This window comes from Microcaecilia unicolor, chromosome 2 (assembly GCF_901765095.1).
Source record: "Microcaecilia unicolor chromosome 2, aMicUni1.1, whole genome shotgun sequence".
Lineage (NCBI taxonomy): Eukaryota > Metazoa > Chordata > Amphibia > Gymnophiona > Siphonopidae > Microcaecilia > Microcaecilia unicolor.
In genome coordinates this window covers 151493078-151637256 of record NC_044032.1, presented here as the reverse complement: position 1 = coordinate 151637256, position 144179 = coordinate 151493078, and the positions used below count along the sequence as shown (strand labels likewise).

The 144179-nt window shown below is 43.9% G+C and overlaps 1 protein-coding gene across 1 annotated transcript; it reads left to right on the top strand.

Moving 5' to 3' along the window:
• Positions 1–26605: 26605 nt before the first annotated feature.
• Positions 26606–142564, top strand: PCSK1 (proprotein convertase subtilisin/kexin type 1). The gene is made up of 14 exons (XM_030192321.1): positions 26606–26848; positions 33725–33829; positions 40779–40889; positions 66561–66707; positions 69082–69158; positions 81949–82037; positions 90932–91104; positions 102661–102873; positions 107015–107115; positions 113066–113299; positions 114317–114474; positions 117571–117704; positions 125413–125574; positions 141485–142564. Exons 1-14 carry the CDS (start codon positions 26669–26671, stop codon positions 141839–141841), a joined length of 2241 nt encoding a protein of 746 aa, XP_030048181.1. The 5' UTR covers positions 26606–26668; the 3' UTR covers positions 141842–142564.
• Positions 142565–144179: the final 1615 nt, after the last annotated feature.

Sequence of the window (144179 nt, the reverse complement as noted above, 5' to 3'; positions counted from 1 at the left end):
AAGGGAGCACTTACTGCCACCCATTGAGTTGGCGATAACGGCTCCTGCGCTAACTTGGCGGTAACCGGGCAGCATGTGGCACTGCCCGATTACCGACACTACAAAAATAGAAAATATTTTCTAGTGCTGGAAATGGCACATGCTGGAGGTGGGAACTACTGTTGAGCTCCTGCGGTTGCCCGGAGGTAGTTCCAGATAGGCGCACGCAAGCCTGATGCACCCAATAGCTATATCTGCCTTGTGCACCCAAATATGGGTGCTCAACTTTTGGCAACCTATATAGAATCCAGTGGTCAGTGTTTTAATCACAAAAGGAAAGATTTTAAACTTATACAGTGCCAACTAACGCCCAACCAGTGAATGTCATAAAGGAGAAGAGGATTCCTGTCTCTAGGTGCATAACTGAAAATAACACGAACCAGCTGATTTTGAATCTATGTAGTACGCAGACTAGTAGTTTGGCAAATAGAAAATTACAGTAATTGAGGAAGGACAACACTGCTTTCTGAATTACTATACTTAGATTCTATGTAGATAAATAAGGTTTTAGCAACTTGACAGCATGTAATTTTAGACAAGTGCTTTTCACTGTTGTTACAGCATGGGTTTCCGTTTTAAGTTTAGAATCGAGGATTACCCTCAATCTCTACAACTGCGTTTAACAATCAAGGAAACCTGTATTTACTCCTGTTTGAAGTTGATGGAAGATTAGACTGTAGGGGCCAATGTAATAAGACTGCACTGAGAATCTGTATTACATTAAAAAATATATTGTATTTTCTTTTGTATTACATTTTTAAGACCAGATTTTTTTTTAGCTCTACCTTACATGTTGACTTTACTATGGATGTAGTAAATCAATGAGATACATACTGCATGTAAGCAAAAGATTGAGTGCTAAATCTGAAATGTGCAATAAAACCAAAGTATATTTTAGCACTAAAATGTAAACGAAGTTTATTAAAATTGATGTTTGCTTTATAAAATGCACTAAAACTCAAGAAAATTATGTAAAATATTTCTTTACTTGTTATTGGTTGTGTAAAGACAGGAGATAGTAAAAAGTGCCAAGAGTATCATGTTCCCTTTCCACTGTGCATCTTGGACATGCCATCTCTGAAATGAATTTGTTGCAATTTACCTAAACAGAAAAGTCCAGAAATGTAGATAGCACAAGAGAGGGGCTTAAGTTCATGTATGGTTTTCGAATGGAGCATGGAACAGAGGATGAACATGAGGGGTTGACTAGGAAGGCAGGAAAATGAGTGGGGAGAAAGAGGACAAGAGGAAAATGGTATTTACAAGGGAAGAGAATAAGCAAGAGGAGGAGGTGGTGAGGAAAAAAGGGGGCTTGAGAAAACAGAGGAAGAGGAGAAAGCAGAAGAAGAGGGGTGATGGGAAGAGGGAAGGGTGCGGGCGTGAGGAGAAAAAGGCAGCAGGTGTCCAGCTGCAGGAGCAGCAGGAAGTTGGGGGGGAGGGGAGGAGGGAAGGCAAGTGGAAGCAACAGCATAGAGAGAGGAAGAGTATGTAGGAACTCACTACAGCTAACTCATGGGCCGATGATCAAAACCTGGCGTTATTCAGGATACCGCTCTCAAAATACCACCACTCCACCACCGTAGTAGCACGGAATAGCAGCGCAGTCATGATCAGAGTTAATATATGCAGATATAAGCAGTGCTGTTGTAGTGCTAAACCCCTCTAAACAGCATAGTTTAATTATGCTAAGCAGCTGGGTCGCACACGCACTAACCTGACGCACTAAGGCCACAAACAACGCGAATGTGCATAGGTGGGGTGCGCCATTGTGTGCGTCCTTGCGTAGGATAGCTCATTGGTGTGTCGTAGAGTGCACCCCGTCGTAAAGCGGGTCAAAACATGCTGCTGTAAAAGAAAGCTTGCTGCCCTGTTGTTCTATAGGTGGCCCTTTGCACCTCATTTGACTGCACTTGTAGCGCTTTCCTCCTGGTTTTTTGTCACTTGTTTTCTATTTTTTCAGGTGTCTGTCCTTGCTGTCATTGGCGGTATCCTTTTGGCAGGAGATGGTCTGTTTATGTGAGGCCCATCTTGCAGAAAATTGATCTCAGTGTTGCCTCTGTCAGATCTTGGGTGATGATCCTATTTGAAGTGGCCAGCCCCAGTTGAAGATCCTGTTTGAGAGCACTAACCTCTGCCAATCTTCAGGTGAAAGTCCAGTCTGAAGCTCCCTTTCTTTGGTCACTTCTGTGGGACATGCTGCAAAAACCAGAAAGTGGGACGCTGGAGAAGACAAGGAAACCTGCAATGTTCTCAGTGCTTCGGGGTTACCTATGCCACTAAAGACTTGTAAGCAATGGGTGTACTTCAGCAGCAAACTAGTTTGATGTGCCTTCAATTCGCTGGCATGGGTGAGACTGACTAAGCATAGGCCCATCCAGCAGTGGTGAACCTCTGATGTGGCTGGTGGAGCTCCTTGAGTCCTGCCAGCTGAAGACTCCTGGCATCTCTCCCCTGCACGAGTTCTGGAGTCTCAACTCTATCCTTCCCCCCTCCCCAAGCCTTTAAAATTTATTTGCTGGCAGTGACTCATGCCTGCTGCTCATGGGAACCCCAAGCCTTCCCTTCAATGCAACTTCCTGTTTCTGCATAGGAGAGACCAGGTCAGAGGAAAGGCTTGGGGCCAGGCAAAGAAATGAAAGATTTAAAAGGTATAGGGAGGGGAAGAAGACAGAGTGATGCTAGGTGGGGTTCTCATGCCTACTCACTGCAGCTCAGTTCCACCCAAAATTGGGTGTCTGGTTACGCCCCTTAAGTCTATGGAGGTTAGTGCTGACTGATGATATCTTAAGTGCTATGTGACTTTTAAGCAAATATTTGGTATTTTCTTTTACACTACATCTGAAGCAAGAGGAAAGATGATGCATGATGTTGTTTGGACAGAAACCCTGTGTTATTCCAATAGCTGCAGGACAAGCACTTCTCTATTAATATTTTGCTGTGCTGTGCAGGTGATGCCACACCCCATCCAGGGTTTTCTTCAGACCTTTTTCATTCAATTGACCACTCTCATTATACTATTTCTCTGTGCACTTGCCTTTAGTCACTGGGCTGTTCCTCTCTGTAAAGGCTGCAATAGTCTGAAGAGATGGGACATTCTTTACAGAAATCACTCTTCAGTGCTACATAAGAATATAAGCTTTGCTATACTGGGACAGACCGAAGGTCGATCAAGCCCTGCATCTTGTTTCTAACAGTGGCCAATCAGTTTACAAGTACCTGGCAAGATCCCAAAACAGTGCAATGAATTTTATGCTGCTTATCCTAGCAATAAACAGTGGATTTTCCCCAAGTCCATCTTAATAATGGCTTATGGACTTTTTTCCTCAGGAAGTTATTCAAACCTTTTTAAAACCCCGCTAAGCTAATTGCTTTTAACACATTCTCTGGCAACGAATTCCAGAGTTTAATTACATGTTGAGTGAAGAAATATTTTCTCCAATTTGTTTTAAATGTACTACTTTGTAGCGTCATTGCCGTTGTATGCCAGTGGCTGTAGATTTCATGGAACACTACTTGAACTTAAATCAGGGGCGTAGCCAGACAACAGATTTTGGGTGGGCCTAGGCAAGAAGTGGGTGGGCACCAAGTGTTCTCCACACCACCAAAAAAATATCTAAGCTGGCAGGAAAACGCTTCTTTCCACCTTGGCAGTCTGCTGAAGGCATGCACTGAAAACTGAGCATGCGCAGGTTCCGGTATCATTGAGAGTAGCATTTTTGTTACCATTAGGTGGAAGTCTTCAGCTGACGGAGCTTTGGATCCCCACCAGCTACCGCTAAATGTGTGCTACAGTTGGGTGGGCCTGAGCCCTAAGTGGGCTATGCCACTGACTTAAATTATCTGATTTCTACTGTGAACTTGGGAATGTCAAATGCTTTTCCATTTCAAAATAAATATTGTTTGATATGCTTATTATATCACAATTCATTTTCCACTGAAAATTTAAAAAAACTTTGTTTAATTTGTCCTTTCATCTACTTCTTTTATATTGAGTTGGATTTTATTTATCTTCTGAACTTATGTCTGTCAATCTAATAGGCTGAAGTAGTTAAAAATTAAAAAAGCAATATTATAGACTTACAAAACATATATCTACACGGTGTCTGAAAAAAGTGGGACCCCCAACATTTTTCCAGATAACCCAAAAACGTCCTACTGCAGCAGAAACTTCTGCCTGAAATTCGAGACATTTCTGAGTATTTTATTTTCAACAGGATAGAGCTCCAGCACATCAAGCTTGCAAAACAGTTGAGCTTTTAATTAATTAAACCCCACAATTCATTGAGCCAAAAGCTCAGTGGCGTCAAAGACTTTGTGAATGTGTCAAGGTTGAAGGAGGACACTTTGAACACAAATTCTGAATTAACTAAGAAAAAAATCCATTACACTAATGTATTTTCAAAGGTCATACTAAGGGATTCTTTTATCACCCAGGAGTAGGGCTGGGTTTACACATGGAAAATTGGCCCTATCACTGGGCTTTCCCAGAACCTGGTGCTAGTTCTGGGACTGCTGCATGTGATATTTTCTATTTTCTGATGCTGGTGGGCAAGGAGTGGGCATGACCAGTGGTAATCGGACAGCACCGTACTCCTACAGTAAATGGACATGCAACAGTTGTTTAGTTACTGCATGGTCATTTACTGACCCTTAAAAAACCTCTTTTACCCACGGTGGTAACAGGTGGCCTCAGCGCATGGAAACTCAATGCGCTGATGCCACCTCAGGCCAGCTTTTACTGCTGTTTGGTAAAAGGGCTCCTAAATGTTTAAACAATTGCAAAGTATTTTGAAACTATGTAAAGGGTCCCTTTATTCCAGACTTCATGTGATTTCAACAATACAAAAAGTCTTATTAAACAAAAGCCTTGTTAAGAAGCCATGTCTTGCAGTGTTCCTGGAAAGTTGGGTTGGTGTCCATAATGCACAGATCTCTGGGACTAGAACTCCAGAGATGGGTAGTAAGGTAAAATTATGTATAATCATACCTGATAATTTTCTTTCCATTAATCATAGCTGATCAATCCATAGACTGGTGGGTTGTGTCCATCTACCAGCAGGTGGAGATAGAGAGCAAACTTTTGCCTCCCTATATGTGGTCATGTGCTGCCGGAAACTCCTCAGTATGTCGATATCAAAGCTCCATCCGCAGGACTCAGCACTTAGAGAATTACACCCACGAAGGGACACTCTGCCCAGCTCACCACCGCCGAAACGGGGGAGGGGAATTAACCCAGCTCATCCCCACACAAGTGGGGGAGGGGAATCCGTCCAGCTCATCCCCGCGGAGCGGGGGAGGGACACCACACCCGCCGATGCGGGGGGATCTGGCTTATCCTGCAACCGCAACCGCGGGAGGAGCTGACTGACCCTAACACCTCCGAAGCGGGAGGGGTACAAAGCTGCCCTACAGCCGCACGAAGCGGGAGGGAGTGCCGGCAGAATTTTAAGTCTCAATCCAGCCCCGTAAAACGGAGGGGAGAGGAATGCAGCAGCTCACTGTAACACAAACTCGTCTTAACTCTTGAAGAATCCAAATGAAAAAACTTGAACACGAAGTCTTTCTGAAGTAACTGAAGACTAAACTTGAACCTGAAATGCAACCAGAATAAAAACAGTACAGATATCTGGGAGGGGCTATGGATTGATCAGCTATGATTAATGGAAAGAAAATTATCAGGTATGATTATACATAATTTTACCTTCCATATCATCAAGCTGATCAATCCATAGACTGGTGGGATGTACCGAAGCAGTACTCACCCAGGGCGGGACATTGAAATCCCTGACCTCAACACTGAAGCTCCAAACCGGGCCTCCGCCCGTGCAGCCACAGTCAAACGGTAATGCTTGGAGAATGTATGAGCCGAAGCCCAAGTTGCCGCCTTGCATATCTCTTCCAAGGAGACGGATCCGGCCTCTGCCATCGAGGCCGCTTGAGCTCTCGTGGAGTGAGCCTTCAGCTGGATAGGCGGCACCTTCCCCGCGGCCACATAAGCCGCTGCAATGGCTTCCTTGACCCATCTTGCCACTGTAGGCTTAGCAGCCTGCAGACCCTTACGAGGACCTGCAAACAGGACAAACAGATGATCCGATTTCCGGAAATCATTGGTCACTTCCAAGTATCTGATGATGACTCGTCTCACATCCAGATATTTAAGAGCAGAGTACTCCTCTGGGTAGTCCTCCCTACGAAAGGAAGGGAGACAGAGCTGCTGATTCACATGGAAGCGAGAAACAATCTTGGGCAGGAAGGAAGGCACTGTGCGAATAGTCACTCCTGCCTCAGTGAACTGCAGAAAAGGCTCTCGACATGAGAGCGCCTGGAGCTCGGAAACTCTTCTGGCTGAAGTGATAGCCACCAAAAAGACTGCTTTCAACGTCAGGTCTTTCAGAGATGCCCTCGACAAGGGTTCAAAAGGCGGCTTCTGCAATGCTCTTAGTACCAGGTTGAGATTCCACGCAGGCACCACTGAGTGCAGAGGAGGGCGCAGGTGATTAACTCCCTTGAGAAAGCGCACCACATCTGGCTGCGAAGCCAGGGAAGCACCCTTCAGGCGGCCCCTGAAGCAAGCCAGAGCCGCTACCTGGACTTTAAGGGAACTGAGCGACAGGCCTTTCTCCAGACCTTCTTGCAGGAACGCCAACACTGAAGAAATTGGAGCAGTGAAGGGAGAAAGTGAGCCTGCTTCACACCACGCTGCAAGATACGCCAAACCCTGGCGTAAGCAGTAGAAGTAGAGCGCTTCCTCGCTCTCAGCATAGTGGCGATGACCTTGTCTGAGAAGCCCTTCTTCCTCAGACGCTGCCGCTCAATAGCCAGGCCGTAAGACCAAAGGGGGAGGGATCCTCCATCACCACGGGACCCTGATGGAACAGGCCCTGCTCCACTGGCAGCCGCAGAGGATCGTCGACTGAGAGCCTATCAAGTCCGCATACCAGGGACGCCTGGGCCAATCCGGACCCACCAGGATTACCCTGCCGGGATGCTTTGCCACCCGGTCTAGCACCCTGCCCAACATGGGCCAGGGCGGGAACACATAGAGAAGCTCTTGTGTCGGCCACTGTTGGAGAAGAGCATCTACTCCCAGGGATCGAGGGTCCCGTCCTCTGCTGAAAAAGCGCGGCACTTGGCAATTGGCCGATGACTCCATCAGATCTAGGCTCGGCTGGCCCCAGCGCTTCGTGATGTCCAAGAACGCCTGAGCAGATAGCTGCCACTCTCCGGGCTCCAAGGTATGGCGACTGAGAAAGTCCGCCTTGACATTCATGACTCCGGCAATGTGGGCCGCTGAAAGCTGCTCCAGGTTCGCTTCCGCCCACTGGCAAAGATTCATAGCCTCCTTGGCTAGAGGGGCGCTCTTGGTACCTCCCTGGCGGTTGACATAGGCCACAGCCGTGGCATTGTCCGACAGGACCCGTACAGGCTTCAACACCAGTACCGGGATGAACTCCAAAAGCGCCAACCGAATGGCTCTGAGTTCCAGGAGGTTGATAGACCACTTTGCCTCTGCAGGAGACCAGAGCCCCTGCGCTGTCCTTCCCAAGCAGTGGGCTCCCCAGCCCGACAACGAGGCGTCCGTCGTGACGACAATCCATCTGGGGTCACCAGAGGCATTCCCGCAGACAACTTGTCTGTCTGCATCCACCAGCTCAGCGCCTTGCGCACTGCTGGGTCCAAGGGAAGGCGCACAGCATAATCCTCCGACATCGGAGTCCAGCGCTGCAGCAAAGAGTGTTGAAGTGGTCTCATATGAGCCCTGGCCCAGGGCACAACTTCCATCGTGGCCGTCATAGAGTCCAACAGCTGCACATAGTCCCAAGCCCGAAGGGGAGAGGCTACTAGGAACTGGTCCACCTGAGCCTGAAGTTTGACAATCCGATTGTCTGGCAGGAACACTCTGCCCACTTGGGTGTCGAATCGAACTCCCAGGTACTCCAGGGACTGAGTCGGGCGCAGCTGGCTCTTCTCCCAGTTGATGATCCATCCCAGGGAGCTCAAAAGAGCAACTACCCGGTCCACAGCTTTGCCGCACTCTGCATAAGAGGGGGCTCGGATCAACCAGTCGTCCAGATAAGGATGGACTTGTACCCCTTCCTTTCGTAGGAAGGCCACGATGACCACCCTTACTTTGGAAAAGGTCCGCGGAGCAGTAGCCAACCCGAAAGGGAGGGCTCTGAACTGGAAGTGTCGTCCCAGGACTGCAAAACGCAGAAAGCGTTGATGAGGAGGCCAGATGGGAATATGCAGGTAAGCTTCCTTGATGTCCAAGGATGCCAGGAACTCTCCTGCCTTCACTGCCGCTATAACAGAGCAGAGAGTCTCCATGCGAAAGTGCCGCACTTTCAAGGCCCGATTGACCCCTTTGAGGTCGAGGATAGGCCGGACAGAACCTCCTTTCTTTGGTACCACAAAGTAAATGGAGTAACGTCCCTTGCCAAGCTGACTTTCTGGCACCGGAACGACCGCGCCCAGGCGGATCAGATTGTCCAAGGTCTGCTGCACTGCCACAGCTTTGACCGGAGACTTGCAGGGAGAGAGTACAAACCCGTCTTTTAAGGGTCGGCAGAACTCTAGTTTGTAACCGTCTCTGATGACTTCCAGCACCCACGCGTCTGAAGTTATTGTGGTCCACTCGCCCAGAAACGAGGACAGCCGTCCTCCAATTTGCACTGGGGCGTGGACCAAGACCCCGTCATTGGGTACGAGACCCTGGGGGAGGACCGGAGGGAGCACCTCCGGGACGGCGGTCTCTGCGAAAGGAATGCTGCTTGGGGGAGAAATTCCTCTTGAAGGAAGAGGGGGCAGAGGAACCCGACTTGCCCGGGCGGTACCGACGGGCTTCCTGCAACCATCCTCTGGAGGTACCGGGACGAGTACTAGCCCGAGCCCTGACCTCTGGTAATTTCTTGCCCTTAGACGTGCCGAGATCGGTCACGATTTTGTCCAGCTCGACCCCAAAGAGCAGCTTGCCTTTAAAAGGCAACCTAGCCAGGCGGGATTTAGAGGCGTGGTCAGCAGACCAATGTTTCAGCCAAAGCCACCGCCGCGCAGAGATTGTCTGAGCCATGCCTTTCGCTGAGGCCCTCAAGACATCATACAGCAAGTCTGCCAAATAGGCTAAGCCCGATTCCAGGCCGGCCAATCAGCCCTCAAGGAATGATCCGAGGGGGAAGCCCGCTGCACCATAGTCAGGCACGCCCTGGCCACATAGGAGCCGCAAACTGAGGCCTGCAAACTTAAAGCAGCCGCCTCAAAGGACGACCTTAAGGCCGCCTCCAATCTTCTGTCTTGGGCGTCCTTTAGGGCCGTGCCACCTTCCACCGGCAACGCCGTCTTCTTAGTCACCGCAGTGATTAAAGAATCCACGGTAGGCCACAGATAGGCCTCACGTTCACTCACAGCCAAAGGATAGAGGCGGGACATAGCCCTAGCCACTTTAAGGCTCGCTTCTGGGACATCCCATTGAGCCGAAATTAAGGTGTGCATGGCATCATGCACGTGGAAGGTTCTAGGCGGGCGCTTCGTCCCCAGCATAATGGCAGAGCCAACAGGGGCTGAGGGAGAGACGTCCTCCGGAGAGGAAATCTTCAAAGTGTCCATGGCCTGTAACAACAGGTTGGGCAAATCCTCTGGGCTAAAAGCCGCGCTGCAGAGGGGTCATCCGCTCCATCCGAGCGGGGATCCATCTCCTCCAAGGAATCCGCAAAGGACCGTTGGGAGACCTCAGACACGCTGCCCTCATCTACATCGGAGGAGACAAATTCCTCCAAGGCCTGGGAATCAACCCGAGGGCGTTTACCTCTGGGAACCTCAACCTCTTTACCAGACGAGGGAGCAGGGGCAGCGTTGTGCATGAGGAAGGCCTGATGCAGCAGCAAAACAAACTCGGGGGAGAAACCCCCCAGACTGTGCACTTCCGCAGCCTGGGCAACAGCCCTAGACGCACCCTCAAACCGGCGCTCGCAATAGCGGGGGAGAGACATGCTGCGCATCCAAAATGGCGTCCGGCGCGAAACTCCGCGAAGGAGCCGCGCGGGAAGAACGGCTCTTAACTTAGCCGCTTCTGTGCCGTCGCCCAAATTAAGGGCGTTCATGGCATTAATGTCTCCAACCTCAAGGGCGGCCCAAGAAGAAGCCGTCCGAGCCGCATGGCCGGCCAAGATGGCGGAGGCGAGGAGCGGGGGATGGGCGTTTATGGCGGGAAAAACCGCCACGCCGGAGGAAGGACCGGGACATTCATCGGTCACGAAACTGTCACCCAACAAGGGCGAATCAGGCTTTAAGACCCCCGCATCCCCTCTAGAAGCGCTCAAGCGACCCGGGGAGCGACCCTTTGCGCCCTCGCCCTCCGACGCCATATGCCACGAGGAGAAGAATCGGGGAACCCCCTGCCCGCTATAAAAAGGTAAAAATTACCTGCTGTCCGCTCCGAGTTGTAACGACCTGGTGTCCCAGTGAGTAGCTGCAATAGACGCTTAAATAAACGTCGAAATAAACGCCTTTAAGGACGTTCAAAAATTTTTTTTTTTTTTTTTTTAAACGGAGCCAGCGGGGGGGGGGGGAAAAGGGAGGGACCTGGCACCACCAGGTTTGCACTTGCTCAAAAGAGCCCTCAACCCCAGGCACTCAACAAAACCTAAAAATTAGGCTTGGAGGCCTAGCCAGAGCTGCTGCTGTGTGTGACCACCACCTGCTGAGATAGAGAACATACTGGGGAGTTTCCGGCAGCACATGACCACATATAGGGAGGCAAAAGTTTGCTCTCTATCTCCACCTGCTGGTAGATGGACACAACCCACCAGTCTATGGATTGATCAGCTTGATGATATGGAATGAAGTACTTGTACTTTGTTACAGTGCTTAAGTACAACTGGCAGTACTTTTACTTTTAACAAGTTTCCTTCTTTTTTTTTTCTTTTTTTGCCATAGTTTTTACTTGTAACTTGTTACAACTATGCTGTACTTTTGTACTTAGTAACATAGGCAGGTTGCACTCACTCACACTCCCAACCCTCACAAATAAGGCAAACAGTGACTGGACAGAATGCAAAATTTTTGGGAGTAAATGGTCACAGCTTTATTGAACACATTAAATTGAACACATTAACTTATAACCCTAGAAAGCACCCGAGCCTTGAGTCCAACATATTAGAGACTTCCTCTCCCCGCCCTGCCTCACCGGCTAGGGAGCATGACTCACAGGTCCATGTGGCGGCCAGCCATATTCTCGCCTCCAGCGTGGTCTTTCCGGTTTTACACAGTACCGCAGCCCAGCATTCCACCTGCCGTTTAGAGCCAGCTAGGTGATCAGTCTGCCACCAGTGAGTGTTCTTGTCCTGGCCTCAAGCGGCAAACTCCTTTTGTCCGCTGTTCCAACACCTCCAATAGTCCCCAGGCTCGGGTACATCCACCACAACCTGGGATTACGAAGCATTCCCCGGGTCCCCCCCAGCCTGGCATTTCGAACAATGTGTTTAGAAATGCTGCTCCAGTACCTCCTGGATGTCATTGATGAGCAGGTCTTGCGCAATATCCGAAAGGTGCAGTTCATCCTCACTGAAATGTCCCGGGATTGCTGGGGAAGCCCAATCGTGCCAGATCTGTATTCCACCAAGCTGCTTTGTCCATGAACCGATTTTGCGGTTAACCTTTTTAACACCTCTGGCCCATAATCTGTGTTCAGCCTCGTGCAACCGTGGGATGATGTCAGACCAGAAGAGCAAAGTGTTGAGCAGCTGCACAGACAATGCAAAGAGATCACACTTTGCAATTGCGATGAGTTGCTTGCAGGAGATGCGACCAATGTCGCTGCCCTCTAGATGAATGATTAAAGCATCCAGTGGGGTTGCAGCATACAGCAATGTCTGAACATATGGGAGGAGCTGAGTCCATCGCGTCCCTGGTACTCCAAGCCAGGTGACGTTTGCACCCCTTGAGTCCAGTCTGAGTTGCATACCAGGGGATCGGGATACCAGGCGCCTAGCGGCCCTTTCAATGTAAGAGTGTCCAATGATCCTCACCGCCCATTGTCATGCTCCAGGACCTGCAATATGAAGGGAATAGTTAGTGATGTGCCGTAAGACCCGTAGGACCCAGCAATGGTGGTGGCCTGATATAGTTCTTATATATGCTGCTGACTTCCAGTGGCCCAGCTGTTTGATGAGCTAAGGTTGGAGTCCATGCTGGCAGGCAGTAGTGGCCACTCCTATATGAAAAGAATGGGTCCCAAAGTATTGGAGGCAATGACCAGCCTCTTATAGGGCTTTTCGAAAAACAGCAGCAAACTGGTACCGGGTGAGGGGGCTGGTATCTTGGTGCAGCCAGAGGGACTGGCCAGATGCCGGCCTCACAGCCAGGTAAGCCTGAAGGTTGGCCAGAGGGCAGGTGGGAAGGGCGGGAACCCTACGCAGTGTGATGGAGTGACTTTTTCCGCTCTGATCAGTCTTGGACCTAGCAACACGAATGCACACCTGGTCTTGCATGATAGAGATGTCATTGAGGCACAGACCGCCCCATGCACGCCATTTGGAATGCACAGTCAACTCGCTAATGCGTAGTGCTGCAAAAAAGGCCAATGAGAAAGAAGCCCTAAACAACCGCACCTCATAGACTGTGGAACACACTTTCGGGAGCACCAACCACAGTAGGTGTAGGAGCTCATGTGTAACAGGGCACCTGGAGTCCAGCGGTGCAGGGGTGCGCCTAGCCCATCCTTTCAGCATTGTCCGAATCAGGAAACTGGCTCGTGGGTTGCCCCACCCCCTGAGTTTGGCGAAGAAGGCAAAGCCAGTAATTCGTGAGTTGACTGCTGGTTAAAGGCGCTCCTGTAGACAGACCAGGTAGAATGGGCTAAGGAGCTGGTGATCCGTAGCATTGCAGTGGCGTTCCCAGGTGCCACAGGTGCTCGGGGACAGGGGTGGGATCCTCTTGCACAGATGGAGCAAGTTGTTGAAAGAGCAGAAATTGAAAGCATGAGAGAGCATCGGCAATACAGTTATCAACACCAGGCACATGCTTTGCTTTGGCTGTCAAGTTAATCTGTAGACAACAGAGGACAAAATGCCTGATAAGTTTGGAGGCGTGTGAGCAGTGCGCAGTTTGTTGATGATCTCCTCCACTGCTGCATTATCAGACCATAGAATGACACTTTTGTTGGCCAACGCAGAACCCCAGACATGCACCGCAGCGACAAAGGGGAAGAGCTCATGGAAGGTGATGTTCTTGGTGAGTCCTGAGTGAATCTACTGCTGCGGCCATGGGGCAGTGAACCAATCTTCATTGCAGTAGGCTCCACACCCTGTGGCTCCTTCCGCATCTGTAAAAAAGATTGAGGTCGAAACTAGACGTATCCGCAGATTGGATTGAGGCCTTTCCATTAAAGTCTTGCAAGAAGGTTAGCCAAATGCGCAGATCTTGCTTCATGGGCAAGGAGACACGTATGTGATGATGTTTGCGTGTAATACCTACTGTAGCTCGCGCAAGTCTACGGACAAACACCCTACCCATTGGGATAACCTGGCATGCGAAATTCAGAGAGCCAATGAGAGACTGCATGCGATGCAGTGTGATCTTAGAAGAGGCCACAGCCTGAAGAATTTTTTGCCTGAGGTCATGCAGCTTTTCCTCCGTGAGCTTCGTGGTCAGTGTTAGGGAGTTTATTTCAATTCCCAGGAAAGTGATCATCGGTCTGGGTCCTGTAGTTTTGCTAGTTGCAGTGGGCACTCCGAATTCATTGGCTACCATGTGGAAAGCATCCATTAGTCTTTGCATGTGTTGGATTGTTTGGAACCGACAAAGAAAAAATCATCTAGGTAGTGTACGATTGTATTAGCTGAAGCACGCTTGGACACAACCCAATGCAAAAAGGAGCTGAAGGCCTCAAAAAGGTTGCATGAAACCGCACATCCCATGGGTATGCATTTATCAAAATAAAACCGTTTGGCATAGCAGAAACCCAGTAAGGGGAAGCAGTCCGGGTGTATGGGGAACAGACGGAAAGCGGATTCAATGTCTGCTTTTGCCATGAGTGCCCCGCACCCGGCTACACAGGCCCTGTGTAAGGCAGAGTCAAAGGACATGTACTGAACCGACGTGGCATGGGCCGGGATGGAGTCATTCACTGAGAGACCCGTGGGGTACGAGAGATTGTGTATGAGGCGATACTTTCCATGTTTCTTTTTGGGAACTGCTGTGAGGGGGAAATGAATATCTTGGGAAAGGGAGGATTCAGAAAAGGGCCTGCAATGTGGCCCATTGCAAGTTCCACTGCTAGTTTGTCTGCCACTATTTGTTGAAGGTGAGATCGCGAGTAAGATCTTCTTGGGTAGGCCGTAGGTATGGATCTATGAAAAGATATGAGAAATCAGTCAGTGAAACCACGAAGCAGGAGGTTGGCATCCTTGGTCTTGGGGTACTGCGCTAGCCATGGGGTCATGACATGTATTCGTATAGGAGTGGGCGCTCTTGCAAATGGGTCACGGTTTCTGAGACCCTCTGTGAGTGGATGTGGGGTACCGCAGGTGGCACACAAGTGCTTGAACTTGCAATCTGTAATGTTGCAGGTGCCTCTGTTATACTTCCAGCACACCTCTCTTGACTGTGTGATAGGCCTCCCTTGTCTTTTTCCTGACTGTAGGGTCCTGAGGAAGGAAGAACGTGCAGAGCCCCCGGCAATGAGCGTGAAGACATTCTGAAGCCAGAGTCCGCCATCATCCATGTCCCAGGCTATATTAGGGTTGGATTCCATCTTATCTCTAAAGTGCTCATCATAAGCGAGCCAGGCAGTGCCCTCGTGCTGGCAATAGATACTAATGACAGTTTACAGGTAGCAGAGCATAGGGTCAATCTGTTCATGCTGTTTCCTGCATACAATGCTCATCATGCGTGCATAGGACAACACCCAGCATGCGAGATTGTGAGGCGTCTGCTATGATCTGGAGGTAAGTCACGCTTCTTGGCGCATTTCCTTACATGACGCCTGCGTCTGCCTTCTGTCAGCTATGTCAAAGTATTCACGTTTCATCACCTTTTTGCACAGGGATTTCGGGACCTTTTGCCATAAGCATTCCGGTGGTACACCATAAGAGTATGGCACCGCAGGTGTAGTGGGGTGAGAAGGTGAAGAAGAGGAAGATGAATTGGAAGATGAAGTAGAAGTGGCCTGCCCAGACCGCTTATGTTTCTTATCTTTCCTCTTGTTCCTCTTGGATGAGTGAGTTGCACCTGCATCCTGAGCCGTGGCCGAGGCAGCTGGAGACTCAATGCACTCTCCGGATGCTCCTGCGGGCGTGTTTTGTGTCAATGTCTCAAGTGTCGAGACTGCAGGGAGGTCCTGTTGGTGTGTTGCAGCTTGTGCACCCTGGTGCTCCGATATCCAGGCTCTTGTTGGGGAACTGTGCTGAACTGATGCTCTTGAATCTGCCAGGCTGTTGTGGGATGTTCTTTTGCGGCCAGTAGCCATGGGTTCAGTACTTCAGCGGTGAGAGCGGGATCTCCACCCAGTCCAAGATGTAGACCGATTGTGCCTAGTACTGGACCGAGATCTGCAGCAGTGTTGGGATCAGCAATGTGTGTGATGTCTGCAGCATGACCTGGATCTCCTTCTTGCCTTGCTGACAGTAGATCTATGGTGCTCTGAACTGCTGTCTGATGTGCAGCGCATATATCCGGATCTGTTTCTGCGGTCAGGTCTACCCCTGCGGTACTGTCACGATTGTGACTCTTTCTTGGTTTGTGCTCCTCTCGCCCTCTGGTGGCCAGAACCGGTGGCTGCCATAGACTTTCCAGACTCTCTTTTCAGTCCGGTCCAGATATTTTAGCCCTCCTGTCTTGCTTGGAAGTTTGGCAGCTAGCCTCACCCTTAGCTGCCTTTAGATTGCTGCAGCTGAGCCTCAGCTGCTGATGGGTTTATTAGCCACCTGGAAACTTTCTGCTTTGCCTTTGCAGACGCCAAAGGTCCAGGTTAGTGTTTGGTGCTGATAGGAGCACTTCTGCCTGCTTGTTTAAGCTTCCCTGCTTTACCCTTCTGGTGCTAATAGGAGCACTTCTGTCTTGCTGTGCTGTAGGAGCACTTCTGCCTTGTCTTGTGTCTTACCTGTATGCCATGTTCTTGTCTGGGTGCCTGTGGGCACTCCTGTTTTGAACCCTAACCCTGTTTCTGTCAAGCTTGTTCTGTATCCTATTCCCTATCTGAGAATCCCGTATCCTCAGTAGTCCCGAACCCTGTGTTAGTCAAGCTTGTTTAGTATCCTGTTGGTCTAGTTTGTCTGCAAGCTAGGTCCAGTAAGTCCTGCTGGCCGCCTACACCTGGGGGCGGGTGGTCAAGCGCAGGTGAAGACTGGTTGCTCTGTCCTGCTTTTTCCCTGCCTGCTGCTGTAGTTCCAGTCCTGTGGTTCCAGTTCGGTTGTTCCAGCTTTGCCTGTCTACAGCTTCTCCTGCCTTGCTTGCTTACCCAGTCCTGGTTGAGGGTCTTGCTTACTGCTGCCACTTGTCGGCAGCGGTCCAAGGGCTCATGTGGTGCCAGTGTCCAAGAGCCTGAGACCGTGACAGGTACATGTAAGGGGATGCTGACCGGGATCCGTGCCGCTCCCTGCGGTATTGTAAACGTTGATGCCTCTCCGAAGACCTTGATCCATGGTGTCTAGTGCTGGATGCAGAAGCGGGTGGTATATTGACGGGCCGAGGAAGACGAGTGGGGGAGGCCATGCAGCCTTCTGCATCCTGTATGTTGCCCAAAAGTGTGGACTCATCCCTGAGTCTTGAGTCAGCTGTGCAATGCTGCTCTAGAGGCTGGATGAGTATATCATTCTGTGTTGTGCGGTCATCTCCCGGCTCATTGGGTAAGGAAGCTATGTGTTGGTGACCTGGATTTGCCACAGCAGAGGTCATTAGCGCTCGAGGAAGCTGTATATCTGCTGAGTCGATATAGCGCATGCAAGTGAGGGGACCTTGCTGTTGTTGCGCCTAGGCATGCTGAATATCAAGAATGGTAGAAGATGAGCAGGGAAACAGGCAGATCAGGAATTCAGATTATATAGTTCAGTTGGCAGCCTGCTTATTGCTCTTGTGCTGCTCCTGTAATGCTGAGGTCAGTACCTTCCTCCTTATTGCTGCCGTGCTGTTCAGGTCCCCATGTCATGTGGTAGAGTTTTTTTTTTTTTTGCTGCCTTTGTGTTGCTCAGGTACTGAGCCACATGGGAAAGTTGTAGAAACAAAGCTAGTTGCTTGCAGAGGAAAAGAAACAGCTCCGATCCGTTTGCAGAGATAAAAAAAAACTGTTCCAAGATGGCCAGAGGAAAAAACAACAGCCTCGAACCCAAAGCAGCTCCGACGTGATTAGGGGAAAAAACATCTCTGAGGTCCACCGAGAGAATTAAACCCACCACCTGTTCAAGATGAGGCGCCGCAGAAGCACTTGCTGTCAGCCACAGGTCACCAGTCTTGAAATCAATCTGTTAAATTAAAAGTTAATGGAGAGTCATGAAGCAATCTAAGCAATCCACCACCCCACCAGTCCCTTGCCTCTCAGGCAGATCTTCTTTATTCAAAATTTGCTGCCGTCGGGCTGGCCCCGCCCCTTCCAGCCTTCCCGCCAATCACAGGTGGGATCTCCTCTGATGTCACTTCTCTGGCGATGAAGCCGGAAACTGGAGGACGGCCCGGGCGGGGAGCTACCACGTGATTTCCATACTTCTGTTTCTCCCCCTTTACAGGCGATGTCAGAGCCAGCTTACAGCTGATTGGGCCTGATTTTCTGGTTCCAGAAACAGCTGAGCTGGGACTGGAAGTCTGGATCCAATCAGATGCAAGCCAGTGCCTGACATCACTTGGAAACACTAGTCCCGCCCCCCTTGAGTATGATTGGCCAAGAAAGTATACCGTCAGCCTCTCACCTACCCAGAGTCCTCCAAGTTGGCCCCTGCTCTCACCCCACTCCTCCTCCTCCTAATTTAGCAGCAGATTAGTGTGACTGTGCTGATTGAAGTGAGGAGGACCCAGAGGAGTGCTGAAGTCATCACATGTGCACGTTGTGTTCAGCAAAGTCCTGTCCCTACAGGCTGACCAAATTGCCCATAACCCCAACACTAGTGCTGCTCACTTATCTCCAGGTGCCAGCGACTTCTTCTTCAAGCTTGTATTTTAGTGATTTACATTCATATGTTGTACCTAAATGTAGGTGCCCTGGGCTGGATTTTAAAATAAACCCCTTATGCTTTTGAAAATTAGGCTCATAGCGGTAATTCTCACCTAACGTTAGTGTAAGTCCACAGTTACATGCCTAACTTTAGATGCAACAGTTTTCCTGAATACCAATGGATCCAGCTGTCAACGTAGTATTTATGTGTAAGGCGATAACCTCAGTGATGCTGCTCAGCAACTACGTTTTTGCGCTGAGACCTGCACACCAATCTCGTCATCGGTTGGCTGCCTCCACCCTACTAACTCCTTATTTAATGATTTGTACATTACTTAAGTAATTTTATTTTTTCAAATGCTAAATGCTATTTAACACTCATCTTATATCAGTCGGCCATAGGGGAAACGTGCTCCAACACGGCACGTGTTTCATGTTAGCTTCCTCAAGGAGGTCCCCTATAAATAAGGGGTAAATAAGTTAAACATAATCCCTTTTCTTAACAAATTAAACATCCAAACTACATTCCATGCTACCAATCCCAGGTCAAGCAGTAGCTTCTCCATGTCTGTATCAATAACCAACTGTGGACTTTTCCTCCAGGAACTTGTCCAAACTTTTTTTTAAACCCAGATTTGCTAACCACTGTTACCATATCCTCTGACAGTGAGTTCCAGAGCTTAACTATTCTTTGAGTAAAAAAATATTCCCTCCTATTTGTTTAAAAAGTATTTTCATGTAATTTCATTGAGTGTCCCCTGGTCTTTATACTTTTTGAAAGAGTGAAAAATCATTCACTTCTACTCATTCTACACCACTCAGGATTTTAAAGACCTCAATCATATCATATCATTTCCAAGCTGAAGTGCCCTAACCTCTTTAGCCTTTCCTCTTAAGGGAGCAGTTCCATCCCCTTTATCATTTGGTCGCTCTTCTTTAACCTTTTCTAATTCTGCTATATCTTCTTTGAGATACGCAACCAGAATTGAATGCAATACATTACAGGAGGTGGAGCCAGAAATGAGCCAGGAGTTATGTAGGTGCCAACAATATTCAGGGTAACAAATTCCAACTTTATCCTTTCATGAGAACTTAAAGACTTTTTTTATTTCCAGATGCTACTTTACTATGATTTGAGGTGTTTGTTATCTGTTTGTTGATGTCTTACTTTTTACTGCTGTAATTTGATTTATTGATAGTGTTTCATCTGTTGTTGATGTTTTACTTTAAACACTGTAATTTGATTTATTGACAGTGTTAACCATTTTGAATGATTTAGGTCACTTGAATTGTACAACACTTATAAATAAAAATAAAAAACAAAACCAAGCATGTAGGACCGCATAAACAGCAGTTCTATCTTTGCCCAGTTAGTTATGTGGTGGCTGGCACTGAATATTGGCTGGCACCCACATAACTTCTGGGTATGAACCTGCAGCAATCACTGTCCTGCCCTCCTTCCCTTCTACACTAGTGAGCTCCAATCCTCCTTCCTTTCTCCCCCCAGCACCAGCAGTCATTTCTACTTTGAAGTCGCTAGGGGCAAGAGTGATTGGGGTATGCTCGCTCCTGCCCCATCACCCTGCTGGACCACAAAGGAGGAAGGTAGACCCAGGGGACCTCCTCTAACTTGGGGGATGGGGTTGTCCTTACACTGGGTGGGGGAGGATTAGAGCTGCTGCTGGGTGGGAGAGAGAGAGGGGGCTGGTCCTTGAGCAGGGGGTTGAAGGCAGGGGTGTATCTGGAGTTCAGCGGTAGGGGGCCAGAGCCGAGGTGAGGGGGCACATTTTAGCCCCCCCGGCACCGCCAACCCCCCCCCCGCCACCATCGCTGACACCCCCCCCCGCCACCATCGCCGACACCCCCCTCCTGCCATCGCCGACACCTCCTGCCACCGCCAGCACCACCTCCAACAAGTTTGACCCCCCTCTCGACCCGCCTGCCTGCCATCCATCGCCATCTGTTCCTTTGCTGGCGGGGGACCCAACCCCCCACCAGCCGAAGTCTTCTTCCTGCATTTGGTTTCTTCTGAGTCTGATGTCCTGCTGCATGTACAACATGCAGGACGTCAGACTCACAGAAACAGAACAAAGCCCCTGCAGATCACAAGGCTTCACTCTGTTTCTGTGAGTCTGACGTCCTGCACGTTGTACGTGCAGCAGGACATCAGACTCAGAAGAAACCAAACGCAGGAAGAAGACTTCGGCTGGCGGGGGTTGGGGTCCCCCCCAGCAAAGGTACCGACGGCGACGGCGGGTTGGCAGGGGGGTTGAGAGGGGTGTCGGTAGGGGGGTCCAGGGCCAAATTTACAGGGGCCCAGGCCCCCGTGGCCCCATAGCAGCTACGCCCCTGGTTGAAGGGGCTAGTGCTGGGTGGGAGGGAAGGAGGGGGATCAGAGCTGGTGCTGGGTGAAAGGGAAAGAAGGATTGGAGTTGGTGCCAGGTTGGAAAGAGAGAGGGGGATCAAAGCTGGTGCCAGTGTGTGTGTGTGTGGGTGGGGGGGGGGAGGGGGTTAGGAGGGGGTTCATGCACACTCCATTAACGTGGGTTCCAGCCAATATTCAGCAGGGATCCGCATAAGTGTCTTTATGGGTCCTGACTGAATATTGACTGGCACCTGCATAAGAACCAACTCCCTTACCACATCCAGTGAAATACCAATAGTGTCTGGACATATCCCAAAATTGAATATGAGGGCCTAATTCTGCCTGCAGTGGCCATCATTTTAAAAACTGCTGATCACCTGAGGCTGAATATTGATCAGCATATGTACTTCTCTCCAAGTGCACAGAGTTTCCAGGTGCTTTTTGGCTAGGATCAGGCGACCCTCAGGGGGAGGAATGCTGGCTTCAGCCTAACCCCTGGTAAGCCTTTCCTCAGCTGAGAGGTGCCCACCTCTACCACCGGCTGCCTTTCAGGTGCTGTGGAGGACTTGCAGCTCATCTGCATATCCTTACAGCCTTCTCCGGGTGACACCCAGGTCCACCCCGATCCACTCAGGGCCTCCGCTCTAGGTGCCGCGCGCCATTAGGGCATTTTTCTCTTTGTATCTAATCTTTTTCCAGTTGCTAAAGTACCTTAATCGTTTATGACCCCTATTCACATTCTCTTCCTAGCTCTGTCCCTTCCTAATCTTTTCCCTCATCCCCTACCTCTCTCCGCTACAGGAACTCACTTCCCATCCATTGACTTCATCACCTCACCTTCTCTCCTACCCTCTTCCTCCCTCTTGGCTTTTAATCTCCGTCTCTTTCTTTCCCTCCATTTTGCCTTCCCCATTCCACCTAAATACCTCTCGCCTTCGACGCCTTCGTGGCCACACCTCTCCTACTCTCCTCCGCTCTCTTTTACTCCTTCTCTTACTCTCAGCTGGTGACATCAATCCCAATCCTGGCCCTCCTCACCAACTATTATCCAAACTCTACAGATCTCACCGTGACCTCTCTAACCTCATCTCTATTCCTCTACTCCCCTCCTCTTCTCTGCCCTTCTCTTGCACCCTATGGAATGCCCGCTCTATCTGTAACAAACTCCCCTATATCCAGGACCTCTTTATCTCGCGTCACCTCCATCTGCTCGCCATAACAGAAACCTGGCTCTGCCCTGATGACTCTGCTTCAGTCGCAGCCCTGTGCCATGGCGGTTATCTATTTTCACATACTCCTCACCCTGCTGGCCGTGGGGGCGGTGTTGGACTACTTCTCTCTCCCTCCTCCAGATTTCAACCCCTTCTTCCACCTCAATCTCACTGTTTTTCCTCCTTTGAAGTCCACTCTATCCGCCTTTTCTCTCCTCTGCCTCTTCGAATAGCGTTCATTTATCGTCCCCCTGATAAGTCCCTTTCATCCTTTCTCAGTGACTTTGACGCCTGGCTTGCCTTCTTTCATGATCCTTCCTCCCCCTCTCTCATCCTTGGTGACTTTAATATTCCTGCTAATGATCCTTCCAACTCTTATATTTCCAAGTTACTTGCTTTAACGTCGTCCTTTAATCTCCAACTATGCTCCACCTCCCCCACTCATCAAACTTGGTCACTGTCTTGATCTCATCTTCTCCTCCAACTGTTTCACCTTCTAGTTTCCTTGCCTCTGATCATCCCTCCTCTGATCACCATCTTATAACTTTCACACTTAAATCTCCTCCCTCCCCAGTCCTGTCCTATCCTATCTAATTTATCTAGGAATCTTCACGATATTTACCCTTCATCTCTATCCTCCCATGTTTCAAACCTCCTCTCTACTGTGGCACCATCCACGTCTGTCAACGAGGCTGTTTCTTCCTACAACAATACTATGTCCTCTGCCTTAGACACTCTTGCACCTTTGATGACCCGCCCTGTAAGGCGTACAAAACCCCAACCTTGGCTGACTTCTAATATCCGCTACCTACGTTCATGTACCTGCTCCGCCGAACGCCTCTGGCGGAAATCTCGGGCCCTTGCTGATTTCTTACACTTTAAGTTCATGCTGACCTCCTTCCAATCTGCTCTTTTACGTGCCAAACAGGATTATTATATCCAACTGACCAACTCTCTTGGCTCTAATCCTCGACTTCTCTTCACCACATTGAACTCTCTCCTCAAGGTGCCCCTCCCCCAACTCCCCCCTTCATTATCTCCTCAGACCCTTGCTGAATTCTTTCACAACAAGGTTCAAAAGATAAACCTTGCTTTCTCTACCTCACCAGCTCTCCTCCACTAGTCCGTTCCCCTCTCTCTCCTTCCCCTCATTCCCTTTCCTCCTTCCTGAAGTTACTATTGAGGAAACTACACTTCTCCTTTCTTCCTCAAAATGTACCACCTGTTCCTCTGATCCCATTCCCACCCACCTTCTTAATGCCATCTCTCCTACTCTTATTCCTTTTATCTGTCACATTCTCAACCTCTCACTTTCCACTGCGACTGTCCCTGCTGCCTTTAAACATGCTGTGGTCACACCTCTCCTTAAGAAGCCTTCACTTGACCCTACTTGTCCCTCTAATTACCGACCCATCTCCCTCCTTCCTTTTCTCTCCAAATTACTTGAGCGTGCTGTTCACCGCCGCTACCTTGATTTCTCTCCTCACATGCTATTCTTGACCCATTACAATCTGGTTTTCGCCCTCTCCACTCAACCGAAACTGCACTTACTAAAGTCTCCAATGACCTATTACTGGCTAAATCCAGAGGTCAATATTCCATCCTCATTCTTCTTGATCTTTCCGCTGCTTTTGACACTGTCGATCACAGCATACTTCTCGATACCCTGTCCTCACTTGGATTCCAGGGCTCTGTCCTTTCCTGGTTCTCTTCCTACCTCTCCCTCCGCACCTTTAGTGTTCACTCTGGTGGATCCTCTTCTACTTCTATCCCTCTGCCTGTCGGCATACCTCAGGGTTCTGTTCTTGGTCCCCTCCTCTTTTCTATCTACACTTCTTCCCTTGGTTCATTAATCTCATCCCATGGCTTTTCCTACCATCTCTATGCTGATGACTCCCAAATCTACCTTTCTACCCCTGATATCTCACCTTGCATCCAAACCAAAGTTTAAGCGTGCTTGTCTGACATTGCTGCCTGGATGTCTCAACGCCACCTGAAATTAAATATGACCAAAACCGAGCTTCTCATTTCCCCCCCCCCCCAAACCCACCTCCCCGCTCCCCCCGTTTTCTATTTCTGTTGATGGCTCTCTCATTCTCCATGTCTCCTCAGCTCGAAACCTTGGGGTCATCTTTGACTCTTCTCTACTACTACTACTTAACATTTCTAGAGCGCTACTAGGGTTACGCAGCGCTGTACAATTTAACAAAGAGAGACAGTCCCTGCTCACTCCTTCTCTGCTCATATCCAGCAGACCGCCAAGACCTGTCGTTTCTTTCTTTACAACATCCGTAAAATCCGCCCCTTTCTTTCAGAGCACTCTACCAAAACCCTCGTCCACACCCTTGTCACCTCTCGTTTAGACTACTGCAATCTGCTTCTTGCTGGCCTCCCACTTAGTCACCTCTCCCCGCTCCAGTCGGTTCAAAACTCTGCTGCCCGTCTCATCTTCCGCCAGGGTCGCTTTACTCGTACTACCCCTCTCCTCAAGACCCTTCACTGGCTCCCTATCCGTTTTCGCATCCTGTTCAAACTTCTTCTACTAACCTATAAATGTACTCACTCTGCTGCTCCCCAGTATCTCTCCACACTCGTCCTTCCCTACACCCCTTCCCGTGCACTCCGCTCCATGGATAAATCCTTCTTATCTGTTCCCTTCTCCACTACTGCCAACTCCAGACTTCGCGCCTTCTGTCTCGCTGCACCCTACGCCTGGAATAAACTTCCTGAGCCCCTACGTCTTGCCCCATCCTTGGCACCTTTAAATCTAGACTGAAAGCCCACCTCTTTAACATTGCTTTTGACTCGTAACCACTTGTAACCACTCGCCTCCACCTACCCTCCTCTCTTCCTTCCCGTTCACATTAATGATTTGATTTGCTTACTTTATTTATTTTTTGTCTATTAGATTGTAAGCTCTTTGAGCAGGGACTGTCTTTCTTCTATGTTTGTGCAGCGCTGCGTATGCCTTGTAGCGCTATAGAAATGCTAAATAGTAGTAGTAGTAGTAGTACATTCCCTCTATTTCTTGCTTGACAAAGCTTTAATGGGATTACATCTAATAAATGAATTACTTATGGCACTTGGGCAAAAAAGGTAAACCACTGCCAAAAGATGATATGTTAGGGGATTGTATGGAATTCTCTTTAAAATCTTTCAGGAAACAGAAATATTTAAATAGTTGACATCCTCTGCCAGAGTAGCCTCTAATTCTCTCTGCACCTCCTTCCCCAGCAGTCACTCTCTCCACCACCTGACCTCAACAGTAGTCACTCTCTCCCACCATTTCCTGGACCTAGCACTCCCAAGCCCCCACTCATGTTAAAATGAAAATGTGTTTTGGAAGCCTTAATACTATGGTTTAAAAAAGGCCAAAACAAGTAACTTTTATTTGGAGAACTCTAGCTAACCTCACTGGTGTCTCATATTGCTCATATGATACCGGAAAAGATATTGCTGTGGATCTAGAAATTCTGGCTCATTTGAGGTTTACTATTATGCGTTTTGATAAATCGGGTTTAGACCATTCCCTGTCACCTTTGCAGGATTCGGCCACAGGCCGTCGGACGCTGTCCACCATCGAGGTGCTGAAATAGCAGGTTGCAAAATTTTAAACTCTTTGGACAGGACTGCGTTCAAAGCAGGGTGCCACGTCTTCATGTCTTTTTATATTTTCTGTCTGTTGATTATAATTTTACAGTAATACTTTTTCACTCCTTAAGTGTTACAATTGGTAACCATACAAGTGATAACTATCCAGGTTAATGTGTCATTGAATTCAACGCATTACTTCAAATTTTTAAAGTATTCATCATTATAGAGGTACGGTAATCCTCAATTCAACTTCAAGCCCAGATTTATAATTTGTTTTACTAAATATAGTGTTCAGTCTAGTTGAGTTCTATTATTTTCTTCACCAATCAGATTTCCTGAGAACAATATATTCACCATCTATAAGCAATGCTTCCGTATCTGTTTACCTTCTTGTCTACGGTTATATTAAAAGTGGGAAAGCAGACACAGAAATATAAGAAGAATATAATAATAATAATAATAATAATTGAAAAAAAAGTAGTCTACCAACGATTTGAATCTCTCTCACACATTTTCTCCCCCAACTTTTCTGTTCTTATTGTATTCTTTTCCTTATGTTTATTTTTCCACTTCCAATAGAAACAAATACTAAAACATTGCACAGACTGGAAGCGTTATAGAATATTGATCGTCAGGCTTCCCCGTTTTGATTTCCATTGAATCGACGCCAGTTGTCATTAAGCGCACTTGAGTCGTGCTATAATGATAAATAATTAATTAATAAATATATACGCACCGCACGACTCTTAAGTGTGTGTAATGAAAACATAGATCACACACCCACCCACCCCACCCCCACCCCGATTACTGATCGGCAATCAGGATGATCACCCTATACAAACAAAAAAAGACAGAACTGCAAAACCGGTCTGAGCTCAGCCCTAATACATGTTGCAGCGTTCAAAGTCAATATTTTTCGTTGCCTTCGGGCTGAAAGATTCTGGCTGCAGATCATCGGTTTTGTCGAACGAGCCAGCTCTGTTTTTCCACAGACCTGTTCTTTTCTTATTTTAGCGTCAGCCCACGCCGCCTTGGGAATACCACACAGATCCAAGACAGTTCAAGAGGCTCTGACGTCAGGGCGGCTTTCGTAATTTTGACGTAGAGATTTTCATTTCCACTCAGACTGGGAAGGCTTTTTCTTTTTTTTTTTTTTGGGGGGGGGGGGGGGGTGTTTTACTCAGCCTGGATCTGCGCTGTGTTGACAGGTGGGAAAAGGCTGATCCTGCGCCTCCTTATCCGTTCGCCTAGCAACAAAGAGAAAGAGGCGAGCAGCCCAGCCTGGACCTGAACCCCTTGCTCAGACACAGCCCAAGCACTGCAATGGAAAGGACATGCTGGCCCCTGCACTGTGCAATATGGGCTCTCTTTTCTTCCTGGTGTGTAGTACATCTTACTACTGCGGACAAACAGTATGTCAACGAATGGGCTGCAGAGATTCGCGGGGGTCCAAAAGAAGCACGAGCAATCGCGGAGGAGCTGGAGTACGATCTCTTGGGTCAGGTAAAGCTGCACTTTCCATGAAACTTGCTTATCCTTACTGCTAACTAAGCACTGAAAGGGAGCTTTTATTTCTGCTGGGGATGCTATTTCTCATTTAAACTGACATACTCTACGAGCAACAGAAATACACACCTTGTTTTTCTGTCCATACACGTATAGATCCTTGGTAGCATCCCAGTATGTGGCATTAGCGTTCAGTCTATTGAGGGACCCCCCACTCTGTGTGTTCCTGAACTTGCAGTACTGCCGGAATGATCTTCGCTTTCAGGAGCAGCCAGCCACCCGGCCCTTGAGAGCCAAGAGGTTGTTATGTTATTCACATCAGTCTCTACTGCTTGCGTCAAGAGCTCGGTGTTATTTTCCTACTTTCAAAATGGCAGCACCAGAGAGGCGCTCAATATCTGCGCTGGGCAGCCTCGCGACACCTCAGTGGTCCCTGGGGACACACAGTGACTGCTTTTCAGCATCGGGATAAGCCCTAGGCTACTGACCTAGGTTAGGCGCGTATAGGCTAGTTTACAGCACTAATTAGCAACGTGTGTAATGGGGAAAGTAAAATTAAAAAGAAATAGGACAGCAAGAAACCTTAAAAGTGCATGCTTCTAACTTTTCTATGCATGGGGCTGCCATACAGTGCAATGCTCACTCAAAAGGCTGGATGTTGTAAAACATACATACTCCATTATAAACACTAATATGAGTTGTTTGTAGTGATCTATTTGTCTACCTGTAATTTCTCTTAATATAGCAGGCAATTTTCGTTGTTTCTCATCTAAGAGAGAGTCGCCTGGCGTAAAGTTTTTTCATGTCTTTGTGAGTCATTCATATTTAGAAATCGTGCCACATTTCTACTAAAAGAGATCCGGTGCGCTCCCATTAAGCATCTCGTTTCTCAGAACAACATAACGCCAGTGTAGCCAGGGATGAGTAATTGGTTTTGTGCAAATATACCAGCATTAACGCTCGCCTTGTTTTATAAAAATAGCAGCATGTGCCACTTATTGCCCGGCACTGCTTGGAGACGATGAAATTGCAAGGTAGCTAATCGCATTTTACAACGGAAGAACATACATAATAGATGAACATAACATCTAACCCAACGACCCGATAATCTCAGCCACTTAGAAATCGAAAACTAGACTGTAAATGTAATAGCTAGAGGCAAAAGTAACTTTTGTAATGCAGAAAACAAGATATTTTTCCTTCCTAGTAAAAAAAAAAAAATAATAATTTTATTCCTCCTACGTTCTTTTTGAATTGCAGTTAAGCCTCTATGTATCATGTTAGCTACCCTATGTAATTAGCTTTTACCTCTCTCACTGGAGCTTTTTGTTGGTTTTATTTTTTGTTGTACACAGCGTACTGCAGCAAAAGAACACGTTTTCTCTGAAATCTTCCATGGTAGACTAGTTCACTACTTATTCCGTCTGACTGCAATTTAAAAAGCACAGTATAGACCATGTCTGTTTCTCTGCTCTGTTATCTGGAGCAGTAGAGTAATGGTTACAGCAGTGGGCTGTAAACCAGCCACAGACCAGTTCAAATCCCACTGCAGCCCCTTGCCATCTTGGACAAATCATTTAATCCTCTAAGCCCTCTGGGAACAGTACCTGAATGTAACTTGCTTTGAACTAGAACTGAAGTGCTCCTTCCCTATATAACTTCTGTGTTCTGAAAATGGCAAAAAATAGATCAGAATGGGTAGTACTGTGGATCTTGTTGCTTTTGGATACATCCTTTTGCTGTTCATTCAGTGTGTTGCACCAAGTACTACACATTACAATATTTATAGAGTGTTTGTACATGACCCCTGAAGCAGGCAGTATGCCTGCCGAAACATGGACCCGTGCTGGGTCTTTATTGTTGGTGCTACAGTAAAGGTGTTTGATCCATAGCTCCCTGCCTGAAGGTTGTGTGTCATCCTCTACTCCTTTGGGGGAAGATTCTATATAGGGCGCCTAAAAATTTGATGCTGAAATCAGTGCCAACTAAGCATATTCTATAATTGGTGCCGATTATAAATTATGCCTGGTTGAAAATTTCAACACCTAAATCTACGTGCATCCATTTACAGCAATGAAACTGTGACGTAAACCCCAGTGCGTAGATTTAGGCGCAGTGGGCCATATTCTATAATTAGGCATGTAAATTTTATGACGTGCACAGAGTGCCCATTTCCCCACCTATAACCACACCCCTTTTTGCCTGTGCATGTTAGAAGTTCGGCACACATTGTTATAGACTATGCTTAGAGAGTTGGGCACCTAAATTCTAATCAGTGCCAATTAGTGTTCATTATTACTTGTTAACTGCTGATATCAGCGCTCATTAGCTGATTAAGCTTGTTAAATTACGCACACTGTTGTAGAATCTGTGCTGATTTCTTTTTTTTTTAATCTTTATTTATTAAACTTTTAAACATTATTCCAAAGCGAACTTTGTCAAGAAACAAGCAGAAATTTCAAAAGAAAAAAAAATAATCGGGGAAATTAATTCCCTTAACCACATTAGTATTTATAGGCTGTAGTCCACAAAATAAGGGAGACTGATACACAAATCCTTTAAAGAGGATAAGGATAAATTCTAGGAAAAAAACATATAATGCAACTAAAAGGATAGATAGCCTTTAAGAGACTTCGATTACATCTGCTTATTAAAGTCCAATAAGAGTCACTGTAAGTCATTTAGGTATTCTTGCATCTAAAAATGCTCGAAATTATGATGGTTCAAAGAAATGATATATCGAGTTCTCATTTGAAGAACACATTGCAAGGAAACCTTAATTGAAATTTAGCTCCTAAATTCAGGGTCTCTTGTCTCATAGACAGAAATCTCTTCTCCTTTCTTGTGTCACTCTGGAAACATCTGGAATATTTGTATCTTTTCTCCCATGAATAGGACTGGAACCGTACATCTTAAATACAATTCTCATTAAAGCCTCTTTATCTTGAAGAAAAACAAATGAAACCATAAAGTAGACCTAAAGTCTACTTCTTCTTGTGATTTCTCGAGAAGTTCTGATACATCTAAACTTTCAGAAGAACATTTAAAGGCAATTGTACTTTCGATTTGGCTTCTCGAGCTGGCAGTAATAGAGCTTTTGTAGCGGAGGGATTTCTGGATATTGGAGAACTTCTTTTAAGAATTTTTGAAATAGTTCTCTTGTTGGGGTGTATTTTACAGAGGGAAAATTTAAGAGTCTCAAGTTTAATGATCTAGCCCCATTTTCCAAGTTCTCTAATTTACGATGTACCACATCTGCATTCTGAAGCAATTTACCTTCCAGTTCTTTAACTTGGGATAGCGATGTATCATAATTTTTCAAATTAGATTCCTGAAGAACAATTTGAGATTGAAGAGAGTCTATCTTTGAGGTATTCGACCTTGTATTAGAAACGAAGGTAAGACAAACCTTGTGCAATGTTTCCACTGCTGACCACAGGGAGTCTAATGTTACCTTTGTTGGCTTCTCTAGAGGTAGTAGGGCTGTCTCAGGAATAGGCCTCATTCCCCATTTGGTATCGCAGCAGAACTCGTCTCTGAAACAGTCTCTTTATGCCCCACTTCCTTAGGGGTAAACAGAAGGTTATGATCTTCGGGGAGAATCTCCCTCTTGGGGCGTTACCATGACTTGGGAGGAATTCTCCTTAGCTCGTCTCTCTGTCACGATTTCCGATGGTTCGGCGAGTTCACCTCCCTGCATGCTTTTCGCCTCCTGAGCCTGTTGGATTGGACTACGAGGGCTAAGTGAAACTTCACTTTCCAGACCGGGACTCCTCTCTGAACTGGTCACCGGATTGCCCATTGATGTAATCGGCGTCATGAATGCTGTGATCGGTAACTGTCGATGGATAGGGACAGTAGAGGGTAAGGAGAAACCTCCTCTAACTTTCCCCTTCCTCTTAGGCATAGTTGAGAGGCAATAAAAAGTTATTTAAGAAAAAACTCTCCGGAGCTCAGCAGATCGCATCTAGTCTCGACGCCATCTTAGTCAGTCTCCCATCTGCGCTGATTTCAGCGCCGATCTCTAGGCATGCTATATAGAATCCAGGGGTTGGTGTCTTCCTTAGGTTGTCGTAGAGGAATTTCCTGTTTCTCTTTTTTTAGAGACTGGATGGACCATAGAGGTCTTTACTGGCTATCATTTAGGACTGAATTCTATAACTGGCACCTATAAGATTGGCACTGAAAAAATAACACTAAGTGCTACTCTATAAACTGCGCTTAAATTTAGGTGCCATTTATAGAATAGTTGCTTAGTGCCGGGAACAGCAACTACATTTAGGGTGACCATTTACAACACCAATGAAACCTTGGTGTAAATTCTCCTTATTCTGTAACAATATATGTAAATTAAAGGAATGCTCCTGGCCCACCAATGGCTGTGCCTCCTTTTTGGACCCACGCCTAAATTTACGTTCCCACTTTTTAAATAATTCCTATTAGCACCAATAATTGCTGGTTAAGATCTCAAATATTGGTGCTAATTGGCTCATTATTCAATTAAATTGTGTGGGCAAATTGAGCACATGCCCAAATCTAAACACACAATTATTTTAGCACTTTTTATAGAATTCTGGGGTTACTGTGTTACTGTGTATTTTACAACACATTGCTCTCTGGATTACTTATTTCAACTGCAAACAGCTAGTCATGTGCTAAAACAGTGATCCATTAATATGTAACAGTGTGTTCTCTTTCTCTTAGAAGACTGACATATTAGTGATATTAGTAATGTCCTATTTATTAGAGGTGTGAGCAGTTAGTAATATACTGAGAGAACAGGTGATGCAAGTTTTTCTGTTAGTGAGAGCTACTTTACATTGGGCTTATATGAGCAGAGGTTAATGGTCTGTATCACTAATAGATGTTTGGTTAGATCCTAAGAACATTACACAATTGGCAAAATTATTATCACTTTGAGAAAGGTACAGCACGAGAGGGATAATGCAAGTCAAAAGAACTGAAACGCACCAAATACTGTAAGGGAAAAATGTATACCTATTAAGTTTACATAGAAAATTAGAAAAATGTAGGCAGATAGACCATTTGACTTATCCAGTCTGCCCATCCATGCCATCTACTTTCCCTATCATTCCCTTAGAGATCCTATGTACTTGTCCCAAACTCTCTTGAATTCAGATACTGTTTTTGTCTCCACTACTCCCATTGAGAGGCTGTGCCACAAATTCACCACCCTTTCCATGAAGAAGTATTTCCTCAGGTTACTTCTGAATCTATCCCTTTCACCTTCATCCAAATTCCCCTCGTTCCAGATCTTCCTTTCAATTTAAGGAGACTCGCCTACTGTGCATTTATGATGTGTAGGTATTTAAATGTCTCTCCTGCCTTTCTTCCAAAGTATGCATATTGAGATCTTTCAGTCTGTCCCCATAGATTGTATGACAAATACCACAGACCAATTATAGCAGCTGCTTCTGGCAGACTCCATCCTGTTTATATCTTAAAACATGATTCATGCTTATACACCAATCTGATCCGTGGATCATCGTCGCTTATAATAAAGATCAAACATTTGCTTCATGGATTGAATGCCATAGTTCATTTCAAACTCCAGTGTAGGCCAAGTTTTTGTTTGATAGCCAAAAAAATCAGAGGTTCCCTAACCTATCAGGGGGACCCCAGAGCCAGGTAACTTTTCAGGATGAGTTAAGTTTGCATTGACTGCAGACCCAATGTGGTGGATTCAGTAAATGACACCCAGAAAGCAGGGGCATAGCCAGACTTTGGTGGGAGGGGGCTCCAGAGCCCGAGGTGAGGGGGCACATTTTAGCCCCCCCCCAGTACTGCTGACCCCCCTGCCATCGCCGACCCCCCCTGCCACCACCGCTGCCACCACCACCACCACCAACAACAACAACTTTGCCCCCCCTGCTGACGACCCTCTCGACCCCCTTCCCGCTGCCAACCTCCCCCGCCGCCACCGTCACCTACCTTTGCTGACAGGGAATCCCAACCCCCGCCAGCCGAGGTCCTCTTCTTCCGGTGCAAGGCTTCGTTCTGTTTCTGCGAGTCTGACGTTCTGTACGTGCAGGACGTCAGACTCACAGAAACAGAACAAAGCCTTGTGCTGGAAGAAGAGGACCTCGGCTGGTGGGGGTTGGGGTCCCCTGCCAGCAAAGGTAGGCGATGACTTCGGCGGCAGCGGGGGAGGGTTGGCGGTGGGAGGGGGGTCAGAGGGTCATCTGCAGGGGGGTCCAGGGCCAAATCTATGGGGGGCCCAGGCCCCCATGGCCCCATGTAGCTATGCCACTGCCACAAAGATCTACATACCCTTTGCAGAATACTAGCTTAGCATGGATCTTGCAGCTAACTTTAGGCACTGGATTTAAGCCTGCTGAATCCTTAAAGTCAGTGCCCACCTTAGGCATGGAAATGACATTATTCTATAACATGGCACCTAACTTCTGGGAACTCCCCCTGATCCTCCCATACTCCTCCCATAGCTACGCCCCTTTTGAATTGCACGCTAAGAAATTTAGGCATGGATGTTCTAGACCTCTGTAGAATCCAGGGGGATTTGTTTAGGGGAGGAGTTTACATTCCTTTCAAACTCAAAAGTGAACATAATTTCTGATAGGGGATGCTGCCTACCTCTGAAATGAATACAGTTGTCGTTCCTAAACCTGGTCCTGGAGGCACCCCAGCCAGTCAGGTTTTCAGGATATTTACAATGAATATTCATCAGAGCGATTTGCCTGCAGTGGAGGCAGTGCATGCAGATTTCTCTCATGAATATTCATTGTGAGTATCCTGAAAATCTGATTGGCTGGGGTGCCTCCAAGACCAGGTTTGAGAACCACTGGGATATGGGATGGACCAAGGATCTATTTAACACCATTCCTTTTCCTATAGATTGGATCCCTTGAAAACCACTTCTTATTCAGATATAAAGATCATCCCAGAAGATCTCGAAGAAGTGCTGGTCATATCACTAAGCGACTTTCTGATGATGACCGTGTAAGTATGGTACATTCTCTTCCCTATTACTCTACGCATAGGGTTTCCCATTCATTTGTATATTTTTAATTGCTTGCTTTTTGATATACTTGATTTTAAATGAGGACATATGTTTTATTTCTTTGGAATTTATACCCTGCTAAGCAAGAACATTGTATCTGCAGTAAATCACATATTCTGTTTTTCCTTAGCATAGCACAGCTTTGTACAGATATGGTGAATTGTTTTCATCTAATATATTCACATCTACAGCAGATATAATGTTTTAACTACAAACTAGGTGAGGCTTGGTGTAAAGAACCCCAATCTGGCTATTACTCATATCATACAATTCTGGCAGACACAGTCCTACCATTATTCAGCCGGTTGCGGTCAGCATTTTTATGTCTGCCGCTGGCTGTGTTCCTGGATATTCGATGCCTGGCCATGTCCAAGCACCAGCATTGAATCTCTGGTTATAGGTTGGCCGCTAAAACTTATGCGGTTAAGTGCAATACTCAGCCCTTAACCGCATAAGCTGAACCGCTTAAAGATAGGACTGTTTTGTTTTATGCGGCTCAGTCTAAGCAGTTATTATATTTGGTTAGCGGCTGAATATCGGCACTTAATCGTATAAGTGCCAACTCCTCTTCTGGAATGCCCACAAGTTATCTGGTTTGGCTCAGTTGTTAACCATGAAGATTCAGTGGTACTAACCAGTTAAGTGCTGCTGAATATTCAGAGTTATTTAAATGACCTAGAACCTCTCCGGACCATTTAAATTGCTTTGAATATCGACCATTTTTTATTCTTCACTCACTGGATAGAAAGACCTTTGTTTGCAATACAGTTTAATATGGATGTCTTTCCCTTCCTCCTGCCCCCCCCCCCAAAAAAAAAGAAGTAGATTGAGGGCACAAAGAGGTAGAAATTGTTACATTAGTATCACTTTATGATTACAGAATTAAGGGCTGCAGAAGATTCTGTGCTGTTTGGTACACAGAAAGAAAGATTTCATTTCACAGTTTACTATGGTGGACTTTACTGCACTGTAATCCTTCTCCACTGATGTTTATTGTTTATGAAGTTTGAAAAGTATAGATGAAATGGGGCAGCAGCATTTTGGATCTTCCCAGATTTGCCTTAGCAGGGGCGGACTGACCATAAGGGGCAACCAGGCAGTGCCCGAGGGCCCAGAGGCTCTGGGGGGGGGGGGGGCAGTGCCTCTCTCCCCCTCTCCTGCACACTACAACCCCCAGAGCCTCAGTGGACCCTCCCCAAGCCTACTTTGAAGGGTGCTGGTGGTCTAGTGGCCTCTTTGGGGGAAGGAAAGAACCCGACTTTTTCCTTCCTGCTGCTGCTGCTTGGTCCGGCACCACTGCATCTTCAGAATGGATGCTAAGAATTCCTGTGGCAGTCTCCTGAGACTGCTGAGATCCTAAGACTGCTGCAGGGAGCCTTGGCAGCCATTAAGAAGAAGCGGTGGTGTTGGGTAGAGCAGCGGCAGTGGGCAGGAAAGAGTGGGGTTCTTTCCTGCCCCCAAAGAATCCACTAGATCACTAGGGCCCTTCAAAGTAGGTCTGGGGGGGGGGGGGCTGTAGTGTGCAGGAGGGGTGCTGTAAACAAAGGGGGGGGGGGGCGGGGGCCCAATGACCTTCTCTGCACGGGGGCCCAGATCGCTCTCAGTCCGCCCCTGTGCCTTAGAATTGTATGTTGCCACACTATCACTTCCCTGTTTTTCATACTCATTAAGCATCAGAAGAGGGAATAACAGACAGACATTGTCCAGCACTTCAAATGGACTTAAGCTGATTACTGTTGTCTAATTATTGAACAAGAAAGTCTGCTTTAGTCTTTGGATTGTGTGCAACTCTTTATTTTATACTTAGCAAACTTCAGTGATCCCCTGAGCAGCAGGGGATTCTCGGTGGCCAAATAACATACCAGCTTTTAAAAGAGGAGTGTGCTGTGACTTAGGGCCAGATGCACTAAACTTAACGAGCCATTAACGAGCAAGTAGTAAACCCTGGCATGCATTAAAGGCTTCTCCCAGCCATTTCCCGATCATGGTAGCAGCTAACGAAAATGGAATGCAGACGAGTAAATTAGTATTATAATGTGTAGAAGATGTATTGTAATGAGATGCACTACTGTTTTCCGATTGCCTAACCATGGAAAATCTAACGAGAGGTCTGTACCTCTTGTTGGGGCGGCGTGGGATTGAAAAACTATAAATGTAACAAAAAAAAATCCGGGAAAAAAAAACATCCAAGTGCTTGTCAGGGACGTCCTTTATGGACGTCCTTCACTCAAACAAACAAACAAACACCCTTAAGCCTTAGAGCTGGTTATTATTTGTCTTGTTTAATACCGTTGCATTTAAAATTGCGTTCCTGTAGATAGTAATGGGCAGTCAGAGATCGTCCAGGAGGAAGTACAGGAGCCAAATTGTTTGATTTTTAATCCAGGCTACTTTTTTTGTTCTCTGAAACTTCAGATGCTCCCGTTCTCTACCCCAAATGTGCCTGCATGTTTCTGCTAGATAATAAAAAGGAGTTTTCATGATTTCTAGAGACACCAAAGGCAAATAGTGCATGCCAAATACACCTCTGTGCTGCCCGAAAGGAAGACGCCGCGCCGCTCACCCCCTCCACGGCCTGCTGCAGGAAGGCTCCGATGCAGCTCGATCCTAGCAGGAGAGTGCAGTTGAGGACGTCCATCCAAAAAGACGTGCTTTATGGACGTCCCACCCCCCCCCCCGCAATAATAAAAACGTACTTTTTGGACGTGCTTCACTCAGCTGAGAGACCTGGAAGTCTCTGAGCCAATCACAGCGCGTTTAGATCAACTAAACACGTTGTGATTGGCTCAGAGACTTCAAGGTCTCTCAGCTGAGTGAAGCATGTCCAAAAAGGACGTATTTATTATTGGGGGGGGGGGGGGGGGACGTCCAAAAAGGATGATGAAAAGGATATGAATGATGGAAATACAATTTGTTACAACTTGGTTATGGATTACATTGTGAAGAGTTATGCGAGACAATCAAAGTGTTGTTAAGGAATATAAACACTGGAACAAAACCTTGAAACATTGGAAGGAGACAGCGGGAAGTTAAAAGGGCATTATGTATGGTATACATATTTCTGTGAGTAAAGGTATGAGTGAGGTGAGACTACGGGGGATGAGAGTTCAGAAGTGGATGTATTGATGCATTAGTGAACAGTGAGTGTGAACTTTATGTGTTTTGGTTCTTTCCGTAAATTTTTTCAAAAAGATGGGTCTTCAATAATTTGCGGAAGGAGGTTTGCTCGTGGATCGTTCTCAGGTTGCCCGGTAGTGCGTTCCAGAACTGCGTGCCCACGTGAGAAAAGGTTGACGCGTGTAGCGTCTTGTATTTTACGCCTTTGCAATTAGGGAAGTGGAGGTTGAGGAAAGTTCGGGATGATCTTTTGGCGTTTCTGGGTGGTAAGTCTATTAACTCAGACATGTAGGCTGGAGCTTCGCCGTGAATGATTTTGTGGATTAATGTGCATACTTTAAAAGTAATGCGTTCCTTGAGTGGAAGCCAGTGTAGCTTCTCTCGTAAGGGTTTTGCACTTTCATATTTTGGTTTTCCGAAGATGAGTCTGGCTGCTGTATTCTGGGCTGTTTGAAGTTTCCTCAGTATTTGCTCTTTGCAACCTGCCTATAGTGAGTTGCAGTAATCCAGATGGCTTAATACGAGGGATTGCACTAGGCAGCGAAAGACGGATCTTGGGAAGAATGGTCTTACTTTTCAGTTTCCACATGCAGTAGAACATCTTTTTGGTTGTATTGTTTGCATGAGTTTTGAGTGTTAAGTGGCGGTCGATAGTGACTCCAAGGATTTTTAGCGTTTCTGAGATTGGACGGTTTAATTTTGGTGTGTTTATAGTGGTAAATTCGTTCGTGTTGTATTGGGAGGTGAGTATCAGGCATTGAGTTTTTTCTGCATTTAATTTCAGATGAAATGCATCTGCCCATGTGTTCATGATGTGTAGATTTTGATTGATTTCGTTGTAGATTTCTTTGATGTCCTGTTTGAAAGGGATGTATATTGTTACATCATCGGCGTATATATATGGGTTGAGGTTATGGTTTGATAGGAGTTTTGCCAAAGGGATCATCATTAGGTTGAAAATGGTTGGTGAGAGGGGTGATCCTTGTGGTACTCCACATTCAGGTGTCCATGCATTAGATGTGGTTGAATTCGATGTAACTTGATACGAACGCTGGGTTAGGAACCCTTGAACCAGTTCAGGACATTTCCTCCAATGCCAAAATATTCAAGTATGTGTAATAGGATTCCGTGGTCAACCATATCGAAGGCACTTGACATGTCAAATTGTAGGAGGAGTATATTGTTTCCAGTTGCTATTATTTGTCTAAATTTAGTCATAAGGGTGACTAATACCGTTTCTGTGCTATGATTTGATCGGAATCCTGATTGGGCATCATGCAGTATTGAGTGTTTGTTTAGATAGTTTGTGAGTTGTTTCGTTACCATTCCTTCAGTTATTTTGGTTATTAGTGGTATGGATGCTACTGGTTTGTAATTGGTTATTTCGCTCGTGCTTTTCTTTGTGTCTTTAGGAATTGGGGTGAGTAAGATTTTTCCTTTTTCTTTTGGGAAAAGTCTGTTTTGTAGCATGAAGTTTACGTGGTTCATTAGGTCTAATATGAATTATCAATTCACCTATTGTAAAACGAAAACAGACAGATTAGTACAGATCGTCGATCCTGCACAGTCAATGCCAACCGAAAGCCATGTCTTTTTCACAAACACAGATACACCCTAATCCACTATAGAATAAGTAATCATAAACTTTCTATTTAGACAAAAATTAAACTGAACCCCGATGCCAGACTCTGCATACAATGCAACACCACAGAAACAGAAAATGTCCCCTAGTACTGTGCAAAATATAAAATTTGAAAAAACTAACAAATCCGATCACCACTTTACAAATTAACAAATAGAAATAAAACAAATATAGAAAATAAAATACCATTTTATTGGACTAATACATTTAGCTTTCAGAGGCCAAAACCTCCTTCCTCGGGTCAATACAGTATAGTGCTGTTATAGTATCCTATCCTGACCTGAGGAAGGGGGTTTTGTTCTCTGAAAGTTAAGTCAAAATGTATTAAAAATTAGTCCAATATAATGATTACCTTATTTATATGTTCTATTTATAAACATTTATTAACACATAAACACAGATACAATACTATACCCTAAAGCAAAAAAATAAAAAATATATATTTTATTTACAGTTTGTTGTCTCTGGTTTCTGCTTTCCTCGTCTTCTTTTCACTGTCTTCCTTCTATCCAGCATCTGTCTTCGCTCTTTCTCTGAAATCCAGTGTCTGCCCTCTCTCTCTGCCCCTTCCATCCACCATCTGCCCTCTTTCTCTCTCCCCCTTCCACCCACCATCTGCCCTTTCTCTCTGCCCCTTCGATCTGTCTGCCCTCCCTCTCCCATCCATCCAGGGTCTGCCCTCCCTCACGTTCCCCCCCCTTCCATCCAGGGTCTGTCCCCTCTCTCTCTGCCCCCTCTTTTCAGCCCCCTCTTTCCACCTGCACCTAGTTCCAGTTCCAGCCCACATCTCCCACCTGCCACCCTTTTCAGCCCCACTATCCCACCAGTCCCCAGCCCTTTTCTCCCATCAGTCCTGGGCTTCAGCCCCCAGCCACTTCTCCCTGTCCCCTTTTCAGCCCCTAGTTTCAACCCCAGCCCTTTTCTCTCACCAGTCCCGAGCTTCAGCCCCAGCCAGTTCTCCCTGTCCCCTTTAAAGCCCCCAGTCCCCACAGTTTCAGCCCCTGCCCCTTTTCAGCCCCCAGTTCCAGTTTCAGACCCCTTCTCCCATGAGCACTTCCCTCCCCAGTCCCCTTATCCCCTCTGAGCACCCCACCCCTCCCCAATCCCCATTCTCCCCTCTGAGCACCCCCACCCTCTTCAATCCCCTTCTCCCCTCTGAGCACTCCTCCTCTGAACTCCCCCACCCTCTCAAATCCCCTTCTCCCCTCTGAGCTCCCCCCCGACCTAGTCCCGTCCCCCCTCCATTGAGAGCCACAGAGCCCTCTTCTCCTGCCACCGCCTGCCTTTTTCTTTCTTTTTTTTTTTTTAAATCTGTGCAGCCACGCAGACAGCGCTTCTCGTCTGCCCTGTGTGTGCTGTGAAAGAAGTAAATCGCCAGCGCTGGCTTTGGGCCTTCCCTCGATGTCCCGCCCTCTTGTGAGGCAACTTCCTATTTCCTCGAGGGCGGGACATCGAGGGAAGCCCCGAAGCCAGCGCTGGCGATTTACTTCTTTCATAGCACACGCAGGGCAGACGCGAAGCGCTGCCTGCGTGGCTGCACGGATTTAAAAAAAAAAAAAAAGAAAAAGGCAGGCGGTGGCAGGAGAGAGACGTGACAGAGCACCCCCCACCCGCGGACACCCGGGGCGGACCGCCCCCACCGCCCCGCCCTTGCTACGCCACTGGACTGAGCATAGCTCCTTTCCTGACTATTACTAGACCACTAGGGATGGACAGTAGGTCTGGAGGGGGGGGGCTATGGGTGGATTCTGGAGGGGGGAAGGGAGGGGGCTTGTCTGTGTATAGGAAAAGAAGGAGGGAAGGGGCTCATTCTGTGGATGGGGAAGAGAGGGAGTGGTGGCTCATTCCATGCAGGGGCTGGGCTGGGCTGGGCTGAACCTGCCCCTAGCTGCCAGTTTTGGATTTGGCCAAAACCAAGTGGCAAATTTTGGCTACAGATTCGATAGTTCAATATATCTCAGGTAAAGTGGTAGCCTGTTTATGAAATAAGGTGAGAAAATATTTTTATTTTCTTATCCTAAATTCAGTGCCGGAACCCCCCTCCCACAGACTAAAGACATTGGAAACAGAAGTTACTTGTATTTTGAGATGGAATATATGATAAATATACAATGTGTAAATATTTATAGGTGTCATGGGTGGAACAACAGTATGGAAAACAGCGAAGCAAACGGTCAGCGCTGAAGAACAGTGCAGAAAATCTCTTCAATGACCCTATGTGGAATCAGCAATGGTACCTGGTAAGACTTCATTATTTATACAATAGCAGCATACTAAAGATAGGGTAATATTTACAATACAGGTTTTACTGAGAACTCATTTTTTTTACCAGATTAATATTTGCAGTTAAGTAAGCATATAACTAGTAATATTGACTCAAAAACTGAGCTGTGTAGCTCCCGACATTGAATATCTACATATGTGCACCAACCAAAGTTAACCAGGCACCTGTCGCGACATTCAGACTAGTGCATAAAGTTAGGCAGTGGTGTACCTAGTTTGGTTGCCACCCAGGGCGGAGCACCCCCTCCACAAGTTGCATCACCCCCTGGGGCAGAACACCCCCCTTGTCAAGGTGCATCCTGCACTTCTTCCTTCAAGAAGGGGGTATGCTGAGTAGTCGCTTGGCTGTCGGTTCGACCGGCCCCCTGCCCCGGAACAAGAAGTTGATGTCAGAGGGGGCAGGGGACTGGCAGAGCCAACAGCCATGCAACTGCTCAGTGCACCCCCTTGCTTCCTGCACCCAGGGTGGACCACCCTTACTGCTCCGCCCTTGGTATACCACTGCAGTTAGGTGAGCTCTTTTGCTTTCCTAACATTATGTGGTTATCTAGCTGGTTAGTGGACTGAAAATTACCTCTAACTGGCCAACTTTCTTCTCTGCCCTAACTCCGTCCGTGGACTGCCCACAAACCAGCTGGTTTTGACATAGGCAGTTAAAGAGGATATTCAGCGTCACTATCCAGTTAAGTGCAACTGAATATCCCTAGATAGCCCTGTAGAAGCAATTTAAATGGCCAGGAGCCTTGTGGGGAGGGGGTGGTGGTGGTGGTTGGGAACAGCAACCACTGGGGGATGAAGTAGGTGACCTCCCTCTAATTCCTCCAGTGCAGTGCTGCTCTATAGAAGCACTTTCTTGAAACATGGATATCCAGGGTAGCAGATCTAACTCCCGATGTCCATCTCTCTGGACATAGACATTTAATCCCCTTTTGAAATGGTGGATAAAGAGGGGAATTATCAATGTGGGCTATTTTAGCACAGGTCCTATTTTATGCAATGAGACCTAGTTATTAATGAGCTGGGTTAACAGTAAAACAACCCGTCTTATCGGTAGCCCATGTAGATAAATGTCTGTGTTTTGGGCCCACACTAATCCTGCCAGATTATGCCCCTTTGTTATTTGAACCATCTTCAGTTTTAAATATCCATATCCTGGCTTTGAAAAATTCAAAACTTAGACATCTATGCATAATAGACATCTAATGCTGGTTTATGGATGTCAAAATGCAAGCAGATCTTCTAAAATAAACACCTTATATATTTAGATGTTTTTATATCCTTTTCTCTTCAGGAACATCTAATGCTCTCTCTCAAACTCCATATATATATATGTATATATATATATTTAGGGTCCCCAAGGATATGCGATAGTAATATATTTTATAACAGTGCCTGGGCAGTCAGATTCCATTATAGAAGACTAGTGGAACCAAGCCCGTTTCCTCAACAATGAAACGGGCCCTAGCAAGGCTGTCCTGTAAGCTTTTCTTTTTTTTTCTCTCTCCCCTGCCCTCCCCTCCATGTCCAGCGATTCTTCCCTCCCTTCCCCTCCATGTGCAGCGATTCTCCTCTTCCCTGCCCTCCCATCCGTGTCCCACGATTCTCTCCTCTACTGTCCTCCCATCCCATCCATGTCCATCAATTCTCCTCTGCCCTGTCCTCCCTGCCCCTTCCCTTTCCTTCCTCCCTCCCTCCCTCCCCTCGATGTCCCGCGATTCTCTCCTCCCCTCGATTTGTACCTGAATGTTCTCTGGCTGGCTGGCGCTGGCTTCCGTTCCGTTTGTAACATCCCTCCTGACGTCAGCTCGCCTCCAGCGTTCCCTTCCCTTTCACTGTTCCGCCCTCTGATGTCATTACGTCTAGACGCGAGGGCGGGACAGTGAGGGGGAATGGAAATGGAACACTGGAGGCTAGCTGACATCAGGAGATGTTATGAACCCAGGCAGCCAGACATGGAACATTGGAGGTGCAAATTTTTATATAGGATTAGTATCGCTCATTTTTCAGTGCATCTAGCATATATGTACCTTCAGTTACAGCATAATTTTCAGTATTTTATAAGTTACGCATGCCCCGCCCATGTGTTTGCTCTCCTTGCATTAATGCGCTATGTATGTTAGGCGTGCCTTCACAGAATAGCGCTAAGGAACCCTGCTGGCACTTTCACAGAGTACAATCTAGTCATTTGTGCATGCAAGGTACACCTAAAGGCGGATGCCTAGATTATAGTACTGCCCTTCATGTGTCCAGTATCCATATAGAAGGTCTCATGCCAAAGTGTGAAGTGATTTAGTGAAAGTATACGTCAAGGGAAAAATACTGCAAAAGCCTGAAAAATAGTGTGACCCGATATAGAGAAAAAAAATGCTGAGCTGCTAAATTTGTGCTCTTAAGTTAGCCTCCTAAATTTGTGCCTATTTAGGAGCTTAAAAGTTATGCTCATAATTTGAGGCCTTTCATTCAGTTGCTTACAATTATGAGCCTAATTCATGAGCCTAGTGCAGAAAATCAGTGCTAAGCTCCTAAAATCTCCCCCCCCATACCCCTACCCCCACTAAATCTACTAATTTGTGAACATAACTCTCAAAGGTAGGAGCATAAATCCTTTGAATATCGGCCTCTTTATGTCATTATACAAGATGGCCACCATAGGGCAACAGAAAATGGGAACTGCTCTTGCCTTTTCTGTCTACCAGGGTGAGTGAGGGTCTGGGCATTTAAGACCTAAAGATGGTGGGGCATACAAAAGGGGGGAGATTATAGACTGCCCCAATCTGCCTGACCTATCAGATTGACTGTACATTTGTCTCTTAGATTGTAAGCTCCTTGAGCAGGGACTGTCCTTCCATGTTAAATTGTACAGCGCTGCGTAACCCTAGTAGCACTTTAGAAATGTTAAGTAGTAGTAGTATTTGAAAATTTTAGCTCCCACCTGAGCGATAGGGGACTGTGTGTGTGTGAGTGTATGTATTTGGGACGGGGGACTTCCCAGCATGGATTGGAAGCCTACAGGGAGACTGAAGGGCCTCTAAGTTGAGCCATGTAGGCCTTTTGAAACTATGTGCTGCTGTGTAATGAGGCAATTTTTAAATTTCTTGTTCAGATATTACCACAGCTAGGAATGTATGAACGTCCTGGCTGTGACAATGTGCAAAAAAATCTCTTGCAAAATTTAGCTGTGGATACAGTACATGAGGCACAAAGTTACCTGCATTCAGCCTGTTGATGTGCAAATTTACAGAAAATAACTGGAAGCATTCCTAGGAGAATAGTTGGGGAGAGTTTTGTATTTACAGACCTATTTAAAATACATGCACAGAAAATGTGTGAGTGCCATAGAGTAGGTGTAAATGTAATTGAATAAGGGGAGAAGTCATCAACATGGGCTAGTGTTAAGCCAAGCTATTTACCACAAGATGCTATTTTAGCACAGGGTCTCATTGCATACAATGGGACCCTGTATTAAAATAGCATGACTTGTGGTAAAATAACCCATCTTAATGTTAACTTTCCCCCTAAATGCCCAAGCATAATTTTCAAAACATGAGCATGCACATACTTTTGTTTTTGAAAATCTGTCTGCATCTATGCCATGCACTTAGTTATAAAAGTACTATAAAATGTCTGTATTCAGGAAACTTTTGCTTGTATTTTAGAGATGAATTGGTGTGTCTGTGTGGTATGTGAATGGGTGCTTTGTAAATCTGAGTGCTGCTGGGTGTTTTCTTCTCTTTCTCGTTTACTTCTTCTTGGTTATACAGGACGATGTGCGGTTAGTTGGTGTAAATAAGTACATAAGTGTTGCCATACTGGGACAGATCGAAGGTCCATCAAGCCCAGCATCCTGTTTCCAACAGTGGCCAATCCAGGTTACAAGTACCTGGCAAGATCCCAAAACAGCACAATACATTTTATGCTGCTTCTCCAAGAAATAAGCAGTGGATATTCCCAAGTCCATTTTAATAATTGTGGGGCTATACTTCTTCAGTTCTCCCATTCCCTAGGATCATGACTTCCCTTAGCTCATTGTGGCACCTCATGTTGCTGCTCTGTTGTGTATTTGATACTTATTAGCTGCATTTCACAAACTATATCACCCGTTACCAATGGTCAGTCCATCTGTCTGTCCGTCTGTACACATACAGTAGGCTTGTCTGTTTGTAGGCATAGGCTCCCCAATTGGAGAAAAGCCTTTAGTATATGTCGCTCTTAGGGGTCCTTTTACTAAGGTGCACCGAAAAGTGGCCTGCACTGGTGTAGGCGTGTGTATTGGATGCACTCAGGTCCATTTTTTAGCACACCTGCAAAAAAGGCCTTTTTCTTTTGGCTGAAAACGGACGTGCAGCAAAATGAAAATTAGTGCGCATTCACCTTGGGCCTGAGACCTTACTGCCACCCATTCAATTAGCAGTAAAGTCTCACGCGTTAACCAGGCAGTAATCGTCAGCGCGTGCACAATGCCGATTACCGCCCGGTTAGTGCCACGTGCCAGAAATTTTCTGGTGTGTGTAGTGGGTGCATGTAAAAAATAAAATTACCACCCGGGGCCACGCAGTAGCCAGGTAGTAGTTCTGAACTGGTGCGCGCTTGCGCGCATAGGTGCCAAAGCAGCTTAGTAAAAGGGCCCCTTAGAAAACTGTGGAAAATCCCTATGGAATCTGTAATAAAGAAAAGACAGAATCATAGTTATTTTGCTGTTTCATTAACATTTAATTTTAAAAGCCTGCTTATAAGGATATCAGATGCACAAGTGACAGGCACAGTTTTATGATCTGCAGTCTGCTGAGTGCAGGATTCAGCATCTCATTTATTTCCATGGTGTTTGGTCTGTTGAAAGTCAGGGCTGGTCTGTTGAAAGTTAGTTAGCTATCTCATCACTCTGAATTATTGCATTTTTTTTTCAACATGGCAGGCTAATTTAGAATAGACTTTCCCAATTACAATTAAGTGGTAAACATTCTGCAGATCCTCATCATACATTCACTTGCCTGGGCTTAATTAAATTGGCTGGAAAAATGAGTCCGTTTTCTAGCTTCCTTATCTTCCAGGCCTCAGACGACTCAAATACTCCATCTCTGTTTTCTTAGGGGTCCTTTTACTAGGCCGCGTAAGCGTCTACGCGTGCCCAATGCGTGCCAAAATGGAGTTACTGCCCGACTACCACGTGGCTCTTGTGGAAATTTCACTTTTTGTGCACATCTGATATGTGCGTCTGAAAAATATTTTTTTATTTTCGGGCGCGCGTAGGTCATTACTGTCCGGTTACCACGTGAGTCTTTACTGCTAGGTCAATGGCTGGCGGTAAGGTCTCAGACCCAAAATGGACGCGCAGCAATTTTCATTTTGCTGCTTGTCCATTTTCGGCAAAAAATTTAAAAAGGCCTATTTTTACAGGTGCGCTAAAAAATGGATAGGCGCACGTCCAAAACTCGCGCCTACACTACCGTAAGCCATTTTTCAGCGCGCCTTTGTAAAAGGACTCCTAAGTTATCCAGATTCAGGTCTTTTGTTTCACAAGCAGATAGAGTGTTGGTGTGTTGACTAGGTAATGCCCTTTTCTGGAGCCGGAGGTGCTGAAAGGTTCAGATTTGAGAGAACCAGGCATTGATTAATCATGACATTATTGGGATAATATTTAACCTGCAGTGGTCAGTGTGTTTTCCTATACACAGATATTCAGCGTCAGGCCATTCCCGGATACTGATGCAGAGGTTCTGGGTATTCAGCAGTTGCTGGAAGTTATTCAGCACATCTACTAGGATAACTATCTGAGGAAGTTATGACAACACTGGTCTGATCTAACCTGTTCAGATACTTATCCGAGTATCATTGCTGAATATAGTACCACAGAAAGGCAATATATGTCATATCCATGACCCTTTATCCTTTGGGACCCAGATAACTTCTGTCTCTGCTTTAGCTCTGTCCCCAGACTGCACTGATATTATTTATTTATTTATCTATCAAACTTATATCCTCCCCAGTATTAGAATCTCGAGTAAAGAAATTAGAAGAAACAGTTGTTGCCGCGGAAATAGAAAGGAAGGATATATTAAAGAAGGAAAAAAATCAATTACAGAAAAAATACAAGAGACACAAACAACTTTAATTAAAGACTGTATTAATATGAGACGGAAGATTGAGTCTCTGGAGAATTCCCAAAGGGCTAATAATTTGAGATTTTTAAATTTCCCTAGGGCAATTACGACTGCGCCTAGAGAACTGTTGAAAAAATATTTCAAAGACTCTTTGGGGATGCCGGAGGACTCTCTTCCTCCTTTAATTCAAGCATATTATTTACCAACTAAAATGCCTGGAAATACTTCAGATCAACCATTAGATGTTTCCGCTGCATTAGAGGCTCCAACTGTTGAAATAGTGTCTCCAGCAACATTATTGGTAACAGTTGCCTTTCCTCCAGATAAAGCGTGGATTATGAGACAATTCTTCAAAAATAAAGATAAAGAATTTATGGGTTTAAAAATACGTATATTTCCTGATGTTTCTAAGGAAACACAAAGAAGACGTAGACAATTTTTGCTCTTAAAACCAGGTGTTCTTCAGTTGGGAGCTACTTTTTACCTACGTTACCCTTGTAAGTGCGTAGTTTGTTACCAGTCAGTGAAGTATGTTTTCTATGAATCCTCACAACTTACAGAATTTCTCGTTACCAGAAGAGTTTGAGATCTTTAGGGAATATAGAGCTATGATTAAAATAGGAACTCTTTGTTTAGTCAGGTTTAATAATTCTCAATAATATATTCTTCTTTATTTTCCACATGTGTAATTCTTGGATCACAAAACTGAGGACTCGAGTGTACTTATCTGTTAACTCTTAATTGTGAATTAAGGATGTATTTGGGTTTTTTTTTCTCTGTTTCTTTGATGAAGTACCTTTTCTGTTCAAGATGTAAAGCTTGATGAATAATGTAAAAATTATAAATAATAAAATAAAAAAAAAAACAAAAAAAAAAAACTTATATCCTCCCTATCCATTCCATCTAAGTGGGTTACAACAAACACTCATAAAATCAGCACAACAAATACAAGAAGACATACAACATAAAACAACAAAACAGAACATGCAGAAAATACCAAATATATAACAAAAGCCAGTCTATAACTATATTAAAGTCCATAATCAATGAAAGCTTCATAAAACAAATATGTCTTCAATTGCTTTTTAAAAAGTGACACTGAATCAATTACCTGGTTGATATTCAGTGGCATTATCCCCAGATTCTATAATCTACCTGATTAATTTACATTAGGAACCAGTCTCACTTTTTGGATATTCCAGTGCATTGGTCTGATCTTTTTTTTATACTGATCACTTGGGTTTATAATTGACCAAGACTCATGCTCGATACTCAGACTCTACTTGCCATAAGAACATAAGTTGCCGTGTTGGGTCAGACCATGGGTCCATCTAGCCCAGTGTTCTGTTTCCAATAGTGGCCTGTCCAGGTCACAAGTACCTACCAGAGTCCCTAAATGTGGCAAAATTTCAGGCTACTTAATCCCTAGGATAAGCAGAGGCATTCCCTAGTTTACCTTGATAACAGTTTTCTCCAGGAATTTGTCCAACCCTTTTTTAAAACTTGCTCCGGCAGTGAGTTCCAAGGCATACCTATATGTTTAGTTAAAAAATATGTTCTCGTATTTGTCTTAAATGTATTACTAAATAACTTCATGGACTGTCCCTTACCCCCCTGTTTACTAAGCCACATGGTATTGCCGACAGCCCATTCAAAGTGAATGGGGTGTGTTGGCATTACCGCACCGCCAGCTGCTAGCATGGCAGGGGGGTTAGTTTTTGTACTTTTTGACAGAATAAACAATTGATTCACACTCCACTCCATTCAGGATTTTATAGACTTCTATAATATCTCCCCTCTTTTCTAGTTCCACTGTATCTTTTTGGAGATGTGGTGACCAAAATTGTATACAATACTGAAGGTGTGATCTCACCTTGGAATGATACAGAGGTACTATGATATGCTTTGATTAATTTTCTATTCCTTTACTAATAATTCCTAACATTTTATTTGTGTTTTTTGTTGATGCTGCACCCTGAACAGCAGATTTTAACGTATTATCCACAATGAGAAATAAACCCTTTTCCGTGGTGGTGACTCCTAATGTATAACCTAGCATCATGCAGCTATAATTTGGGCTATTCTTCTCAATACACATCAGCTTCTACTTGTTCATATTAAATTTCATTTGCCATTTAAGTGCCGATTTTTCCAGCCTCCCAAGGTCCTCTTACAATTTTATTGAGTCCGCTTTGAGGGGTCCTTTTATAAAGGTGCGCTAAAAAATGGCCTGTAGTAGTGTAGGCGTGTGTTTTGGGCACACACAGAATCATTTTTTAGTGCACCTGTAAAAAGGGCCTTTTTTCCCTCCGAAAATGAACGTGCGGCAAAATCAAAATTGCCGCGTGTCCATTTTGGGTCTGAGACCTTACTGCCAGTCATAGACCTAGCGGTAAAGAATTTGGGTGGTAATGACCTACGCGCATCAGATGCCACTTGGTGCTTGTCCGCTACGTGCACCAGAAAATAAAAAATATTTTTCAGATGCGCATAGCGGACGTGCACCAAAAATGAAATTACCACAAGAGCCACGCGGTAGTCGGGTGGTAAGTCCATTTTGGCGTGCATTGGGCATGCTTAGGCATCTACACAGCTTAGTAAAAGGGGCCCTAAATAGTTTTGTGGCGAATATAATAGTGAGATGTAGTCCAGTACAAAAATGGCAAAGAACCGTATCTCCTTAAAAAGAGTTTATTAGTGCCAATGAAAAGGCAAGAACCTTTCACTCCATGTCATGACATGAAGGATCAGACAGTAAAAGGACTCAACATGGCCGTGTTTTGGCAATGATGCCTGCATCAGGAGTCACACAGTCCAAGCTATTGTCACATGTTTACATATCTTATTTAGATAAAATTGCTACACAGAGGGCCTTGTTTACTAAGCTGCGCTAAGGGCATGCTAGCGTTTTTAGCACATGCTAAACGCTAAAGACACCCATAGGAATATATGGGTGTCTCTAGCATGTAGGGTGCACTGAAAACACTAGTATGCCTTAGGAAACAGGGCCCAAAGACAGTAAACTTTGTAACAGCTGACAGTGCTTAGTGAAAACAATAATAAGCACTAATAAACTCTTTTGAAGGAGATACGGTTCTTTGTCATTTTTGTTTTGGACTACACCTCTTCACTATTCTGTTCTCCAGTAGAACCTCTAGTACATGAGGTTTTTTTTTCCTTCTTCAGTGTTTTGTGTTGAATAGTTTTGTGTCATCTGCAAATTTTATCACCTCACTCATTTTTCTCATTTCCAAATTCTTGCAGCACTCCACTATTCATCTTCCTCCATTTAACTGTATTCTCTGTTTTCTTTCTTTTGACCAATTCCTAACCAACAACAGCCTATCCCGTGGCTTTGTACTTTTATCGGGAGTCTCTAACGAGGGACTTTGTCTAATGCTTTTTGAACGTCTAGATACAGTACATTAAACTATCTTCTCTTTATCCAATGTTTATTCGTGCCTTCAAAAACTGTAGCAAATTAGTAGGGTAAGACTTCACTTGGCTGAATCCATGTTGACTGTGTCCCATTAAACCATATTTGTTTATTTATTTGAAAATCTTTTTGATTGAATTTGCAAGAAGAAAGATACAACTAAACCCACAAAATTCTCTCCACCCCCTCCTCCACCTCCCCAAATAATAGAACAATAAAGAAACCAAGAACAATCAGCAGCAAGAAAAAGCATACAAAGGAACATCCGTGTTCTGTAATTTTGTTCTTTATAATAGTTTCAACCGTTTTGCCTGTCATTGACATCAGACTTACCTGTCTGTAGTTTTCAGGATCACCCCTGGAATGCTGTCTAAAATGCTGTATTACATTGGCCACCTTACAATCTTCAGGTATCATGGACAAGTTTAATGACAGGTATAGATTACCAATAGTGACCTGCAGTTTCATTTTTGAGCCATTTTACTACCATGGGATGTATACCATCCAGTCCAGGTGATTTGTTGCTCTTTAACTTGTTGATTTGACTTATTACATCTTCCTGGTTCATTAAGATTTCTTTCAGTTTTTCTGTATCACTACCGTTAAGTACCATTTCTGGCACAGGTAATTCCTTATATACACCTCAGTAAAGACTGAAGTAAAAAATTCATTTAGACTCTCCTCTATGGCTTTGCTTCCCTGAATGCTCCTCTTATTCGTTGATGATCTAATGGACCAACTGACACTTGCACAAGCTTTCTGCTTTTAATGCACCTGAAAAAGTTTTTGCTCTGAGTTTTTGGCTCTGCAGCAAGCTTCTTTTCAAATTCTCTTTTAGCCTTCTTTATCAATGCCTTGCATCTAACTTGCAAGTGCTTATCCCGCTACTGTTCTCTTCATCCGGATCTTTTTTCCATTTTGTGAAAGATGTTCTTTTGGCTCTAATAGCCTTCATCACTTCACCTTTTAACCATGCTGGCTTTTGTTTGGCCTTCCTTCCACTTTTATGATACATGGACTACAGATGGTCTGGGCTTCCAAGATGGGATTTTTAAACAAAGTCCATGCCTGATTTAAACTCAGCTTTTGCAGCTGCTCCTTTTAGTTTTCCTCATTTCTTCATAGTTGCCCTTTCAAAAGTTAAATGATGTTGTAGCCGATGTTTTTATTGTCCTCCATCCAGTCATTACCAAAAATGTGAGCATGTTATGATCAGTATTGCCAAGTGCCCCCAAAACTGTTACATCTCTCATGAAATCCTGCATTCCACTAAGGACTAGTTTAAAAATCGCTACCGCTTTTGTCAGTTCCTGAACCGACTGCTCCAAGAAGCAGTCATTTATTTAATCTAGGAACTTTATCTCCAGAGCATTTCCTGACATCATATTTATGCAAAACAAAACAAACATATTAGTTTTTACATATTGGAAAAGGAAAACATATTCTTTCCAATAGTCAGTGCTATTTAACTGGCCAGAGCGGCTGCTGACCGGTTAAATAGCACTTAACCGGCTAGCCACTGATATTCAGCGGGGGATAACTGGTTATCCCCTGCTGAATATCCTCGGTTAGCAGCTAGTGGATAGCTGGTTATATCATGTGATAACCGGTTTAGCAGCCATATTTGGTCACATCAAACAGTGAAATATCTTTGGCTGGTTGGAGGATAACCGGCTAAATCTGAAAATCGACTTAGTCAGTTAACTTCAAACTGGCCAAAAATAAACCGGATATTTAATGCTGGTCACCGGAAATGGTCCGGCATTGAATATCCGGGCTTATTGCTGACCACTGGAGTTAGCTGGTCTAACTCCTCTGGTCTGAATATCGGCCCCATTAGTTTTTATTTTAAAGGTTTATGTTGTTAAATCATACTTCCTGTTATGGTGTATATTGGTCTATATATGATGTTTTATAAATAGGAACTTATGTTTTTTGATGAATTCACATAGAGGTTTTAATAACTTAAAGGAACCCATGAGCTTTTAAATGTATTTGCACATTTGGTTTCATTTATTCATTATTATTTATGAAATCTTCATGAATCCTGTATCATCTGTATTTTAAAGCAGTTTTTCTAAGAAATTTTTAAAATTGTTATGTTCCCCCTTTTTTAAAGTGTTTAAAAAAATTTTTAACCGTTAAAATTTTTTAAGTGTCTAATTATTTTTATTTATCTATTTCTTTATTGTGATTTTTTTTGTGTTTTACATTTTAGATTCCTGATGCAGGCCTTGCTATGGTTAAATTGTTTTCAGTCATTTCTATTACCTCCACTGTGTTCGGTTTAGATGTTTGATTGTGGAGTGTGTTTCTTTAGTGGTTTTCCTAGATCATATTTTGTAGTCAATAATGGGGTAATTGAAATCAGTCATTATTATAGTGTTGCCAAATTTGCTAGGTACTCTAATTTCTAAATGGAGGCCTGTAGTTGCACAGAATCCTTTTATCTTAGGATATCATATTCACTTTATAGTCAATTTGTAGAAAGGTGCTTTTATGGATCCAGGCTGTCTGCATCCATCTAAACTAATATTGCATATCCTCTCACCCAAATAGGGTTCCATGGTTTTTCCTATCAACCGCTGACCAGCTGTAATGGAAGACACCTGGGGCAGCAGACAGGGAACACTATTCGTGTCTTGTTATATCAGTATCATCAACATGGAAGAAGTGCTAAGAAATCCTATTTTACTAAAAGGACCAATTTTTCTCTTTATCATCCTAGCAAGTTATTTGCAACTGCTGTGTGCCTCTTTTATATTTCCACCACTGCTTCGGTGCTTTTGCAGTTAATCCTAGGGTGCTTCTCAGATCATTTCTCTGAGTAGATAACTGGACTGTGCTATACACTAGTTCAATCTGTGCATGATGTTCTGGATGATTTATCACCTAGTACCCAATCCCCTGTGCTTTGGCAATCATTTACATATGTTACTTACCGAAGTGTGCAACAGGTATTGAGCACCATGCACTATGCTTGGTGTTCTCTTGATCCTTTCCATATTAATATGGTTCAGATGGCTGGTGACGAGGCTGCAGTGTTTCTTATTGCTCTGTTAGACTTTGCTACTTCAGGATGAATTACCCCATTTCCTAAGATGAGCTAGTATTCAGACCTGTTCTAAAGAAATCTACTCTCGATCTAGTGGTGCAAAGTAGCTATCAGCTTATCTGCAGGTTGCCTTTCTTTGACAAGATGGTGGAGCAAGTGGACTTGTTACAATTATAGAACTTTTTAGATGTTCACAACATCTAAGAATGGCATCAGTATGGCTTCAGTGAAGTTCATGTTACGGAAAATTAGTTGATTTCTCTACTAGGTCCAGTTCTTTGGGGTAGAAATGCATGTCATATGCTTTTTTCACATCTTCAGCTTTTGATACTGTTAATCATACTGCCTTGTTTTCCTAGCTTGCAGAGATTGACATTGTTTCTGTGATAGAAATAGAAAAATGTAGGCACATGAAAACCATATGGACTATCCAGTCTGCCCATCCATGCTTTCTATTTTCCTTATCACTCCTTTAGAGATCCTATGTACTTGCCCCAAGCTCTCTTGAATTCAGATACTGTTTTTTGTCTCCACCACTTCCATCAGGAGGCCATTCCACAAATTCACCACCCTTTCCATGAAGAAGTATTTCTTCAGGTTACTTCTGAGTCTATCCCATTTCACCTTCTTCCTATGCCCCCTTGTTCCAGAGCTTCCTTTCAACTGAAAGAGATTCCTCTCCTGTGCATTTGTACCATGAAAATATTAAAATTTCTGTATCATATCTCTCCTCTTCCACCTTTCTTCCAAAGTATACATATTGAGATCTTTAAGTCTGTCCCCATAAGCTTTATGATGAAGACCACTAACCATCTTAGTAGTTGCCTTCAGGACCAACTCCATCCTGTTTATATATTTTTGAAGGTGCGGTCTCCAGAGTTGTACACAATAGTCTAAATGAGGTCTCACAGGAGTCTTATACAGGGGCATCATCATCTCCTTTTTCCTACTGGCCATTCCTCTCCCTATGCACCCAAGCATCCTTCTAGATTTTGCCATCATCTTTTTTCCCTGTTTGGCCACCTTAAGAGCATCACATACAATCACACACAAGTCCCACTCCTCTTTTGTGCACAAAAGTTCTTCACTCCTAAACTGTACCGTTACTTTGGGTTCTTGTAGTCCAAATGTATGACTCCTGCATTTTTTAGCATTAAATCTAAGCTGCCAAACTCCAGAGCATTCCTCTAGCTTTGCTAAGTCCTTCCTCATGTTATCCACGCCATCAGGGGTGTATACCCTATTGCCAATTTTGGTATCATCTGCAAAGAGGCAAACCTTACCAGACAGGCCTTCAGCAATATCACTTAGAAAAAGGTTGAAAAGAACCGGTCCAAGAACCAAACCTTAAGGCATACCACTGGTAGCATCCCTTTCCTCAGATTGAGCTCTATTTACCACTACCCTCTCTTGCCTTCCACTCAACCAGTTCCTAGTCACTTTAGGGCCCATACTGAAGGCACTCAGTTCATTTATTAGTCATCTATGTGGAACCATGTCAAAGGCTTTGCTACAATTGTTTATATCCTTTCTCTCAGGACACATTCAACAGATGAATGATAGTGCAGTGTGATCCAACTGGACCCTTTTCTCTTCATGGGTTCCTCAAGCTAATCTCTTCATGGCTTCCTCAAAACATCTCCCTTTTCTCCCTTTCATTTAGCATTTATATCTGTCTTCTGTGAATTATCCCAGCTTACATTGGGGCCACTAATTGGTTTTATACTACTGACATTATGTTCAGCCCCAGTTTCTTCTAGTATGTCCTAAATTGATTGAGAGCTTAATACCAGTTTCTGCCTGGACTTCAAAGAACACTCAAGCTTAATATGATCAAAATGGAAGTTTTGATATCAAAGACCCCAGTTCCAGAATCCTCATCTGAACTGATGGTGGGTGACATTGTTCCTGTCTTTATGCTCAGAGGTATTGTACTTAGTAGTAGTTTTTCTTGACTTTTGATTGTTGATGAATTCTCAGATTAAGAGGTTACCTGCCAGCCTGTTCCAGAGGCTAAAACCACTCACAAACCCTCTTATTTTCAAACAGTATTGCAGACCATGGTGTTACCTGTTTTTAATGTCTGCAATGTCATCTATTTTGGGTAACTGACCATCTCCATGAAGGTCTTACATTTTATGCCAAATGTAGCCACTCAGCTTCTAACTGGATGTTCACAGCAGGATCATATTAGCCCAATATTTCTGCCCTTTATTGGTGTCCAATTCACCAGTACATTTTTTTAATTTGTTGATTGCTTTCAAAGATCTCCATTGTGTCATAACTTCACAGCTGACCATGATCTAAGCTCAGCACCAGTCGAACCACCCCTCCATTCTTCAGAACAGGTGCTTTTACATAGTAACATAGTAAATGATAGCAAATAAAAACTTGCACAGTCCATCCAGTCTACCCCACGAAGCGGTAGAGCCACACCTGCCACTCCATGCAGATTACACTCGGATGTCACTAGATGTTCCATCATTTAGATTGGTATCCACTCTACCTACTTGAGCATGTCTTCCCAGTGGTCAGCTCACAGGCTCAGAATTCACAACTATCAGAGTTCTATTTGGAAATGAATACTATAAAATCTAGGTAGGTGCTTAAGAACACACTTAAAAAAACTGTGAACCAACTAGAGACAGAGAAAGTACCTGTCTATAATACGTAAACCGCTTTGGTTGTACCATAGAAAGGTGATATATCAAATGCATGACTGATACATTTGTTTAAACTTGCTTTTGGCCCAGTTGTATGATATTTTAGTTGATTTAATTGATAATTGTATTTGTTTTGTCTTTGCATGTGCATGTGCTGTCAGCATGACATTGTGCTGTTCTGTGCCTAACCTGAAAGTTAGCCTAACTAAGGATTCAGGGCCTACCCAGAGGGCTAACCAAAGGCCTCTGGGAGATACTGCAGGTAGCTCTGACCCCTTCCTTCCTGGGTCTGACCCCTGGTGATGTCAGTGTAAGTAGATCTCCCTTCCTGATGGGATTAGTTGGCCTAATGGGATTAGTTTACAAAGGTAGCCAGACAGGCTACCTTTGAGAACTGGGCCTTCAGAGGACTACACACATCCTTGGTAATCAGATCAGACAAACCAAATTATGACACAGGAAGATGCTGGAAGAGAGATACATAAACAAAAAGAGGAACAAACATAGCCAGGAGAGGGCCATGTGCTACCCATGTGCTAAAAATTTAAATTTATTGTTTGTCATTAGAGATGCATCAGGGGTAGAGAGTAAGTGGTGTACTGCACATAGTTAGTGTGTTAACCCTTATCGCCTACAAAATAGGTGTTAATAAGTGCTCTCACCCTAATGGCCTCTCACCAATGGGAAAATTAGCATGTGGCCACTAATGCTGGAAATAGAAAAAATGGCTATTTTTACCCATGCAAAAAAAAATGGACCTTAGTGCACAGGAATGACACGGATAAGCACATGCTAAGGTCACTTTTTACTGCAGTTTAGAAAAAGGGCCCCTTTATGTGGTGAGTTAATCGGGCACTAATCTGAATATTAGTCGGTGCCCGGTTAACTTTCGGGTCGGTGGACATACACAGATATTGAAAACCGGGAGCTGTGCTTTGTCCAACATGGGATATCCAGGGTTAGATCAGTCCACGGCTAGAAGCAGCTTGAAAACCACTTATTGCCACAAATTGAATATTGACCTTAAATTAAGTAGGTTTTTTAATAAGGGAGCGTAGTATGAGCTTCTCCTCTCCCCCCCACCCCCGGATGCAGACAGTCTTTGTTCTGGACTGTGATGTTTCTTTGCAATGATGGTCTGATAGATGGTTAGCTTATAATATGTTACTGCTTAATGAAACAAAAACAGAAGAAATATGATTAGGTAAGGATTTGCCTGATTAAATGAGGTCTCTGCTGCATCCTGAACAGAGATTACAGTAAAACTGCATTCCGGACATCTTGGGATGATTTTGGATAATAATTTGTCCGAGGTATTCAGAATGTTTGCAGTTCCTGCTTTATATCGTACACAAGCTGTTCTTTTTTTAGGTTCAGTTCACACACGTACAGTTCTGCAAACAGTGCTGTTCACAAGGCTAGATACATTAATGCAAGATCAGCAGTAAGCAATTCAGTAGATATACTAGACTGGATTACCATAGACAATTTAGACATCCTATTCATCACAGAAACCTGGTTCCATAGCCCTACAGACCCCGCCATTTTAGAGACATGCCCACCAGAATACAAAATCACCCACTGGACAAGATATGGAAAAAGAGGTGGCGGAATAGCTATCATTTATAAATCCGAGTTCACCATTGCAACCACTGGTGAATCCACCTCACCACAACTCGAAATCGCCTCGACAAGAATTAATCATCCAAACCTACTAGAACACCTCAACGCTATTCTATTCTACAGGCCACCAGGAAAGTGGCAAGACGCCCAAACACAACTTATGGACTTCATCTCAAATACATGTGTATCTGCCTCAAACATCCTCATAATAGGAGATATCAACCTACACCTTGAAAACGACACCTCAACAGGAACACGAGAATGCAAAGAATTTTTAAAACTTTGGGATCTACATGTACCTAACACTCAACCAACACACACAAAAGGACACACACAAATTCGACCAAGACTCAACTATCCTAGTCACTGACACAAAATGGACACCCACACTATGGTCAGACCACCATAAAGCACATGTCTCCCTTCACTGGTGAAAAATACACAGAAGTGCAATTAACAAACATGAGCAAACAACAACATACACCACGAGAGGAAAAATAGACCCCACAACATTCTGGCAACAGATTTACCAAAATGAATGGTTAACAAATCCAGACACCATCCAATTCCTCCAAGAATTGGACGATATATGTAAAATAACATTAGACAAAATCGCCCCTATCCAAACCAGAACATCACATAGGAAAAAATCAAATCCATGGTTCACCGAAGAGCTGAAAAAACTCAAAACACAAGTTAGGAAACTAGAACGCGCATGGAACAAAAAGAAGGTTGAACAAACACTAAATGCCTGGAAACTACTTCGGAGGAAATACAAATACACCATAAAACAGACTAAAAGACTACATTACAAGACAATCATTGGTTCAAACTACAAAGACACACACAAACTCTTCTTCCTTGTGAACAAACTGCTAGACACAACACCAGTTACAAACAACAACAAAGACATACCAAGTGTTGACAACCTTGCGAAATACTTCAGAGAGAAAATCATTCAACTACGACTTAAAATACCGACCAGCCCTACTGAATATGCCACATTCCTAGACTGTCTAGACCTAGAAGACGGAATATACCCAGCAGACAGAACCTGGACCGAATTCGAAATACTATCAGAAGACCTCATCTCTGAAACACTCAAAAGATTTGCCAAATCCAACTGCAAACTAGACATATGCCCAAACAACCTCATGAAATCAGCCCCTCAACAATTCATAACAGACCTAACGAACCATGTAAACTCCATGCTACAAAGCGGGCTGTTCCCAAAAGAAAAAGGAAATATTCTACTCACCCCAATACCCAAGGACGCAAAGAAAAGTGCAAATGAAATAACCAATTACCGACCAGTAGCATCCATACCACTAATAACCAAAATAACAGAAGGGATGGTAGCAAAACAACTTACAAACTAACTAGATAAATTCTCAATACTGCATGATGCCCAATCAGGATTCCGATCGAACCACAGCACCGAAACAGTACTAATTACACTAATGACTAAATTTAAACAAATGATTGCAACCGGTAACAATATACTCCTTCTACAATTTGACATGTCAAGTGCCTTTGACATGGTGGACCACGGAATCCTACTACATATACTTGAATACTTTGGCATCAGAGGCAATGTCCTAAACTGGTTCAAGGGGTTCCTAACCTTACGTTCATACCAGGTCACATCAAATTCAACTACGTCTGCAGCATGGACACCAGAATGTGGAGTACCGCAAGGATCACCCCTCTCACCAACTATCTTCAACCTAATGATGACACCCCTGGCAAAACTTCTAGCAAGCCATAACCTCAACCCACATATATACGCTGACGATGTAACAATATATATCCCTTTCAAACAAGACATCAAAGAAATCCACAATGAAATCAACCAAAACTTACACATCATGAACACCTGGACAGATGCATTTCGTTTGAAACTGAATGCAGAAAAAACTCAATGCCTGATACTTACCTCCCAATACAACACGAATGAATTCACCATTATAAACACACCAAAACTAAATCTTCCAATTTCTGAAACTTTAAAAATCCTTGGAGTCACTATTGACCGCCACCTTACACTCGAAAATCACGCAAACAACACAACCAAAAAGATGTTTTACAGCATGTGGAGACTGAAAAGAATAAGACCATTCTTCCCAAGATCCATCTTCCGCAGCCTAGTGCAATCACTCGTACTCAGCCATTTGGATTACTGCAACTCATTATACGCAGGTTGTAAAGAGCAAATACTGAAGAAACTTAAAACAGCCCAGAACACAGCTGCCAGACTCATTTTCGGGAAACCAAAATACGAAAGCGCAAAACCCTTATGAGAGAAGCTACACTGGCTCCCACTCAAGGAACGCATCACTTTTAAAGTATGCACACTAGTCCACAAAATTATTCATGGTGAAGCCCCAGCCTACATGTCTGACTTAATAGACCTACCACCTAGAAACGCTAAAAGATCATCCCGAACTTTTTTGAACCTCCACTTCCCAAATTGCAAAGGCATAAAATACAAAGTGATGCACGCATCAACCTTTTCTTGTATGAGCACGCAATTTTGGAACAATCTTCCACGCAACCTGAAGACGACCAACGAGCTGACCGACTTCCGCAAACTATTGAAGACTCATCTCTTCGAAAATATCTACTGAAAGGATCAAAACACATGAACTCTACGCACACTGTTAGTAATACATCAACACATTCTCATCTGTACTCTCATTTTAACATACTTAAACCTTAATCTACAGGTAAAATGCTATACCAAAAGATTTTCGCGCTATTGTTCTATAGTCCTATCAGTATCCGTTGTTCTTCCTTTGTTCCATTGTTTTGTTCCATTGTACTATTCTCTTAACGATACGTAGACTCTGTCTTAAACTCAATGCATAACAATGTAACCACAATCGAGCTGTAATAAATTGTACTTCCATTAATACAATGTATTGTAAGCCACTCTGAGCCTGCAAATAGGTGGGAAAATGTGTGATACAAATGCAATAAATAAATAAATAAATAGATTACTGTAACAGTTTGCCAGTTGGCTTACCTGAGAAGCATTTGCGTCATTTGCAATTATTTCAGGACACAGGATCATTTAAGGAGCAGGATGATGCATCACCTTCATTGATTTTCTGTTAGTTCTTATTACCTTCGTAGTGGCTTATTTGGTTTTCAAGACACTGCAGGGTTAGGTTCTGAGTTATTTGAGTAAGTGGCTGAAACATTATAATCCAGGCCATCAGCTGTAGCTTTGCTGGCTATTCCTTGGCTGAAAGTGGCCATTTATCCTTAACTTGTGCAAGATCATTTAGGGAAAAGTTATCAAACTGTGTTAGGGCAATAACCTGAGTTTTGTTTGTCTTTTAACATAACTTTTAGGGCACTAAACATAACTTGTCTTGCCGTAATGCAGCAATATTTAAGTCTCCACATAATAGAAATGAGATTCAAAGCATGAAAATGCATGTAAAGCATCTCCTTACTATGTACATACTGTACTACCCCAGAGCATCAGGCCCCCAAGCTTCAGCCCAGTGCTTCTGGCGTTGACCTCCAGCGCTTCCTCTCCTGATCCCTCCCCTCCCCTCCAAACAAGAGCCTTCCTGATTCATACCCCCTTCATTCAGACCCACACCCCCAAAGTAGGGTCCTCCAAAAAAAGAAGACTCCTCCAATCAAGCCTTCCATCCCGAAAGGATCCCTCCCAATGGCTGTACCTTAATTCCCTGGTGTTCTAGGGGGTCTTTGGGCTTGAGCAATCCCCAGTCACTCTTGCCATTCCAGTGCTGTTTCTCTTAATGGCCAACAACATTTTATGTTTCAGCTGCATGCCTTCTTTATCTTTATTGAACTTTTGTATGCCATAACATCCTGATACTACATGAGCTCATAGCAGCCCACAACTAGTTAATCTGCATTATATATCTATATCAATATGTGTATTTAGATGCCCCTTGGGGCATGATTGAGACAGAGTTGTGATGCACATGTGTATTTTATATAAAATATATAGGTACGTGCCTAGAGTACATGCACACATTTACACAGACTTCAAAGCAAGACCAGTTGGCTGAAGCAAATGGAATAGTTGACAGGACAGGATGGGCTAGATATGAAGGGTTTTTCCCTGAAAAAAGCAGTAGCGCAAATTGGTGGATGTTGGAAGAGATCTTCTTCAAGCAGAAAGTTGAGAAAAAGAGATTTATATTAAGATGAGTACTAATTTTTGTTACTTTAAAGTGAAAGAACATAGAGATATAAAATATTGCGAGTAAGAACCGATGATGAAGTAGGTGTATAGAGCTTTGGGGAAAATCAATATAGTACCCAGAGTAACACTGCTGAGGTTCTATATTAAAATTATTATAGGATTTGTGACATCAAGTTTTAATTATTGTTAAAATATTTTATAAAATATACATGTAACCATGATTCTACCTCTAATACTCTGAAATTATGTCCCATAACTGAGACCATGTACCATCCTATGGTACCTCCTATGTACCATCCATGCTCCTCCCCTGTATTTGTCCCCTTGCAAATATGCACTGTGGGTCTTTTTACTAAGCTGTGGCAAAAATGTGGTATTAGTGCACCCTTATGTGGTTCTTTCCTGCATGCTAATGCCATTTGTACTGCAGCCGTAAAGGGCAAGATTCTGTATATGGCACCTGAAAAATCCACATGGAAAACATTTCTACCTAAGTGTATTCTATAAGCGGCAACTAGATTTAGGCTTAGCTGGTATCCTTGCACCTAAAACTATGCATCTCTATTTACACCAACGAAAATGTGGCGTAAACCCCGGCGCATAGATTTAGGCGCAGAGGGTCAGATTCTATAACAGTGCAAATGAATTTTGGAATGCCCATAAAATGCCCATTTCCCAACCCATAACCACACCCTTTTATGCTTGTGTGCATTAAAATTTAGGAGCAATGCTTAGGGGAGTTGTGTACGTAATCTCTAATTATTGCCAATTAGTGCTCATTATTGCTTTCTTAAGTGCTGTTAACAATGCTGATTGGCTTGTTAAGCCAAATAAGTTATGCGTGCTGTTATAGAATGTGCCTGGATTTCGGTGAGGAATGCTAGATGTGCTATATAGAATCTGGGGGGAATGGCCAATTTTCTATTTTTTTGTATTAATGGCCATGCACTAATGTTTATTTATTGCATTTGTTGCATTTGTATCCTACATTTTCCCACCTATTTGCAGGCTCAATGTGGCTTACATTGTTCCGTCATGACGATTGCCATTTCCGGAGTGAGAGATACAAGTGGTATTACATTAGAGATCATGATTGGTATAGTAGATTAAACAGTCAAGTATAAAGAGTTCATATTCGGAGTTAGAGATAGAGTGGTATTGCGTTAGAGTTCATTCATGGTAGAGTAGACTTTGGTAGTCAAGTATAGAGAGTTGGGATTTTTCTAGTTCAGGCTTGAGTTTCATTGTCTGGTAGTTAGGCTGTATCATTGTGGTAAGCCTTTTTGAATAGGCTGGTCTTCAGTATTGTATTGTATTATAACATTTATAACCCGCGCTTTCCCACTTGTCAGCAGGCTCAATGCGCCTTACACAATATAGCAAATTTACAAGATAAAGCAAAATGAATAAAACATCTAAACATAGTGATCTCCGAAAGTTAGTAAGGTCGCAGATTTCTCTCACGGCAAGTGGTAATGCATTCCATAGCTGCGTGCTTATGTAGGGGAAGCTGGATGCATATGTTGCTGTTAGCAAATGCCCATTTTTAAAAATTATCTCGTAAGCACTTACTGCCACCCATTTTGTAGGTAGTAATTGCTCACGTGTTACTCCTGCATTAACCAGTTGGTGCATGGTAATGTAGATGTGCCAACTGGATAGCGCAGCAATGCCCACTCTCTGCCCATGACGTGCCCCCTCAAAAAATCCAGAAATTATTTTATATTGAGATCTCTTTATTGTCGACACTAGAAAAACAAGAAACATATTCAATGAGAAACAAGATAAACCAATGGTAATGACGAACATTGTTTTGTACTTAACCCTGGAATTTAATACCTAGAATGACCTCCCGCGGGAGGTGGTAGAGATTCAAACGGAAACGGAATTCAAAAATGCGTGGGACAAACACAAAGGAATCCTGTTTAGAAGGAATGGATCCAAAGAATCTTAGAGAAGATGAGGTAGGAAAGCCATTGCTGGGCAAGACTTCTACGGTTTGTGCCCTGATCAAGGCTGAATAGATTTGGATGGGTGGAATGGAGCTTTTCAGAGGCTTTGACAACAATTTCAGAAAGTTTAGAACAAGAACAGTGCTGGGCAGACTTCTACAGTCTATGCCCTAAAAATGGTAAGGATAAAGCAAGATCAGGTTTACATATGAAGTATCACATACCATATGTAATGAGGTTATCTTGTTGGGCAGACTGGATGGACCATACAGGTCTTTATCTGCTGTCATCTACTATGATACATGTAACCCCCCCCCCCCCCCCTGCACATTTCAAAGTTACCACTGTACTCCATTTTTAATTACATTAGACACGCGTTAGCGCCTAATGCAGCTTAGTTAAAGGGACCTTATATAAGTTAAGCAGCTATTTATCGAAAATTGACATTTATTGACGTACACACATATGTGCACATAAATGTAACTGCCTGGTTTACAGAATTACCCTTAGATTGTGTAAAAAAGTAAGCACACAGTTTGTATGCATGCACCTTTTACACATGTATGAATCACGCAATATTGTAAAAGCCCTTTTCTGCATGTAAAACAGGATTTACTCGCTAAAAACCCTTTATAAAATTGCCCACCATGAGTGCCATTTAATAACTGACAGCATTATTAAGTGTATGCTATGCAGATGGTTTCAGTCTAGAAACTCTCACAGATTATCAGAGGGAAAGTAAGTGTATACTGTTGCTTTGAAAGAATTAACCTAGGAAATTGATCTGCCCAGAATTAGACTTGCTATTTGGAGGCATACAATATTTTCAGACTAAGCTACAAGCATAGGTTGGATTTTTCAAAGGTTTGTGCCTATGTCTTAACTCCTCCCCACCCCCAACCTCAGGAATATCTCAGACTGCATATAAAGGTATACAGCTCTAAGGGGCCCTTTTAATAAGCATCAAAAAGCCCACCGCGGGCTTACCACTCGGCAATCTGGAACTACTGCTGAGCCAGTGCAGGTGCCGGCAATAGTTCCACCCCCAGCGCGCAGCATTTCCGACGCTAAGGAAAATAGGTCCCTATTTTTTACCACAGCAGTTACCCAGCGGTAATCGGGCAGTGCTGTGTACTGTCCACTTACTGCCAGGTTAGCGTGGGAGCTCTTACCACCACCTCAATGGTTGGCAGTAAGTGCCCCCCCCCCCCCCCCGCATGGCCAAATGCAACCTTACCACATGGTCATTTCTTTTTTTGTCCTTTTTACCTGTATGGTAAAAAGAGCCTCAGCGCATGGCAAAAATGGCCACAGCTGCCAGCTCAGGGCCCCTTTTACTACAGCTTAAATTACTGCAACAGAATATATGCGGGATGCAAAGAACAACTGATAAAGAAACTCCAGACAGCGCAAAAAACGGCAGCCAGGTTGATCTTCAGTAAATCACGTTTCGAATCTGCCAAACCCCTTGGAGAAAAACTGCACTGGCTCCCTATCAAAGAACGTATCACCTTCAAAATCTGCACCTTGGTCCACAAGATTATCTATGGTGAAACCCAGGGATACATGGTCGACCTGATTGACATTCCAGACAGAAACAGAACTAAAGCATCACGCACCTACTTAAATCTCCACTACCCAAGCTGCAAAGGTCTCAAATACAAACTAACCTATGCATCACACTTCTCCTATATAAGCACACAATTATGGAATATACTCCCAAAGACTGTGAAATCAATTTGCGACCATTTAGACTTCAGGAGATCATTAAAGACCTACCTATTCAGGAAAGCATTCCCCACCAGTTCAACCTAGATCCCCCCAATCTGCAACACAGCAAACCACAAGCTGCACTGGACACCACATACTACTTCCTATCCCTGATCCCTAGGCACCTGAACATATTAGTTTTACCCGACCCTAACTTCAAATTGTATCTGTTTCCATACCAGGCTAGGCGATCGCCTTGACCGGCAAGATGTAAGACACATTGAGCCTGCAAATAGGTGGGAAAATGTGGGATACAAATGCGACAAATAAAATAAATAACTTTAGTGGTATTATTACTGAGGTGATCTTGCCTGGATTATTTCAGTATGTTATCCCCCCTGTTTACTAAGCCACGCTAGCAGATGGCAGCGTGCTAATGCCGACAAAGCCCATTCACTTTGAATGGACTGTGTTGGCATTGCCGCGTGGCAGCCACTAGTGCAGCTTAGTAAACAGGGAGGTATAACCTATATTCCTAGTCAGGGTATTGCAATGCTGGGTAAAGAATTGTAATGCTAATTACAGCTAGGGCAATTTTACATGCAGTAAAAATAAAAATTGGCATCAAGTCAGTGGAGAGCAAGTATACCCAGTGTTGGTATTTTCAAAATGCCATGTGTAATCTCTAAAGTTATATTTGCACCTAGTTCAATCAGATGCAAAACTATGCTTTGAAGGTTGGGTCTTGTTCCTACATCCAGCTATATTTTTAAAGGACCGTTGGGTATGTCTTTGCAATCCTGCAGGTATAATGGACTGTACCTGCGGGACTACAGACTAGCCATGGGATCAGAATATTAATCCCGAAAGCTATAAATCGATAACATTTGTATATTTTTCAGCAAGATACAAGGACAACTCTATCACAGCATAAGATGGATCTCCATGTTATCCCAGTATGGAAGCAGGGAATTACAGGAAAAGGTGTTGTAATCACTGTGCTTGATGATGGCCTAGAGTGGAATCACACGGATATTATGGACAATTATGTAAGTTTCTTCTTTAAAAGCCTACATTGACATAGATAGTCTCCTAAGAGGCAGTGCCACAAGCCAAGTGGAGTATCTGAGATCTGAGTCTATTGCTTCAGCTGATTGAGTGATTTTGGGGGGAGTGATAGGAGAGAGGGAGAAAGAAATTTAAGGGTATATGCTCACAGAGTCAGTATCTATGTGGGTAAAAATGGGCCTTGAGCATGTATTTTCCCTGCCTAAAAGAACTGCCTAGAAATGGTTAATCCAAAGCTATCAGTATATAAATAAATAACAACCACAGGAAAACAATGACCCAACAAGGCTATGTTTTGGCTAGTTGTCTATGTCAGGGGCAAAACTAAGTTATCTCTTTTTAAAACGGATGTGGAGGGGCATTTTCGAAAACATGTCTAAGTCCAATTTTGAACGTTTTGCTAAAAACATCCAGAAATCAAGTGGCAAACAGCCATTTTGTCTTTTTGGCTCGAAAATCACCTTTTTCTGGATGTTTTGTGCTCAGTGCATTTTTCTTTTGAGACCGTTTTGTAAAATAAAACATCCAAGAGAAAAACACCCAAAAAACAGCCATTGGGATGACTGGGGTCCATCATTCTTAGTAGACTGGCCACACAGACAACCCAGCAGAGCAGTGGGGATACTGCAGTGGACTTCACATATAAAAGGTTGCAGGTACACATCTCACCATAACCCCTTTATATTGTATGTTAAGCCCTTCAGGAACAGGAAAAAAACTACTGTACCTCACTTTACACCGCTACAATAGCCGTCAAGCTTGCAGGTGTCACCTATATGTTGGTACAGTAGATATTTAGTGGTTTTCGGAGGGCTCACATGTTCTACCACAAGTGTACCAGTTAGAGTAGGATATGGGCCTGGGTCCTCTTCTCTACGGTCCATGGCACCGACCACTAGGCTACTCCTGAGACCTGCCTGCTGCTTTAACAAGAACGGCTATCATTTGTGAAGCTATTATAAAGCATGGTATATACTGTCATTGTCATATATTATGGGGGTGGGAGGGGGGTCTGTGACCACTGCGGGAGTAAAGGGGGTTATGTCTAAATTCCTCCAGTGGGTATATAGAGGCGTATTTTCAAATCACTTAGACACATAGTTACATAGATCATTTAAGGCACCTTTTGGTCACTTATTTGTGATAGAAACAGGAGTAGACTACCAGGGCATCAATAAGGTATGCCCGGGAGGAAGGTCTACAGGGAATCGGGGCGGGGGGGGGGGGGGGTCCTTTGGGAGGGGATGGATACTGTTTGGGGGTCTTTTGGAAGGGGAGCTTCTGGGGGAGGCTCACCACTGCTGCAGTTCTCAACATTTATTGCTCTGAGGATTTACTGTAATGCATGAATTTTGCCTCTTAATGCATCTTAAATGGCAAAAGTGTGCATTATTTTGCGATAATGCATGTTAAAGTAAGGTAATGTGGGCTGCTTAGAATTGAGATGCAAAGCATTCAAATGCATGCAAAGCACCACTTAATTATACTAATTGAAAAATGCAGCTTGTTTATTTTTGGAAAAACTATTTTTCCAGCTCAAGAGCATCAGGCTGCTAACAAGAGGCCTAATGTTCCGTGCTGTCATCTTAAAGGGACCATAGTTTCTAAAGAAGAATAGTAGGGATTGCCAGTGACATTTTGAACCTTATGCAGCAGGGGCAGGGATGACTTGGGATTTCTCCTACTCTGTACCATGTAGACCACCAGAGATTCATGGAGGTAGAGTAGGGTGGGGTCTACGGGGGTGGGTTGAGTGGGTGGGAAGTATCTTTGGTGTGGTCCAGGGGTGGGTACTACAGGGGGTAGAGGTCTTTGTGGGATTGGGAGGGCTATAGTGTTTGAATTTCCTTTTTTGGAATCCTACAGTGGGGTGTCAGAGTCTTCAAGGGAGGGAGAGAGGCGTAAAGGGGAACATTATTCTTCTTTTGAAGCTGAGCCCCTTTATGAAAGGCTCTCTGGAAGCATCAAGCTACATATTAGCAGTTGATGCTCCCAGTGAGCGGAACAATACAACTTTTGTATGGATAATAAGAGGTTGTTTAGTGCAATTTAAGTGGCCCAATAGTATCTGCATAAGTTTTTAAAATATATGGATAGGTCAATTATGCATTTGTTGACAGCTGGCGAGTACATAATTGGCTTTTAATATCGGTTCCATATTATCTATCCAAAATCTGTTCTAGAACGCTGAACTTAAAAGTGAAGTGTAAATGCTCAGTTCATGACAAATATGAAGTCATAAGTTTCAACTGGTTCCAATAAATGTACTGTGAGATGGCTACTGGTGAAAAGAAGCAATACAAAATAAATGTTCAATAACCTAAAACATTTATATAAGTGTTTTCTTTTACTTAGGACCCAGAAGCTAGCTATGATTTTAATGATAACGACGATGACCCATTTCCTAGATACGATCCAACAAATGAGAACAAGTAAGTGCGATGATTATTTTTTGTTCAAGAATTAAAAAGTCATATCTATAAGTTACTTGTCTTTACTGCATGCAAATCTCTCTTATGAATATTCATCATGGATATCCTGAAAACCTGACTGGTTGGGGTGCCTCCAGTACCAAGTTTGGGAACCACTGACTTACTGGCGTAAGATGAAATTTTCAGACTGGAATAGAATATGGTGATTTCATATCTGATCACTATGATATTAGAGTGAATCCTGAGATTACTAGTAAAAAATGCCAGTTTCAAAAGGGAAGGAAACGGGCGCTAGCAAGGCCATCCCCCACCCTCTCTAGCTGTTCCAGACTCTGCCGTCCCTCCATTTTCACCCCCCTTTCCGCGACCCAGTCGACCCCCCTTCTCGGCGAAAACCGTCCCCCACCGCCATTCAGTACCTGTGCTGACGGGGCACCCCAACCCCCGTCAGCCGAAGTCTTGTGCTGGCCTTCGCGGCGTTGCTTCTTCAATGATTTTGTGTTCAAGTTCCTCTGCGTGCATCTGACGTCAGATGCTCGCAGAGGAACTTGAACCGAAGATCATTGAAGAAACAACGCCGCAAAGGCCAGCACAGGACTTCGGCTGACGGGGGTTGGGGTCCCCTGTCAGCACAGGTACTGGATGGCGGCGGGGGATGGTTTTAGCTGAGAAGGGGGGTCGACAGTGTCGCAGAAGGGGGGTCCAGTGGGCTGTAACACAGGGGGAGGAGTAGGGAAACATGCTCCATGTGTTTCCCTACTCCTCTCCCCCTTGCTTTGGTATCAGCTGTCACTGATGTCACTGACATCAGTGCGTGCCTACCTAGCAGACCACCTCCGAGGGAGGCACGGTCCCAGGCACATTCGAACGTTGGAGGTGAGAATTATTGTATAGTATATAGATGCATTTATGTATAACTTAAGTACTGCACTAAATCATTTTGTAGCCTTTGGGGAGAGGGAAGTTATAAATCAGACAAATAAAAGCAAAATGCTACTTTCTATGTTCTTGACCATGTTGTTTTGGTTACCAGTTACAATTCAGGTCAACATTCTTGTCCAACATTAATTTTCTGTTGGGTTCCTAATTCTTGTTGTAAACTATTTTGCTCTCTGGAATACTCAACAGGTTGTTTTAAGGAGGGCAGTTTTCAAAAGGTTTTTGTTCGGGTAAATGGACTGGCTGAAATTTGCCCCCCATTTCCATGGGTTATATAATGCATGAGGATGAGCAATGCACATACTTCTGCTCAGAGACAGGGTTAGACTGGAGGAGGCAATAACATACATAGTTTTGCATTATCAAAATATGTATACTATGTTAAAGGGATAAAGTATCCATAGCCAAAAAGGTACAGTCCGTGTTGATATTTTTTTCCCTAGGCAATTTTTAAAGGAGAAGTGTCCTAGCACTTTCCTCTTAGAGCAGAGGTTTTCAACCCAGTCCTCAGGACACACCCAGCCAGTCAGGTTTTCAGGATATCCACAATGAATATGCAGAAAATAAATTTGCATGTACTACCTCCATTGTATGCAAATCTACCTCATGCATATTCATTATGGGTATCCTGAAAAACTGACTGGTTAGGTGGGGCCCAAGGCCTGGATTGAGAATTACTGGCTTAAACAAATATTACAAAGTCCAAGGGTATAGGTACTCTTGGACTTTGCAACTATGCATATTGTTTTGAAAATTGCCTTGTTTATGACTTAGTTCATGAAGTATAGGCATAGGGAAGAACTTAAACCTCAGCCTCAGCTCTGTGACAAACAGAAAAGCTCTTTCAATGCTTGTTCAGTGTTACCCTTGTGGCATGCCACAGTCCTTATATGATTTAATTCATTGCCTGACTGATTCTAGAGGTGACAACTGCAGGAAGCAGGGCCGTGCCAACACGGTAAGCGAGGTAAGCATGGCAGGGGGGCGCTTCCCTCTGGGGGGGGCGCCGCCGCACCATGCTCACCTCGCTCGCCCTCCCGCTCCCATTGTTCAACTTCCCGCCCTCTTCTCCCCCCCCCAACATCCCTTTTCTTTTTTTTTTTCCTTTTTAAATTTACCTCCATGGCGGTTCCGGCAGCGCAGCATCAGTGAAGGAGGCGGCACTCCCGACATCTCTAGCCTTCCCTTCGCTGTGTTCCGCCTTCTTCTGACGTCAAGGAAATGACATCAGAAGAAGGCAGAACACAGCGAAGGGAAGGCTAGAGACGTCGGGAGTGCCGCCTCCTTCACTGACGCTGCGCTGCCGGAACCGCCATGGAGGTAAATTTAAAAAGGAAAAAAAAAAAAAAGGGATGTTGGGGGGAGAGAAGAGGGCGGGCAGTTGAACAATGGGAGCGGGAGGGCAGGGGAGAGACGAGAGCATGGATGCGAAGGGGGAGGGGAGAAGAGGGCGGGCCAGGCCAGGCCAACTGGGACATGATGGGACATGGGAACGAGAGGAGAGAGAAGAGCATGGATGCGAGGGGGGGGTCATGGAAGGGAGAGAGGGGAATTGCTGGATAGGGATTAATGGAGGGTGACAGAGGAGCGTGGATGGGAGGGGCAGGGCTCAGGGAGAGAGGGGAATTGCTGGAAAAGGATGAATGGAGGGGGCAGGGGACAGAGGAGCATGGATGGGAGGGCAGGGCTCAGGGAGAGAGGAGAAATTGCTGGACATAGAGGGGAGGGAAGAGAGATGAAGGAGATGAAATGAGGGAAAAGGAAGAGAGGAGAAAAACTGCACATGGATGAAGAAAATAGGCAGAAGCTGAGGACCAGAAATGAAGAAGAAGGAGGAAAGGAAGAAATAAATGGAAAGGAAGTCCTGGAAACGGAGTTAAGAGGACAGATAGCAGCAGAATCAGATACTGGGCCAGCATGATCAGAAAAAGAAAGTCACCAGACAACAAAGGTAGAAAAAAATCATTTTATTTTCATTTTAGTGTTTGGAATATGTCCACTTTGAGAATTTACATCTGCTATCTTATTTTGCAATGTATAGCAATTTGTTTCTAAGAATATTGCTGACAATTCCTGTCAGTGTGGCAAGTGGTGAGCGATCATTTTCACGGGGGGGGGGGGGGGGGGGGGGGGGAGGGGGAGGGCCGCCGCCGCCAACTGATAGTCTGCAGGGGGGGCGCCAGAGACCCTAGGCACGGCCCTGGCAGGAAGTGTGTGTTTCTTACTCTGGTCCTTCTCTTTGGAACTTCTTGCCTGAGGAACTTCAGAATGCTTCTTCATATACTATGTTTCGCAAGCTTTTAAAGTGTTGGATATTTTATCAGAATTATGTCTGATTTATTACTGATACTGTTTGCCTGGTATTGTTGATTTTAAAATTTGTATTGTAGCTGTAATTTTATTTTATGTAATTGTATTTGAAAACTGCTTTGGCACTGAGGTATAAGGCGGTATATAAAATGAATAAATCCAGTCTAATCCAATGATATGGAGAAAGGTTGTCTTCATCATTCAGCATCAACGATGACCCGGGATGTGGGGTGAAGGGGTAGAGTCTTGATCCAAGAGATAATCAAATCACCATCCTTCACCTATCTGACTCAGAATTCCCCTCAGGAGGAATTCATGACAGAAGAAGTCCTGTTCTAGTCTGTGAGAATATCTTTAATCTATTTCTTCTCTAACAATATTTTAAACTTTTGCTCTTTTTCCTATCTTTTATCCCTGATAATTTTTTTGTTAGTTTTTTAGCCACTTAGAAACCTTTTGTAATGAGTGGGATACCAAAAACTTAATAAACCTGTAAATCTGGAATGCCTCTTAATTCAGCTAGGAAATGAGGAGCCAGTTTGGCTGCTCATGGTCTACTAAGCATCTCACAATAATCTAAACAAGAATTCCTTGATCTGGTTACTTGGTTAGTGATCATGGGAGACTTTAACTTACATCACTACCACTGTTTTTCTTAGGACAAAAGGAGCATCAGAATTCACACAGGTGATCAAAGCTCCAATCCTTATAAAAGGCCATGTTGTTAGACTTAATATTCTGCAAAGGGTAGATATCCTTGAGTATGAAGCTGGTGTCATTGAGATAACACCCCATCATGGACAGGTCATTTTCTAATGAAGCTTTCTATAAATAACATCCTAAAACAGTGGGTCCCTACCAGAGCTTGGAATGAAATCAGAGACATGAGAAATCTGACCAGTGAGAATTTCAGTAGGAACTCCTTCTGCTTTTAATTAAGTTTGTTGATTGCCTGATGGTTTGCTATGTTACCAAGCTAAGTGTGCCAATCACCCCAAAGATTGAAACACTTCTGGAAGGTTAGTTATACATCCACTTGGAAATTTTCTTTTTGATATAATTTTTCTACCTGATTATTTTTGATACACCCCTTTTTTGATATTATGATTATTATTATTTAATTTTTTCCTATTTAGTCCTGTTTTTCCCTCCCTTCTTCCTCCCCCCTTCTTCTTCTTCTTCCCCCCCCCATACCCTCTATCTTTCTCTTAGTACTATCATCACTGTCTATTTTCTCACATATATATTCATATATTTTTTTTCATGTGCTTATTTTTTTCATGTGCATGTTTCAAATCTACCTCACCCCTTATTATCTTTACACTCTATTTGTCTATACATCATGTTGCTACTTTGTCACTTTTTGTATACTCCTTGTACTCTCTCTGGCCAACAATTTTTGGACACCTACAGACTCTTCTATGTAATCAATCAGATACTGTTTGGAACCCTGTGTTTGCTGTCTCTTGTGTAAACATCACACCTTACTTTACTCCCTGTATAAGCATTTGTTTTTGCATTACTGATGCATGCATTTACTCTGCAACACCATTTTTTCACATTTAATTCTTTTAGAGATTACATGACTGTTCTTTTAATATTACTTTTAATATTACTTTTATGGATTTTAAATTGGTTATTTGTTTGCTCTGTTGTTTACATCTATATATGTTCATTTGGCTTTAACTCATATATATGTTTTGAGATGTTCATTTAGTTTATACGTACACTGATATATTTATTTTGTATGCAGTATTTATGTATTATTTCTGTCATTATATTTGTTTTTTATAGACTCCTGAGGAAGGCGCTACGGCGCCGAAACACGGCTGTGTTGAGTCACCTATTCACAATAAAAATCATTGTTTTAATTAATATATACGTCTGCCCCATTGTTTGAATAGAGCCTATTTTCCCCACCCCTTTTTTTGTTTTACCAAGCTAAGTACAACTCTTGGTTGTCAAACTAGTGCCTAATCCCCTAGATTCTATATATCATGCCCAAAATTGTGTGCCAAAATTTGGGTATGTGCCCAAGATGCGTTCACAATTAACAAGCCCTTAACTATAAATAAATGGGCGCTAAGAACTAATTATTGCTTTGATTAGAAGTTGTGCATACATCTGGCTGCACGTTATTCTGTAAGGATCAGCACCCAAATTTTCTAGCATGTATCTGAAAAAGGGGGCATGGTCAGATGCATGTGGGGGCATTCCAAAATGTTGTGCACAAAATGTAAGCTCTGTTGACCAGCGACTGTCTCTTACATGTTTAGGGCCCTGTTTACATAGGCATGCTAGCATTTTTAGTGTGCTCTAAAAATTAGCATGTGCTAACTGTGTAGACGCCCATAGGAATATTATGGGCATCTACATGGTTAGCGCATGATAATTTATAGCATGTGCTAAAAACATTAGTGTGCCTTTGTAAACAGGGCCATTAGTGTACAGTGCTGTATACATAAGTACATAAGTATTGCCATACTGGGACAGACCAAAGGTCCATCAAGCCTAGAATCCTGCTTCCAATAGTGGCCAATCCAGGTCACAAATACCTGGCAAGATCCCCCCAAAAGTACAAAACATTTTATGCTGCTTATCCCAGAAATAGTGGATTTTCCACAAGTCCAATATAACAATGGTCTATGGACTTTTCCTTTAAGAAGCCATCCAAACCTTTTTTAAACTCTGCTAAGCTATCCACCTTTACCACATTCTCTGGCAACGAATTCCAGAGTTTATTTACATGTTGAGTGACGAAACTTTTTCTCCGATTCGTTTTAAATTTACTACTTTGTAGCTTCATCGCATGCCCCCTAGTCCTAGTATTTTTGGAAAGCGTAAACAGACACTTCATTATTTTATAGACCTCTATCATATCTCCCCTCAGCTGTCTTTTCTCCAAGCTGAAGAGCCCTAGCCGCTTTAGCCTTTTCTCATAGGGAAGTCATCCCATCCCCTTTATGAGGAAAGGCTAAAGCACTTATTAGTGCTTTAGAAATGATACGTAGTAGTAGTAGTTGTAGTAGAATTTGGCCTAAGCGCGCCTAGCTTGGGCACCAGCATTTACACCTAATTTCAGTAGGGTTAAGTTCAGCACCCAAAAATTAGACATGGAATCCATGCCTAAGCACTATTCTGTATAAGGCGTGTGGCCTTAGCACCGTTTTTTTCAGCACCTAAGTTTCGGTGCCGTTTATTGAAGTCCCTCCAATTTGTGTATAAAAAGTAGTACATTTTATTACTGCACTAGACCCTGCATCTGCCTAAAGAAGTGTCTAAGAATAGTATGCTCTTATCTAATTATCTTTTATTCAGAGGAATTACAGTGCAGAGCTGAAATAGTTGCAGATCTGTACTGGTAAATTGTGGGTGCCTAGAGGAAATACCACAGTTTTATTTGGATCCACCCACAGATTACCATCTGGTACTTTTTAGCATTCTACGTTATATTGGTAGGCAAGGATTAAAAACACAAGCTTGTTTCTATTTTCATGCACAATGTCTGACAATGCAAAAATCCTCACATCCTTTTCAACATACAGTTTGCATTCAGATTTCACTTATTTTTGGCACGTAGGAAACTGGGATAGTAGAACTCTAGGCTATTTTGCAATATCATTTGTCTAGTAAGACTTAAGGAGTATGAAAACAGAGGACATGCCTGCAGAATATCCATCTGAGCTGATTTAGCATGGTGATATTCTGCTAGAACTATCTGGGAGTTAGGATAAAAGGTCCACTAAACACCCTTTTTAAAAATCATATTCACTGGATGCTTCCTCTTTTAAGCTCTTCAGAATTGTAACTTTCACTCTTTAAATACAGTTCTATAACTCAGTACCTGCATTTATATGCCACTTGCATGTATAAATTTATAGAATAACCAACACTTTGGCTTATATTCCTTACTGAATCTTGCCATTCTTCAGCTGATACAGATCATCTGTTTTCTCAAAGGACTCACACCACAGTCTCCCAGCTACCTGACTGATCTCAACCTCAAATGGCCCAGGCCATCCATTTCACTCTTCACAGGCTGCTCTTCTTGCTCTTCTGCTACCTTTGGTCCACATCTTTGGAACTCTCTTCCTGTTGATATAGGGCTTGAAACTTCCTTTCCCAAATTCAAAAGCTAAGTTAAAATAGTAGCTTTCCCCTCACTTTCCCTCTCCTTCTTCTCTCCATGCTTGGCCACCTCCACTCTCCCCATTCCTTACCCCTTCTTTTTTGCCACTTTAAATTGTTAATATTTTCTAATGTTATCAACCACCATAACAGTATAACACAATTGTAACAAGGCTCCTTAGAACACAAATAGCATCGTAAATAACATTAAAATATCCTAATCCATTCTCATCCTCATCCTACATGTTACATACCTCCCCCCCCCCCCTCCATGTCCCACACCCTCACTTCCACCTTCTCTCTTAGGAAGCAGCTGATTTGCCCTCTTGGATATTCTTTCACCCCATTTGGTCAACTTCTTGCTCTCTCTCCTTTCACTCTCGACTTCAGATTTTTCTCTCTTCCCTCACTTGCACTCTCATTGTAGCTGTTACCTCTCTCTCCTTCCTTACTCTCTTCTCTTTGATTTAATTTTATAGTAATTTGTCTTTCTTTTCTCTTGATTTAATTGTAACCATACCGCAGCACCTCAATATAAATGGTGTTTAGCTCACTACCTGAAATTCTGATCAGTCAAGCTGCAAGACACAGGGCTAAACCTTCAGGAGTGCTTGTCCCCGAATTCACAAGTTTGGTTCTTACCTGATCCTGATGTTCACAGGAAGAGATGTACCACTAGCCAATCATAAATTTATCACAGAAGCAAATTTATTGTAAATATAAGTCTCATTGTTGATCGCCAATTACAATTACAGTATATAAGTAGTACATACAAAAAGAGTCTCTTTCTTCCTGTGAGAGGAACTCAGACTAGCTCTGCAGCAAGTCACTTCTCAGCACTAGCAGAGTTCCCATTTCTGTTTTAGCAGAGCATTCCTTTTATACCTTTTCTCTAGCAATATGTATGTGAGAGGTCTTATATTTGCTGTTCTGCTATTGCCCCCTTTTTCTGTAAAACATCTGCTACATCCTGTCTTAGTAATATACTTTTTCATCATTGTGCCACAAGGCTACACGTGTTTGCCTTACAGCTTTCATTTCGTGCTTCACCCCTTACTGTTGCTATGTTAGCATTCCTTATGTTGGCTGTAAAATTCTGCTGACATAGCCTGCTTCCTTGTATCACACAGTTGGTCAGACTCTGCTTTACAAAGGCAACAGGGGTCATGTCAGCCATCTTAAGAGAGCTCTCATGTCAGGGACTGCCATACTATACACTTCAGATTTATACAATGGTGGTATATATAAATATAAATGGATATGTTAAACAATGATTATTTGAAGGTCTCATTGTAGACAATACTCTGAAATCTTCTGCCAGTGTGAAAACAGGATGCTAGGAATTATTAGGAAAGGGGTGGTAAACAAGGTGACATTGATTGGTGATTTGATTGAGGATAGGAAGCTTGATGTGTTATATAAAACGGAATCATGATTATTGAGATTGGATAAAGTTGTTGTTAATCAATGTTGCCCACTTGGGTATAGCTGTGTAGTGGACTTGTAGGAAGAATAAGAGGAGAGGGGGTTAATAATTTTTAGGAAAGATTTAAAGCTGAAATTGTGCTGTGCAGATGCTACTGAGTTTGGTGAGGTTTTAGTGTTGTTTGGGGAAATATTTGGTTTGGACCTGGTTTATAGTCCTCCAGGTATGATGAGGGTGGATTGTTCTCCTTTTGTTGAGTTTTTATGTAGTTTGCCAGTATTGTTGGACAGGCTCTGTATTGTAGGTGATTTTAATGTTCCTGTGCAAATAGAAAATGGAGTTTTGCAAGATAAAGATCAAGTACTGTTCCAGATTTTGGAAGCCTTATCTTTTGATCAGATAGTCCGTTCTCCTTCACATTTAGCGGGTAATATGCTTGATTTGATATTCCTGTTTTCTTTACTTAGACAGCAACTGTGTCAATCTCCTTTTGTTAAAATTGTGGGGTGGTCTGATCATGCGGTAATTACGTTTTCTTTGTGCATGTCAGAGAGTAGGGTGTGATTAGGGAAATCAGAGAGAAAGGGCCAGGTGAGAGTAAATTTTGAATTGGGTGATTTAAGAAAGGAGTGGATGTCAGTCTTCATTGATGGTCAGGCGGCATTAGATGACATGGTGGAGAAATGGTATTTATCTTTACAGCAGGAGTTTGATGTGGTTGCTCCTATGAGGGATGTTATTTTGCAGGAAGGCTATAAGACTTGCCCTTGGATGTCTTCTGCTGTGATCTAGTTAAGGAGGGAGTTGTGTCAGAGTGAGAAGCAATGGGGCCGGCCCTCCTCCCTTCCTGTGTATTCTCCCACACTAGCTCCGCCTCCTACCATGCTCTGGTCCCGTGCCCCAGCCCCCGCCGCGCCCCCCCTTTGGTCGTGGCTGCCGCTCCCCCCCTCCAACGACCCCCCCCTTTGCCTTACCGGCCCGTGCAGCGCCTCTCACCTCTGCCGCACGGGCAAGTTTACCTACGTCAGAGGAGGGCGGGCCCAGGAAGAAAGAAGGGACGTCTGAGGAGGCCTTCTGAATCGCCAATCAGCTGTTCTTGCCCGTGCAGCAGAGGTGACAGGTGCTGCACGGGCCGGTAAGGCAAAGGGGGGGGGTCATTGGAGGGGGGGGAGCGGCAGCCACGACCAAAGGGGCTTGGCAGAAGGGGCGGGGCACGGGACCCAGAGCATGGCAGGAGGCGGAGCTAGTGTGGGAGAATACACAGAAAGGGAGGAGGGCCGGCCCGGGGCTGCTAAAATTGGAGATTTTTCGTGCGGGGGGGGGGGGGGGGGGGAAGCGGAGACCAGTGGGGGGGGCAAGGCGTCCATACAGGACGCTCATGACGAGCGCCCTTGCCCCTCCCGATCCTTTTTTTTTCTTTTTTGGTGCTGAGGGAGAGGGGAGCAGCGGCGACCTGGGGCGTCAATAAAGGATGCCCCTGACGCGCGTTTTCGCCCCCCCCCCCCAGTTATTTTTTTTTATGGATTTTGTAAACTTTTAGCAGACAGACAGCCCTAACGAGAGGTACAGACCTCTCGTTAGATTTCACGGTGTTTTCCTGCGTTAAACGAATCGGAAAAGGTTAGTGCATGTCATTTCAATGGGATTTGTAGAAGAATTGCTCATCTGCATTCAGTTTTCGTTAGCTGCTACTGTCGTCGGAAAATAGGCTTTAGTGCATGGAAAGGATAGGAAATTCTTCCTTAAGGGCTCATTTAACGATGAAAAACGTTTAGTGCATCTGGGCCTAAGTCCTTGAGTCTGGGCTGTGTTCCTGAAAACTATAAAATCTCAAAGGTGAAACCACATTTAAAAAATGAGACCTTATATTGTTCAGTCCTATGTAATTAAAGGCCAATTTCTGTGGAGTCTGTTGTTCTGAAGATAGTGGAGAAGGTGGTTTTACATCAGTTGGAGGAAAATGTTGATATTGTTTGGATAATCATCAATATGGATTTCATACAGGACATGGGGATGAAATATTGCTGCTGTCATCTGTAGATGTAATGAGACAAGGGATGTATATGGGGTTGGCATCCTGATAAATCCTAATAAATAAAATAAATTTTGTCTTGTTTCGCTGGAATTGTCATCAGCCTTTGATACAGTGGAGATTGATCTATTGTTAGATAAACTGTGAGAGGTTACTATAGGTGGTCTGGAGTTGGTTTGAGTCATTCTTGAAGGCGTTTTATGCAGGTTTTGAGTGGGGGGAAGGTATTAGAAGCAATCCCTGTATCAAAGGGTATACCACAGGGGTCTGCCTTTTCCGCCCTGTTATTTAATACTTACATGGCATCATTAGGTAAGGTGTTTGATGATTTGCACGTGGAGCATCGGATTTATGCAGATGAGGTTCAAATTCTTTTCCATGCACAAGGGGGTTGACGTGGTTGAACGAAAGCTTGACGGTGTGTATGATTGCTGTGGGAGAGTGGATGTGGAAGAATAGGTTAGCTTTAACTTTAAGAAAATCTGAATTGATTTTTGTAGGGCAGGATGAAGAGCTGCTCAAATGTCAATCTGTGAAAGTTGGTGAGATTGAGATACCTGTGAGGGGTAAAATGCGTGTGTTGGGGATGATTTTTGATTCACAGTTATCGATGCAGGATCAGGTTTTTAATGTGGTAAAATCAGCGTTTTTTCAGTTACATCTATTAACCAGGCTTAAACCAATGTTACTGAGCACCGATTTTAGATCAATGGTCCAAAGTCTGGTGATTTCTCAGATTGATTTCTGCAATGCACTGTATCTGGGAATAAGTGAATCCTGAATACAGCATTGCAAACTATCCAGAATGCAGGTTATTGGCTGGCGTGCTGTGGTTTGAACCTGTGTCACCAGTACCTTGGTCATTGCATTGGCTACCAATTGCTTCTCAAGTGCAGTATAAGATAACATGGTTAATTCATCATGTGCTATATTCAAAGACTATCCCATGGTATTTTCAGCAGGTCATCAATGTATACCACCCGCAGGGAGCTTTGCTTTCAGAGAAGTCTGTGTCACTTGCAAATGATAAACTGAGCAATGTGAGGTATGCTGTTACACAAGCAACTTCTTTTTCAATTGCTGGTCCACGGATTTGTAATGCTCTTCCTGGTTATTTGAAATTGTGTAACAGTTTGGAGCAGTTTGCCAAGGGTTGGAAAACTTAATTGTTTGTACAGTATGGGGTTGATACCTTTGTGATGAACTGGTATGATCACTGTCTTCTGTTTGAGATTTTATGATTATGAATGTTTCTTTTTGTACTCCACCTAGTTATAGGCAGACTAGAAATTTTTAAATAAATAAATAACAAATAAATAATATAATGCCTCTGTGTCACTCCATGGTGCAACCTCACCTTGAATATTGTGTTCAGTTCTGGTCTCAGTATCTCAAAAAAGATATAGCGGAATTAGAATAGCTTCAAAGAAGAATGACAAAAATGAGGAAGGTTAAAGAGGTTAGGGCTCTTCAGCTTGGAAAAAGATGACTGAGGGGAGATATGATCAAGGTCTACAAAATCCTGAGTGGTGTAGAACAGGTAAAAGTGAATCGATTTTTCACTCTTTCAAAAAGTACAAAGACCAGGGGATACTCAATGAAATTACATGGAAATACTTTAAAAACAAATAGGAGGAAATGTTTTTTTCACTCAATGAACAGTTAAGCTCTGCAACTCGTTGCCAGAGGATGTGGTAACAGCGGTTAGCATACCTGGGTTTAAAAAAGGTTTGGACAAGTTCCTGGAGGAAAGGTCCACAGTCTGCTATTGAGATAGACATGGGGAAGCCACTGCTTACCCTGGGATTGGTAGCAGTGACCTTGATTGGCCACTGTTGGAAACAGGATACTGGGCTAGATGGACCATTGGTCTGACCCACTATGGTTATTCTTATGTGTAAAAGTAAATTTTTTTTTTTTCTAATTTTATCTTGTATTTTTCTGTTTTTATGTAGACATGGGACTAGATGTGTTGGTGAAATTGCTATGCAAGCTAATAACAAGAAATGTGGAGTTGGAATAGCATACAATGCCAAAGTTGGAGGTAAAGAAATCTTATAATAATTAAATGTCCTGATTTTTATAAAAGGATACTAAATTAACAATATGGTAAAGAATATTCTATTTTTATTGAAATTGTTTTTATTTATTGTTTATTAAAATTTCATATACTGCTTTTTTTTATTCAGAACGTATCGTTTATTTACAAGTGCCTTTTGTATATAGCTAGTTCTATTTATAAAGAATTTTTGATTTGGGTGCAAAAAATGTCCCTATATAACAAGATCCTGAGTAGATTTTTAAACATAGATTACTATAATAGCTGGTCCTTTGCTACAGTGGCATAACCAGACAAGCTATTTTTTGGTGGGCCTGAGCTCAAGGTGGGTGGGCACACAGTTCATCCCTTGCCTCCACCCCAGTAACCCCAACAAATAATAAATACTTTAACTGGTTGGGATCCCTAAGCCCTGCCAGCAGAAGAGGTCCTTTTGTGGCCAGAATAAGTCACCCCCTACTCACTTCAGCTGGTGGCACTGTTGACGCTGCCTTTTTCCAGCCCCCCCCTCCTGTGCATGCTCAATTTTCACACATGTGCATGTGCAAAAACTGAGCATGCATGGGGGGAGGAGGGCAGGCACAGCAGTAGTGTGTGGACTGTGCCACCAGCTGCAGCAAGTAGGAGAGTGACTTGTTCTGGCTGCCAGAGGACCTCTTCAGCTGGAGAGACTTAGAGAACCCTACCAGCCATAACATGGGTGCCAGAATTTTGGGTGGGCTTACCTTACCTAACAATTTTCCATCTCCTCTCAATCCCAGGCTCTCCCATTTCCCATCTCACTCCTTTCCCAGTCTTATATTTCCTTGCATCTACTCCCCATTACCACATTTCTATCTCAATACTGACTATTCACCTCTCACTCATCTTCTTGCCGACTCCCTTTGACTTCTTCTTCTTCTACATAGTTCCACCAATTACAGAATCTCCTCTCCCTCTTTCCACTCTTGTAGTCTTCCCCAATCTCATTGCCTGACATCTCCTTGTCTCTTTCCCTCCACCCCTAGCATCTTTCTCGCCCATCTCTTTTCCCTCCTACCATGGGTCCATCTCTCCTCCTCTCTCTCCCCACCCGTGGTCCAACATTACTCCTTCTCTTTTCTGTTCTTCCCTCCCCCCTTGATGTAGCATCTCTTTCCTCCCTCAATCCTATTGTTCAGCATCTATCCCTTCCTTCCACACCCAGACTCAACATTTCTCTCCTCCTTCCCATCCTCGGTTCCAGCTTCTTTCTCTTTCTTCCAGAATGTTCTTCCATTCAGCATCTCTCTTTCCTTCCATACCATCCCAGGTCCACCATCTCTCCCTTTCTCTTCACCACTGCCCTCCCATTTAGTATCTCTTTCTCCCTCCCTCCGCACCACCCCCAGGTCCACCATCTCTTCCTTTCTCTTCCCAACTCCCCTCCCTTCCAGTATCTCTGATCTCCTCCCTCCATACCCCAGGTCCAACATTTCCTCCTTTCTCTTGCCTCCCTCCATGCTACTGTCCACCATCTCTCTCCCTCTGTTCTGTTTCCAAGCCCATTATTTCTTCCCATTCACCTCCTCCCACCACCACCCTCATTCTGGCATCTCCCCTTCTCTTTGAATCCTACCTCCCCCCAGTTTAGTTCAAAAATAGCTGTTCCAGGGTGACCCCCATGGGCTGCATGTCTTCTCCTTCTCTTAACCCCAGTTTGGCATATCCCTCACCTTCCCGGTCTAGTTTTAAAAATGTTTTTTCTAAGCAAAGGGTTTCCGGCGCAGGAGCAATTGAGAAACATGCTGCCTTAGGCGAAAATCAACTTCCTTGGCAGTTGGCACTCTTCCTCTACCTGCCGCCGCGGTCTGCCCCACCTCTGACACAACTTCCTGTTTCCGCTTGGGCGCATTGCAGTGACAGGCAGAGGAAGACCAAGGAGGCCAAATTTCGCTGAAGGCAGCATCTTTCTCAATCGCTCCCATGCCAGAAACCCTCTGCTTAGAAAAAAATATTTTAAAGCTAGACCGGGAAGGTGAAGGAGACACCGGATGGAGGAAGAGAGAAGGGGAGGACATGCTGGCCCACAGGGGCTCCCTAGAGCTGTGGGGCTCAGGGTAGCTACCCTGTTTGTCCCCCCCCCCAACACCTGCCCTGAGAATATAGCATGTCACCTCCCTAATCCCACAGTGGTTGCTGTCCTTCTAACCCCCCCACCCAATGTGAAACTACCTCCCTAATCCCACAGTGGTTGCTGTCCTTCTAACCTCCCCCCCCCCAATGTGAAACTGGCAAGGGATACCAGGCTCTATGATAGCTTCTAGTACTACAGTCATTCTTAATAGAGACCTGCGCAGATCTGAGGAGTAGCCTAATGGTTAGTGCAGTAGCCTGAAAAACAGAGGACCCAGGTTCAAATCTCATTTCAGCAGATCGTGTTTTTATTTTTTTTTTTAATTGTGAGCCTTCCAGGCAGTGGCGTTCCTAGGGTGGCTGACACCCGGGGCGGATCGCCGATGCGCCCCCCTCCCCCGGGTGCAGCGTGACCCCCCCCACCCCCAGCGAAAGGACATACCCCCCCCGGCGAAAGGACACCCCCCCGGGTGCATTTTTACCTGCTGGGGGGTGCCGCGCGCCTGTCGGCTTCGCTCGTTCCATGCTCCCTGTGCCCCGGAACAGGAAGTAACCTGTTCCGGGGCAGAGGGAGCATGGAACGAGCGGAGCCGACAGGCGCGTGTCACCCCCCCAGCGGCGTGCACCCGGGGCGGACTGCCCCCCCCCCCTTGGTACGCCACTGCTTCCAGGGACAGAAAAAAAAATACTACTCTACCTCTATTGTATAAGAAACCTACAAGCCTGAAGATATCAGGGCTGCCGAGTTGGCACAGCCCCCCCATCAAGACCGCCACTGCGCCGTACCCCCCTACACACTTGGGCTGCTGCCCTCTCCCCCTTACCTCCTGTGTTTTTTCCTCCCTCGGTCTGTCGTCTCCTGCTCCTATGTGCTGGGTTATCATGTTAACCTAATCATCTGGATCCTGGCCTACAGGAGCAGGAGAGAGACAGACCTGGAAGCAGGCAGTCAGGAAGAATCTTTGGCTCCCTCAAAACCTTGCTTGTGCCAGGCTCCTCCTTGGAGGCCGGGCCCGGAAAATCTTGCCTCCCCCCCTCTCACATCCCATCCTCTCGATGTCCCTGGAAGGTATTGAAGTGGTGTACATTCAGGTACAGAACGTATTGTTCTGTCCCTGGAGCACTCACAATTAAAAAAAAATCTCACTAATAGCTAGCGTGGGATTCAAAACTGGATCCTCTGGTTTTTAGCCTGCTGCTCTAACATTAAGCTACCCCTTATATCTGCATGGATGTCTGTGCATGAAAGTTCTTATGCTGCCATTAAGACATCCATGTCCTTGTTTTTGCTGATTCACAATTTGAATGTTTAAGTTTGTAAAATGGATTTTCATGATGGATGTCTCCCGCACATGGGCCGTCCATTGTATGTCAGCAGATCCTTTTCTATAATACATGAGAAATGGACATTGTAAATGATCCTCCACTCCGCCTGAGGGTCCTCGGGATCTCCCCTTCACCCTTGCTGCCCAACCTCCTGGTTCGCTGCAGTCCACAGGGCAGGGCTCAAAGAAATCAACTTCAAAGCAAAACTAACAAGTTCTTTATTTCGCTTGGGATCCAACAGTCCAGCAGTGCAAAAAGACACAATACTTGAATCAACAAAAAACCTCACGATTCCCCCTGTGCTCCTCTCAGGGGTACAAACACAGCAAGAAAAAAAAACAACTTTTAACTCCCAGGCTTCCAGCACCCAGCTGGGTTCCTTTCAGACAGTTTTATAGCCCTGGGTCTTCTTTCTCCCCCCCTCTCCCTTGGGAGGGGGCAAACACGGCAAGCAGGTCCAAAAAAAACCCAAACACAGTTCTTGAGGCTTCAGCACACAGCTCAAACCGCTTCAGCTTCTTTTAGGCTTTTTAGCCACAGTTCACACTCCACCTTCTTCCTGCTGGGCTCAGCCCACTCCGAGAAAATCTCTCATCCCACTCCAACCAGAACTCTTTAAACTCACAGTTCAATCACAGACTGAGCTCGGGGAAAATGAAAAGGCCCCACCCATCTGGGTCACTCTCTCTAAGCACTGACCCATTCTCCCACATGACCTTTCCTCTTTCCTCTCTTAGCCCAGTTACCATACCATGAAGTTAACTGGTCCCTTATTTTGTTACCTAAGGAATGAGCCCAGGCTGAGAGGTCCATAGGCTCTTCCTCGCTCTCCTCTCTTTCTCTCTGCCCAGCTTCTTGATACTCCATGGGCTCCCCGTCCCACCCACTTTGCAGCTGTTCCTCTTTCCCTTGATTACCCTGCAGGGGCACCACCCTTTCCTTGTTAGAGTTCTCCCCCTGTTCCTGCTGGGGAAGGTAATCTCTGTACCAGGCTTTGCCCCGAGGTTGCTGGGAAATGTAGTCTCTTCCTCTCCTCCATTTTACAGGGGTCACGAACCTTTCTCTGCTCTCTCTCGGGGGATGCTGGGTAATGTAGTCCTTTTCTCTCCACCCTTTTCTAGGGGGCATTACTACTTCTCTCGCCCTCTGGGGATGGAATGGAGGCAAGGCTCTGTTCTGCCTACGTCTGCTCGTGAGCCGCCTCCCTTCTTCCTCTTCCACTTCCATCTTATCTACCGCCAGGTCCTCTCCTTCACAACATCCATATGTGATGTACATACTTGAACATCTATATTCTGAGTTGGCTATTTTTTTCTAAAATGCCGCTGCACAAGTTGTTACATATTATGATCCTAAATGGAAAGCTTAAAGGAGAACTATCATGTTCTTTTAAGAGCTATGTTTCAGTGTCCTTATCTGGACTCTGATTTTCCCTTAAAATTTGTTTACATCAACATCCTACTTTCACCTGCTGAGTAGATCCATCTTGAGTCAAACAGCAGAATTAGCAATGATATCTTACCCACCCAATTAGTAACATAGTAGATGATAGCAGATAAAGACCTGTATGGTCCATCTAGTCTAGAAAAGAAGAACAAGCTAATGTCATGGATTTTGAATAAATGGTTACCATACCTCACCTAGAGCCAGGGCTGCCGAGAGACTGGACCGGGCCCGGGGCAAGGCAGCCCCGGGGGCCCCCCACCTCCGCCCCCCAAGGTCGCTGCTCCCCCCTCCACCCGCTCCCTCCGTCCACCACTGGGCCAGGCCCCTGCATTGAAATCACAGCGCCTCTCACCTCCATGTGAAAGCACTGCAGACAGCAGGGCAGCAGATCGCTTCCCTTAGGGCCTCCTTCCCTCCCTGTGTCCCGCCATTGCGGAAGTTACGTCAGACGAGGGCAGGACACAGAGAGGGAAGGAGGCCCAAAGGGAGGCGATCTGCTGCCTGCAGCGCTTTCACACGGAGGTGAGAGGCGCTGTGATTTCAATGCAGGGGGCCCGGCCCGGTGGCAGATGGTCAACGACGTAGGGCGGATGGGACTGTGGCGCCGGGCCCCCCTTGGAGGCCCAGGGAATTTTGTCCCCCCCTGCCCCCCCCTCTCGGCAGCCCATGCCTAGAGCACACAGTGAATGGGCAATTTATAAATGCGCACAAATTAATTAAGTGAATATTAATAGTTTCTGCGAATGAGATATTTGGTTGAGACTGTTATTCAAAGGGTTTAAAGCCTGATTTTGCATAGGGAATCTAGGTAAGAAAAGGAATGTGCATAATTTCCTAGTATTTTGTAAAAAGATATGCTGAACGGAGAGCCTTTTGTGAAATATGTATAAAGATGCAGGAGATACATATATAGTTTGCAGCACACATTGTGTAAACCACCATTTTAGAAAGAAAAATGTTCAAAACAGGTTGGAATCACTTGAGCATTTGAATTTGTGTTCCTTCTAAGTTGAGTGGGAGTCCTCCAACTGCACTGCTGCCAGTGGAGGGTTGTGCTTCAATATTGTGTTTTCAATCTTTAGAGACAGGCAGAGCTTGCCTGTCCCTTACCATTGAAAATGTGATAGTGAAACAGCACCACCAGGGTTGCCAGATAAAAAAAAAAATTCCCACACAAAACCGTCAAAAACCCGCCCAAAATCCACACACACCCTACCCCCGCCGTCATCAACCCCGCCCCTTCTGTCATCACCCCTACCCCCGCCGTCATCAACCCCGCCGCTTCCGTCATCACCCCCGCCGTCATCAGCCCCACCCCTTTCGTCATCACCCCGCCCTGCCGTAACCAGCCCCGCCCCCACTGTCATCGCCCCGCCCAATACGTCAGCAAACCCCGCCCAAAATGTCACAAACCCCGCCTCTGACGCCATTAGCCCCACCCCCACCGTCCAAAAAACCGCCCCAAAACCCACACAGAAAAAACAAAATGAGCCCAAAAAACCGCAACCCGCCGTGGGCAAAAGTTTCCCGCGGCGGGTTGCGGAAAACCGCCCAATTGGGCGGGAAAACTGCCCATCTGGCAACCGTGAGCACCACCCACTGGCAGCAATTCAGTTGCAGGACTCGCGCTCAGCTTAGAGGGAATAGTGTTGGTAAGTTTCCGGCACCTTCATATACGAATGCCAGATTTTACAGAACCGGATATCCAAGAGGAGCCAATTAAGAAGCCGCACTAGAAAAATGTAATTTTTGGATTTTAAAGGTGATTTTAAACACCAGAGAAGCAAGCACAATTGTTCCCTCAGTCCAGGGCTTAATTTGTGCTGGAATGGAGTAGAACGGTTTTCTGGCACTTCTTCTTGGGCTCAGAAAAAGACATCACCACCCATGCATGACTTCCTTCCTCCCTTCTCTCCCTTTTGCTCCTTCTCTAATGCACCATTAAATCCCTTCCTCCCTCTCCCCCCCCACCCCCACAAGCTGTCTTCTTGTTTTAGAGATTGGTGGCAGTGAGCAGCAATTCACAACATGCTGCTTGTGCCAACATCGGAGCCTTTTGTCTGACACAACTTCCTATTTCTGCATAGGCAGGAAGGTCATAATACATATGTATGAGAGAGATCTGCATGCATTGCCTCCTTGGTATGCAAATATATCTCATGCATATTCATTGTAACATAATAAATTATCACTTAACACTATTTGAATCTTTATTACAACCTATAAAACTATTTGAATAATTAATATAACAAATAAGATTATTAAAACAATCTAAGGAAGTGACTCCAACTAGAAATCCATCGTAGCCTAATTCTCTCAAATATTATCCATATCATTGACTCACAAAGCACGAATTCCTGGAGATCCAAAGACGCAGTTCAGCAAATCATGTGAATGAGAAAATTTAAAAATATTAATGAAAAATTCCAACTTGTTTGAAATATTCATTCTACTTTCAAAGTCCACCAACCAATTGGTGTTGACAGCTACCAATCAGCAACACTATAGTTGAACCAAACCAACTTGTTTGAATAAAATCAACACCCCGTCAAACATGAATGGTTGAAAAAAAGGTCACTGCTGAAGTCAGAGACACCAGTGCTCAAATTGAGCTCCCCCCTCACATCAGCAAATATGCAGCCAACTGTCCAGGCCCGACATAACATCATGTTTTGCCCCTAGGTGTTATCAAGAGCCAGAACTTAAAGAATTTCAGAAAATTACATAGGGTACACTGGAGGAAAAATCCATGGTCTGCTATTGAGAGTAACATGGGGAAAGCCACTGCTTATCTGTGGGATCAGTAACATGAATCTTGCTACTATTTGGGTTTCTGCCAGGTACTTGTGATCTGGATTGGCCACTGTTGGAAGCAGGATACTGTGCTAGATGGACCATTGGTCTGATCCAATATGGCTATTCTTATGTTCTTATGATATCATACTGCTTGTTCTAGTCTTACACATGGTATGAAAAACTACTTAGACCACACTGCAAAGGAGTACACCGGTGAGAAGTGCACCCACCCGCCCGCCTAAAGCTGAATCAACCTCCCAGAAATAAACTGTTTATATCCCCCTTCTAATCAAACCAAAGCCCAATCAACTTCAAGGAAGTTGGTTTGAGGACCTCAATCATATCCCGCTGTCTCTTTTCCAAGCTGAAGAGTCCTAACCTCTTTAGCCTTTCCTCATATGAGAGGAGTTCCATCCCCTTTATCATTTTGGCCGCTCTTCTTTGAACCTTTTCTATTTCTGCTATATCTTTTTTGAGATATGGTGATCAGGACTGTGACACTGTACCAGGAATAAAATTATGCAGACTAAATGGACCTAATAGGCTTATGTGCCGTCACATTCTATGCCAAAGGTAAGAACAGGGTTGGGAGATTGCAGTATTGAAAATAAGCTACCTGTTACTCTCCCAAGAGATGAAGTAAGGTAAGAACAAAGGAAGCATGACCTAGTTATACTGCAGGACATGAGGTACCAGCTTAGTATCAGCAGGCTACAGCTGTGTCAAAACTGGAGGGTCTCTCGTAATTGTGTACTGTCCAGCAAGGCCACAGGGATTTATGATGCTAGATGTTTGTTCAGTATCTTCACTGGTTTTGATAGGTGCTCAGATGAATAAAAAGCTTAATGGTAAGATATATAGGGAGGGGCTTTATGCTGGATCGTGGATGTTCATTTGCTCAGATTGGTAGGGAACCCATGAGAAAGAAAATAAAAACAGAATTTAAAAAAATGGCCAGTTTTGCCTAGTTGGCATCTAGGATGTAACCTTGCAGGAATAACTGGGCAGATTGGATGGTCTAATCATTCATTTTCTGTCACTATCTTCTATGTTAATGTGCTACAGTTTTTTATTCCCCTTTGCTTATTCTTTTTTTTTTTCCCCCCCCACTGAAATTCAGTTTAATTTCACAGCACTTCAGTCCAGTAACTTAGGCTGGAAAGTATCCATGTGTGTAAAAAATTCATAGATTCATAGACCTGCCTTTTTGTATTTAGGCATCAAAATGTTGGATGGAGTAGTGACTGATGCCATTGAAGCCAGTTCCATTGGGTTCAGACCAGACCACGTGGATATTTACAGTGCTAGCTGGGGCCCAAATGATGATGGTAAAACTGTAGAGGGACCTGGCAGGTTAGCCCAAAAGGCTTTTGAATATGGAATCAAACAGGTAAGCTATAGTATTTAAACAATAAGAAGACTTGAATCTAATTCAGTTCACTGATTATGAGAAGTTTTTGCTGTGTGCATTGAGTTGGTGGTCTCAGACTGGTTTCTAGTGGGTAAATATTCATCGTATCTTGAAATCCATAATGGCCACAATTTCAGCAGAGAAGTCAAGAATTGAAGTCACATTTAAACCAAACACATTTCTGAGCTAGGGCAATAAATGGATCCATGCCACTAGGCTGAACTATTCCTGGTTTTTCTTTGCTGCATCTGTAGATTTATAGATTTTACTTTCTCTATGAAAAGCAGGATATGAGTCTATAGATGCAAAACAGAATGGGGATCCTGAAGCACATCAGAGGGAAAGATTTGTATGTTAATGTAAAATCTTTAGTTGCTAGTGCTGTAATTTTCCTATAATTTTAATAGCAAGAACATAAGGCTAATTAAAATTTCAAAGCCTGTTTCACTAAAGGTATGTACTAGGTTGATAAAAATCTCTTCTGTTCAAAAATAATGGAAAACAATTTTTTCCATGGAAAGGTTAAGTTGGGGAATTTTGGGGTACTCAGGTATAATTCTGGCTACAAATATGTTATATTATTTAGGGTTCCTTTTACTAAAGCTTAATGCGTGATAATGGACATTAGTGCACGCTAAATGCTATCCACCTTATAATTGAAAGAGAAAAACGCCTAGATTTCGACCCAAATCGGGAGATAGACGTTTATCTCACAAAAACGAATAAATCGGTATAATGGAAAGCCGATTTTGGACGTTTTCAACTGCACTCCATCGCGGAAGCGTACAAAGTTGACGGGGGCATGTCGGAGGCGTGGCGAAGGTGGAACTGGGGCGTGGTTATCGGCCGAGGAGAGATGGGCGCCTTTCGCCGATAATGGACAAAAAGTATGCGTTTGTAGCTAGAATTTAGGGCACTTTTCCTGGACCCTGTTTTTTCACGAATAAGGCCCCAAAAAGTGCCCTAAATGACCAGATTACCACCAGAGGGAATCGGGGATGACCTCCCCTGACTCCCCCAGTGGTCACTAACCCCCTCCCGCCACAAAAAAAATGATGTTTCACAACTTTTTATTTTCACCCTCAAATGTCATACCCACCTCCCTGGCAGCAGTATGCAGATCCCTGGAGCAGTTGTTAGGGGGTGCAGTGGACTTCAGGCAGGTGGACCCAGGCCCATCCCCCCCTACCTGTTACAATTGTGCTGCTTAATGCTTAGTCGTCCAACCCCCCCAAACCCACTGTACCCACATGTAGGTGCCCCCCTTCACCCCTTAGGGCTATAGTAATGGTGTAGACTTGTGAGCAGTGGGTTTTGAGGGGGATTTGGGGGGGGCTCAACACACAAGGGAAGGGTGCTATGCACCTGGGAGCTCTTTTACCTTTTTTTTGTTTTTGTAAAAGTGCCCCCTAGGGTGCCCGGTTGGTGTCCTGGCATGTGAGGGGGACCAGTGCACTACGACTCCTGGCCCCTCCCATGAACAAATGCCTTGGATTTATTCGTTTTTGAGCTGGGTGCTTTCATTTTCCATTATCACTGAAAAACAAAAACGCCCAGCTCACAAATTGTCAAATAAAACATGGACGTCTATTTTTTTTCGAAAATACGGTTCGGTCCGCCCCTTCACGGACCCGTTCTCGGAGATAAACGCCCATGGAGATAGATGTTTTCGTTCAATTATGCCCCTCCACGCGTCCTATTTTATACCATGGGCAGTAATGTTCAAAGTACTAGGTCAAAGTAGGTAAGTAAAAGTAAAAATAAATGTATATTTTAATACTTAAGTAAAAGTACAGTGAAGAACACATTACAGGCCCTCTTTACAAAGGCGTGCTAACGTTTTTACTATGATTAAAAATTAGTGCACGCTAACCATCTAGGTGCCCATAGGATTATTATGGACATCTACACAGTTAGCGAATGCTAATTTTTAGCATGTGCTAAAAACGCTAGCGCCTTTGTAAACAGGGCCCTAAAAAAATGTACTTCAGTGAAAGTAAAAAAAATTATTGCCTAATATAATATTTTTTGAGTAAAAAATAGAAGTACCACAACTGCAATCGATGCAACTATTGTTAACGTTTTTATGCCAACAACTTTATTGCTCTTCAATTCAATCCACTTTGCTTTTAGTAAAACTAAATTTTAAAAATGACTGTGATGTGATGTGAAAGGCCCTAATGAACTCATTAATATATTGAATAATTTTGGTGACATGAGTGAACCTTGTGAGATCCCACAAACTGATCAACATGGTTCAGAAAAATGTTCTTTGTATTTTACTCTGTAAAATCCTTGGATTACCCTGTAAAAGCCTTGGAACCATTCTAAAACTCTCCCTGTGATCACTATCTTACTCAGCAATTCTAAGAATGACATAATTTAATTTGTATATTTCTACATTTCACCAGTGTAACCCCTCTTTCAGTGAGGTAGGTTGGTCCTGGAGGGTACATAGCCCTGACTACATGATCATACCTGGAATAAAATCACCACACAAAAAATCCTAAGAATATCAAGTCCACACCAGGGGATACGTTTCCTTAAAACCACCTTTATAAGATATAATCCTCCCAAATATTTACAACCAAAGAGCAGAAATACCAGAAGTAGCACCAATGAAATACATATGGTTCAAGAGTAGGTTTTTACCAGAATGGCAAGCTTCTCTACTAATTCTCTGGTAATCCTTCTTTCTTCTCTCCATGTTGGCACCTTTTGTATCCCTTCTCCTGGTCTCTTGGAGAACCCACTCTTCTGGGATCCTTGGATAGACATACTCCCTCTTTTTTTTTCATTGGTCTTGGGCTGGGTATATCAAAGTGCACATCTTCCTCTATTCCTGCAAAACATTACTGCATGATATGTCTCAAAATCACAAAATCTTTCCCACTATTTATATCCTAGAAGCACAGAAAATGTCAGAAGATAGACCACATAGCCTATCCAGTCTGCCCATCTATACCAACTACTAATCTCTACTATCTCTTCCTCTGTACTGGTTCCATGCTTTCTTGAATTCAGACCTTGTCTCCACCAGTTCCACTGGGAGGCTGTTTCATGGATCCACAACCTTTTCAGTAAAGAAGTAACATAGAGGGGCATAATCGAATGGGGGTGCCCATCTCTAAGGACGGCCCCGTAAAAGGGCATCCCCAACTGTATTATCGAAACAAGATGGGCGTCCATCTTTCGTTTCAATACGGTCGGGGACGGCCAAATCTCAACATTGGGTCGACCTTACAGATGGCCGCCCTTGGTTTTCGGCCAACTCAAAAACGGCCAAATCCAAGCCATTTGGTCATGGGAGGAGCCAGCATTTGTAGTGCACTGGTCCTCCTCACATGCCAGGACACCAACCGGGCACTCTAGGGGGCACTGCAGTGGACTTCACAAATTGCTCCCAGGTGCATAGCTCCCTTACCTTGGGTGCTGAGCCCCCCAAACCCCCCCCCCCCAGGTTTGCCTGCCTGAAGTACACTGCACCCACTACAACTGCTCCAGGGACCTGTATACTGCTGTGATGGACCTGAGTATGGCATTTCAGGCTGGCATAGAGGCTTACAAAAAAGTATTTTTAACCTGTTTTTTTTATGGTGGGAGGGGGTTAGTGACCACTGGGGGAGTAAGAGGAGGTCATCCCCGATTCCCTCTGGTGGTCATCTGCTCAGTTCGGGCATCTTTTCACGGCTTGGTCATGAAAAAAATGGACCAAGTAAAGTCGGCCAAGTGCTTGTCAGGGACACCCTTCTTTTTTCCATTATCGGCCGAGGACGCCCATCTTCTAATCACACCCCAGTCCCGTCCCAGACCTGCCTTTGCTACCCTGCCGACACACCCCCACGACCATCCAGTCTGCCCAACAAGATAAACTTATGTGTGCTACTTTCTTGATTTATCTTTGCCATTTTTGGGACATAGACCGTAGAAGTCTGCCCAGTAGTTACCACGCCTCTCAACCACCTGTACTGCCACCCAATCTCCGCTAAGCTTCTGAGGATCCATTCCTTCTGACAGAATTCCTTTATGTTTACCCCACGCATTTTTGAATTCCGTTACCGTTTTCATCTCTACCACCTCCTGCAGGAGGGCATTCCAAGTAGCCACCACTCTGTGAAAAAATACTTCCTGACATTTTTCTTGAGTCTGCCCCCCTTCAATCTCATTTCATGTCCTCTCATTCTACCGCCTTCCCATCTACAGAAAAGATTTGTTTGTAGATTAATACCTTTCAAATATTTGAACGTCTGTATCATATCACCCCTGTTTCTCCTTTCTTCCAGGGTATACATGTTCAGGTCAGCAAGTCTCTCCTTATATGTCTTTTAACGCAAATCCCATACCATTTTTGTAGCTTTTCTTTGCACTGCCTCAATTCTTTTTACATCCTTAGCAAGATACAGCCTCCAAAACTGAACACAATACTCCAAGTGGGGCCTCACCAACAACTTGTACAGGGGCATCAACACCTCCTTTCTTCTGCTGGTCACACCTCTCTCTATACAGCCTAGCATTCTTCTGGCTACAGCCACCGCATTGTCACACTGTTTCGTCGCCTTCAGATCCTCAGATACTATCACTCCAAGATCCCTCTCCCTTCTGTACATATCAAAGAATCTCACCGCCTAACACATATGTCTCCTGTGGATTTCTACTCCCTAAGTGCATCACTTTGCATTGAATTTTAATTGCCAAACATTAGACCATTCTTCTAGCTTCTGCAGATCCTTTTTCATGTTTTTCACTCCCTCCAGGGTGTCCACTCTGTTACTAATCTTGGTGTCATCTGCAAAAAGGCAAACTTTACCTTCTAACCCTTCGGCAATGTCGTTCACAAATATATTGAACAGAATCGGCCCCAGTACCGATCCCTGAGGCACTCTGCTACTCACCTTTCCCTCATCCAAGTGAATTCCATTAACCACCACCCTCTGGTGTCTGTCTGTCAACCAGTTCCTAATCCAGTTCACCACATTGGGTCTTATCTTCAGCCTGTCAAGTTTATTGAACAGCCTCCTGTGAGGAACCGTGTCAAAGGCTTTGCTGAAATCTAAGTAGATTACATCTATCGCAAGTCCTTGATTCAGTTCCCTGGTCATCCAGTCAAAGAATTCAATGAGATTCGTTTGGCACGATTTACCTTTGGTAAAACCATGTTGTCTCGGATCTTGCAACTTATTGGATTCCAGGAAATTCACTATCCTTTCCTTCAGCATCACTTTCATTACTTTTCCAATAACCGAAGTGAGGCTTACCGGCCTGTAGTTTCCAGCTTCTTCCCTATCACCACTTTTGATAAGTATTTCCTTATAATGGGGACTACTAAACTAATGAGAAGCCCTTCCTAGAGTCACTGGGGGTGGGGGTGGGGGAATTAGATGGCAAGGAGAGAGTGAGAAGCCCAGCCCTAAGGGGAGTGTTTGTGGGAAAGTGCTGAGGGAAATGTTTCTGGTTATTGAATGACAGTAGGGATGGAATTTGCAGTTAATAAAAGTTGTTAGAGAGAGCACATGGTCTTTGGTTGCCTCTACCCCTGCCGGGACCCTTGTGGAGAGGGGGGTGTCCTGGATGTGGTCAAGCAACTAAGACTGAATTAAGTGGAGGTTTCTGCCAGTACAAGCATTAACCATGAAGTGGAGGACTACTCCAGGTGGGAAGTAAGGGAACCCAGCCTGAGAGTTGTCACAATGTCAGGAATAGCAAATGAGCCTTTGCGCTGATCCGGAGACCAGCAGTCAGAAATCCCACAGCGACCATCGTTCCCCAGTGGTTGAGCCCCTGGGTTCAGGCAACCAGCAGGACTTAGGAGAGGGACTGACAGGAGGACTCAGGAGGCAGCCAGGTACAGGTGGAAATCTGTCTCGCTGCCCCCTACGCCTGGAATAAACTTCCTGAGCCCCTACATCTTGCCCCATCCTTGACCATCTTTAAATCTAGATTGAAAGCCCACCTCTTCAACATTGCTTTTGACTTGTAACCACTTGTACCTCTCACTTCTACCTACCCTCCTCTCCTCTTTCCTCTACACATTAATTGATTTGCTTACTTTATTATTTTTGTCTATTAGATTGTAAGCTCTTTGAGCAGGGACTGTCTTTCTTCTATGTTTGTGCAGCGCTGCGTACGCTTCGTAGCGCTATATAAATGCTAAATTGTAGTATTAGTAGTAGTAGGCAGGCAGCAAACCAGCTGAGGTCAGGTTCAGGCAATAGTCAAGGCAGGCGGCAATCCAGTAGAGGCCAAATCCAGGCAGTGGTCAAGGCAGGCAGCAATCCAGCCGAGGTCAGGTCCAGGTGATAGTCAAGGCAGGCGGCATCCAGTAGAGGTCAGGTCCAGGCAAAGGTCAGGAGAATAACCGGAATGCATCAGACATCAGGAACGAGTAGCTGAGGCAATGAGAAGAGGGAATCTCCTAGTTAAAAAGGGATGGCGTCTGATGTCAGGATAGGCGCGCCAAAGCGTAGGCACTTACAAATGTAGGCGCGTAGGTAGTACAGAGTAGGCACGTACAAACGTAGGCGTGTCAAAAATGTAGGCGTGTACAAACGTAGAAGTCGGAAAGGAAATATTAAGTACATTTGAGGTGAGAACGCCTGACTCCATGTTTGATGTTCCAGGTACTTGACAAGAGCATGAAAGGAAAGGAGCGTGTTCAGAGCCAAAAGCAGTAGCCCTGAGAGGTACATCTTTGGGTGAGAGGACAGATAGGGATGTCTGATCCATAGTGGAGATTGCTTGCTGCACAAGTGCTGCAGGCACAGTCTTAGATTGTTCACCCAAAAAAGGATGGATGATAGACTGAAGGAGTTGTAAATATGTATATACCATAGGATTTACAAATGGACTATTGAACTGACACAAAAGTCTTGAAACTGGCACTTAACCTCGAACTATCTGTTTGGAATACAAATTGTTGATACCAAGAAAGATTATTTGCCTCCAGAATTCATGAAGCCTAGATGAACTGTTTCTTACAGAGTTTTAAGTTTGTGTGTGGTTTACAAAACCTGGACTGGAGTCTTTCTTTTGTATGAGGGTGAAGTTTGTCTACTCCCAGACTAACAAAGAAAAGTGAATAAAGAGATGAAGCCTGGTTTAACACCCTACAGCCTATTGGAGTAAGTTCGACCCTGTACAGCGCCCAGCTCAGTGATTTAAGAAACTTAAAAGCTTTGTTTTGTGGCCTGGTCTCGGGTGCTGACCTGAGAGGAGCTAGCTGGTACCTGAACTTTTGTGGTGAGACCAGGGTTACAGTTAGATTACTCCTGAGTCTGTCCCCAGAGCTTCCTTTCAGTTGAAAGAGGCCTACGTCCTGTGCATTTAAATGTTTCTGTCATATCTCCCCTCTCTCACTTTTCTTCCAAGGTCTACATATTGAGAATTTTAAGCCTGTCCTATATACTTTATGATGAAGACTACTGATTATTTTAATGGCCACCCTCTGAACTGACTATATCTTTTTGAAAGTGTGGTCTCCAGAATTGTACACAGAACCCCAACTACAACAGATGCATTCAAAGTTCCTCCATATTGATTGGTTGAAAATGCTCCATACACAGCGGGGTTGGGCACTCACCACTCTGCTCAATGCCTATTACAGGACATTAAGCAAAAAAATGGTTCCTCCATCAAGGCCTAAGGTGTTTTCAACATCAAAGACCTTTATGTTAGGAGAGCTTGGATGTTTTGAGAATTCAAGAACTTCACACTACAGTAATGAGCTTCTGGAGCAAACTTTCACAAAAAAGGAGGTGTAGGTTTGTTGTTAGCAAAAAACAGACCAAAATGATGTCTTTGCTTTCCAGTTTTCACTAAATTCTGAATTAATGAGCTGCTTTGCATTAATTCAAATTTTTTGTAAACTTTTGTGTGTAGTGGAATATATGCAAAACTTCATTACTTGCAAGGGACCATTTTGCAAATGTTTTGCAAAAGGGCCCTATGCAGGAATAACTTGCTCGAAAAAGCCTGCATTTCCGTGCTTTTCAGGCCATTTTAGCATTTTTGTGCATGGCCTGTGAAAATATTTGCAGTTTAGTGCATTGGCCTTTTAATCTTTTTTTTTTTTAGTGACGCAAACTAAGTTAATGAGGCCATAACTGTGAAATCACCCATTCCTCCACATCTGTCAACTAAGTCTTCACCATAAATACAAAATTGTGGTTTAAATCAATAATAATAAATAAAACTTTGCAGTGGATGAAGGTGATCTGCCAGCCATAAACTGACATATTCTTCCAAATGTTTCTTCCACTCATAAACTTTCCTCAGGACTGGAGCAGTGGCCTAATGATTATTGTAACAGACTGAGATTCTGGGTTCAATTCCCACTGTAGCTCCTTGTGACCCTGAGCAAGTCACTTAACCCTTGCCCCAGGTTTAAAAAGCAAACAAACTTAGATTGTGAGCCCACTAGGGACAGCAAAAGTACCTACATGTGATATGTACAGTGCTGCGTATGTATAGTAGCCCTATAACTTACTCCAACAAAATCATGAATTCAGAGATGCTTGTTAGGATCTTCAGAAATCATATCTCACATACTCAAGCTCTAGGACAAATGAAGGAAACAAACGTTAATGCCAAGTCCACAAAAAACCATTACCCTTTGGCATACCCCTTTACTGGGACAAGGATGTATGACTTTGGTCTCCACTCCCATACCTTGAAGGCTGCCAGCAAATCAAGTTCTCAGAATATCCCTCATAAATATGCATGTATACACTGGAAGAGAGGCAGGAGAGAGGGGATGTGATGGAGACATTTAAATACCTCAGTGGCATTAATGTACAGGAGGAGAGTCTTTTTCAAATGAAGGAAAACTCTGGAATGAGGGGGCATTCGATAAAGTTAAGAGGAAATAAGCTTAGGAGGAATCTAAGAAAATACTCTCACAGAAAAGATGGTGAATACATGGAATGGCCTCCTGGTGGAGGTCATAGAGATGAAGACTGTGTCAGAATTTAAGAAAGCGTGGGACAGACACATGGGATCTTTTTGGAAAAGGAGGAGTTAGTGGTTACTGAGGATGGGCAGACTGGATGGGTCATTTGGCCCTTATTATCTGCCATCATGTTTCTAGTTGTACTAGGTGAAAACAGCTTTTATTTCCAATTTAATTGCTGGAAAAGGCTGTATATAGAAAACACGCTACCAGCTCATACAAAATGGGTATTCTTTTTGTATGGAAAACAGAGATATGACTCATACCTCCTTTTATAGATTGCAAGTCTTTCAGTTCTCCTGTAGCTTTGTTTTCTGACATTTTCTGCAGTCCTTGCTGGTGCCCTTTGTAGGATGTCTGATTGTGTTATTTTTTGGCAAATACATGGAAAATACTGTCATGACTGCAATGTGGCATCTCTCATGCATTACGGATGGAACAAGCAGGAGAAATGTAAGACAGAAGAAGAATGGCCCCCAAGCTTTGGATGCGAGTCATTCATTATTATAATAAATCTGTACCAGCATAGAAAGCAGTAAGCAACCTATATATGACTATAGTAATAATGATGGAACAGTTATGAAAGAAATTGCTGCTTTGCTAAGCATACTTCATAACTTCTATTTTCATGCTAAACTGTTAAGTATTCATATTTTAAAAAACAAAGCAGTCAGTTTTCAAAGAGTTTATACTCCATTGAGAGGTAGGCTCTGAAAATTTACTAGAGCTAAATTCCTATCTTTACCCTTCAAAAAGTATAAAGACCAGCGGACACTCAATGAAATTACATGGAAATACTTGTAAAACAAATTGGAGGAAATATTTTTTCTAGCAAAGAGCAGTTAAGCTCTGGAACTCGTTGCCTAGTCTGTTATTGAGATAGACATGGAGGAAGCCACTGCCTGTGGGTTTCTGCCAGGAACTTGTGACTTGGCTTGGCCACTGGTGGAAGCAGGATACTGGGCTAAATGGACAACTGGTCTGAGCCAGTATGGCTGTTCTTATGCTCTTGGAGCCCATTTACTAAAGTGTGATACATTTTTGTACTTGTATTTGGTACAAAAATTAGTGCAACTCCCCAACTACAACCCTAGCCCCTGATCACATATACGCCTCCTGTAAGCGATAGTGTTGGGGCAGGAGCAATCCCCTGGATGCTCTATTCCTTTTCTGGTTCCAGGTTCAAAATGGTAGCTCTGACCCCTACTGGTAGTGTTGCAATACTACCTGTAGGGTCAAGCTGTCAAATAAGGGCAGAACGCATTTGGCACTGAAAAAATAAAGCGCTAAGCGCTGTTTATAGAATATGCTTAGTGCCGAAGTTTAGATGCCAGGATTTACACCAAGTAAACCCTGGTATAAATCCTCATGTCTAAATTAAGCTTGGATCTCCCTTATTCTATAATGCATAAAAATTCTAGGAATGCCCCTGATCCGCCCATGACCCTCCCATGGTCATGCCCCCTTTTTGGAACCAGGTGTAAAATTTATGCATTGGTCCATGTCACTAAAAATGCATGCATAAGTTTTCAATTAAGGCCAATTAGTGCTGATAATTGATTTTTAGCACTCAATTGTTGGTGATTATTGGCTCGTTATTAAATTAAATTGCACATGCAAATTGGGCATGTGTCTAAATTTTTATGCCAATTTTAAGCACCGTTTATAGAATTTGGGGGTTAATTTGGGCTCCAGTATCAAATAATCTTTTGCAGTATCACCGTGGGACTACTGCTAGGGGTTACAGCTGCCATGTTGCACCTGTGACCAAAAAGGGGCAAGAGTATCTGGGGATAAGTCCTTCCCCAACACTATATCACCAAGGAAACCCCCAGGTATTGTGGGTATTAGGGGTAGGGTTGGGTGATGCTCTTAAGGGAGGTTTGGCATGTAATTGAGGAGTAGGGTATGTGATTGGAGGGTGGGATTGTGAACTTTAGGGGAGAAAGTGAGGTTTGCCAGGTTCACTTGTTTTCGTTTGGTCAACGGTCACACTAACTGCCTGTCAGTAGTGTAGGTACACTTAATGCCACCTCTTGAGTGAATTCCCCAGACTGAAAACTTCCCATCACTTCATATGTACACAGGTACATTTGTACCAGTGGACTTCTGCATTCCAGCCCAGATTTTCAAAGGACATGTGCATGCCTGTTCTCATTCTTCATACGTACACATAAACACAAGCATATGCTTGCTTTTCAGATACACTCATGCACACACTCATAGTTTTAGACTTTGGTGTAGAGAGTTGCACGGGGACAGAAATTTCACCCACCTCCGCCCTTCCCCAATGGAATCTAACCCATACCCACCTATACCTGCCAAGATCCATTTAAGTAAACTTTCAGCTGAAAACAGGTTGCTCAGTTTAGCTGAAAGTAGAGAACAAATTCAGGCATCTAACTGAGATGCATAAATTTAGGCGCTCGGCTTTTTGTTTCTTAATATTGGCCTCAAAATATTTTTCTGAACTGTTTTATAAGCCTTTGAATCTATTTTCTGAATTTGATGCAGTTTGGTAGTTGCAAGATGCTGAAGATATTTTATACTGTTATTCTTCCTTCTAACAACATAACATTCCATTTCCTTAGGGTCGAAAAGGAAAAGGCTCGATTTTCGTCTGGGCATCTGGAAATGGAGGCCACCAGGGTGATAACTGTGACTGTGATGGGTACACAGACAGCATCTACACTTTGTCTATAAGTAGTGCCTCCGAGCATGGCCTGTCTCCTTGGTACGCAGAGAAATGCTCTTCAACACTAGCTACAGCATACAGTAGTGGCGATTACAACGATCAAAGAATAGTAGGTTATCATTTCCTTGTTGCTGCTACCAGAATTCTAGTATATTTGTGGATGAGGAGAGGCACAGTATAGTTTTCATATTTAAAAAATTCTTTGTGAAAATGTACCTGCTTGCTGTATGATGCCTCTTTCAAGAGTGTTAAAGTAGCACAGATGTTCTTAAGTTTCTCATTTTATCTAACTGTACCTTGAGAGGTCAACAGGGGCCATTTTGAAATGTTCTGGCTGCAGGGTAGGAAGAGCAGCATCTTCTTCCTGGCCTGCTGCTGGTAAGGTAGAAGTAGAGAGGAACTGTGAGTGTGTGAGGGGAGGGGGGGGAGAACAGAGATGTCAAGTAATGGAGGGCACTCAGTGTCCAGCAGGGGTGTGCTGGTAAATTTTTAACAACGGGCTCTCTCTCCGGGCATAGCTGGCCCTGAAATTTTTTTTTTTGGGGGGGGGGGGGAATACATGCCTCTCTCTTCCCTCCCTTGTGCGGGCACACTAGGCATACCTTTGCTGAGCCCCACCAGCCAATAAATGGACTGCCACCATTCTCTGCTGCTTGTTTCTGGCTCTGAGTAGCATGATGGAACCTTCTTGCGCTTGCATGAAAAGTCCCAGCCTGATGCTCAGAATCAGAAACAAGGAGCAGGGAGCAGCAGCAGTCTATTTACTTGGCTGGTGGTGCCAGCATCACTGCCAGCAAAGTAAAAGAGAATTCAGGAGGGGGCCCAAGCCCACATTTTGGGAGTCAGTTGTTAAAGTAGCCATGGGGAGGCCTACTTTAACAACCAGCTCCCAAAATTCTTAAAAACTTAACAAACGGCTCTCGCGAGCCCGTGAGAGCCCACTCCAGCACACCACTGGACTGTCCAGCCTTAATAAGGGGTGGAGGCAGGATTAGGGTTTGGCAACCCATCTCCCAAGAGATAGGTGGAAGGATGGAGGTAACTTGGGCTTTGACAGCTCTTTACTTTTCATTCAGGGTTTGGAGGCATAAACGGGATTGAGACAGGAGGCTTCTTGCAGTTTTGGTCTTGGAGGGAGAATCCCCAGTGCTAACCAACTTTTTCCCTTCTGACCAGTTTACATGGGGAAGTTTGGACAGCAGCTTGTGGTGTACTATTCTTAGTTTCCTTTTTTTTTTTTTTTCTTTTTTACTTTATTTTTATTTATTTCAACATTTTTAATTACACTGAAATTAACAAGAGACCCTACAGAAAACTATAGTAAACAGTTTCTGTTCACATGTCTTTTAAACATGGGCGTAGTTTGACTGTTTCATTTGGGGGGCAAAGGATGGGCAGAGCATATTAGCATATTCATTTGCAAATGAATATGCTAATATGGAGGAAGGAAGGGAAAAATAGCTGGCTTTTTTTGGGAATAACCATAATGAATATGTATGAGATATCAAGCCAGCTCTTTCTCCCTCCCTTCCTTCTTTCCTCCTTACCCAGCACTCCCTCTATCTTGTAAGGCACTGCCTACCCAACAAAACAGTGTTAGAGATCTGGCCATCTGAATTGATTTATTTTCTCCAGGAGAAAATAAATCAATTCAGATGGCCAGATCTCTAACACTGTTTTTGTTGGGTAGGCAGTGCCTTACAAGATGGCCAGATCTCTAACACTTGTAAGTAGTAGACTTAGTAAAGATGGACCAATAAAGAACGACAACGTGGATGCAGGCAGCAGCAGCAACTCACAGGTTTGCTTGATGTGTTTTGAGTGAATGGCGACGGCTGCGCGGGGGAGTGGAAAAAAATGAGACGGTACCAAATAATGATGTCTTCTTCTTAATCCTTACTGTCTCAGGACCTCAGGCTCAGTTACTTCCACTCACTTACCATCTTCGGGACAGGCTTGCAGTGGCGAACTAGCTAGCGCCAGTAAAAGCACCAACAAGCAAGCAGGATCGACTTCGTCCTTCGCTTCCCTGCCCTCTCAGCGTCCCGCCCGCCCGAAAGGAAATGACATCAGAGGAAGGCGGGACGCAGAGAGGGCAGGGAAGCGAAGGACAGAGTCGAGCCTGCCTGTTTGTTGGTGCTTTTACTGCGACTTCGGGTGAGAAAGTTGTAAGTCTTTGTGACGTCAGTCGTTTCGTTTGGGGGCTATCTTATAAAACTATCCTGCTTATTTTTGAAGGAGAAGGGCGCCCATCTTCTGACACAAATTGGGAGATGGGCGTCCTTCTCCTAAGGTTGCCCAAATCAGCATAATCAAAAGCCGATTTTGGGCATCCTCAACTGCTTTCCGTCATGGGGACAACCAAAGTTCAAGGGGGAGCGTGTTGGCAGTGTACAGAAGGCAGGACGGGGGCGTGGTTAACAGATGGTCATCCTTGGCCGATAATGGAAAAAAGAAGGGTGTCCCTGACGAGCATTTGGCCGACTTTACTTGGTCCATTTTTTTTCACAACCAAGCCTTTGCTATGTCTCTGACACCCTCTTTATTTATTTGGATTTTGGATCACAAGTAGCAGCAGTGGGATTTGAACCTGCCACCACTAGATTGCAAGACCAGTGCTCTAATCACTAGGCCACTCTGCCACTCCTCCACATGCTTGAAGTTTGGCCATCCCTTTGATGTCTGAAAGAAGGACGTCCACACCTTTGTTATGCCTCCACTGCCTCCCCCAGGGAACTGCATACTGCCCCCCCCCCCCCCACAGGGATGGCCAAATTTCAAGGGAGTGGCTTGGAGGATTGGCAGAGTGGCCTAGTGGTTAGATCTCTGGTCTTGCACTCCAGAGGTGGTCAGTTTAAATCCCATTACTGTTATTTGTGATCCAAAATCCAAATAAATGTGTTGGAGGCATAGCAAAGGCATGGGCATCCTTCTTACAGAAACATCCACATTTTGGATGTCCTCAACTGCCATCACTTCCCCTCCTTAGGAAGGAAATCATGTGCAAATGAGCTAACAGCGAACAGCTCATTTGCATGCAATTTCCTTCATGCATGCCTGTTCCTTTCCAGATCAGCAAGGGAAGGGCTTTTTCCATTCAGTTAGTGGGACCAGTGCACTACAAATGCTGGCTCCTCCCATGACCAAATGGCTTGGATTTGGTCATTTCTAAGATGGGTGTGCTCGGTGTCTATTATCGCCAAACACTGGGGACGACCATCTCTAAGGTCAACCTAAATTTCATGATTTGGGTGTCCCCGACCGTATTATCGAAATGAAGATGGACGTCCATCTTGTTTCGATAATACAGGTTACCCCGCCCCTTTACAGGGCCATCCTTAGAGATGGGCGCCCCCGTTCGATTATCCCCCTCCACGTTACCTTTATAAAATAGCCCTAGAATAGGCACTTACACTTCACACATAGGCAACCTTTTCTAAAATTACCCTCCACATGCATATGTGCAGTTATAAAATTATCCAACATTTCCCAGTGTGTTATGCCAATAAAATGTCTAGCCAACAATGAACTTTTATATGCTCAGTTCCGTAATGAGAATTAAACAGGGTGGGGCAGCTGTAGAACCTATTTGGCTAATGGTAATATCCAGTCTGCTGCCAGGATAACTTAGGATTGCTGGAAGACTATCTTAAATTTCACAGAAAACTTATCAGGATAGCAGACTGAATATTGTCATAGTCCAGACAGATTCTGGCGCTGATTGCCTTATCTGAATATTCAGCGTCGGCCAGTGTTCAGAGAGTGGCCCTCACCATCACAGCCAACTTTTTAAAATCGCTGACCACGGCGGCTCAATATTGACCTGAAAGCCTCTTGTTCCAACTGTAAGGTGAATACAGATAGCTTTTCTTTGCCTGACGTTGTTTACTGATAGACAATTGGTACTGTGTGAAAGCGACAACACTCTGTCTAGCTATTGTCAGGAAACCCAGAAAGCTCCCGAATAATGTTTTGTCAGTTATCATATTCAGTGTTCCAGTCAAAATAAAATGAGGTGCTGTATGATTTGTATCAATAATTTCTGTTTTTGTAACATATTGTTGTTAAACTATATGAAATAGTCTCTGTAGGTGTATCTCATTCCAGCAAAAAAGTATTTTGCTATTAAATACCATTAAGCAAGAGCAATCAGGCTGCTGGCAGGCTATACATTAGCATGTGCTCTAGTTACTCCATCAGCTTCCTACGTACAATATCTTACTGTAGCTTTATATATTTCTTCCCTTTAGACGAGCACGGATCTTCATAATGAATGCACCGAGACCCACACTGGCACCTCTGCGTCGGCTCCACTTGCTGCAGGCATTTTTGCTCTTGCGCTCGAAGCAAAGTAAGACTTTCCCAGCCTGCTGAAGTTTTGAATCAGCCATAGTCATAGTATTAAATTCCATGTACAAGTGTCTAAATTAGAGTTTAAGGACAAGGAAGATATACCCAATTGCTGAGCTTTGAGAAATTTGTTGAGTTGGTGAGTGTAGCAGTGGCATAATTATTTAAGGTGTGTTGTGTACACCCTTTCCCCTATCAAACCCAGCTGTGCCAGCTTTGGTTGTAGTGTGTGTGGGAATTAGGCCTGACAATTCCCACAGATCCCTTGTTGACTTCGGTGGAGTCAGCTCCTTATTTTCCTTTGAGTCACAAGGGTTTGCAGCAGACTAGTCTTCAGCCATTTTTGTATTCTGGAGTGTAAGGTACTGTTTCACTGGTTATGGGAGGTGGAGAGGTCCTACAGTCCTTGGAGTGAGGATCTCTCTCCATTCTGTTTGGGAAATGTCTGTAAAGATGGCACCAGGGTCCCAGCTAAGCCTATTCCTGTTATATTTTGTTTACTGAGGGGTCCTTTTACAAAGGCATGGTATATTATATACAGTGGGGGAAATAAGTATTTGATCCCTTGCTGATTTTGTAAGTTTGCCCACTGACAAAGACATGAGCAGCCCATAATTGAAGGGTAGGTTATTGGTAACAGTGAGAGATAGCACATCACAAATTAAATCCGGAAAATCACATTGTGGAAAGTATATGAATTTATTTGCATTCTGCAGAGGGAAATAAGTATTTGATCCCTCTGGCAAACAAGACCTAATACTTGGTGGCAAAACCCTTGTTGGCAAGCACAGCGGTCAGACGTCTTCTGTAGTTGATGATGAGGTTTGCACACATGTCAGGAGGAATTTTGGTCCACTCCTCTTTGCAGATCATCTCTAAATCATTAAGAGTTCTGGGCTGTCGCTTGGCAACTCGCAGCTTCAGCTCCCTCCATAAGTTTTCAATGGGATTAAGGTCTGGTGACTGGCTAGGCCACTCCATGACCCTAATGTGCTTCTTCCTGAGCCACTCCTTTGTTGCCTTGGCTGTATGTTTTGGGTCATTGTCGTGCTGGAAGACCCAGCCACGACCCATTTTTAAGGCCCTGGCGGAGGGAAGGAGGTTGTCACTCAGAATTGTACGGTACATGGCCCCATCCATTCTCCCATTGATGCGGTGAAGTAGTCCTGTGCCCTTAGCAGAGAAACACCCCCAAAACATAACATTTCCACCTCCATGCTTGACAGTGGGGACGGTGTTCTTTGGGTCATAGGCAGCATTTCTCTTCCTCCAAACACGGCGAGTTGAGTTCATGCCAAAGAGCTCAATTTTTGTCTCATCTGACCACAGCACCTTCTCCCAATCACTCTCGGCATCATCCAGGTGTTCACTGGCAAACTTCAGACGGGCCGTCACATGTGCCTTCCGGAGCAGGGGGACCTTGCGGGCACTGCAGGATTGCAATCCGTTATGTCGTAATGTGTTACCAATGGTTTTCGTGGTGACAGTGGTCCCAGCTGCCTTGAGATCATTGACAAGTTCCCCCCTTGTAGTTGTAGGCTGATTTCTAACCTTCCTCATGATCAAGGATACCCCACGAGGTGAGATTTTGCGTGGAGCCCCAGATCTTTGTCGATTGACAGTCATTTTGTACTTCTTCCATTTTCTTACTATGGCACCAACAGTTGTCTCCTTCTCGCCCAGCGTCTTACTGATGGTTTTGTAGCCCATTCCAGCCTTGTGCAGGTGTATGATCTTGTCCCTGACATCCTTAGACAGCTCCTTGCTCTTGGCCATTTTGTAGAGGTTAGAGTCTGACTGATTCACTGAGTCTGTGGACAGGTGTCTTTCATACAGGTGACCATTGCCGACAGCTGTCTGTCATGCAGGTAACGAGTTGATTTGGAGCATCTACCTGGTCTGTAGGGGCCAGATCTCTTACTGGTTGGTGGGGGATCAAATACTTATTTCCCTCTGCAGAATGCAAATAAATTCATATACTTTCCACAATGTGATTTTCCGGATTTAATTTGTGATGTGCTATCTCTCACTGTTACCAATAACCTACCCTTCAATTATGGGCTGCTCATGTCTTTGTCAGTGGGCAAACTTACAAAATCAGCAAGGGATCAAATACTTATTTCCCCCACTGTAATGCCAGTTATATAATATAAATTTCATATTTGAACTTTACTTTAAATTTTTAGAAATATGAGTATATTTATCAAGCCTGTATTTTAACATACAAATTTCTTTTATTTATGTATTAGATATGTTATATATGTGTTCGTCCTCAATTATATATTTTTTGAAATTTTTTTTTTAAATATTTGTTGTATGATAGTTCTGGTAATCGAAGTTTATATTTTTCTGTTTTTAATATAATTTTTTAATGTTGTTTTAATAAAATCTTTTTAGACTGCTGAGGCAGGCCTGTGGCCGAAACACAGTACTGTGTCGAGTCTACAATAAAGTTTGCTTCATGAATATCATCTCAGTCTCTATGTCCTGAAGTCATTGGTCCACTTTCCACTTTATTTTCTTGCATCTTCGCTCGTGGGATTTAGCGTTCATCCACTCCTGTGGAAACTCTACCCCAATATTAGTGCACAGCCATTTACTGCCCTGTTTTTTTTTTTTTAAAAAGGCCTTTTTCCTTCCATAGTAAAGGTGGCCCAGCGCTTGCCAACTTCATGCACCAAAACTAGCGCAGGCCACTTTTTTACCATGGCTTAGTAAAAATGTCCCTTAGTTTTCTTATTACATATCTCCAGTATTTCTAGGTCCGCTCTTGGATATGATTGTGGTCTAATGTTACTGGCTTGAAATAGATTAGAATTTGCTCTTTTATTTTTACTTTTTGTCTTTTTGCTGTTTCTCAGGCCTATCAAACTTTCCTAAACAAGTGCATGCTTGTGAAAGTTGTGTTAACCTAATAAATAAAAAAATGAAAAAAAATAGAATCCAGGTCACTGAACATCAGGATTCAGCACAACCTTGTTGTTCCCTTGGGTGCCTTTTAGAAGGCCCAAAAGGCCCTGTTCTAGGGTTTACGTTACAATGCCTTGCATTCGGGGACTGGCTGAGCTAATCCTTCTTTGCTCCTTTAACTTCAACAGATTTATAATTCCAGTTCTTAAAGAAAAACAGGACATAAGTCCACAGATGCAACAGAGCAAAACCAGACATGGTACAGCCTGTCCCTGGTGATGAACAGGAACCACCTTCTAATAGGGAATTTTCTTTTAGTGGGGAGAAATTAGTTGTTATAGCCACTTCCATTTTGTTTAACTGTTACTACTTCTTTGAAGATGTTAGATTTGAGAAAACAAAACTGAATACCTTACTTTTTACTGCTAACCTATACCATCAGATGCACAGAATGTGTGTTCTTCTGTTGGGATGGGGGTTGAAGATGGACTAATTTGTGAATGATGTTGATTATTCTTTTAATATGGGCTGTAAGTTGCTTTGGATAGCATAAATAAATTAGGGGACCTTTTACTAAGCTGCGTTAGGCGTTAACTTGTGCCTATTGCAGCAAAAATGGACTTATGTGGGATGCGTTAAAGCATCGCATGTTATTTTTTGCATGTGTGTGTGGTAAATGCGTGCAAAATATTTTCTTTTGTATTTTTCTGAGGAGGTGTCAGGGATGGAGCATGGTCATTCCAGTGCTAACCAGTTAACGCATTGACATTACCACCCGCTAACTGGTTAGCGCAGGATAACGTGGGAGCTCTTACCGCTTATGGCCATTAGTGAAATAAATGGAAAATCAGGGTTTTTTTAATGGCTGTGGTAGAAATGGCCTTAGCGTGTAGGAATGGCCCATGTAAGGATGCGCTAAGGCCAATTTTTACCACAGCATAGTAACAGGACCCCTAAATATAGAAAACTCGGGTTCAACTCCCAGGCCCAGCTGAAGCTTGAATGCTGCTGAGGTGGGAGGGAGTCTTGACTATCATTCAACAGTGACACCTAGTAGCCAAATTTAGGGGGCCCCTATTACTAAAGTACTATACATTTTTGCCATTTTCACATGATGGTAGGGCGAACTATAGCTCGGGATGTGCAAAGCTGGTGTGGTAAATGCTGGGGGCAAGCCCAGAGTCTTCCCTGCATTTAGTGCAGCCATTACACAGGTTCTGTGTTACATGCAGTGGTAAATAGCACAAGTGCCCATGCTATCTGTCACAGCATGTAATACGGGAAGAGCCCAAGGCAGTAAAATAAATAAATAAAGTCTCGAAGGCCATTCCAGTGGTGGTGCACCTCTCTGACATACCCCACTATTTTAAAATCTATCTCCCTGCTACTGATCCCCATCCATCCCCCTCCACGTCCCACCCCCTGCAGCATTACTAGTGCTCTCCAGCCCCCATCCCTACAATTAAACTCTGCCCACCCCAAAAGGCAAACCTACATCTGTTCCTTACCTTCCCCCTTATATGGAAAGGATGCTCCCTAGCAGTAGCCTTGTGAGACTACCACTAGGGGTAGAGATGCCATTTTGTAGTATGGTCCTTGATCTGGGAGGCAGCAAAGGGGAACTGGCACTGCTACAGTCTGGCATCACTATCTAGACTTTAAACACCCCCAGGTGAGTCTAGGAGAGTTATAGTGGAATGCGGAAAGGATAAGGATCGGGGAGGCAGGGTTTACTTATTGAAGGGTGAACAAAGACATCGGGGGTGGGGGGGTTGATTGTTGGGTTAGAGGAAGCAGAAAGGGATAGCAATTTTGGGGAGGGGGAATCAGACATGTGGAGAGAGGCAGATGGGGATCGGATAGAAGGGAGGTAGATTTTGAAATGGTGGGGGATGTCAGGAAGCTGTAGTGCTGCAGGAATGGCCTTCTAGACTTTATTTATTTATTTTACCTCCTTGGTTTATGTGCTACTTGTCTATCAGTGGACTAGGCATCTGTCTAGGGTGGCCTCAATGCCAGAGTCAGAGTGTCTACTGAAGATTCATTGAGGCTAACCTGGGGCCTTGAGCATATGTGGACGCTCAAGGCCTACTGGGTCCAGTGCCTTCTGAACTTCTTGCCCTGCACTGGCCATGTAGGCATGTTGACTATCATTTCTTCCTGGAAGTGGTAAGAAAGGGAAGGAAGCTGCTGAATACCTTGGGTGAGGAGAAAAGAGGAGATACTGAACACCTCAGCGAGGGGAGGTAGGGATAGAGAAATGCCGGACATCATGGGGAAGGGTGATAGGAGAGATGCTGGATATCTTGGGGTGAGGGAGTGGAAGGGGAGAGATGCTGGACACCTCAGGGGAAATGCTGGATATTTGGGAGAGAGCACTGGTAGGAAAGGAGAGAGATGCTGGATATCTTGGAATGGGGAGTGGAAGGGGAGAGATGCTGGACACCTCAGAAGAGGGGAAGTAGTGAAAAAGAAATACTGGACATTTGGGGGAGGGGAGGTATGAAAGGAGAAAGATGGAGGGGAGGTAGGCAAGAAGAAATGCTGGATTCTTTAGGGGAGGGGAGGTAGGAAATGAGAGAGATGCTGGACACTTTGGGGGGGGGGGGTGTTGATGCTGAACTATGGAAGGATAGGGTAGGGAAGGGATGGAAAGGGAAAGGGAGATGCTGGACATGATGTGGGAGGGGGGCTTGATCCACCCTTTGGGTCAAGATGAAGATTCACCTAAGGTGTCAGTACTCTTGGGCCAGACCTGGGTTGCAATCCAGGTGGAAACACTAGATATATGAGGAAACTGCTAACCCCCCTCCCCCCTCCACCATTCCTCATTCCAAAAATAAAAATAAAACTGCCTTATTTACAAAACTTTTCAAACATAGGCTCTGAAGTACAGGAATAACTTTTTATATAGAGAAAATTTATTGTTCTGTGTCAGACTTTCTTCTCTGATTTTTATTGGATAAAAAATAACTTAAGCATTCTATTAAAAACCTGTGTAGCACTTCAGTATTAATTAATCAGACTTTTTTTTAAATTAGCCCTAACCTAACATGGCGAGATCTCCAACACCTGGTAGTCTGGACATCTGAGTATGACCCATTGGCCAACAATCCAGAATGGAAGAAAAATGGAGCCGGACTAATGGTGAATAGCAGATTTGGGTTTGGTCTACTCAACGCCAAAGCACTGGTGGACTTAGCAAATCCTGAGACCTGGAAAGGAGTCCCAGAGAAGAAAGAATGCATTGTGAAAGACAGTGAATTTGAACCAAGGTATTATATGACCTCGCACAAAAGCGTGATACACTGCATGCAAATCTCTCTCATGAATATTCATTGTGGGTATCCTGAAAACCTGACTGGCTGGGGTGCCTCCAGGACCAGATTTGGGAACCATTGGGTTAGGCACTAAATATCGGCACCTAACCGGATAAGTCACGCAATACAGCCGGTTATGTGCTAGGAGCTATCTGGCAATACTCAGTGGAGATAACCGGTTATCTCCTGCTGAATATTACCAGTTAGGCACCAGTATGCTGTTTAACCAGTCAGTGGCCATGTCTGGCCAGTTAAACAACTTTAAATATTGGAGGGAGCATATATGCACATACTAATGAAGGGACATCAAGGGCCAGATTTGGTAAATGGCACCCAAAATTAGGCACCGTTATGATCCATGCTAAGATAGTATTCTGCAAAAAGGGTGCTGTGCGCAGAGTGTCCTTTATAGAATATTAGGCTGGCGTGCTTCTTCAACCTAACTATGGGTGCAAACCCTTACACCTGCCAAAAGCTGGTGTAAGTGTCAGTGCCCAACTGAAGGGAAAGCTACTGATCTGCCCATGCCTCTCTCATGGCCACGCCCCCCTTTGAATTGCGCACTATGAAATTTAGGCGCACATGTTATAGAATAGGGCATAGGGCAGATCCAAGTGTAACTCCTAATTACTGCCAATTAAGTGCTTGGTAACGCTAATAATTGATTGTTATCACTTAATTGACTAATTAGTTTATGTGCAGATCTTGAATCCATGGCCACATTTGGGAGACCTATACAGAATTTGGGGGCAAATGTGCAATAAATGATGTGCTGTGCTTGCTACCATCCTCTGTTTGGGGTGCTCTTGTGAATGCCAAAATTTAACTTTTGTTTTGGACCAGTCAATGTTTTTCCAGCATGAGCACAATTACCAGCATATAGCATTATAGTGGCAAAAAATAGAGGAAATATAATACTTTGCAATGTAAAGAAAATGTGACTTAATTTCTTGCTTCTCATAATCCTTCTAGGACACTACGATCAGGAGGTCAGATAACCATTGAGATTCCTACAAAAGCCTGTGAGGGCCAGAGTAACTATATAAGGTCATTGGAACATGTGCAACTTGAAGCAACCATTGAATATTCTCGCAGAGGAGACCTTCATATTACTCTCACCTCCCCTTCAGGTATAGTATGGGCATTTAACACATACAGTCATTATGAGGTAAAGACTTAAAGAGTATTGTTTGAATTCAGCTAGGCAATGTTCTTATTTTTCTGTTTATCCTCCTTGATAAGATAATACCTTACTTCACTATCTCTGCCAACTCCCATTCACAAGACATCATGCATAATCTCCTGTGTTTTCCATTTTCTTGCACATCCTCACCAACATACAGCCACATTCTTTAATGACCCTACTGTGGCTTGGGAAGAAGGATGCTGCTGTCCTCTGAATGCTTCCAGTGCTGCCTTTTGCTTGGCCACTAAGCATCAGAGCAATCTTTCTCTCTCTCTCTCTCTCTTCTCCCAAAACTCCAAATTAGGGGGCTCTTTTACTAAGCCACGTAAGCACTTACGCAAGCCCAATGTACGTGAATTCCAAGTTACTGCCCGGCTACCGCGTGGCCCGGGCGGTAATTTTATTTTTGACGCATGTCCACTACGTATGTCTAAAAATATTTTTATTTTCCGGTTGACCATTATCGCCCGGTTAACGCATGAGACCTTACCGCTAAACCAATGGCTGGCAATAAGGTCTCAGACCCAAAATGGACTCGTGCCAATTTTCATTTTGCCGCACATCCATTTTTGTCCCCCTCCCCCCAAAAGGCATTTTTTACAGGCGCGCTGAAAAATGATTCTGCACGTGGCCAAAACATGCGCCTACACTGCCGCAGGCCATTTTTCAGCGCACCTTAGAAAAAGGACCCCTAGACCACAGTCATGTTTTTATATCACATTCAGTGCTTTCCTCTCATGTCTTGTTTTATTTGAAAGAAAGTTTATTGCTACGTTTGTAACCCCCTGGCTTTTTATGTAGTCTGCCCGGAAGGTGAGAGGAGTGGCACATAAGTTATTTATTTGGTGGGACCATACCTGGGGCCAACCTTAAGGCTGGAAGGCTGGGCAAAGGAGGCATCAGACTTTCCATCTACACAAGAAATCCACACCACCACACCATGAAGTAACTTAAAACTGGAACTTTACTGTACTCTCAAATGATGAAGCACAGGAACAGTGAAAACAAAAGGTCATGTCAAATGCCAATTTATATACACTTGGATATCCATTCTTCCTGCTCACGTTTTTAACAGAACAAAGCTACACATGGTAGGGTGATGGTATTCAGTCAGTTGTTAATTACAGTTCAGTGAGATGTTACATTTATGCTAGTTGATGGTCACACAATTTAGTTAAATACTTTTACTGCTGTAGCCTGGTACAGTTAAAGATGTTTTCCTTTTTCTTAAATTTCCTCCACTCTGCCACAGATGTAGTGTCCCATAGAAGTGACATATGGCTGTCTGGGTGGTAAGGCTAAGCATCCCAAGACTCTCCTTACTCCTTCCCAATCAGACTATACGAGGTGAAGTGGGTCCCCACAGCTCCTCATTATTGCAAGCCAGCAGCCTCTTCAGATCTGCCGCTCACCCCAGACTCTGAATCCGTGCTCTTTGCAAGTGCCACAATTGTCTAACCAGTTGGGTACAGACTGGCTGATTCTCTCTCTGTCTCATCGGGGCCAGCTGCAATCTCAGTGGTGAAGAGGTTTCAAAGACAAACTTTCAGCAGCAAAGTCAGAGTTTAAATCTTCCTCTGGGGAGTACATTACTGCCACTAGCAACATCCCTTCAGAAGGTCCAGGTTCTCTTCCAGAAATTACCAAAGACTGCTCTAATCCTCTGGCAGATTCCTTTCCAAAGTCTACTGTTCATTTTTCTTTTTCTTTTTAACACTCCCCCTACTCCACCTGATTCTGACTTTTCATCTTATTTTGCTCCTTTTATAAAATATTTTAATGTCTAGTGGAGGGTTTTTTATATTTATGGTTTGAGAAATGTTGAAATAATTTAGTACTATTAAGAACTGTAATACTTGTAGTTTCTTGAGACCTGCCTTGAGCCAACTACATTCTTGGTTAAGCAGAATACAGATGCGTTATTAAATTTCTCTCTTCTCAGAATCTACCTCTATATCTGCCTGTCTATCTACTCTATCCCCACCCTGATTCCCTTTCTCTAGTAATGTTGTGCTCCCTTCCCCTTTTCCTAATCCCAGGAACCTCAACTCATCCCTAGAAGAGCAGGAGTGATGGGGGCAGGAGGGATCCCCACTAGTTCCTGACCTGGTGGCTGCCTATACAAATATGGCACTGGCTGACCCTAGTAGTAGTCTTAAGGTACTACACTAGGGTGAGATTGTCAAATAATGGCGTGCGTCGTTATCTGGAAGAGTGACCTCTAGCATTAGTCTAGTGAAACTCTTACTAGGGGCCACCTGGTACCATATTTATGTAGACGGCTGTTGGAGCAGGAACAAGTGTGTTTGCTCCTACCCCAATTACCCCCAGTCAATAGGGGTCCCGGGAGGAAGAAGAAGTTGCCAGGCTGACCCAACCCAATGTAAGAGTTGGGGCATTGAAGCTGGGGAGAGAGGGGAAGGAAGTATCCTGGACCACCAGGGTTCACAGATCCCCTTCGGGTAGGTCTAGGGGAGCCTCTAATGAGGGCCAGTGGGCCGTTTAATTTTCTCCTGTCATAGCAGTGACTTAGGCCTGATTTTTGCCAGCAAGAGCTGCGGTCTCATGCCGGCTTCTGTCTGATTTACTTAGAATGCATGTTTGCACATACTCAAACAAATAGATACATACAGTTAGATAGATGTAACAGTCAGACAGACAGACTGATCCTCGAAAATAAGTGCTTATAACTGATGCAGAACATGCTTAAAAAGAAGATAGGATGGTGATTTCACTCTATTCCAGAACTTTGCAAGAGGAGCTACCGGACATTGTAGGATATATTTGAAGTATTTCATCTTTTCCACAGCTTTTGATGCTAGATTTTGATCAGTCAGTGCATTAATGTGTGTAAAAAAGATCTTTTTCCCTTCATGTTTTAATTACTGTTATTCAAGACATATAAAATATGCCACAGATTTCATTATCCCTTTCTTAAGCAGGTTTCATAGAGCCTTTGGGCTAAAAGCAAAATGCAAATTGAATACAGGAAAGATTTTTTTCAAAGAACAGTTGACATATCCTTGTTACTCTTTTGCAGGGACCACTGCCATCCTTCTGTCCGAAAGAACAAGAGACTCATCCTTCAGAGGTTTCAAAAACTGGGACTTTATGTCTGTTCATACATGGGGAGAAAATCCCACAGGCACCTGGGCTTTACAAATCACTGATGTGGTACGTACAGCTGTACACCAAATACCGATTTCTGTTAACACTAAACTGTCATAATATGGCACTTGCCAGAATGAAGAAAACCTTGGAGGGGGGAGAGGGGGTCATTTTATAAAGCAACTTCCACATATACAGCAGCTGAAATGACTGTTATATACAGGGCTACCGAGAGACTAGGCCGGGTCCGGGGCAAGGCGCCCCGCCTCCGCCCCCCGCTGCTGCCGCCCCGCCGCTGCAGTCTGGGGTCTCACTTGCCTGCCTCCACGGCTCCGGGTCCCCTGCATTCAAGGCTGCAGTCGCAGATCGCCCCCTCTTCTGGCCTTCCCTCCCTGTGTCCCGCCCTCGTCTGATGTAACTTCTGGTTTCCGCGAGGGCAGGACACAGGGAGGGAAGGCCAGAAGAGAGGCGATCTGTGACTGCCGCTTCGAATGCAAGGAGCCCGGAGCTGAGGAGGCAGGCAGGTGAGACCGGGAACTGCAGCGCCGGCGGCTTTACCCCAGCGTCAGGCTCCCCTTGGAGGTCTGGGCCTGGGGAATTTTGTCCCCCCTGCCCCCCCTCTCGGCAGCCCTGGTTATATACAGTGCATGGCTGAATATGCACATCTTGTGATTGAGGTGGCCATGGGAGAGGCCGCTACTTGCCCTAGTATTGGTGTTATGGAGTGGTGCTGCTGGTTGGGTTTCTGCCAGGTATTTGTGGCCTGGGTTGGCCGCAGCTAGAAGTGGGATGCTGGGCTACATGGATCACTGGTCTTATTCAGTGTGGCTATTCTTATGTTTTAAACGTGTGTGCGCATATTTATGCGTGTGCCATGCAGATGCATTGCAAGGAGCATAGTTTGTGCAGAGCAGGGCCAGAATTGTGATGTGTGTGCATATATTATATACAGTGGCATAGCCAGGGGGGGTGCCAGGGGAGCGGCCGCTCCCCCAAACAGAGTTCTGCCAGCTCTGGCGCCTATTTTTTTCTGAATGTGTTGCATTGAAAATGTGCTCCAGCGCCGGTGGAAGTCTGCTCTCGTGCCGCTCTCACTCCCCCCGCGCCGTCAACCTGGCTCCGCTTCTGATTAAATAGTGAATGCTTCCCATGTCTGTCTCAATAGCAGACTATGGACCTTTCCTCCAGGAATTTGTCCAAACCTTTTTTAAACCCAGATACGCTAACCGCTGTTACCACCTCCTCTGGCAAAGAGTTCCAGAGCTTAACTATTTGTTGAGCGAAAAAATATTTCCTCCTATTTGTTCTATTCGTTTTACACCACTCAGGATTTTGTAGACCTCAATCAAATCTCCCCTCAGCCATCTCTTTTCCAAGCTGAAGAGCCCTAACCTCTTTAGGCTTTTTCTCATACGAGATGAGTTCCATCCCCTTTATCATTTTAATTGCTCTTCTTTGAACCTTTTCTAATTCCACTATATCTTTTTTGAGATATGGTGACCAGAACTGATTGCACTACTCAAGGTGCGGACACATCATGGAGCGATACAAAGGCATGATAGTATTTTCTGTCTTATTCCACCATCCCTTTCCTAATAATTCCTAGCATCATGTTTGCTTTTTTCATGCAGTAAAGGTACCTGTAATTTTTTTAACAGGCATAGTTTGCAGCTATGATGTCAGCATAGTATTCTAACAAGGATTAGCACAGCAGTGCCTCCATTTAAATAGACTCTTAATGTGACCAAGTAGGAAAAGCTTTCAGAACCTATAACTACTAATATAACCCCATTGCAGGAGGGGAAACATTTGAAATGCAATGGATCTCTAGTCAGTTGAATGGGAAATGGAGTGGCTTTTGAAATGTCTTTTTAAAAGCCACAGTACTATAGGCAATGTTCTAGAAAAAAAATGCTTAAAAAATATGATTTGAATCTTATTCCCCAGGTAACATAGAAAAGTGAAACATGTTGACAGCCAGAGTCTAACTCCATTTCCCGTTCAACTGACCACAGATCCATTGCATATTCCACATTTCTATGTTACCTGGGGAATAAGATTGCAATCTTATTTTTAAAGCATTTTTTTCTGGAAGATTGTCTATAGTACTGTGGTTTTTAAAAAGACATTTCAAAAGATTAAATGAAGTAGCCTCGCACCCTTCCTCTCCCCAAATGCATAAACTAAAGGAAAATGGTGTGGAACCCTAGAGGTCAGATCTTTTTGTCAATGTCAAGCACAGCATTCACTGCATCTTCCTTCTACCGCCCAGAAGATCAGAGGGCTGTAACTAGATCAGGCAGCTCTGATTGACGTAGCAAGGAACTGAAGCACTGCTAGGGAAAGATAACAGGGTTCTGTTAGTATATACCAAGATCAAAATATGATCATATTACACCCTTTTACCAGAAATTGAATCAGTTAACCATGCAAAATAGAATCAAATTTAAATTGTTGATGGTGGTTCATTATAGGGTGCATCATGATTCATCTCAATATTTGTCAGATCATCTCCATCTATATTGCCCGAAGCGGGTGCTTCGATCAAAGAATACTTGTTTGTTAACAATTCCAGATTTTCAATTGTTTTGTCTGGAGGATATGAGGAGATGCATCCTCTCTGTGGCAGGTCCAACAGAGTGGAACAAATCGAGGGGCATAATTGAACAAAAACGTCTATCTCCATGGGCGTTTATCTCCGAGAACGGGTCCGTGAAGGGGCGGACCGAACCGTATTTTCGAAAAAATAGACGTCCATGTTTTATTCGACAATTTGTGAGCTGGGCGTTTTTGTTTTTCAGTGATAATGGAAAATGAAAGCGCCCAGCTCAAAAACGAATAAATCCAAGGCATTTGTTCGTGGGAGGGGCCAGGAGTCGTAGTGCACTGGTCCCCCTCACATGCCAGGACACTAACCGGGCACCCTAGGGGGCACTTTTACAAAAACCAAAAAAAAGGTAAAAGAGCTCCCAGGTGCATAGCACCCTTCCCTTGTGTGTTGAGCCCCCCAAATCCCCCTCAAAACCCACTGCCCACAAGTCTACACCATTACTATAGTCCTAAGGGGTGAAGGGGGGGCACCTACATGTGGGTACAGTGGGTTTGGGGGGGTGGACGACTAAGCATTAAGCAGCACAATAGTAACAGGTAGGGGGGGATGGGCCTGGGTCCACCTGCCTGAAGTCCACTGCACCCCCTAACAACTGCTCCAGGGACCTGCATACTGCTGCCAGGGAGGTGGGTATGACATTTGAGGGTGAAAATAAAAGTTGTGAAACATCATTTTTTGTGGTGGGAGGGGGTTAGTGACCACTGGGGGAATCAGGGGAGGTCATCCCCGATTCCCTCTGGGGGTAATCTGGTCATTTAGGGCACTTTTTGGGGCCTTATTCGTGGAAAAAACAGGGTCCAGGAAAAGTGCCCTAAATTCTAGCTACAAACACATACTTTTTTTCCATTATCGGCGAAAGGCGTCCATCTCTCCTCGGCCGATAACCACGCCCCAGTTCCACCTTCGCCACGCCTCCGACACGCCCCCGTCAACTTTGTACGCTTCCGCGATGGAGTGCAGTTGAAAACGTCCAAAATCGGCTTTCCATTATACCGATTTATTTGTTTTTGTGAGATAAACATCTATCTCCCGATTTGGGTCGAAATCTAGGCGTTTTTCTCTTTCAATTATAAGGTGGATTGTCTGCAACTTTCATGACACAGAAGAACACAGGATTGTTTAAAAGACAGCTCAAGCAGTCAGTGTTTGTTGGGACAGGTTAAATAGTACGTTTTGCAGCTCATGGACTTAATACTGCGATCAGTTTATTTGTCATGTCGCTTTTGAATTTGTATTGTACTTCTTGTGTCTTTTAATGTTTTTATTATGTGTGTTTGCTTTGTATACCGCTCTGGATAAGGGCGGTATATAAATGGTAATAAATGAAATGAAAAATCATGGTGGAAAAAAACAATTTTATTGAAAATGTTGGGGTTAATATTCAGAAAGACTTATCCATGTGACTCTGGGAGTCACACATATATGATTTTTTTTTCAAAATTACTGCCACTCTGCATTGATATCTTTTGGCCATATAATCTTATATGTGGTCAAAAGTTAAACAAATAAAGTGGGGTGAAATTGAGGGGTAGAGTAGGTGGAACCTCAAATTTCAGAAACTTGTGCTACTCGGCCACTATCCAGTTCATATATCTACATAAGGGGGAATTTATCAATATGGACTATCATTATGATGTGTTATTTTATTATTAACCACAATTATTTGCAACTAAAGGGGGAAAGTTGTCAATGTGAGCTACCTTTAAGACATGTTATTTTACTGTTAACCCCAGATAGTAGGTCTTGCTACATAAAATGGATCTGTGCTCAAATATTATGAGTTAGTGGTAAAATAACACATCTTAATGGTAGCCCTTGTTGATTATTATTCTCCTAAGAATATAGATATAGCAGTCCTCACTTTATGGGGGTAATTTAATAATGCTTTTTCCATATACAAAGTTTATTTTACTTGTAAAGAGTTTTATAATATTGTGTGAATAAGTGTATAAAAAATGCACTGAAGGATATCCCTTGTTCCTAATTATCTCCATAGTGTTAGGTTGAGGGGGGAAGGCCAATCTTCTAGAGGATCATCTTAAAACAGGTCATCTCGTTTGGAGGTCAAATTAGGGATCAGTTTTGAGACTCTTTTATGAAGATAAAAAGTGTCTATGTAGGTCTTAAAGAGAGTTGTTTTATAGATATTTCTCGTGTGTGAAACCTGTTTTATGTGTATAAAAGTTTTGTAAAATTACCGTATTACCCATGGGGTATATGTGCACAAGAATGCATATACTTGAGCAGAACCAGTTGGGCAATTCAGTTATGTGTATTGTAAAATGGGAAAGAACCTTCCACCCTTGCAAATACACTCTCCAACTGATATTGAAAGCAATTTAAGTGGGCAGGAGAGACTCCTGCCTGCTTAAATTGCCTGTGGCTGCCTAGCCCCCAATATTCAGCAGTACTATATTAGGCAGGGCCACTGAATATTGCTTTTGACCATCCATAAAATAAATGGGCAGGTCAGGGGCAGTACAGGGGACGGCATTAGGAAGGAGTGGGCAGTTATGTGTGTGACAGCAATATTCAGTGCCGGCAGGTGAATTCTGTCCACTTAGCTATGCGGGTACTGGCACTGAATATCAGCCAGCACCTGCATAATTACATTTTAACTTTAAAGAAGCCCCAATCCCCTTCCTGGCCTCCCAAAACTCTGCCCCTTCCTACCCCTCCCCCAGTCCTCAAAAATCAAATACCTCCCCCCGGAATGAACCCTCTTAGCCCTAACCCCAACCTCCCCCAGGCCTACCTGTGATACGAGGACCAACAGGGATACAGGTAGGCTCGGAGGAGCCTACCTGGACCTCACGGTGGAGTGGTTTAGGGATGGAGGGAGGCTCGCTCTGGGGGAGGGCAGCGTTAATTCTCATGGGATGGGGGAGGTGGTAGGAAAGGAGGCTTTTGGGGAGGCTGGGATGGGGATCAGGGCTTCTTTAAAGTTAAAGTATGTAATGTGGGATCCAGTTGACATGTCCTGGATGATGTTCAGGCTGATCATAAGTACCAAATACACCTTGGGGCCCTTTTATTAATCTGTGGTAAGCACTAATATGTGCTTACTGCAGTAAAAAAAAGGGCAGTAAGGGGGGCATGTCAAGGGGTGGCAAGGTGTGTTCTGTGCTAATTAATAGAGGTCTATATAATAATGAGTGGACTGGAACAGGTAGACGTGAATCACTTGTTTACTCTTTCCAAAAATACTAGGATTAGGGGGCACGCAATAAAGCTAGAAAGTAATAAATTTAAAATGAATCAGAGAAAATATTTCTTCACTCAACATGTAATTAAACTCTGGAATTCATTGCCAGAGAATTTAGTAGAAGCAGTTAGCTTAGCGGGATTTAAAAAAAGGTTTGGATGGCTTCCTAAAGGAAAAGTCCATAGACCATTATTAAAATGGACTTGGGGAAAATCCACTGCTTATTTCTAGAACAAGCAGCATAAAATGTATTGTACTATTTTGGGATCTTTCCAAGTACTTGCGACCTGGATTGGCCACTGTTGGGAACAGGATGCTGGGCTTGATGGACCTTCAGTCTGTCCCAGTATGGCAATATTTATGTACTTATGATTAGTGCGTGGTTAGCATGTGAGCTCTTTCCGCCTACAAACTAGTTGTCAGGAAGTGCTCATACGCTAATGGCCACATACTAATTGGGAAATTAGCACGTGGCCATTAATGCTCGAAATAGAAAAATGGCCATTTACCTACACTGTAAAAATGGCCTTAGCGCATGGGAGTGACATTTTTAAGCACCTGCTAAGGCCACTTTATACTGCAGCTTAGTAAACGGGCCACCTTATGTGTTATGGTCGGCATTTTATACAATACCCTGAATTCCATAGGGAGCCAATGATAGTGAACCTAAAGAGGATTAACATGATCCCTCCTTTTCAATCCCCCAGATATCTAATTCCAGCATAAGTAAGATATGTGCATATTTGCAAAATATCGCTTAGGTATAATGTTGGGATTTACACATATAGGGACGGATTCTATATAAGATGTGGCAAGTAGTGCATGATAAACTGTATTCATGGCTAATTTACATGCACTGCTCAATTGAATTATGAGCCATCTAGTGATAATAATTGGATGATAACAACCAATTATCATCACTAATTGACAATAATTGGAATGTACGCACACTTCTTTTTAGGCATATTCTAAAAAGAGGTGCATGTAAATTCCAATACGCATTGCTGGAAAGAGGGCATAGCCATGGGAGGAGTGTGGGCATGTCAAGGTTGTCAATCAAATTTAAGCGCGTTGTTATAGAATGCGGAGGAATGCATATACATTTAGGCATGGGTATTTATTTACATCGGGTTTTCAGTGGTGTAAATGTTTGCACATAAATGTACGTGCATTCCCCCAGCCTATGCGCTATTCTATAAACTGCATCTTACTGTAGACTCAGTTTATAGAATAGTGCTATAGTCCGTAATGCTAGCACCTATGTTTAGAATTGCCCCCATTATTTTTACTTCTGCTTAATGCTTTGTATTTTCAGTCAGTAGTGACATATTGTCGCCATAATTTTAGGCTTTGGAAATGTAAAAGATTTGGTGACACAGATTAAAACTAATTGAAATGCAATATTGACTACTTTTCAAATGAAAACTAGCATGCTGAATGCTAGAACAAATACTAAGTTTTTTATTTATTGGGCCCGATATTCAGACTGCGGGAGGTAGCCGGACTGTTTTCTGCGGTCGGCGCTGAGGCCGGATATTCAATGCCAGGCTGTTTCCAGTGATCAGCATTGAATATTCGCATGTGTTTTGGCCGGTTTAAATTTAACCAGCCAAGCCGATATTCAGCGCTAGCCGATTAAGTTTAAACCAGTCAAACATATTCCAGCTAATTTGGTGGTCTAATTTGGCCATCAAACTTAGTCAGTGATGTGCTGAATATCGGTCAATAACTGATCATATCGCATTATATAACTGGCTATCCGCTAAGCGCTAACCAGCAATATTCATCGGGAGATAACCGGTTATCTCCCACTGAATATTGTCAAATAGCCAGTTAAGTGCCATTTAACTGGCCAGTAGCTGTTCCTGGCTGGCTAAATGGTTTTAAATGTTGGGCGGATTGCGTTTTGCTTGTCTTCCTGTAAAGCTGTGGTGCTAAAATTTGTGGTTGACCTCTAGGGTGGAAGAGAAGAGAATGAAGGTCAAATTGTGAACTGGAAATTGATCTTGCACGGCACCTCTACACAATTAGAGCATATGAAGCAACCTAGAGTATATACATCTTACAATGTTGTCCAGAATGACAGACGGGGTGTGGAAAAGATGGCTGGCTCTATGGAGGTATGATACCAAGTGCTTTTAACATTTTACTTTCAGTTCATTTTCTTATCTGTTTTGGGAAATGGAAAGTTTAGTAACGAAGAGTAAAACACAACAGTGGCATCATGTAGAATTTTCTTAGTATTCCCTCCCCTATCCCAAAAGGAAGGCACCATATTGCTCCAAAGATTCTTTTTATTGCAATAAAATAGTGTGTGAATAATTTTATAAACAGGGGGACAAATCCCCACCAATACTGGGCTATCCTTATCTATCCTATATAATAATTCTCACCTCCAACGTTCTGTGCTTGGGACCGTGGCTCCCTGAAGGTGGTGTCTGCTAGGCAGACACGCACTGACGTCACTGACGTCAGGACAGCTGATTCCAAGGCAAGGGGAGGAGTGTTCCCCTACTCCTCCCCCTGCCTCGGAATCATCTGTCATCCCCCGCGCTATGGCCCCCTCGACCCCCCCCCGGGCCCGCCAAAAACCGCCCCCCCTCTGCCGTTGTGGACTACCTGTGCTGACGGGGGACCGAAACCCCCGACAGCCGAAGTGCTGTTGTGCCCTTCGCGTTGTTCATCTTCTCTGGAAGTTCCTCTGCGTGCGTCTGACATCAGACGCATGCAGAGAAACTTGCAGAGAAGATGAACAATGCGAAGGGCACAACAGCACTTCGGCTGTCGGGGGTTTCGGTCCCCCGTCAGCACAGGTAGTCCACAACGGGGGTGCCGCGGTGGGGGGCAGTTTTCGCCGGCACGGGGGGGGGGGGTGAAGGGGGCCGTAGCGCGGGGGGGGGGGGGGGGGAGAAATTGCTTGCCTAGGGCCCGTTTCTTTGCCTTCAGAAACAGGCCTTTTTTACTAGTTAACTATAAAAGCACTATAAAAGTAAACCCTTCCTACCAAAATGCCATAATAAAAACAGATCTGGCATTAAAATAAAAGCAAGGAACAGGCAACAAAGGGATCAATATTCATACGGTGGTACTTAGCATTTTCCTGATCGCCATCGGCATTATGCCTGGAAATTCGATGCTGGGCCATGTCTGGGCTTTGGCATTGAATTTCCAGGTTTGCGGAGCTGGTTAAGTGTGATATTCAGCACTTACCTCCAGATTCTATATTTATTTATTTTTGTTACATTTGTACCCCATATTTTCCCACCTATTTGCAGGCTCAATGTGGCTTACATAGTACCGACAAGGCGTTTGCCAGGTCGGTTGATAACAAATATATGGTTATATAGTGATTGAATGAGGTAGTGGTAGAGGTTTGAAGGTAATGACGATTGTATATTGTCCGGTACGATAATTGGTCATGCTGTGTTGCTGGGTGAAGGGGTTACGTTGGATCATTGGGGTAGGCCTTTTTGAAGAGGCTGGTTTTTAGTGATTTCCTGAAGTTCAGGTGGTCATGGATTGTTTTCACAGCTTTAGGGAGTCTGTTCCATAGTTGTGTGCTTATGTAGGTGAAGCCGGATGCGTAAGTTGTTTTGTATTTAAGTCCTTTGCAGTTTGGGTAATGTAGGTCTAGGTAGGATTGCGATGATTCAATACTGTTTCTTAATGGTAGATCTATAAGGTCTATCATGTATCCTGGGACTACGCCATATATAATTTTGTGGACCAAAGTGCAGATTTTGAAGATGATCTGTTCATTGATTGGGAGCAAATGCAGCTTTTCTCGAAGGGGTTTGGCACTTTCGAATCAGGTTTTACTATATATGTCTGGCTGCTGTGTTTTGGGCGGTCTGGAGTTTTTTCGTGAGTTGTTCTCTGCATCCCGCATAGATACCGTTGCAATAGTCTGCATGACTTAGGACCATTGATTGCATTAGGTTTCAAAAAGTTTCCCTTGGGAAGAAAGGTTTTACTCGTTTGAGTTTCCACATTGAATAGAACATTTTCTTTATTACAGAGTTTACTTGGCTCTGGAGAGTCAGGTTGCGTTCGAGTGTGACTCCGAGTATTTTTAGGCTGTCTGAGATAGGGAGGGTGTGTCCTGGGGTGTTTATTGTTGTGGGTTTATACTTATTATGTTGAGAGGAGAGGATAAGGCAGTGTGTTTTCTCAGTGTTCAGTTTCAGTTGGAATGAATTTCACCAGGAGTCCATGATGTTCAGGCCGTCATTGATTTCATTGTTTATTTCTGTCAAGTCATGTTTGAAGGGAATGTAGATTGTAACATCATCTGCGTAAATGAACGGGTTGAGGCCTCGATTGGATAAGGACTTAGCCAGAAGGATCATCATCATGTTGAAGAGTATTGGTGATAGTGGTGAACCTTGAGGTACTCCACAGGTTGGTTTCCACGGAGGTGATATGTTTGAGTTTGATTTTACTTGATATGTTCTGGTGGTGAGAAAACCCTTGATCCAATTAAGTATGTTTCCTTCAATTCCGAAGTGGCCAAGGAGTCTTAGTAGTATATTGTGGTTTACCATGTTGAATGCACTCGACATGTCGAACTGGAGGAGGAGTATGCATTTACCTGTGGCTATTTCTTGCTTGAATTTGGCCAGGAGGGTAACTAGGATAGTTTCGGTACTATGGTGGGAGCAGAATCCTGATTGTGAGTTGTGTAATATTGAGAACTTGTCTAAGTATTCTGTAAGCTGTTTGGTCACCAGACTCTCCATCAGTTTTACTACTAGTGGGATAGACGCAACTGGGCTGTAGTTGGTAACATCGTTTGTGCTTTTCTTGGTGTCTTTTGGTATTGGGGTGAGTAGGATGTTGCCATATTCCTCGGGGAAGAGACCTTGTTGTAGCATGAAGTTTAGGTGGGATGTGAGGTCTGCTATGAAGCGATCAGGTGCGGATTTAAGTAGATGACTGGGACAGGTATCCAGTTTGCAGTGGGTGTTGGCGAACCTATGAGTCACTTGTGTAACTGACTCAGTGTTGAGGGTATTGAATGTTGTCCAAATGCGGTCGGCTGGGTATCCATCAGGTGTTAGGTCCAGATCGTTGAAGAAGTTTTCGATGTCTGTGTTGTGATGAGGGAGAGTGCTGCATAATTTTATTATTTTTACATTAAAGTAATTGGCAAGTTTGTCTGTGGGTGGGATATCTGTGTTGGTTGTGGTGATAGGGGTGGTGTCTAGTAACTTGTTTACAAGTTGAAAGAGTTGCTTCATAACTTTGTAATCCGGTCCTAGTTTGGTTTTGTAGTAGGACCTTTTTGTTTGTCTTATTGCATATTTGTATTTTCTATGTATTTGTTTCCATGCATTGAGTGTATGTTCATCTTTTATTTTTTTTTCATGCTTGTTCAAGTTTCCTGCATTGTGTTTTGAGTTTTTTTAGTTCGTCATTGAACCATGGTATCGTGTTCTGTCTTCTAGATATTCTTGTTTTTAAGGGTGCTATTTTGTTTAGTACATTTTTGCCAGCGATTGAGGTAACATATGGAATCAGTTCGTGTTGTCCATCCGTTGTCGTATATCTGTTGCCAGAATACTTGTGGATCTATTTGCCCTCTTGTAGTGTAAGTTGTATGTGCTGGTGTGCGGTTTAATCCCTTCTTTCGCCAGTTTAAAGATAGGTTCAGTTTGTAGTGGTCAGTCTATGGTGTTGCTGTCCATTTGATGTCTGTTATTAATAGGTTATGGTCTGTGGACAGTTTGTGTGATAGAAGACCTAGTGTGTGTCCCTTGATATGGGTTGTTTGCATGTGAGGCCATATGAGATCCCAGGACTGTAGGAAGTCTTTGGATTCACGTACGTTGGGGGAGTTGAGGTCTTCTAGGTGAAGGTTAATGTCACCTAGTATTAGTGTGTTGGAGTTGTTTACACAAGCGTTTGATATAAAGTCCATGAAGATAGGCTGGCTTTTGTTCCAGCTACCGGGTGGTCTGTAGAATAGGACGCAATTTAGGTGATCGATCAGGGATTTGTTATGTATTCTTAATGAGGCAATTTCTAGTTGGGGTGTTATGGACTCGGCTATGGTTTTGGTGGTGAATTGTTCACGGTGTATTAGTGCTATGCCTCTGCCTCTCTTTTCAAATCTGGTCCAGTGAGTAATTTTATAACCTGGGGGGCATAGTTCAAGGATTATAGGGGTCTTTTTGATTGTGGATCCATGTTTCATTGATAAAGATGAGATCGAGGTTTTCAGAGCTGATCCAGTCTGATATTGTTGCTGTTTTATTAATTACGGACCTAGCATTGATGTAGCCCACTTGGATATTTTGGTATGGGGCGCCCAGAGATTCATGCCAAAATCAGCGCAGATTCTATGACAATGCACATAACTTAACAAGATTAATAAGCTAATGAGCGCTGATAACAGCACTTAACAAGTAATGATGAGCACTAATTAGAATTTATGCACACAACTTGCTAAGCGTATTCTATAACGAAGTGCGCTGAACTTCTAATGCACATAGGCAGAAAGGAGTGTGGTTATAGGTGGGGAAGTGAGTGTTCTGAAATTTACATACATAGTTATAGAATATGGCCCAGTGCGCCTAAATCTACACGCTAGGATTTACGCCAGGTTTTCGTTGGTGTAAATGGATATGCATAGATTTAGGCACTGATATATCAACTAAGCATATTCTATATACTGCGCCTACATCTATGCACCAATTATAGAATATGCTTAGAACTGATTTCAGTGCCAATTTTTTAGGTACCATATATAGAATCTCCCCCTTAACCAGCTATGGTTACCACGTAAAGGGGCCCTTTCACTAAGCCATGTGGAGGGGCATAATTGAACGGGGGCGCCCATTTCTAAGGGCGCCCATCTCCGGGGACGGCCCCGGGAACGGGCGGAGCCAACTGTATTATCGAACAAGATGGGCGTCCATCTTTCGTATCGATAATACGGTCGGTGCCGGCCAAATCTCAACATTTAGGTCGACCTTAGAGATGCTGACCTCAGTTTTCGCCGATAATGGAAACCATCTCAAAAACAAACAAATCCAAGCCATTTGGTCGTGGGAGGAGCCAGCATTTGTAGTGCACTGGTCTCCTCTCACATGCCAGGACACCAACCGGGCACCCTAGGGGGCACTGCAGTGGACTTTACAAATTGATCCCAGGTGCATAACTCCCTTACCTTGGGTGCTGAGCCCCCCAAAATCCACTACCCACAACTGTACAACACTACCATAGCCCTTAAAGGGTAACGGGGGGCACCTAGATATGGGTACAGTGGGTTTCGGGTGGGTTTTGGAGGGCTCCCATTTACCATCACAAGTGTAACGGGTAGGGGGGGGATGGGCCTGGGTCCACCTGCCTGAAGTGCACTGCAGTACCCAGTAAAAACAGATGTAGGTATACTTTCCTTTCTGTCCTCTTCCCTTGACCTGTGTCTCTTTGTGAATACCAAACACAGCCTCTTTTTTCGACTTTTAACATCCTGAGTCCTACTTTCTGATTTTGAGCAGCAGCTGAAGCAACTGATCTTTGCAGTTGCTCTTCTTTTCGCAATGGTCTCTTAGCTAGTGTGGGTCCTTCTGAACTGTCACCCAGCAGCTTTTGATCACTGAGTTGTGTTTCTCCTGCTGTTTGCTTCTGTGGGTCTGCAGCATGCACACTTATCTACTCAAAATCACCAGACTCCCTCCAAAAGACATGAGTGGGGAGAATAGTTCTGTAATGACACCAGTTGCACATATATATAGCAGGACATGTTTATCCACACCCACCCTAGCCAAGATAATGTTCAAGCACCTTTCTGACCTCATTTGCAACTCTTTATAACTAGCCCCTTATTTTCTTACTCCTGTTACTCTATCTTATCTATCTATATGTTCCATCTTTACTTATACGTTATGCTGTCTATTAAAATGTTTTATTGTGTATTGTGTTGGCATTGTAATGTAGCATACTATGCCATACTTTGTATTGTTGTTTGAATATTTTTACTGCTGTAATTGTCTGTTGTTTATGTTTGACTTATTCTTGCTGTATACCGCCTTGAGTGAATTCCTTCAAAAAGGAGGTAAATAAATCCTAACGATAAATTTAAAATAATAATAACATAATATGATGACAGAATGGGGAAAACGGTTAAAAAGAAGATAAAAAGGAGTGGAGGACTGGCCTAGTGGTTAGAGCACCAGTCTTGCAATCCAGAGGTGGCCAGTTCAAATCCCACTGCCACTCCTTGTGATCTTGGGCAAGTCACTTAACCCTCCATTGCCTCAGGTACAAACGTAGATTGTGACCCCTCCTGGGACAGAGAAATATCCAGAGTACCTGAATGTAACTCACCTAGAGCTACTACTGAAAAAGGTGTGAGCAAAATCTAAAAAAATAATAAATAAATAAAGGGTCAGCTGCAAAGGTTAGGACATTAAAGCAGGCATGATCATTCTTTAAAAATACTATCATGGAAGCCCAGACTAGATGTATTCCATGCATTAACAAAGGTGGAAAGAAGAGCAAATGACAGTCGGAATGGTTAAAAGGTGAAGTGTAAGTGGCTATTAGAGCCAAAAAAACATCCTTTAAAGAATGGAAAAAGGATCAGAATGAAGAAAATAAGAGGCAACAGAAGCACTGTCAAACTAGATGCAAAGCATTGATAATGAAGGCTAAAAGAGAATTATGAAGACAAACTTGCCGTGGAGACAAAAACTCATAATAATACCTTTTTCAGGTACATCAGAAGCAGAAAGCCTGTGAGGAAATCCGTGGGACAATTAGATCTTGAAGCAGCAAAAGGGGCACTCAGGGAGGACAAGGCCGTAGTGGGGAGACTGAATGAATTATTTGCTTTGGTTTTTGTAGAAGAAGATGTAAGAGACCTGCCTGTACTGGTTCAAGGGTGATGATGTGGAGGAAATGAAAGAAATCTCGGTGAACCTGGAAGACGTACTGAGCCAAATTGACAAGTTAAAGAGTGATAAATCACCTGGACTGGATTGTATACACCCCAGGATAATAAAAGAACTCATACTTGAAATTGCTGATCTGCTGTTAGTGATCTGTAACTTGTTGTTAAAATCGTCCATGGTACCTGAAGATTGGAGGGTGGCCAATGTGTCCTCCGGCAGTGAGTTCCAGAGCTTAACTAATCTTCCAGTGAAAAAAAAATATTTCCTCCTATTTGTTTTAAAGGTTTTTCTATGTATCTTCATTGAGTGTCCCCTAGTCTTTGTACTTTTGGAATGAGTAAAAAATTGATTCACTTTTACTCATTTTACACCAGTCAGGATTTTGTAAACCTCAATCATATCCCCCCTCAGCCATCTCTTTTCCAAGCTGAAGAGCCCCAGCTTCCTTAGCCTTTCCTCATGTGATCTATCCCCTTTACCATTTTGTTTGCTTTTCTTTGAACCTTTTATAATTCTGCTATATCTTTTTTGAGATACGGCGACCAGGATATTACATCAAAAAAGTTATACATGCAATAGTATATTTATTTATTTATTTATTGCATTTGTATCCCACATTTTCCCACCTATTTGCGGGTTCAGTGTGGCTTACAATACATTGTGAATGATGGAAATACAATTTGTTACAACTTGGTTATGGATTACATTGTGAGTTATGCGAAGACAAAGTCAAAGTATCATTAAGGGAATGGAACAATGGAAAGAAACAACGGGAAACTGATAGGGCAACAAAACAATAGTAGGAGAACATTCGATATAACATTTTTCTGTGAGTAAAGGTATGAATGTGGTAAAATTACGGGGGATGGGAATTCAGAAGAGAATGTATTGATGCATTACTAACAATGTGTGTGGACTTCATGTGTTTTGATCCTTTCAATAAATTTTATCAAAGAGATGAGTCTTCAATAATTTGCGGAAGTTGGTTAGTTCGTAGATCGTTTTCAGGTTGCGTGGTAGTGTATTCCAGAATTGCGTGCTCATATAAGAAAAAGTTGATGCGTGCAGCGTTTTGTATTTTTTGCCTTTGCAATTAGGGAAGTGGAGGTTGAGGAAAGTTCGGGATGATCTTTTAGCGTTTCTGGGTGGTAGGTCTATTAAGTCAGACATGTAGGCTGGGGCTTCACCGTGAATGATTTTGTGGACTAATGTGCATACTTTAAAAGTAATGCGTTCCTTGAGTGGAAGCCAGTGTAGCTTCTTTCGTAAGGGTTTTGCACTTTCATATTTTGGTTTTCTGAAGATGAGTCTGGCTGCTGTGTTCTGGGCTGTTTGAAGTTTCCTCAGTATTTGCTCTTTACAACCTGCGTATAGTGAGTTGCAGTAATCCAGATGGCTGAGTACGAGGGATTGCACTAGGCTGCGAAAGACGGATCTTGGGAAGAATGGTCTTATTCTTTTCAGTTTCCACATGCAGTAGAACATCTTTTTGGTTGTGTTGTTTGCATGAGTTTCAAGTGTTAGGTGGCGGTCAATAGTGACTCCAAGGATTTTTAAAGTTTCTGAGATTGGAAGGTTTAGTTTTGGTGTGTTTATAGCAGTAAATTCATTCGTGTTGTATTGGGAGGTGAGTATCAGGCATTGAGTTTTTTCTGCATTTAGTTTCAATCGAAATGCATCTGCCCAGGTGTTCATGATGTGTAGACTTTGGTTGATTTCATTGAAGATTTCTTTAATGTCTTGTTTGAAAGGGATGTATATTGTTACATCATCGGCGTATATATATGGGTTAAGGTTATGGTTTGATAGAAGTTTTGCCAAGGGGATCATCATTAGGTTGAAAATAGTTGGTGAGAGGGGTGATCCTTGTGGTACTCCACATTCAGGTGTCCATGTAGCAGACGTAGTTGAATTTGATGTGACTTGATATGAGCGCAGGGTTAGGAACCCCTTGAACCAGTTTAGGACATTTCCTCCGATGCCAAAATATTCAAGTATGTGTAAGAGGATTCCGTGGTCAAACATATCAAAGGCACTTGACATGTCAAATTGTAGGAGGAGTATATTGTTGCCAGTTGCAATCATTTGTTTAAATTTAGTCATTAGGGTAAATAATACTGTTATGATTGGGGTCTGAACCCCTCTCAAACTTACCTCTTTCCTGGGAGTCAGCTTCTTAGCTGGCTTCTGTTTCTTTCTCTGTCCTTTCTGAGCTGGCTCTGTCTCTCTGTGCTGGCAGCTTCCAGCAGCATGGGGTTAATTGTCACTTCACTGCAGCTGTGGGTGTGGTCTGAGTTGCTCTACCTCTCCCTGGGTGTACTGGCTTCAAGAGTTTCTCGGTGCTGCATTGATGTGGGTTGGGCCTCTCGGGGTTTGAATGTGTTCTGCCTGGCTCTGTCTAGAGAGAGTGACATCATCTGGGAGGGCCTTGATAAGGAAGTGGGTTCTTTCCTTCAGGGCCTTCGCAACGTTTGCTTCTGGCTTTAGGTCCAGGTTAGTTTAGTGCAGTGTGCACTTGTGACTTGTGTGTTTGACTTCCCTGTTTTCCCCTTTTGTTACGGTGTGTAGCACTGCTGTTAGTGCAGTGCTGGAGTTTGGTGCTGGGAGCTCCCTTGTGAGTAAGTGTTTAGGAAGCACCTTTTGTTGTTTGGGTATTTGGCTTTCCTGCTTGTTTTCTTGTGCTTTCTCCGCTTTTCCTCGTGACCTGTGTTTAGCTGCTGTAGCTGGGTGCTTAGGAAGCACCAGGGTGAGAACCCATGTTTAGCTGCTGCAGCTTGGTGCTTAGGAAGTACCAGTGTTAGGTCTGGCTTTTGTCTTCCCTTCCTTTTCCCTTGTGGTTTCTCTGCACTTCTGTTAGTGTAGGGCGTAGGGGCACCCCTGTTAGTTTCTGTTGGGAGCACTGCTGTTAGTGGAGGGCTTGGGAGCTTTTCTGTTGGTGCTGGGCTTAGGAACACTTTTGGTCACTTTAGGAGTTAGGTGCACTTCAGTTACAGCTTGTTCTAGTCCTGGTCCCTGTGTCGTCCAGTAAGTCCTGCCGGCTACTCGAACCCATGAGCTCAACTCCTGGGGGGCTTAGTAGCTAAGTGCAGGTGAAGCTGTGTGGACCAGTCCAGTGTGCTCCAGTCCCGTGTTCCAGTCCTGTGTCCTCCAGTCCGGGGGACCAGTCCAGTGTGCTCCAGTCCAGTGTGTTCCGGTCCGGTGTGTGTTCCAGTCCGGGGGATTGCAGTCCAGTGTTCCAGTCCTGTGTCCTCCAGTCCGGGGGATTCCAGTCCATGTGTTCCGGTTCGCTGGGCAGTGCCTGCAGTCCCTGCCAGTGTGCTTACCCAGTGTTGGTTGGTGGGTTTTTGCCTGCTGCTGTCGCTCCTCGTCAGCAGCCCAAGGGCTCACGTTTGCTCCAGAGCCCAGCCCCGCGGACTCTGAACCTGAGAACCTGACAAATACTGTTTCTGTGCTGTGATTCGACCGGAATCCTGATTGGGCATCATGCAGTATTGAGAACTTGTTTAGATAGTTTGTGAGTTGTTTTGTTACCATCCCTTCAGTTGTTTTGGTTATTAGTGGTATAGATGCTACTGGTCTGTAATTGGTTATTTCGCTTGCGCTTTTCTTTGTATCTTTAGGTATTGGGGTGAGTAGAATTTTTCCTTTTTCCTTTGGGAAAAGTCCATTTTGTAACATGAAGTTTACGTGGTTTGTTAGGTCTATTATGAATTGTTGAGGAGCTGATTTCATGAGGTTGTTTGGGCATATATCTAGTTTGCAGTGGGATTTGGCAAATCTTTTAAGTGTTTCAGAGATGAGGTATTCTGATAGTAATTCGAATTCGGTCCAGGTTCTGTCTGCTGGGTATATTCCGTCTTCTGGGTCTAGACAGTTTAGAAGTGTGGCGTATTCAATAGGGCTGGCGGGTATTTTAAGTCATAATTGTATAATTTTCTCCTTGAAGTATTTCGCAAGGTTGTTCACACCTGGTTTGTCTTTGCTGTTGTTTGTAACTGGTGTGGTGTCTAACAATTTATTCACGAGGTAGAAGAGTTTGTGTGTGTCTTTGTAGTTTGGTCCTATCATTGTTTTGTAATGTAGTCTTTTAGTCTGTTTTATGGTATATTTTTATTTCCTCCGAAGTAGTTTCCAGGCATTTAGTGTTTGTTCATCTTTCTTTTTGTTCCATGCGTGTTCTAGTTTCCTGACTTGTGTTTTAAGTTTTTTCAGCTCTTCGGTGAACCATGGATTTGATTTTTTCCTGGTTTGGATTGGGGCGATTTTGTCTAATGTTGTTGTGCATATATTGTCCCATTCTTGGTATAAACAAAATAAACTATAAATCAATACAGTGTGTGCGCTCAGTTTACTGCACGACTGTTTGAACTATGAATTTCCTAAGGTGTCCTAGTTTTAATAGCCTACAGAATTTCAGTAGATCCTGTTCTATCTTGATGTCATTCCTTGCCTTTTCTGCAGCTACTGAAAAGCTTGGCATATGCTTTTAGCTCCTAGCCACAATTGCCTCCCCTTGTCCCTTCCTCCCTTCTCACCCATTACTTCCCTCACCCGTAACTGTCTTGTTTGTCTGTATTACTTAGATTGTAAGCTCTTTTGAGCAGGGACTGTTTCTTTGTATCAGGTGTTCAGCACTGCGTGCGTCTGGTAGCACTATACAAATGCTATTAATAATAAATATGATTAATCTTACAAAGATTGCAGACTGACGAGTTTCTGCTGACTCGATCACAGTTGACATGAGGGTTAGTAAAATATGTGTAACCAACTCAGAGTGGTTGAAACCACTCTCAGAAGCTGAGTTGTGCATTCCTGGCCCTGAAGCATGGCCAGGGTGGCTAAACTTGTAGAGTTGGTTATTAGAACACCAACTGGACTTACAGTATTTGAATTTGCACTAAATTGAGTTCAAGAAAGGGACTGGCATTTAGTGAAGGGATTTTGCTGTCACAAGCTGGGGACAATTCATTGAAGGTTGCCAAAAGTTAGGCGCCAAGATGCAGCGTACTAAGCATGAATTCCTCAACAGCATCTGAACGTCCATCATAGAATACTAGTATAAATCGGCACATATATGCTAAACGTTAGGCACTTTATGTCAATAGCAGGCATAAAGGCCTCTCAGTACAAATCCATAAGGCAATATGCTTTATTTTTCCAAGCACATATCTTTGGAATTCATTGCCCAGGGACCTCTGTATTGAGCTCTCATTTCTTAAGTTTAGTACAGCAATGAAAACATATTTTTTATATTATGGCTTACCCAGATTTTGGGTAGTTTTTCAGTATGCTGTGATCCTGCATCTTGTCTATAGCACTATTAGACATATGCAGTGCTGTACACATTATATGCAGGTACTTTCTCTGTCCCTAGAGGGCTCAGAATCTAAGTTTTTTTGTTCATGGGGCAATGGAGGGTTAAGTGACTAACCCAAGGTCACAAGGAGCTGTAGTGGGAATCAAAACCAGGTTGCCAGGATCAGATCCTGCTGCACTAATCATTAGGCCACTCCTCTACTCCGTTCTATTTATTTTCTTTTATGTGTATTGGAATTTTTTTTATTGCAAACCACCTTGATGTTTGTACAGAAGGCAGCATATCAAGTGTAATAAACCATAAATAGGTGCACCAAAACGCAAAACAAAAGAATGATTGATTTCCACAGGTAGGAAGCAGAAACAAAACACAGCGGAGATATCCAAGGACCAGTGCAGAGCCAAAGCAATCTCTTGATAAGCTTTAATTAATAAAAATAAGTGTCAAATAAAAACAAAGACTCTCTATAATTCTTTCATGCTTATTTTTATTAATTAAAGTTTGTCAAGTGACTGCTTTGGCTCTGCACCGGTCCCTGGTTATCTCCACTGTGTTTTGCTTCTGCACCAAAATTCACCAATTTAGAATTTAACTAACAGTATTCTATACGTTACACACATAATTGTTGGTCACACCAGTGTGCATTCCCCTGTGAGCACCCCCTTGCATTTATATGCTACGCATGTTGCCTGTTAAAGTTGTAGAATAGTATAGAGCATCATTATCAAAAGACTCATAACTCTTGAACCAAAATCTTCTTTAATGCAGTAATTAAACAATAAAAAATAACTTACAGTTCAGATGTGCTGGACAAGAGTTGTTGCTTTTCAAACTGGGAGTCTTTTCTCAACCAGCTCTCTCTCCATGCAAGAGAGAAGCTGGGTTGAATTCATCAACACGCTGAGTAGTAATGCTGGTTATACTTTTACTCTGGTGAAATATTAGAGTCACAGTAGCTTGGAAGGATCATACAATAGAATACAGCATAGGCAGTTTCAGTTCACAGAGGAGATATGCTGCAGACGTTTACAGACCCGATGGAGGGGGGTGGGCAACTTGCACAGCACGCTTGGAGAACAAGGCAAGCCAATAGAAAGAGTCCCATAAGACAAAGGGAACTGGCCTGTACTCTGAAAGAGCCTATTACAGGGAACTACAGAATTTCAGGGATTTGTAGGCTTATTATATATGCTATCATCTGCCTCCATGCGAATGGGGGGCAGAACAACCAGTTAGTGTCCAACTAGCACTTACATGCATAATTATAATAGTCACCTGTGTAAATCAGGGGCGTAGCCAGACTTCGGTGGGAGGGGGGGTCCAGAGCCTGAGGTGAGGGGGCACATTTTAGCCCCCACAGTGCCGCCAACTCCCCCCACCACTTTTGACCCCCCCAGCACTGCCACCCCCTCCCGCTGCCGCCAATACTTCCCCGCCACCGCCAGGTACCTTTGCTGGCAGGGGTCCACAACCCCCGCCAGCCGAAGTCCCCTTCAGCGCTGGTCTCCAAGTCCAGTGCGTTCGCTGATCTGGATTTTGTTTCTGTGAGTCCTGATGTCCTACACGTTCCTACGTGCAGGACGTCAGAGAAACAGAATCCAGATCAGCAACGCGCCGGAGACCGGTGCTGAAGAGGACTTTGGCTGGTGGGGGTTGGGGACCCCCGCCAGCAAAGGTACCTGATGGCAGCGGCGGGGGAGAGTTGGCGGCGGCAGGAGGGGGAGTCAAATGTGGTAGGAGTGGGTCAGTGGCGAGGAGGAGTGAAAGCACGGGGCCAGGGTTAAATCTGTGGGGGCCCATGCCCCCGTGGCCCCACTTAGCTACGCCCCTGATGTAAATACTAGTATTCTATAACTTAAATGCACATATTAGTACCTATCTTTAAGTGACATGTTATAGAATGAGGGGAACTGAGTTGGAGGGATCTTTTATTTTCTAATAAAAGGACAGAATGAATAGTAGTAGACAACTGATTTCTGGCGAGCATAGAAAGAAAGACGTGATTTCTAGTAACAATATTTTTAATAACAGAGAAGCATATGATGCAATCAAATCTTCATCCAGGCTTTCTGTATTTCAGTAATAGTATTGCCAACATATTACAGTTCAGCCTCCTTTCTCTCTCTCTCTCTCTCTCTTTTTCTACTGTCCTCACTTCACCTCTGGCAAGGAAAACAATAATGTGTTTCAAAACCATAATTACGTTTACAAAGTAGGTTCATTGAAAGAGAATCACAGTATTAAAGAAAAACACCTTTCCATCCAAGGTGTTCATTTTTCTGGATTTTTTAATGTTTGCTTATTTTTTAAATATTTATATTCCACTTTCCACAGGATATAACATAAAAGGGGTTGTAAATTGTGATATCCCCCTTCTCACTCAGGGTGACCTAGTTCTCAATATGCAGATCATATGCAAATTAGTGTGCTACCCCTTCTCGCTCAGGGTGATCTGATTCCCACTCGGCACCAACTGCATAATTCTCAGGCAACTCTTTATTCCAGCCCCTGGGCACACTTCTTCTACCTTAATACTTTATACTTTCATAGATCTTCCCACTGAGCCTCCCCACACAGATACATGGGCTCAGTACTACACCAATACTTTGGGGACTCTCAACCCCAGGCTTTGCAGCCTGCTTCTCTCAGTACTTTGGACACACAGTCCCCTCTTTGAACACACAGTTCTAGACACACAGTCTTTTCTTCTTCGGACACACAGTCCCTCTTTGAACACACAGTTCTAGACACACAGTCTTTTCTTCTTCGGACACACAGTCCCTCCACTGAACACACAGTTCCTATAAGTACTGAGGACACACAGTCAAACACTAATGCTTTAGGGACTTCTTACCCCAGGATTTTCAGCCTGCTGATCTCCTTTGGACACCCAGTCCACCCCAAGTTCATAAGGTTAGCCAGTATCTTTCAGGGGCTCTCTCTTCTTCTGCTGCTAGCTCACTTCCCTTCCTTTCCCCACTCAGGTGGGGTATAAAGTGGTTAATTATCTACACAGGACCCAGCCCATAACCGCCTGCACCTGTGGACCTCCCAGGGCTCTCCCAGGTCCTAGCGACCTCTACCTTCTTCTAGCGCCCTCTAGTGGCCTACACCGTATAGGACACCCTCTTACTTATCACAAAATACAATAGTATAAAAACCAAAATAAAATATAAATCTGTGTGCTCAGTTTATAAATTTCCTAAGGCTTGAAAGACAGCAGCTTCCTGGTGCATACTAAGGGGTCCTTTTACTAAGGTGCGCTGAACAATGGGCTGTGCTAGTGTAGGCGCATGTTTTGGGTGTGCGCAGATCCATTTTTCAGCGCACCTGCAAAAAATGCCTTTTTAAAAATTTTTTGCTGAAAATGGACGTGCGGCAAAATAAAAGTTGCCGCGCATCCATTTTGGGTCTGAGACCTTACCGCCAGCCATTGACTTAGCGGTAAGGTCTCACACGTTAACCAGGCGGTAATGACCTATGCACGTAGAATGCCACTTGACGCACGTAGCTGACATGCTTCTGAAAATAAAAATAATTTTTCAGACACGAGTAGCAGACACGCGTAAAAAAACAAAATTACCGCCCAGGCTACGCGGTAGCCGGGTGGTAACTCCAAATTGACACACGTAGGATGCGTGTACATGCCTACGCAGCCTGGTAAATAGGCCCCTTAATGTTATCTGAACGTTGGACGTCTTGTGTAAGATACTGTTTGGAAATGACTTTCAGAGGTTAACTAATCTTTTACAGATAATCTATTTCAGTAGCTGTGGCAAATGATTATTAATATAATGATTAACTTGTCTTTTTTAGGACTATACAATGCAGGAAGGCTTTAGTGAAAACCCAGAGACCACAGAAAATACCTCCAGTAGTGAAAAAGCCGATGAAAAAGCAGAGCAGGAAGCCATACTTCATGTACTGCAAATGGCTTTCAGCAGGCATAAGCCCAAAAATATGGTATCAAAGACGTCTGGAGAAAAGTTAGAAATTCCTAATGAACTTTTCTACCAAGCCGTGGAGAAATTAAACAAACAGTCACAGGTACGGAACTCGGAAGACAACCTGTACGGTGACTACACTGACCTGTTTTCTAACAGCCAATCATACAAGCATAGAAATGACAGATTGCTGCAAGCCTTACAGGATATCGTCAAAGAAGAAAGCTAAAACGGAGACTATGCTACTGAGTTGGAAATATTCATGACCCTGATTTTCGTATTTCTCTTCCTTGATGCGTATGATTGCAATTTCATACAGATTCATTGCAAATGTTGAAGGGCAATATGCAAAGAGACTTATACATAACCATCTTATTTCCCTGTCAGTGGATTTTTAGTAGCACTATATCGGCAGTGCTGCCAAAAAACCCTCTACAAAACCCTAGCACTTTCCGTACAGTGCTGAAATGTAGTTGGGGTAGACACCTAACTATACGGAGAGCGGTGAAATTCAGCCTTTATCCATACAGCAAAGCAGTTTAATTTAGCAGAGCCAAAAAGGCTTTCCTAAATTATGCCACTTAATTATATGTGTTATAGGTAAATATTGCCACTAGGGAGGAATTCTATAACAAGGCACCTTGTAGGAACCTGTTCTGTTGGGGAATATAGGCGACTACCTTCCTTTATAGAATACTAGCATAATAGGGTATTAATGCATCTAACATTTAGGCATGATTACTTATGCCAGACATAGAGCTGGTATAAATGTCAGCACCTAAGTGGCACAGGTATGCCCGTATTTTACAGTATTCTATAATTGACATGCATAAGTTTGGGTCTTGCCTATTCTCTACCCCTGTGTATGCCCCATTTGCAAATATGTTCTATGCAAGATACAGAATAGTGCTTTGGCAGCATAGGATCATAAGAACATAAGCATTGCCATACTGGGACAGACCAAAGGTCCATCAAGCCCAGTATCCTGTTTCCAACAGTGACCAATCCAGGTCACAAGTACCTGGAAAGATCCCTAAAGAGTAAAAACAGATTTTATGCTGCTTATCCTAGAAAATAAGTAGTGGAGTTTCCCAAGTCCATCTTAACAATACCTTATGGACTTTTCTTTCAGGAAATTAGCCAAACCTTTTTTTAACCCTCCTAAGCTAACTGCTTTTACCACATTCTCTGGCAACAAATACCAAAGTTTAATTACACATTGAGTGAAGAAATATTTTCTTTGATTTGCTCTAAATTTACTGCGTAGTAGCTTCATTGCATGACCCCTACTTCTTGTAGTTTTGAAAAAAGTAAACAAACAATTTACGTCTACCTGTTCCACTCCACTCAGTATTTTATAGACTAGCATTTTCACATGTATGTGCAGACATATACATATAAATGCTAGCATTCTACACTTTTACACATGCGTACATGTTAGCACCTAGTTTATAGAATTGTCTTATGTATACATGTAGTGGCAGCCGCGTGTACATACATTCAGTGCCACTGACTACGTGTATAGTGCTACTGGATATACATGTGTTTTCTTGAAACATCATGGCTGGCATTTGCAAAAACCAGCTGACAGAGAAACTGAAAATTGACCTGTGTATTAATAAGGGTGGGAAGGCCACCTAGCTTTTAACTTTTATCTCCTAACACTAAAAACGAAGGTTTAAGTGGCATCCATATTATTTCAAATAGGTTTTGTGCAGGCATTTTGGTTAGTGAAGTCCATATTTAACATCATTCTGACCTTGTTATACTGCGCTTTACAATTAGATTCATTGTTGTAACTCATGAATATTTCCATGAAATCTTGCCATCTTTCTCCATTCTTCCCTTCTAACGTTTGTTTATAATTTCCTCATGGTTGTTCTTTTGTTCTTTCCTTTTTATCTTTCTACTCTTCCTTCATCTTAAGGGAGCTGAAAATGCTAGAGAAGGCTAGTCAGTATCCTAAGAGAGAGTTGCACTGAAGTATTTTGACCCACCTCATCTGCTACAAAACACCACACATAATCTGCTGCCATGTCCATCTCATATCAGTCCAGTTCCATGCAACCTCACCAGCCACTGGCATTAAAAGTTTCTTGTAATGACTTATTACATGTATGTTGACATAATTCAAAACTATTCCCTTATGTTCTTTCAGCTGTCTGGGTGATGCTGCATCTGTGTTTCCTTGACCAATATTTCACCCATTTTGCATTACTCTGAAGAAAGCCACAGCAAGATGGCTGAAATGTTGGTCAAGCAAACTCAGACATAGCATCACATGGACAGCCTCAAGACCCATAATTCACTATGTAAATAATTTACTATGTACTTAAAGCTTGATTCACCCAAACGAAAGACTTTTAAAAAATTTCTAGCCATATAATATTCTCTAACTTCTTCAAATGAAACTAAGCAGATTCGGCTGATCTCTCAGATTTATTGGTAGTGCTGTGCATTGTTGTTTAGGAGACTCAAGTTCAATTTTCAGGCCCAACCTTTGCTTCTTTATATAACACAGCCTAGCACAGGGAGATGGGGAAAAGAACGAGGAAAGGCACTTTACG

What these genes read in the sequence shown, in the direction of transcription:
- PCSK1 (XM_030192321.1), top strand. Translation starts at nt 26,669, where the DNA reads ATGGAAAGGACATGCTGGCCCCTGCACTGTGCAATATGGGCTCTCTTT. An exon ending in ATACAATGCCAAAGTTGGAG is followed by an intron (nt 82,038 to 90,931) that starts GTAAAGAAATCT and finishes TTTTGTATTTAG; the next exon opens with GCATCAAAATGTTGGATGGA. An exon ending in TACTCTCACCTCCCCTTCAG is followed by an intron (nt 114,475 to 117,570) that starts GTATAGTATGGG and finishes ACTCTTTTGCAG; the next exon opens with GGACCACTGCCATCCTTCTG.